This window comes from Gopherus evgoodei, unplaced genomic scaffold, assembly GCF_007399415.2.
Source record: "Gopherus evgoodei ecotype Sinaloan lineage unplaced genomic scaffold, rGopEvg1_v1.p scaffold_31_arrow_ctg1, whole genome shotgun sequence".
NCBI lineage: Eukaryota > Metazoa > Chordata > Testudines > Testudinidae > Gopherus > Gopherus evgoodei.
In genome coordinates this window covers 2308565-2447918 of record NW_022059983.1, presented here as the reverse complement: position 1 = coordinate 2447918, position 139354 = coordinate 2308565, and the positions used below count along the sequence as shown (strand labels likewise).

At 56.4% G+C, this 139354-nt stretch overlaps 4 protein-coding genes across 9 annotated transcripts; 3 read left to right on the top strand and 1 right to left on the bottom strand.

Annotated features, from left to right (window-relative positions):
• The first annotated feature begins 23308 nt into the window (after positions 1-23308).
• LOC115640390 (IgGFc-binding protein-like) lies at positions 23309-39167 on the top strand. Its single transcript, XM_030543132.1, has 12 exons — positions 23309-23321; positions 23482-26397; positions 26479-27350; positions 28499-29075; positions 29828-30417; positions 32230-32797; positions 33178-33779; positions 34353-34926; positions 36895-37094; positions 37589-37969; positions 38510-38798; positions 39157-39167. Exons 1-12 carry the CDS (start codon positions 23309-23311, stop codon positions 39165-39167), a joined length of 7593 nt encoding a protein of 2530 aa, XP_030398992.1.
• Positions 39168-68682: 29515 nt separating this feature from the next.
• Positions 68683-84624, top strand: LOC115640374 (splicing factor U2AF 26 kDa subunit). Of its 4 annotated transcripts, XM_030543108.1 has the most exons (9): positions 68683-68747; positions 77349-77436; positions 77635-77701; positions 77954-78003; positions 78287-78385; positions 78586-78719; positions 80373-80468; positions 81161-81291; positions 83764-84624. In XM_030543108.1, exons 1-8 carry the CDS (start codon positions 68704-68706, stop codon positions 81243-81245), a joined length of 663 nt encoding a protein of 220 aa, XP_030398968.1. In that variant the 5' UTR covers positions 68683-68703; the 3' UTR covers positions 81246-81291; positions 83764-84624. The 4 variants fall into 4 exon arrangements, with proteins under 4 accessions (XP_030398968.1, XP_030398970.1, XP_030398969.1 ...); XM_030543110.1 differs by lacking the exon at positions 81161-81291; XM_030543109.1 differs by lacking the exon at positions 83764-84624 and having other exon boundaries at positions 80373-80461; positions 81160-81565.
• Positions 84625-88936: 4312 nt separating this feature from the next.
• On the top strand, positions 88937-93102 carry LOC115640373 (IGF-like family receptor 1). The gene is made up of 7 exons (XM_030543105.1): positions 88937-89111; positions 89428-89617; positions 89801-89906; positions 90036-90186; positions 90326-90430; positions 91451-91543; positions 91621-93102. The coding sequence occupies exons 1-7, from the start codon at positions 88937-88939 to the stop codon at positions 91929-91931; spliced, it is 1131 nt and encodes a 376-aa protein (XP_030398965.1). The 3' UTR covers positions 91932-93102.
• On the bottom strand, positions 92818-134805 carry LOC115640371 (histone-lysine N-methyltransferase 2B-like). Of its 3 annotated transcripts, none has more exons than XM_030543102.1 (37): positions 134701-134804; positions 130215-130290; positions 127146-129127; positions 121202-121300; positions 120835-120997; positions 120143-120389; positions 114940-114995; positions 111526-111774; positions 111192-111286; positions 110623-110721; positions 109854-109967; positions 109472-109618; positions 108387-108482; positions 108160-108277; positions 107370-107483; positions 106011-106195; positions 105389-105481; positions 105129-105236; positions 104574-104647; positions 104336-104457; positions 103593-103699; positions 103173-103310; positions 100571-100729; positions 100224-100344; positions 99964-100042; positions 99267-99418; positions 98651-98869; positions 96946-98329; positions 96611-96709; positions 96422-96519; positions 96040-96177; positions 95797-95871; positions 95306-95483; positions 94948-95055; positions 94748-94831; positions 94380-94509; positions 92818-93938 (listed from the first exon to the last, which is right to left on the bottom strand). In XM_030543102.1, the coding sequence occupies exons 3-37, from the start codon at positions 129021-129023 to the stop codon at positions 93663-93665; spliced, it is 7602 nt and encodes a 2533-aa protein (XP_030398962.1). In that variant the 5' UTR covers positions 129024-129127; positions 130215-130290; positions 134701-134804; the 3' UTR covers positions 92818-93662. The 3 variants fall into 3 exon arrangements, with proteins under 3 accessions (XP_030398962.1, XP_030398964.1, XP_030398963.1); XM_030543104.1 differs by having other exon boundaries at positions 93663-93938; positions 100571-100621; positions 134701-134805; XM_030543103.1 differs by lacking the exon at positions 108387-108482 and having other exon boundaries at positions 93663-93938; positions 134701-134805.
• Positions 134806-139354: the final 4549 nt, after the last annotated feature.

The following is a 139354-nucleotide window of genomic DNA, read 5'->3' as shown; positions in this document are numbered from 1 at the left end:
CTCACAGATTCTTAAAATCCTGACCACAAAATTTACCAAAATAGAATGTGAATTTGTTAGGGCCCTAGCTGTGGAGGACGTGTTGTATATGGGGGGGAGGGGATCCGGTTCTGTGTACCTGCAGTGGGGGGAGGATTTGTGTACACAGGGGAGGACATGCCGTGTCGTGTGCCTGGGGGAATGTGCTGAATACAGGAGGGGTCAGGTGTTGTATACCTGGTGGGAGGATTCGCGTACATGGGGGGATATACCGTGTGCTTGAGGGATGTGCTGTATACGGGAGGGGAAGAAGGTGCTATATATGGGGGGGTGCTCCCCACTCTCACAATTCATTAGAATAAGTTACCAGGCAATGTTGTACCTGGGCCCCCGACCCCTTCCTCCTGCACTGGCTAACGGGGGGAGCCACAGGACCCCCTCACCTGCCATGACATAGCTTCCCTCTACCCCCTACCTCGCTCCCCAGCATGTTCCCCAACTGACACCCTTTCTTCTTGCTCAGCCTCCCTCCTGCCCCCTCAGACTCCCTCCTGCCCCCCAGATTTATCTGCTTCCCCCAAGCCTCCCTCCTGCCCCTATCCCACTCCACCTCCCTTCTGCCCCCACAACCCTCTATTCCCCCCTCAGTCTCTCTCCTGTCCCCCATCCCCCTGCTTCCATCTCAGCCTCTCTCCTGCTCCCCCTCAGCCTCCCTCCTGCCCCCACATGCCACTGTTCCCCCCTCAGCCTCCCTCCTGCCTCCACAATCCTCTGCCCCCCTCAATTTCCCTCCTGCCTTCCACAACCCCCTGTCCTCTCAGCCTCCCTCCTGCCCCCCACATCCCCCTGCACCCTCAGCTTTGCTGCTGTCACTACTTCCCTCTGCCCCCTAGTCTTCCTCCCCCCCACATCCCTCTGCTCCCCCCTTAGTCTCCCTCTCACCCCCCCAGCTTCCCTCCTGCCCCCACATCCCTCTGCTCCCCCCTTAGTCTCCCTCTCACCCCCCCCAGCTTCTCTCTTGCCCCCACATCCCCCAGCTCCCCCCTCAGCTGCCCTCCTGCCCCCATATCCCCCTGCCCCTTCAGTCTCCTTCCTATCCCCCACATCCCCCTGCTCCCACCTCAGCCTCCCTCCTGGCCCCCTCAACACCCTGTTCCCCCCTCAGCCTCCCTCCTACCCCCTCACATTCCCCTGTCCCTTATATCTCCCAGCTTTCCTCCTCTCTCCTTTAGAAAGAGGACCAAAAAATGCCACCATGGGAGCAAAAGGGGTTGTTAGAGACCAAAGAGCATCCCTTAAAAAATGGAAGTCAAATCCTAGTGAAGAAAATAGAAAAAAGCATAGACTGCCATGGCAGTAAAATTAGCCGGGCCAAAAAAAATCTGAAGAGCAACTAGCAAAAGACACAAAAACTAACAGCAAAAAATCTTTTAAGTACATCAGAAGCAGGAGGCTGCCAAACAATCAGTGGGGCCAGTGTGCGACCGAGGTGCTAAAGGAGCACTCAAGGAAGACAAGGCCACTGGGGAGAAGCTAAATGAATTCTTTGCATCAGTCTTCACTGCAGAGGATGTGAGGGAGATTCCCACACCTGAGCCATTCTTTTAGGGGACAAATTTGAGGAACTGTCCCAGACTGAAGTGTCAATAGAAGAGGTTTTGGAACAAACTGATAAGTCACCAAGTCCTGAAAGGATTCACCCCAAGAGTTTTGAAGGAACTCAGCTATGAAATTGCAGAACTAATAACTGTGGTATGTAACCTATTGCTTAAATCAGCCTTTGTACAAGATGACTGGCGGATGGCTAAGGTAAACCTGATTATTTAAGAGGCTTCAGAGGCAACCCTGGCATTTACAGGTCGGTAAGCCTGACTTCAGTAGCAGGCAAATTGGTTGAAACTATAGTAAAGGACAGAATTGTCAGATACATAGATGAACACAATTTTGGGGGGAAGAGTCAACCGGGCTTTTGTAATGGGAAATCATGCCTCACCAATCTTCTAGAATTCTTCGAGGGGGCAAACAAATGTGTGGACAAGGGTGATCTAGTGGCTATAGTGTATTGGACTTTCAGAAAGCCTTTAACAAGGTGCCTCACTAAAGGCTCTTAAGCAAAATAAGGAGTCATGGGAGGTCCTCTTATGGATCAGGAACGGGTTAAAAGACAGGAAACAAAGGGTAGGAAGTTTTCAGTATAGAGAGAGGTAAATAATGGCGTCTCCCTCCAGGAGTCTGTACTGGGACCCCTGGAGGGAGTGATCATGATTACTGGGTGAAAGTGATAATGAAATCATAGAGTTTGCAATTCTAAGGAAGGGTAGAAGGGAGTACAGCAAAACAGAGACAATGGATTTCAGGAAGGCGGATTTTGGTAAGCTCAGAGAGCTGACAGGTAAGGTCCCATGGGAATCAAGACTGAGGGGAAAAACAACTGAGGAGAGTTGGCAGTTATTAAAAGGGACACTATTAAGGGCCCAAAAGCAAGCTATTCCGCTGGGCAGGAAAGATAGAAAATGTGGCAAAAGACCACCTTGGCTTAACCATGAAATCTTGCATGATCTAAAAATAAAAAGGAGTCATATAAAAAATGGAAACTAGGACAGATTACAAAGGATGAATATAGGCAAACAACACAGGAATGCAGAGGCAAGATTAGAAAGGCAAAGGCACAAAATGAGCTGAAACTAGCTACGGGAATAAAGGGAAACAAGAAGACTTATAATCAATACATTAGAAGCAAGAGGAAGACCAAGGACAGGATAGGCTCACTGCTCAGTGAAGAGGGAGAAACAGTAACAGGAAACTTGGAAATGGCAGAGATGCTTAATGACTTCTTTGTTTCGGTCTTCACAGAGAAGTCTGAAGGAATGCCTAACATAGTGAATGCTAATGGGAAGGGGTAGGTTTAGAAGAGAAAATTAAAAAAGAACAAGTTAAAAATCACTTAGAAAAGTTAGATGCCTTCAAGTCACCAGGGCCTGATGAAATGCATCCTAGAATACTCAAGGAGTTAATAGAGGAGGTATCTGAGCCTCTAGCTATTATCTTTGGAAAATCATGGGAGACAGGAGAGATTCCAGAAGACTGGAAAAGTGCAAATATAGTGCCCATCTATAAAGGGAGATAAAAACAACCCAGGAAACTACAGACCAGTTAGTTTAACTTCTATGCAAGGGAAGGTAATGGAGCAAGTAATTTTGGAAATCATCTGCAAACACTTGGAAGGTGGTAAGGTGACAGGGACTAGCCAGCATGGATTTGTAAAGAACAAATTGTGTCAAACCAATCTGATAGCTTTCTTTGATAGGATAATGAGTCTTGTGGATAAGGGAGAAGCGGTGGATGTGGTATATCTAGACTTTAGTAAAGCATTTGATACGGTTTTGCATGATATTCTTATCAATAAACTAGGCAAGTACAATTTAGATGGGGCTACTATAAGGTGGGTGCATAACTGGCTGGATAACCATATTCAGAGAGTAGTTATTAATGGTTCCCAATCCTGCTGGAAAGATATAACGAGTGGGGTTCCACAGGGGTCTGTTTTGGGATCGGCTTTGTTCAATATCTTCATCAACAACTTAGATATTGGCATAGAAAGTACGCTTATTAAGTTTTCAGATGATACCAAAATGGGAGGGATTGCAACTGCTCTGGAGGACAGGGTCATAATTCAAAATGATCTGGACAAATTGGAGAATGATCTGAGGTAAACAGGATGGAGTTTAACAAAGACAAATGCAAAGTGCTCCACTTAGGAAGGAACAATCAGTTTCACACATACAGAATGGGAAGAGACTATCTAGGAAGGAGTACGGCAGAAAGAGATCTAGGGGTTATAGTGGACCACAAGCTAAATATGAGTCAACAGTGTGATGCTGTTGCAAAAAAAGCAAACGTGATTCTGGGATGCATTAGCAGGTGTGTTGTGAGCAAGACACAAGAAGTCATTCTTGTGCTCTACTCTGCACTGGTTAGGCCTCAACTGGAGTATTGTGTCCAGTTCTGGGCACTGCATTTCAAGAAAGATATGGAGAAATTGGAGAGGGTCCAGAGAAGAGCAACAAGAAGATTAATGGTCTTGAGAACATGACCTATGAAGGAAGGCTGAAAGAACTGGGTTTGTTTAGTTTGGAAAAGAGAAGATTGAGAGGGGACATAATAGCAGTTTTCAGGTATCTAAAAGGGTGTCATAAGGAGGAGGGAGAAAACTTGTTCACCTTAGCCTCTAAGGATAGAACAAGAAGCAGTGGGCTTAAACTGCAGCAAGGAAGGTTTAGGTTGGACATTAGGAAAAAGTTCCTAACTGTCAGGGTGGTTAAACATTGGAATAAACTGCCTAGGGAGGTTGTGGAATCTCCATCTCTGGAGATATTTAAGAGTAGGTTAGATAAATGTCTATCAGGGATGGTCTAAAAAGTATTTGGTCCTGTCATGAGGACAGGGAACTGGACTCGATGACCTCTTGAGGTCCCTTCCAGTCCTAGAATCTATGAACATACTCATAAATGATCTGGAAAAAGGAGTAAACAGTGAGGTGGTCAAGTTTGAAGACGATACAAAATTACTCAAGATAGTTGAGTCCAAAGCAGACTGTGAAGAGTTACAAAGGGATCTCACAAAACTGGGTGACTGGGCAACAAAATGGCAGATGAAATTCAATGTTGATAAAAGCAAAGTAATGCACATTGGAAAACATAATCCCAACTACACATATAAAATGATGGGGTCTAAATTAGCTGTTACCGCTCAAGAAAGATCTTGGAGTCACCGTGGATAGTTCTCTGAAAACGTCCACTCAATGTGTAGCAGCAGTCAAAAGAATTAACCGCATGTTAGGAAAAAAGGGACAGTAAATGTAGTGCCACTATATAAATCCATGGTACACCCACACCTGGAATTCTCTGTGCAGTTCTGGTCACCCCATCTCTGAAAAGACATATTAGAAATAGAATTGGAAAAAGTACAGAGATGGGCAGCAGAAATTATGAGGGGTTTGGAACAGTTTCCATATGAAGAGAGATTAATAAGACTGGGACTTTTCAGCTTGGAAAAGAGACGACTGGGGGTGGGGGGAGAATATGATTGAGGTCTATAAAATCACAAATGGTGTAGAGAAAGTAAATCAGGAAGTGTCATGTATTTATCTCTTCATGTAAGAGCCTGGGTCACCTGATTAAATTACTAAACAGCAGGTTTAAAACAAACAAAAGGAAGTATTTCTTCACACAATGCACAATTGGTTAAGGAGGGAGCAGGGGGTTGTGGGGTCAGGAGGGAAGCTGAGGGGACAGGGGATGTTGTGGAGGCCAAAAGTATAACTGGGTTCAAAAAGGAATGTGCTACGGTCCGCCAATGGCTGTTAGCCAAGAGAGTCAGGGATGCAACATCACGCTTCAGCTGTCACTTGCCTCAGGGTATGTCTACACTACGGGATTATTCCAATTTTACATAAACCAGTTTTGTAAAACAAATTGTATAAAGTCGAGTGCACTCGGCCACACTAAGCACATTAATTCAGCCGTGTGCGTCCATGGTCCGAGGCTAGTGTCGATTTCTGGAGCATTGCACTGTGGGTAGCTATCCCGTAGCTATCCCATAGTTCCCGCAGTCTCCCCCACCCATTGGAATTCTGGGTTGAGATCCCAATGCCTGATGGTGCAAAAACAGTGTCGTGGGTGATTCTGGGTAAATGTCGTCACTCATTCCTTCCTCCGGGAAAGCAACGGCAGACAATCATTTCACGTCCTTTTTCCCTGGATTGCCCTGGCAGACGACATAGCATGGCAACCATGGAGCCCGTTTTGCCTTTTCTCACTGTCACTGTATGTGTGCTGGATGCCACTAACAGAGGCAGTACTGCAGCACTACATAGCAGCATTCATTTGCCTTTGCAAGGTAGCAGAGATGGTTACCAGTCGTTCTGTACCATCTGCTGTGCAACTGTAAATTGGCAATGAGATGACGGTTATCAGTCATTCTGTACCGTCTGCTGCTGTCATGGGTGCCCCTGGCTGAGGTCGGCCAGAGGCGCAAAGACAAAAATGGGAATGACTCCCCAGGTCATTCCCTCCTTTATGTTGTATCTAAAAATAGAGTCAGTCCTGCCTAGAATATGGGGCAAGTGTGCTAGAGAACCAGTGTCTCAGATAGCACAGCTGCTCCGTGTCAGGTCCCGCAGAAATGATGAGCTACATGCCATTCTAGGGGGTGCCCCTGCAACAACCCCACCCATTTCTTCCCTGCTCCCCCAACCCTCCTGGGCTACCGTTGCAGTGTCCCCCCCATTTGTGTGATGAAGTAATAAAGAATTCAGGAATAAGAAATATTGATTTTTGAGTGAGATAAAATGAGGGGGAGGCAGCCTCCAGCTGCTCTGATAGTCCAGGTAGGACATTAAATGGTGCAGGGGAGAGGAACCCAGCATCCCGCTGCTATGATAGTCCAGGCAGTACAGAATCTTTTCTTTAGCCATGAAAACGGGGGGGGGGGGGGTCTGATGGAACTCAGCCCCCAGTTGCTATGATGAAGACAGTTACCAGCCATTCTGTACCATCTACCGGGAATGACCGAGAGTCATTCCTATTTTTACCCAGGCGCCCCTGGACAACCTCACCTGAGGCCAGCCAGGAGCACTCATGGGATGATGACAAGGAGGCTATCAGTCCTTTTGTACAGTACCATCCACCACCGGGGAGGGGAGGGGAAAGGATGCTGCTGTTCACTGCCGCTGCACCATGTCTACCAGCAGCATGCAGTAGACATAGGGTGACATATAAAAAAGTCAAGAAATGATTTTTCCCTTTTCTTTCGGGGGGGGGGAGAGGGGGGTAAATTGACGAGATATACCCTGAACCACTCCGGATAATGTGTTTGACCCTTCAGGCATTGGGAGCTCAGCCAAGAATGCAAATGATTTTCGGAGACTGCGGGGACTGTGGGAAAGCTGGAGTCCTCGGTACCCCCTCCCTCCCTCCATGAGTGTCCATTTGATTCTTTCGCTTTTCGTTACGCTTGTCACACAGCACTGTGCTGTGGACTCTGTATTATAGCCTGGAGATTTTTTTCAAATGCTTTCGCATTTTGTCTTCTGGAACGGAGCTCTAATAAGATAGATTTGTCTCCCCATACAGCGATCAGATCCAGTATCTCCCGTACGGTCCATGCTAGAGCTCTTTTTGGATTTGGGACTGCATCGCCACCCGTACTGATCAGAGCTCCACGCTGGGCAATTAGGAAATGAAATTCAAAAGTATGCGGGGCTTTTCCTGTCTACCTGGCCAGTGCATCAGAGTTCAGATTGCTGTCCAGAGCTGTCACAATGGTGCACTGTGGGATACCGCCCGGAGGCCAATACCGTCGATTTGCGGCCACACTAACCCTAATCCGATATGGTAATACCGAGTTCAGCGCTAAGCCTCTCGTCAAGGAGGAGTATAGAAACTGGTTTAAAGAGCCCTTTATATCGATATAAAGGGCCTCGTTGTGTGGACGGGTGCAGCATTAAATGGGTTTAACGCTGCTAAAATCGGTTTAAAAGCGTAGTGTAGACCAGGCCTCAGACTGCCAGAAGCTAGGTGTGGAGGACAGGATGGATCACTCCATGATTACCTGGTCTGTTCATTCCCTCTGAAGCATCTGGCACTGGCCATTGTCAAGATGCTGAGCTAGATGAGCCATGGGTCTGACCCAATATGGCCGTCCTTATGTCCTCCCCCCCACACATCCTCCTGCCTTCCCTCAGCCTCTCTTTTGCCCTCCATTGCCTCTGGATCTCAGTGGGGTGCCACAACAGTAAAGACATAACCCATCTGCTGTCAAAGAGAGTGACTCCAGTTTAGGGTCATATGGAGCAGTGGTTCTCAACCAGGGGTACATGTACCCCTGGGGGTACGCAGAGGTCTTCCAGGGGACACATCAACTTATCTAGATATTTACCTAATTTTACAACAGGCTATATAAAAAGCATTAGCAAAGTCAGTACAAACTAAAATTTCATACAGACAATGACTTGTTTATGCTGCTCTATATGCTATACACTGAAATGGAAGTACAGTATTTATATTCCAATTGGTTTATTTTATAATTAGGGCTCTCAAGCGGTTAAAAAAATTAATCATGATTAATCACGCTGTTAATAGAATACCATTTAAATATTTTTTGATGTTTTCTACATTTTCAAATATACTGATTTCAATTACAACACAGAATACAAAGTGTACCGTGCTCATTTTATATTTATTTTTATTACAAATATTTGCACTGTAAAAAACAAAAGAAATCGTATTTTTCAATTCATTTAATACAAGTAGTGTAGTGCAATCTTTGTCCTGAAAGTTGACCTTACAAATGTAGAATTATGTATAAAAAATGACTGCACTCAAAAATAAAACAATGTAAAACTTTAGAGCCTACAGGTCCGCTCAGTCCTATTTGAGCCAATCGCTCAGACAAACAAGTTTGTTTACGTTTACAGGAGATAGTGCTGCCTGCTTCTTGTTTCAGTGTCACCTGAAAATGAGACCAGGCCCTTCACGTGGCACTGTTGTAGCCAGCATTGCAAGGTATTTATATGCCAGACACATAAAGATACATATATCCCTTCATGCTTCAACCACCATTCGAGGGGACATGCGTCCATGCTGCTGATAGGTTCTCTTGACAACGATCCAAAGCAATGTGGACCAACGCATGTTCATTTTCTTCATCTGAGTCAGATGCCACCAGCAGAAGTTTGATTATATATTTGTATTTTGGTGGTTCTGGTTCTGTAGTTTTCTGCATCAGAGCATTGCTCTTTTAAGACTTCTGAAAGCATGCTCCACCCACCCCTCCCTCTCAGATTTTGGAAAGCACTTCAGATTCTTAAACCTTGGGTCAAGTGCTGTAGCTATCTTTAGAAAGCTCATATTAGTACCTTCTGCATTTTGTCAAATCTGCAGTTAAAGTGTTCTTGAAACAAACACGCTGAGTCATCATCTAAGACTGCTTTAACATGAAATATATGGCAGAATGCGGGTAAAACAGAGCAGGGACATCTAATTCTCCACCAAGGAGTTCAGTCATGAGCATGGAAGCATCTGCAGCGAGTTATATCAATGTCTGGGGCCAGGTCTCTCCCTTGGCCCTGCCTGCTGCCCCACGTGCCTCCCCTGGAGCATCTCCCGGCCCCACTGACACCCTTGCGCGCCTCCCCTGGAGCATCCCGAGGCACTGGGCAGCTGCCCTGCTGCTCCGCACTGCGTTCTCTCGCCAGCCGCTGCTGCTGCTGGGTACAAAAGGGACCAGTGCCGGCGGCAGGCTGAGGTGGTGGCACAGCCACTGCCTGCAGAGGGAGGAGGGGAAGAGGCACGCACATGATGGTAGCCCTCCCACCCCTTCCCTGGCATCCACTACAGGGGAGACAAGGGCAGGGCCAGTGCCTAAGAGGGCCCTGCGCCCTAAAGAAGAGCGCCTTTTTAATTTTTACTCACCTGGTGGCACTCCGGGTCTTCAGCAGCGAGTTCTTCTCTTCAGTGGCTTAAGACCCGTAGCACCACCGGGTGAGTCATCCCTGCCAGGGCCCCGTCAAAACTATTCAAATCAGGCCCCGCACTTCCTAAAGCCGGCCCTGGACGAGGGGGCTTCCTGGACCTGATTGGGGCCCAGCCTCTAGTAGCATGTGCAGTGCTGGTGCTGGGTGAGTGTGCTGCTGCAGGGGAGAGGGCTGAGGGGACTGTGGAGCCCTCTCTGGCCCCAGCCCTGGGACAGCCTGCCTGCACCCCAAACTCCTCATCCTCAGCCCTGCCCCACCCCAGAGCCCACACACACCCCACACCCCAACTCTCTGCCCTAGTCCTGAGCCCCCACCTGCACCGTGAACCCCTCATCCCTAGCCCACCCTGCAGCCCTCACCCCAACCCTCTGCCCTAGCCCTGAGCCCCCTCACACCCCAAACCCCTCACCCCCAGCCAGAGCCCTCATACCCCACACCCCAACCCTCTACCTTAGCCATCATCCCCCACCCCACATTGTTCAATATAGGGAAAGTGTTAAATGCTTACTGTTTTCAGGCCATTAAAATATTATATCTGGAGGGGAGGGGTGGCACATACGTGAGACTTGAACACATTCTGGGCACCACCAAAAATTATACAAACCTGGCACCCCTGGAAGCGTGTCCTGTGGAAAGGTGGTAGAAGCATGAAGGGGCATACGAATGTTTAGCATATCTGGCACATAAATACCTTGCAACACCAGCTACAAAAGTGCCATGTGAACACCTGTTCTCACTTTCAAGTGACATTGTAAATAAGAAGTGAGCAACATTATATCCCTGTAATGAGGGCGAGACTCACCCCTGCGGCACCTCCTGTCGGTTGTCCTGGGAATTAGCTTTTTTGACCCAGAGCACCCTCTGCAGTCTGCTGCCTCGCTGCCGCTGGCCCCCGTGTCCCTCCCAGACACAGTGCCCCTTGTCCTTAGGCGCTGCCCCCTGGCAGTACACCCGCTCTCTGGGTCTCCCCACCCAGGGGAACCCTCACCTACTATCCCCACCTTGCCTCAGTCTTGGGCTACTGCCACTCACCATCTAGCCCCCGCTCACTGGGGCAGACTGCAGTGTACAAGCCACTCATCACAGGCAAGGGGGGGTTGGACCAACTGCCTCTGCCTACCCTGGGCTGCACCCTTGCATCCTATTATCTTTCTGGCCATTGACCAGGCCGCAGCCTGGGGCTTTTCCAGGCAGGAGCTCCCCAGCTCCTTGCCCTATTCCCCAGCCCTGCCCCACTCTGCTCTAGAGGGAGAAGCAGCCAGGCCCTTCTCCCTCTAGAGCAGGGGTAGGCAACCTATGGCACATGTGCCGAAAGCGGCAGGCGAGCTGATTTTCAGTGACACTCACACTGCCCAGGTCCTGGCCACCGGTCCGGGGGTTCTGCATTTTAATTTAATTTTAAATGAAGCTTCTTAAATATTTTTAAAACCTTATTTACTTTACATACAACAATAGTTTAGTTCTATATTATAGACTTATAGAAAGAGACCTTCTAAAAGCATTGAAATGTATGACTGGCACGCAAAACCTTATATTAGAGTGAATAAATGAAGACTCGGCACACCACTTTGGAAAGGTTGCCGACCCCTGCTCTAGAGACTGAGAGAGACTGACTCTGCTCCTGGTCCACTGCCCTCTTATAAGGGCCTGCTGAGCCCTGATTGGGGCGTGGCCCCAGCTGAGCCTGCTTCCCCAATCAGCCTGGGAACTGCTTGCTCCCAGCCACAGCCCTCTCCTGGGCTGTTTTAAGCCCTTTGAGGCTGGAGCGGGTGACCACCCTGCTACACCCACACACACACCCCTCAAAACCCCACCCATGGAGGAAGGAGGGCATCTTGGCCTGGGCTTCCTGAAATTAGCCCTCCAGAGCCACCCCTCCAGTCCCGCACGCTTCCTCTTCGAGGCCTCCAAGCCTCAGTCTATCTCCCAGGCCCGCGCCTCAGCCTTCCAACGGGACAGCTCCCGTCACTTCGAGCTGTTCCCTCAGGCCAGGGTCCCCCAGTCCCTCTTCCTTCAGGGTCTAGGTCCATTTCATCTCTGTTCGTGGACCACTTGGGCCCCAGCCTCATGCTGTGCCCGCTCAGTCTGGGTTTCTGTACTGGCAAGCTGCCCAGCAATGGTCTGGGTCCTGACCTCCTTCGGGGTCCTCTCCATCCTGGTTACCGCCTTCTCCAGCTTTGGCCCTTCTGGGCCCACTGGCACCTCCTCTGGCCGCCTCTCAGTTCCCCCAGGCTGCCCAGGGCGTCTCCTGGTCCATTTGGAGTTCCGTCCTTTTGCCAGGACTGACGTGGACCTTTCGCGTCAGGCCTGGGCATGTCCACTGCATGCGGCCCTGTCGCCCACAGGCCCAACAGGTCGGCAGCCACCTGGGTTCCCTCACCCAGCAGATTGTCCTAGGGACCTGTCCTTATCCCTGCTTCGGCCACAGCACCCTGCCTCCACCCCAATAGGGACAGTCCCATCTTAAATGCCCATTCCTGGCACAGGCGTAACACGTCTTCTGTTCCACACCAGGCCTCCTGGCCCTGGAGCTGAGCTCCTCCCCTAGCCCTTGGTAGTTCCTCCTGAACTCCCTCCGGAGGAGCTTTGTCAGGGCCTGCTGTTCCTTTGCCAGCTGGACCATCTGTCTATGGAGGGCCCATTGCACCTCCCACAGTCCATTCTGGGTCTCCGGCCCCCCTGCAAGTCATCAGCCCCCTTCCAACAGGGCACTGACCTCGGGGCCCACCCAGGGACAACACCCGGGGTCTCCCCATAGAAAACCCCAGTGTATCCAGGACCCATCATCCCCTATTCCTTTAAGTCCTCGGGCAATAGTCCCACCATCCTTCCCATGCCCCTTGTATTGGGGCGGACCGCCTATGCCCACATTCTCCACCATCGTGTAACAGGTGAGATTCACCCCGTGGCACCTCCTGTCAGTCATCCTGGGACTTAGTTCTTTTGACCCAGAGCGCCCTCTACAGGCTGGTGCCTCACTGCTGCTGGCCTCCGTGTCCCTCCCAGACACAGTGCCCCTTGTCCTTGGATGCTGCCCCCAGCAGTACACCCGCTGTCTGGGTCTCCCCACCCAGGGGAACCCCCACCCATTATCCCCACCTTGCCTCAGTCTTGGGCTACAGTCACTCACCATCTGGCCCCTGCTCACCGGGGCAGACTGCAGTGTACAAGCCACTCGTCACAGGCAAGGGGAGTTTGGACCAACTGCCTCTGCCTACCCTGGCTGCATCCTAGCACCTTTCTGGCCTCTGAGAAGGCCGCAGCCTCAGGCTTTTCTGGGCGGGGGCTCCCCAGGTCCCTTGCCCTATTCCCCAGCCCTGCCCCACTCAGGTACCCTGTTCAGCTTCCCAACATCCAGGCCCTTCTCCCTCTAGAGCCAGAGAGAGACTGACTCTGCTCCTCGCCCACTGCCCTCTTATAAGGGCCCACTTAGCCCTGATTGGGGCATGGCCACAGCTGAGCCTGCTTCCCCAATCAGCCTGGGAACTGCTTGCTCCCAGCCACAGCCCTCTCCTGGGCTGTTTTAAGCCCTTTGAGGCCGGAGCAGGTGACCACCCCACTACACTCCCATAAATGTAAACAAACTTGTTTGTCTTACCAATTGGCTGAACAAGAAGAAGGACTGAGTGGATTTATAGGCTCTAAAGTTTTACACTGTTTTGGGTTTGAGTGCAGTTATGTAACAAAAAAATCTACATTTGTAAGTTGCACTTTCATGATAAAGAGATTGCACTACAGTACTTGTACACCTCTATCTCCATATAACGTGACCCGATATAATACGAATTTGGATATAACGTGGTAAAGCAGCGCTGGGGGCGAGGGCAGGGCTGCACACTCCAGTGGATCAAATCAAGTCTGATATAACGCGGTTTTACCTATAACGCAGTAAGATTTTTTTGGCCCCCGAGGACAGCGTTATATCGAGGTAGAGGTGTATGAGGTGAATTGAAAAATACTATTTCTTTTATCACTTTTACAGTGCAAATATTTGGAATCACAAATAATGTAAAGTAAGCACTTAGATTCTGTGTTGTAATTGAAATCAATATACAGTAAAAGCTGTGCTATCTGGCACTTTACCAACTGGAAAGCTTTAGAAATCAGCATTTCTGATATCCATTAAAAGTCCAGTTGACGCTGGGCTCCCTACCTGCTCTGCGTGGCTCCTCAGAAGTGGCGACATGTCCCTGCTGCTCCTGGGTGGAGGAACGGCCACGGGTGCTCCATGCACTGCCCCCTCCCCGAGCGCTGTCTCCGCATCTCCCATTGGCCAGGAAGCCACGTCACCTAGGAGCAGCAGGGACATGTCACTGCTTACGGGGAGCCGCCCGAGGTGAGCGCCACCTGGATTTGGCACCTTGAAACCCCTCCAACACCCCAACCCTGTACCCTGAGCCCCTTCCGGCACTCAAACGCCCTCCCAGAGCCCATGCCCCTCACCCCCTCCTGCACCCCAGCCCTGTCCCACACCCAAACTCTATCCCTCTTAGTTAACCAGAATTACTGACTTACCAGCATCCCCCATTCCTCCAACATGCCGAATAACAAAGCTTTTACTGTATTTGCAAATGTAGAATAACATCCAAAAATATTGAATACTTTCACATGGTATTCTGTTGTTTAGCAGTGCAATTAAAACTGCAATGAATCGTGATTAATTTTTGTGAGTTAATCACCTGAGTTAACTGTGATTAATTGACAGCCCTATTTATAATTATATGGTAAAAATGAGAAAGGAAGCAAATGTGTCTGTGATAGTTTTGTATTTTTATGTCTGCAAGTAGTTTTCAAGTGAGGTGAAACTTAGAATACAAATCAGACTCCTGAATGGGGTACAGTAGACCGGACAGGTTGAGAGCCACTGATATAGAGAATCCTGGCGCCATAGGGTGGTATCAGATCAACTGGTCTCACCGCCTGTACATCACAGTCCCCCAACATCCCCCAGCACCTCCATGCTCAACCCAATCACCAAAATGAGACCAAAGTTACACCTCACAGGAGACAGGACTACGATGTGCCACAGGCAGAGAATAGGAGGAACCAAGGTCCACCAGTGCCCGGGACCCCTGCAATAGCAGGGCAATGACTGAGAAATATGCAGATAACCTGGCAAGTGACCCACCCCTCACGCTGTAGAGGAAGGTAAAAAATCCCCCAAGATCTCTGCTAATCAGAGTTGTGGGAGGGGAATGCCTTCTTGAGCCCACCTATGGTGATCAGCCAGACCCTGAGCATGTGGGTGAGAACCAGCCAGCCAAGCACCCAAGGAGAGAAAGCTGGGTGCCACTGCAGAGCCCTGGGCCACACGGCATGGTGTCCTCTTGTGGCTGTCCCCAGTGCTTCAGAGGCAGGAGAAAAATCATAATCCAGAATAGAGATGGGGGTGGATCCCTTCCTGACCCCTGTAGGTGACTATCTGAAGCCATGAGGCATGAGAGTCTAGTAACATCAGACATAAACCAGAAGGGACCCCCAATGCTGCCAAACTCTGTCCCCCACCATGACAAGAAGCCCCATCATGCAGTCCCACTCATAAATTTGTCAAGATCTCTCCAAAACGAATTAAATGATGCCTGCTCGAGGCAGAGGAAATGTGTAGGGGGCACGCCAGGTCACATGCCTCCCTCGCAGATTTCTGCCTTCCTTTTAGCACAGTGGTTTTCAAACTGAGGGGTCTGCCCCAAAACCGTCACCTCCTGCCAGGAGCTGACAGATCAGAAGCTGGTGGGAGCCACCCAGCTCACTCGGGCCCCTGGCCTCCGCATTGTAGGAAATGGGATGCTGACTGGCTCCCTGGCAGCCCTCCCTGCCCTGCTCCCTGAGCCAGGCCACCTCTGCATGGCCGTGCGCGTCTCAGACAGGGCAGGCAGCACAGCTCTTGCCTCTCCCCCGAAGGAGCCCCAGGCCGGACACTTGGAGCTGGCCCCTGCCTATGGAGCCCGTCTGCATGAGATGCTCCCAAGGTGCTCGTTCACCACTGTCCTGGCGCTCCTGGCTCTGCTGCTGCTCCTCAGCCCAGAGGCAACGTGTGGGGTGGTTATGTGCCCCACCACCATCAAGAGTTACACATCATCTCTGGGCATAGGCCAGCTCCCTGACTCCTCCAGCTGTGGGCAATGAAAGAACCCTCAGCCTACACAGGCCCCACTGCCTCTCTTCAATCAGCAATAGGACACACCAACCCCCAAGTCTGCCAAGTGTCCCCCTGCTCCCCCAGGTGCTCCCTGAGCCGCTGCTCCCAAAGGACCAGTACACCCCGCGTTACGCCTCCCATCACTGCCCCACAGAACACACAGCACTTACATGTGAAACAGTCACAGAGCAAAGGGATATCAACTGGCCATCAGAAAGTTTAGGCTTGAAATTAGGCAAAGGTTTGAAGTGAAGTTCTGGAGCAGCCTCCCATGGGGAGCAGTGGGGGCAAAAAATGTAATTGGCTTCAAGCCTGAGCTTGATAAGTTTATGGAGGAGATGGTGTGATGAGACTGCCCACAATGGCATGGAGCCCATTGGTGACTGCTAGCAGCAAAATCTCCAACAGCCAGTGATGGGACACTAGATGGGGAGGGCTCTGAGTTACAACAGAGAATTATTTCCCAGGTGTCTGGCTGGTGGGTCTCACCCACATGATCAGGGTCTAACTGGTCACCAGACTTGGGGTCAGGAAGGAATTTTCCCCCTGGTCATATTTTCAGAGCCTCTGAGGGGTTTTCGCCTTCCTCTGCAGCATGAGGCATGGGTCACGTGCTGGTTTGAACTAGAGTAAATGGTGGATTCTCTGTCACTTGAAGTCTTTAAACATGATTTGAGGACATCAGTAACTCATCCAGAAGTTAGGAGTCAGTTACAGGAGTGGGTGGGTGAGGTTCTGTCAGCTGCAGCGTGCAGGAGGTCAGATCAGATGATCACGATGGTCTCTTCTGACCTTAAAGTCTATGAGGCATGGTGGGTAATGTAGCACCTTTCACAGAACCAACTTCTGTTGGTGGACGAGACACTCTTTTGAGCTTCACAGAGTTTATCTTCAGCTCTGGGAAGCTCAAAATCTTGTATTTGCAACCACCAGAAGTTGGTGCAATCAAAGATAGTACTTCATCCAGCTTATCTCTTTCATATCCTGGGACCAATGCTGCAAACAGCACATAGATATGTTTATAGTGGAAACAAGTTTATTTAACAAAGCACTGAAATTCAAATGACAGCAAGTAGAAATATTGGAAACAGATGGTTACATATAAAATAAAAACCTAACACACATTTCAGACTTGTGTAACTAGACTTACTTATCCTGGAGGATAATCAGCTGAACCCTGGCTCCCAGTGAGATGCTGTGGCCAAAAGTGCTAATGCGATCCTGGGATGCATAAGTAAGGGAATCCTCAGTAGGAGCAGAGAGGTTATTTTACTTCTGTATTTGGCTGTAGTGTGATTGATGCTGGAATCCTGTGTCCAGTCCCGGAGCCCACTTTGCAAGAAGCAGATTGATAAACCGGAGAGTGTTCAGAGAAGAGCCATGAGAATGATTAAAGGATTAGTAAACATGCATTGTAGTGATAGACTCAAAGAGCTCAATCCATTTCACTTAACACAGAGAAGGTTAAGGGGTGATCTGATTGCCATCTATAAGTACCTACATGGGAAACAAATATTTAATAATGGGCTCTTCAGTCGAGCAGAGAAAGGTCTGACACTATCCAGTGGCTGGAAGCTGAAGCTAAACAGATTCAGACTGGAAATAAGGGTAAATTCTTGACAGTGAGAATAATTAACCATGGGAACAGCTTACCAAGGGGCATGGCAGATTCTCCATCGGTGACAATTTTTAACTCAAGATTGGATGTTTTTCTAACAGATCTACTCTAGGTATTATTTGGAGGTAACTCGGTGTGTGTGAGACAGGAGTTCAGACTAGACAGTCTCAGTTGTCCCATCTGGCCTTGGAATCTATGAATCTATGAACTAGTTACTGTTGTGTCTCAAAGGGCAAAGCTTACCCAAAATCCTGCAAGCATCTTAAAGACACACTTGGCTGTGATTTTCCATTCCCAAGACAGGACATGCTGTTAGTTTTCCTCTCCAGTGGAAAAGATCCAGGGTGTATCAAGGTCATAGCCCCCAAAACCATTGTCTTTACTCGTGACTTTCTTGTGTGCCTCTTTCCTGTCGATTCCACAATCTTTTGATTAGCACTCAGCTGGGTCTATAGACAGTGGACAAGCCCTGATGCAGTAATGACCAGCCAGAGAGAAAAAAGCATCTCTCCCTCCAACCTGACAGAAGCATGTTTATCACCCTCTTGGTGTTACCCAGGGTTTTCTGAACCCAAAACTATGGTAATCTTTGTTTCCCAAGCAGTTTCAGGACATAAATCACTGGGGACACAGCTCCTCAATCTAATAAACGATTGGTACACACAAGAGTGCTTTCACCCCCAAATCCTTGTTTTTATTGGGTCTAAAGCATACATCAAAAATAACATTACTCTAGAGCACCCCAGCTATAGTTACCCCAAATCTGAGGAGGTGTGGAGTGGTCAGCAGCAGGTTTCCAGTGGCCAGCCTTCCTCCTAGCCACTGGGGAGTTGGATGCCAGTCTCCTAGCCTGTTGAAATCTCTCTCCAAACTTCTCCCAAGTCCACACTCTAACCTTTGTATAGGATGTTCAAAGCCAAGCACATAACATATAATAACCCCTAATAGGTTTACAATTTCCCTAACAACACCAAAAGTAACTAATAATTCTACTTATCAATAAAGCAACTCCCAAACAAAAGCACTCATAGTCAGAGACACTCAGATACAAGGTCAGCTATCCACATTCCCTTCCTTTCCTGTGAATCTGTTACTTTATCTGCCCTTGTTAGCAACACTGAATCTGTGCAGCTGTTTATTCTGCTCTACATAGACAAAGGCCAAGTTATTCCTGTCTCCATGGTGTTCTCACTTCCAGGTAATGGTGGCTCAATACACAACTGAATTATAAGTTAAATTCTTTCATAACATGGGGCCCTGCCGTATTTCACAGCCTTTCAGAACATTTTCGGCACAGATATGTAATTCCTTAAACATGATCCATACGTACGTTTCGCAACAACTAAGATGACCAGTGGTTTTGGGGATCTTGGTAGAGACCTCACATGCCACCTTTTGGTAAACTCAATATGCATACCTCTAACTGTGAAACTCTAGGGCCCCCCACCAGCTGGAATCAAGAAATTCCTGGATCACAGCCCCCACAATTCCTAGTGGGAGTTCGGTTCCACAGCCTCTCTCCTTTAGTGGTTAAAATTTCCAGCCATGGCCAGTTTCTCCACATTGGTTCTTGTGCCAATGTTCTCCTTCAGTTTCATAGATCTCCCCCCTCACCCCTAGACATTTAGCCCCTTGATGTATTACATATTGGAGTTAAGGCTGCATTTTAGTCATGGGTATTTTTAGTAAAAATCATGGGCAGTTCATGGGCAGTAAACAAACATTCACACCCCATGACCTGTCCATGACTTTTACTATATACTTCTAAATAAAACTTGGGCCAGGGGCCTCGGGTGCTGGGCAGGGGTGGCCCGGGACCCCCACTGGTGCTGATGGGGGACGGGCAGTGACATATGACCCAGGACTCCCACAGGTGCTGGGGGAAGAGGGGGCTCAAGGCTGGCGCAGGGTGTTGGGGTGGGGGCAACTCTTAGCTGAGGGGGAGAACTTCCTGGCTCCCACTGATGACCCTGATGCTCCTCAGGGGAAGGGAAGCCGGGGGGCTCCGCATGCTCGCACCACACGCGCCAGTTCCGCAGTTCCCATTGGCCGGGAAGTGCAGCCAATGGAATCTGCAGGGGCGGGGGCAGTGCGTGGAACCCTCTGGCTCCTCTGCCTAGGAGCTACAGGGACATGCCGGTGGGAGCCGGGGAGCATCTTGCACCCCAACAACCCTGCCCCAGCCCTGAGCCCCCTCCCACATCCAAACTGCTGTTGCTCCTGGCCCAGAGGTTGCCCGGCTTAGGCAGCCCCTTAGCCAGACACACTGGCTGCAGAAGTCACAGAGGTCATGGAAAGTCACGAAATCCATGACTTGCGTGCATGAGCAGTGGTGAACCAGTGGCTTGGGGAGGCTAGCCCCCGGCCTGGCCCACCCCTTCCCACCTGAGGCCCCATCCCTCCCTCCCTCCTCCTTTCCCCCAAGCCCAGACACACCCTTTGCAGCCCCAAGCCCTGGATCACTGGACAGGCAGGTGGCCCCCAGGTCCGGAACACTGAACGGGCATGCACCTCCCCCAACCCCAAAGCACCGGGCTGGCAGCCCACCCCCACCCCCAGCCTCAGAGCACCTGACACTGCGTAGCCCCCAGCCGCAGACCACTGGGTAGGCGGGTGGCACGTGGCCCCTCCAAACCCCCTCCCAGCCCTGGAGCACTGGGTGGTGCAGCCCCTGTGCCAGGGGCCCTCCCAACACTGGGCACCCTCAGCTACTCCAAGTCCCAGCCGCCCAAGCCCCAGCCCCAGTGTTGCGGGCACTCAGTGCCCAAGGTGGCACCGGTTTGGGTTCGTTGCCCGGTATGCGCCGCGCCAAAAGGACACACCAGGGTGGAGAAACAAATCAACTTTTATTTGAGAGCTCAAATAGGCAACAAGGAGCCACGCAGGGCTCAGATCATGCGCGCCGAGGCAAACAGCCTGCTTACTTTTATACCCAAACCAAAAACTGTTACTTGTCACAGTATAAGTTGTTCCCGCCCAGGGCCAAGTCTGCCTAGCTACCATCCAGTTCTAACTGGTTTTCTCTAAAAGCAGCAAAGAATCCTGTGGCACCTTATAGACTAACAGACGTTTTGGAGCATGAGCTTTCGTGGGTGAATACCCACTTCTTCAGATGCATGTGGTGGAAATTTCCAGGGGCAGGTATATATATGCTAGCAAGCAAGCTAGAGATAACGAGGTCAGTTCAATCAGGGAGGATGAGGCCCTGTTCTAGCAGTTGAGGTGTGAAAACCAAGAGAGGAGAAACTGGTTCTGTAGTTGGCAAGCCATTCACAGTCTTTGTTCAATCCTGAGCTGATGGTGTCAAATTTGCAGATCAACTGAAGCTCAGCAGTTTCTCTTTGAAGTCTGGTCCTGAAGTTTTTTTGCTGCAGGATGGCCACCTTAAGGTCTGCAATAGTGTGGCCAGGGAGGTTGAAGTGCTCTCCTACAGGTTTTTGTATATTGCCATTCCTAATGTCTGATTTGTGTCCATTTATCCTTTTCCGTAGAGACTGTCCAGTTTGGCCGATGTACATAGCAGAGGGGCATTGCTGGCATATGATGGCATATATTACATTGGTGGATGTGCAGGTGAATGAACCGGTGATGGTGTGGCTGATCTGGTTAGGTCCTGTGATGGTGTCGCTGCAGTAGATATGTGGGCAGAGTTGGCATCGAGGTTTGTTGCATGGATTGGTTCCTGAGCTAGAGTTATTATGGTGAGGTGTGCAGTTACTGGTGAGAATATGTTTCAGGTTGGCAGGTTGTCTGTGGGCGAGGACTGGCCTGCCACCCAAGGCCTGTGAAAGTGTGGGATCATTGTCCAGGATGGGTTGTAGATCCTTGATGATGCGTTGGAGGGGTTTTAGCTGGGGGCTGTATGTGATGACCAGTGGAGTCCTGTTGGTTTCTTTCTTGGGTTTGTCTTGCAGTAGGAGGCTTCTGGGTACACGTCTGGCTCTGTTGATCTGTTTCCTTATTTCCTCGTGAGGGTATTGTAGTTTTGAGAATGCTTGGTGGTCTCTGTCTGAGGGGTTAGAGCAGATGCGGTTGCACCTCAGTGCTTGGCTGTAGACAATGGATTGTGTGATGTGTCCGGGATGGAAGCTGGAGGCATGAAGGTAGGCATAGCTGTTGGTAGGTTTTCGATATAGGGTGGTGTTAATGTGACCATCACTTATTTGCACCGTGGTGTCAAGAAAGTGGACCTCCCGTGTAGATTGGTCCAGGCTGAGGTTGATGGTGGGGTGGAAGCTGTTGAAATCGTGATGGAATTTTTCCAGAGTCTCCTTCCCATGGGTCCAGATGATGAAGATGTCATCAATGTAGCGTAGATAGAGAAGGGGTGTGAGTGGACGAGAGCCGAGGAAGCGTTGTTCCAGGTCGGCCATAAAGATATTGGTATATTGTGGGGCCATGCGGGTGCCATAGCAGTGCCACTGATCTGGAGATATATATTGTCATCAGATTTGAAATAGTTGTGTGCAAGTATAAAGGCACAGAGCTCAGCAGCCAGTTGTGCTGTGGCATCGTCAGGGATAGTGTTCCTGACAGCTTGTATTCCATCTGTGTGTGGGATGTTTGTGTAGAGAGCATCTACATCCATGGTGGCTAGGATGGTGTTTTCTGGGAGGTGACCAATGCATTGTAGTTTCCTCAGGAAATCAGTGGTGTCACGGAGATAGCTGGGAGTGCTGGTGGCATAGGGTCTGAGTAGAGAGTCCATATATCCAGACAGTCCTTCAGTGAGAGTGCCAATGCTCGAGATGATGGGGCGTCCAGGATTTCCGGGTTTGTGGCTCTTGGGTAGTAGACAGAATAACCCTGGTCGGGGCTCTAAGGGTATGTTGATTTGTTCCGGTGTTAGTGTGGGGAGTGTCCTGAGTAGATGCTGTAGTTTCTTAGTGTATTCCTCAGTGGGATCTGAGGGAAGTGGCCTGTTGAATTTGGTATTGGAGAGTTGTCTGGCAGCCTCCTTTTGGTAGTCAGACCTATTCATGATGACAACGACACCTCCTTTATCAGCCTCTTTGATGAGAATGTCAGGGTGGTTTCTGAGGCTGTGGATGGCATTGCGTTCTGCACGACTTGGGTTGTGAGGCAAGCGATGTTGTTGTTCCACGATTTCTGCCTGTGCACGCCGGCGGAAGCATTCAATGTATAGGTCCAGGCTGTCATTTCGACCCTCAGGAGGAGTCCATGTGGAGTTCTTCTTCTTGTGCTGTCGGTGGGAGGGCACCTGTGTGTCAGTGCACTGTTCAGTGTTGTCCTGGAAGTATTCTTTGAGTCAGAGACGGCGAAAGTAGGCTTCCAGATCGCCACAGAACTGTATCATGTTGGTGGGGGTGGCAGGGCAGAAAGAGAGTCCCCGAGATAGGACAGACTTTTCTTCTGGGCTGAGTGTGTGTAGTTGGATAGATTGACGATATTGCTGGGTGGGTTAGGGGTACCACGGTTGTGGCCCCATGTGGCAGGTAGGAGTTTAGACAGCTTACAGTCCTTTTTACTTTGTAGAGAGGTGAAGTGAGTAATGTAGATCTCCTGTCTTATTCTAGTGAAGTCCTTTTGTATAGAAGTTTGGTTAGTAATGAGAATCTCCAGGTTGGAGAGCTCTTTTTTGATGTTTTCCTGTTTGCTGTATAGGAGGCTGATCAGGTGGTTCCTCATTTTTTTTGATAGAGTATAGCATAATCTCTCACTGTGATCTGTGTAGTATGTAGATAGCAGTGGATTTTTTACCTTTAGTCCATTTGGTATGATGTCCATCCGTTTGCATTTGAAAAGGAAGATGATATCTGTCTGTATTTGTGCAAATTTCTTCATGAGGTTGATGGATTTCCACTCCATACGGCTAAATGCAGTGCCTTGCATGGTGTCAAGTATCAGAGGGGTAGCCGTGTTAGTCTGGATCTGTAAAAGCAGCAAAGAATCCTTTGGCACCTTATAGACTAACAGACGTTTTGGAGCATGAGCTTTCATGGGTGAATACCCACTTCTTCAGATGCATGTGGTGGAAATGGAGACAGATGCAGGCTGCCTATGTGCAATGCCATAGATGGCTGACCCAGGTGGGTACTTGTGCCGTCCTGTCTCACACTGCTGTTTGCAGAAACCAGCTTCGTTTCCAGCTCTTGCTAGCTACCACCCAAGTGGCAGGTCTTGCCCTGAGCATGAGTGATTCTCCCAAGGTGGCCTTTTCAATTAATTGTGTGTATTTTTCTTCCTCAGCTGCGAGTCCCGAGCATCCCAAGCACCCAGATCCCTGCAGTGGGGTGCAGTGCCGAAGGGGGTACCAGTGCATTGACAAGAATGGAGAGCCAGATTGCATCCCTGACTTTCGAACCTGCAACTCAGTGTACTGCAAAGAAGGGACTACTTGCAATATTGTACACGGCTGGCCCAGGTGCGTCCCCAACCTGCTGTCCTGCCATCACATCAAATGCAAACAGGGGACTGTGTGCAAACTTCAGAATGGCTGGCCCAGCTGTGTCCCTGTGCCATCCTGCCAGAACACGCATTGCAAGGAGGGGACAGTGTGCAATATCATAGATGGCTGGCCTAAATGTGTTCCCGTGCCATCGTGCCATAACACCCAATGCAAAAAAGGGACCATGTGCCAAGTTGTAGATGGCTGGCCCAAGTGTGTCCCTGTGCCATCCTGCCAGAACACCCATTGCAAAAAGGGCACTGTGTGCAAAGATATAGATGGCTGGCCTAAATGTGTTCCAGTGCCATCCTGCCAGAACACGCAATGCAAAAAAGGAACTGTGTGCCAGGTCGTAGATGGCTGGCCAAAGTGTATCCCTGTGCCATCCTGCCAGAACACCCACTGCAAGGAGGGGACCATGTGTCAGGTCATAGACGGCTGGCCCAAGTGCATCCCTGTGCCATCCTGCCAGAACACCCACTGCAAAAAGGGCACTGTTTGCAAAGATATAGACGGCTGGCCCAAGTGCATCCCTGTGCCATCCTGCCAGAACACCCACTGCAAAAAGGGGACTGTGTGCAAAGATATAGATGGCTGGCCCAAGTGCATCCCTGTGCCATCCTGTCAGAACACCCACTGCAAAAAGGGCACACTGTGCAAAGATATAGACGGCTGGCCCAAGTGCATCCCTGTGCCAACCTGCCAGAACACCCACTGCAAAAAGGACACAGTGTGCAAAGATATAGACGGCTGGCCTAAGTGCGTCCCTGTGCCATCCTGCCAGAACACTCAATGCAAAAAGGGCACAGTGTGCCACATGATATATGGCTGGCCCAAGTGCATCCCTGTGCCATCCTGCCATGACACACTCTGCAAAGAGGGCACCATGTGCCAGGTCATGGATGGATGGCCCAAGTGTGTCCCTTTGCCATCCTGCCATAATACTCATTGCAAAAAGGGTACCATATGCCAAATCATAGATGGATGGCCCAAGTGCATCCCCGTGCCGACCTGCCAGAACACCCACTGCAAAAAGGGCACACTGTGCAAAGATATAGACGGCTGGCCCAAGTGTGTCCCTGTGCCATCCTGCCAGAACACCCACTGCAAAAAGGGGACTGTATGCAAAGATATAGATGGCTGGCCCAAGTGCATCCCTGTGCCAACCTGTCAGAACACTCACTGCAAAAAGGGGACTGTATGCAAAGATATAGACGGCTGGCCCAAGTGCGTCCCTGTGCCATCCTGCCAGAACACCCACTGCAAAAAGGGCACAGTGTGCAAAGATATAGACGGCTGGCCCAAGTGCATCCCTGTGCCATCCTGCCAGAACACCCACTGCAAAAAGGGCACAGTGTGCAAAGATATAGACGGCTGGCCCAAGTGCATCCCTGTGCCATCCTGTCAGAACACCCACTGCAAAAAGGGCACAGTGTGCAAAGATATAGACGGCTGGCCCAAGTGCATCCCTGTGCCATCCTGCCAGAACACCCACTGCAAAAAGGGGACATTTTGCACCATAGTAGATGGCTCGCCTAGGTGTGTCCCCATGCCATCCTGCCAGAACACCCAATGCAAAAAGGGCACTGTGTGCCAGATCATAGATGGCTGGCCCAAGTGTGTCCCTGTGCCGACCTGCCAGAACACCCACTGCAAAAAGGGGACGTTTTGCAGCATAGTAGATGGCTGGCCCAGGTGTGTCCCTGTGCCGTCTTGCCAGAACATCCAGTGCAAAAAGGGCACTGTGTGCAAAGATACAGACGGCTGGCCCAGGTGTGTCCCTGTGCCATCCTGCCAGAACACCCACTGCAAAAAGGGGACTTTTTGTAGCATAGTAGATGGCTTGCCTAGGTGTGTCCCTGTGCCATCCTGCCAGAACACACAGTGCAAAAAGGGGACTGTGTGCAAGGTTGAAGATGGTTGGCCAAAATGTGTCTCTGTACCATCCTGCCAGAATACCCACTGCAAAGAGGGGACCCTCTGCCAGGAGGAAGGTGGCTGGCCCAAGTGTGTCCCTGTGCCATCCTGCCAGAACACCCGCTGCAAAGAGGGGACTGTGTGCAAGCTTGACGATGGTTGGCCTAAGTGTGTTCACATCCCACCATCCTGCAAAGAAATCCAGTGCAAAGAAGGAACAGCATGCAAGATGGTAAACGGCTGGCCCAACTGCCTCCCTGTGCCGTCCTGTCAGAACACCCATTGCAAAGAGGGCATGGTGTGTGAGATGCTTCAGGGCTGGCCCATGTGTGTCTCCTCCCCACCTTTATCATGTGCTGCCTTTTTGTGCCAAGAAGGGACCATGTGCGAGATGGGGAAATATGGCCCCAGGTGTGTTCCTGTGCCACCATCCTGTCTGAATTTCCAGTGCCCACCGGGGACTGTGTGCGAGATCGTTCACGGCTGGCCCAGTTGTGTCCCAGTGCCATCCTGCCACCACTTCAAGTGCAAAGAGGGCACTGTGTGCAAACCGGTGAATGGCCAGCCAGAGTGTGTGCACACCCCACCGGCCTGCAACGGAGTACATTGCAAGGAAGGGACTGTGTGTAAGGCCATAGATGGCTGGCCCAAGTGTATGCGATTTTTCAGAGCTGCCCCATTGTCTCCACCATCTTGTGCTGAAACTGCCTGCAAACCGGGCACCGTGTGCCAGATGGTGAATGGCTGGCCCAAGTGCATGCCAAGGAAACCCTCCTGTGATGGCATCCATTGCAAACCAGGTACCGTGTGCCGGATGCTGGACGGTTGGCCCAAGTGTGTGCAAAAGAAACCCTCCTGTGAGAACATCCGTTGCAAACCAGATACTTTGTGTCAGATGGTGGACGGTTGGCCCCAGTGCGTGCCAAGGAAACCCTCCTGTGATGGCATCCGTTGCAAACCGGGTACTGTGTGCCGGATGGTGGGTGGCTGGCCCAAGTGCGTGCCAAAGAAACCCTCCTGCGACAATGTGCATTGCAAACCGGGCACCTTGTGCCAGATGGTGGACAACTGGCCTCTGTGTGTGCCAAAGAAGCTCTCCTGCGACAGCATCCGTTGCAAACCAGGTACTGTGTGCCATATTGTGAACGGCTGGCCCCAGTGTGTGCCAAGGAAACCCTCCTGTGAAACCATCCTCTGCAAACCGGATACCTTGTGTCAGATGGTGGATGGATGGCCCCAGTGCGTGCCAAGGAAACCCTCTTGTGCCAGCATCAGTTGCAAACCAGGAACAGTGTGCCAGATGGTGAATGGATGGCCCAAGTGCATGCCAAAAAAACCCTCCTGTGATGGTGTGTATTGCAAACCGGGCACCTTGTGCCAGGTGGTGAACAGCTGGCCCAAGTGCGTGCCAACCCACAAGTCCTGCGACACGGTCCAGTGCAGCAAAGGGATGGTGTGCGAGGTGGCAGGTGGCTGGCCCCAGTGCGTCCCGGCATCGCGCTCCCAGCCCGTCTGCTGGGCCTCAGGCCACCCCCACTACCACACCTTCGATGGGCACAGCTACGACTTCCACGGCACCTGCAGCTACACTGTGGTCAAGACCTGCAGTCATAAGCCCAAGGTCCCTGCCTTCCACATCATCGCCAAGAGCCAGAAGCGCGACAACACACGGGTCTCTTTCATCAGCCAGGTCACCGTCAAGGTCTACCACTACAACATCACCATGGTCAAATACGAGTACGGGCTCGCCAGGGTAAGGAACTCAGCGCCACCCACAGCCATGCCATTGGGGTCAGTGGGGCTAAGTCACCTCTCACTCACCCGGTGTAAATCCGGAGTGACTCCACTGGAGCTAATGGAGTTACATCTTTGTGTGCAAGTGGAGAATCAGGTTCCACTGACTATAACAGAGTGGATCAGATGCATCCAGTGGCCACCCTTTTTTGCCGGGTGCTGCCCAGACAGACCAAGACACAATCCCTGCCTCTGATGTGTGAGGTGCTTCCCAGACAAACAGCGAGAGACAGACCCTGCCCCAGCTGAGATCAGGGCCCTGTTGTGCCGGGCGCTGCCCAGACTCACAGCATGAGACAGACCCTGCCCCAGCTGAGCTCAGGGCCCCGTTGTGCCGGGCACTGCCCAGACTCACAGCACGAGACAGGCCCTGCCTCAGTTGAGATCAGGGTCCCGTTGTGCCGGGCACTGCCCAGACTCACAGCACGAGACAGGCCCTGCCTCAGCTGAGATCAGGGTCCCGTTGTGCCGGGCACTGCCCAGACTCACAGCACGAGACAGGCCCTGCCTCAGCTGAGATCAGGGCCCCGTTGTGACGGGCACTGCTCAGACCTAGCGCGAGACACTCCCTGCCCCCAAGACCTCACAAGCTGAACAGGAATAGGAGGAAGTTGCAGCACTAGCCTACTGGGTAGGAAACCTTGGTTTACAGTTCCCTGCTGTGCCACAGATCCTCTGTTTGATCCCTGTATTCTGTGGATAATGGCCCTGCTCTCCCTCCCAGGGGTTGTGAAGTTAAATCCGTTAATGCTTGTGAGGGGCCTAGATGCTCCAGTGGAGGAGGTCCTGGCACTGCACTGGGAGATTATGGCTGAGTTCTGCTGGCTAGGCTGCCTGGTTCCAAGGGAAATTGGCATCCAGATCCCTTGTAAAGGGTGGTGGGAAAAAATCTCACCCTAGTCCAAGGGACAGAACCAGGAATCAACACTGCTGAGGCCTAGCCCAGCTCCCAAACCAATGCTGAGGGAGAGCCCAAGTGGCACAGGTGGGACTTGAACTCAGGTTTCCAAAGACCCCCACCAAGGCCTTAGCCGCAAGGCTGCTCTTCCCCTCAGCCTGGTGTTTGGCATTTAGCCTAATGGAGGCTGTTCTCTTAACACTCCCCAGGTGAACGGCCAGCGGACCCGCCTGCCTGTCTCCCTGCACGACGGGAAGCTCTGGCTCCACCAACGGGGAGGCCAGCTGGTCGTGGAGGCTGAGTTCGGCCTGAAGGTCTACTACGACTGGAACTACTACCTAGTGGTCAAGGTCACCAAGGCCTTCCTGGGCCAGCTGTGTGGCCTGTGTGGCAACTACAACAGTGACCCCAGTGATGACTTCCTCACTCCCTCAGGGCACCCCGCCGCCAATGCCATGGAGTTTGGCAAGAGCTGGAAGGTGGAAGATGGTGACAGACAGTGCCTGCATGGCTGCAAGGGGAAGTGCTGGGGCTGCTCACCGGAGTTGGTGAGGCGCTACCGCAGAGAGGCCTACTGTGGTCTGATCACCAAGACAGCCCAAAATGGCCCCTTCCGGCGTTGCCATGCCCTGATCAACCCCAAAGCCTTCCTGGATGACTGCGTGGCCGATCTCTGCACCTATGATGGCTACAAGCAGATCCTGTGCCGGGCGCTCAAGACTTACGCGGACGCCTGCCAGCGGGAAGGCGCCGTGGTGAAAGACTGGAGGAAGCAGGCTGGCTGCCGTGAGTAATAAGAGGAGATGGGGCCATGGGCAGCCATATCATTGAGTGCTGGGAGCGTGGGGAAGGGCTGAGGACATGGGTGTTCTGTCCAACGGGTGCATTTTGTTGGGTTTCCAGCAGCATGGGGCTCTGGGTCCCAATATGAGGGAATGTGGTGTAAATGTCTGGATGGAAGGGTAGGTATAGGTCCTGCAGAAGGGTGGATAGTCAGAGTAGATGCATCTACGGATAGACACATCTATTAGACTGATGGGTGGATACCATGGATGGATAGAGAGGTGAACACATAGATAGAACAAATTGAAGATACCTGGATAGACTGAGGGATGGATGATAGATACCGCAAATGGATGGAGAGATATGGAAGATGAATGGATAGATATTGCAGAAGGGCGGTTAGATGTATGCTGTGGATGGAGATGGACTGTAACTGGTTGGATGGATGAATATACTGTCTGCAGTGTGCATGTGTAATAACTACCACCTCTTGCAGGATGTGTTGCATCTGGTCTCTCTCTGTGTGTATGCCCACACCCACTTCTGGATGGAATCAGATTTGAACAGCTGTGTGTCATATCCCCCATACTGCTGTCAACAGAGAGTGATTCCCCTTTAGCTCAGGAGGCCCAGGCCTGTGTCTGCACAGCAGGAGGAGACCATGTGGCTTCTGTGTAATGCAGCAGAGACTCCAGTGGCCATGGCTTTGTTAGGGAGAAGTAACCACTGACGTTGATGTCCTTTCCCTTTGACAGCTCTGCCCTGCCCAGAGAACAGCCAGTACCAGCTCTGCGGCTCCGCCTGCCCTTCCACGTGTAACAACTTTGCATCCCTGGACAAGTGCCGCTTGCCCTGCATGGAGACCTGCCAGTGCAAGCAGGGCTACATGCTGGACGGGGGTCAGTGCATTCCCAAGGAGCGCTGCGGCTGCATCCACAAGGGGCGTCTCTACACCCCTGGAGAGCACTTCTGGGGGGATAAGAAGTGCCGGCAGAAGTGCCAGTGCAACCTGCACAGCAGGAAGGTCACCTGCCAGCTCTCCCGGTGCCAGGAGGGTGAGGAGTGCCGGGTGGCCAACGGCATCCGGAGCTGCTACCCCACCCGCTACGGAACCTGCTCTGCCCTGGGGGAGTCACACTACATCACCTTCGACGGACTGCACTTCGACTTCCGTGGCACTTGTGTCTACCTCCTGGCTGGCTTGTGCCACAAGAACTCCAACCTGGTGAAGTTTCAGGTCCTGGTGCAGTACCAGAGGAAGGGCAGCCAGAGTGGCTCTGGCACCAAGGTGGTAGAGATCCAGGTCTACGGAGTGAAGCTTGTCATTATCCACGGAAAGGTCCGGGTAAGTGTGCAGTCATTGCAGGGTAAGTGTGCAGTTGTTGCAGGGTAACTATGCAGTTGCTGCAGGGTAAGTCACCAGCAGGGCCAGCTCCAGGCACCAGCTTACCAAGCAGATGCTTGGGGCGACGACTCCGGAGCAGGGCGACACTTTCAGGTGTTCGGCAGCAATTCGGCAGAAGGTACTTCAGTCCCGCTCGGAGTGAAGGACCTCCTGCTGAATTGCCTCAGATCGCGATAACGGCTTTTTTTTTTTTTTTTTTTTTTGGCTGTTTGGGGCATCAAAACTCATGGATCCGGCCCTGGTCACTAGTCATTGCAGGGCAAGTGTGCAGTCACTGCATGCAGCTGCACAGATGCAGGTGCCTTCTTTTGACATCAAGGAGTACTACCCAGTAAAGAGTGAGTAAATACAGAATAAAGCATGAGTAAAGAGAAACTACTGAGTAAGGAATGAATAAGGAGTTATTAGCGAGTAGCTAATAAGTATTGAATAATTAGTGGGTAAGGAATATGTAATGAGTAGCTACTAAACAAGGAACTAGTGTTGAGTAAGGAGCGAGGAAGTGAATAAATACTGGCTAAGGATCAAGAAATTAATTTACTACTGAGCAACTAGTAGGGAATGAGTAAGTCATGAATAATGAATGAGAAAATAGCAAGTAAATACTGAGAAAGAATGAGTAAGTACTGAATAAGGAGAAAGGAAGTAGTAACTACAGAGTAAGAGGTGAGTAAGTACAAAGTAAGGCATAAACACTGATGAAGGCATAACTTCTTAGTAAGTAGTGAATACTGAGTAAGGAATGCATAAGGCACAAATACTGAGTACGGAGCAAGTAAGTTATAACTTCCTAGTAGGTAATGAGTAACTACTGAGTAAGGAGTGAGTAATAAACAAACAGCTCAGTAATGTCATTTTCTAACAGCGCCTTGTTCAACAGAATTATTTTAATAGTGTTGATTTTGAAACAATCTTGTGTTGTTAAGATAAGGAAGTGTTGTTTACTACGTCTCATAACATAAGAACTATGGGTCACCAAATGAAATTAATAGGCAACAGGTTTAAAACAAATAAAAGGAAGTATTTCTTCATACAACACACAGTCAGTCTGTGGAACTCTTTGCCAGAGGATGTTGTGAAGACCAAGATCATAACAGGGTTCAAAAAAGAACTAGATCAATTCATGGAGGATAGGTCCATCAATGGCTATTAGCCAGGATGGGCAGGGATGGTGTCCCTAGCCTCTGTTTGCCAGAAGCTGGGAATGAGCGATAGGGCATGGATCACTTGATGATTACCTGTTCTGTTCATTCCCTCTGGGGTACCTGGCACTGGCCACTGTCAGAAGACAGGATTCTGGGCTAGATTGGACCTCTGGTCTGACCCAGTAGGGCCGTTCTTATGTCCTTGTTTGAACATGAATTGTTAATTTTGTGAGCATTCATGGCCTGCTATACAATTTCCATACCCAGATGTGGCCCTCAGGCCAAAAAGTTTGCCCACCCCTTAGTTACTAAGGGGTAAGGAATAAGTAGGTAGTGTGTAGGGAATGAGTAACTCCTGAGTAAGGAATGAATCATGAGTAATTAATAAAAACTACTGACTAAATACTAAGGACTCTGGATTAGGCTCTGAGAATCAAAGATGTACAAGATGTTCCAGTCTCAGTCCTGTCCCCACTGAGTGGGATCTGTATTCACCTAGACACTGATGGGTGTTTTCTCTTGGGCTAAAGACATTTCCATGGCCAGAGATCAGTTTTAATCCTGCAGTATTCTCTCTCCCCTCGTATCCCACTGCTGCCCTCCACAGCTGAACGGCCTGCAGATCAACCTCCCCTACAATATCGACTATGACAAGATCTCGGCCTATCATCGGGGCTGGGACATAGTAGTGAAGACGGCCTTTGGCCTAACCGTGACCTTTGATGGCCAGAACCACATCCGGGTGAAGGTGCCAGCCACCTATGGCCGCTCAGTGTGTGGCCTGTGTGGCAATTTTGATGGGGAAGATGACAATGACATGACCATGAGCAACCTGCTGCCGGCGCCCACCCCATCGGACTTTGGGAGGAGCTGGAAGGCCCGGGACATCCCAGGCTGCAGGGAGATGGAGAAGGAAGACTGCATGGACATAGCGAGGGTGGAGAAGCAGCATAGGAAGGGCAAGAAAGAGTGCGGGCTCCTCCTGAACAGGGATGGCCCATTCAAGAAGTGCCACAACAAGGTGAACCCGGAGGGGTACTTCAAAGACTGCATCTTCGACCGCTGCTCGAACAAGGACAACCAGACTGTAGTCTGCCACATCCTCGCTTGCTATGCTGCAGCCTGCCAAGCAGCTGGTGCCAAGATCTATGAGTGGAGGACCAACAAATTCTGCCGTGAGTGTGCCCACTGCATGATGTGTCATCTCTTCCCCCACCCCCAGGACTTGTGCTTTTAGATCCAAGGGTCCCAGGTTTGATTCCCACTGGGCACTCTGTATAAATACATTCCCACGGACAAGCCAGCTGGTGACACTTCCACAGTCCCAGTCATCCAGGGATAGGGTAGGATCCAAGGGACAGGTCCTCTCTCCAGTCTCTGCTTGGGTGGGAGAGGGGCAGGGACATGTGGGAGGAGGGGATGGGTTGTTGGGGGATGGAAAAGAGAGGAAGGGGGTTTGGGAGCATAGAGGGGATGGGGAGTGGATCACGGGAATAGGGGTCAGGGTCAGCACCAGGAAGCTGGGACGTCCACATCTTTCTGATATTCCTCATAGGGCCCCCCTGCCCCCAGAACAGCCACTACGAGATGTGCTCCAGCAGCTGTCCAGCCACCTGTCGCAGTCTCTACGTCCCAACCCGCTGTCCCAGCAAGTGCCGGGAGGGCTGTGTGTGCAACGAAGGCTTTGTGCTGAGCGGTGATCAATGCGTCCCCCTCTCCCAGTGCGGCTGCGTCCACCGGGGCTTCTACTACAAGCCGGGCGAGACCTTCTACCCCAATGGTTTCTGCAAGCAGAAGTGTTCATGCCAGGCAGGAGGGATCGTGGAATGCCACCATTTCTCCTGCAGCCCCAACGAGGAGTGCCGGGTAGTGGATGGCATCCAGAAGTGCCACCCAGTGGTGCCCAGGACTGGCACATGTCATGCCGCCGGTGACCCCCACTACCTGACCTTTGATGGCTTCCCCTTCGATTTTCAAGGCAACTGCACCTACGTCCTTGCCAAGAGCTGTGTCCGAAAGGGCTACTTGCCCTCCTTTGCCATCCACGTGAAGAATGAACGGCTGGGCAGGAGCAAGGCTGCTGTCACCAACACTGTGTCCATCATTGTCTACAGACGCACATTCACATTGGTGCGGAAAAGGAACGGCGTTGTCCTGGTAAGAGCGCACACAGGGTTCTTGGGGAGTCTCTGTCTCTGATTGGCTGCCAAAGGTGGCAGGGCATGGGGGAAAGGCAGGATGGAGAAATGGAGAAGAGGGATGGAGGGATGCAGGAGGGTGATGGGTGGAAGGATAAGGCGATGCAGAGAGAGAAGGGTGGAGAGATAGATACTAGACTGGTGAATAGGTGGATTAATGGGTGGATAAGGAGATGCATAAATGGATATTAGTGGATGAATGGATACAGCTCATTGGGTGGGTGGATACTGGTGGATGGATGGATGGAAGGGAGTGTGTATGGATGGATGGATAAGGTGAGTGCGTGAATTGGCGGCAAGATGGATAAGGTGGATGGGTAGACGGACAAGGGGGATGGGATGGAGAAGGTAGATGGCTGGACAGCCAAGGGGGGGGTGGATGGATGGAAAAAGTGGATGGATAGATGGACAGGGGAATGGGAATGGGATGGATGGAAGGATATGTAAGGGGGCCTATCATAGGCAGTAGCTGCCTTATACAGTAAATGCCAAAGTTCCTATTAAACCCACTCTCTCCTCTCCCCTGCCCCAGGTGGATGGCATCTCCTACTACCTTCCCTTTCAGCTGGAGAGTGGCTTGGTGCGTGTTTACTACCATGGTGCCAATGTAGTGTTGCACACCAAATTTGGCCTGCACATCTCCTTTGACCTGAACTACTATTTGGCCATCACTGTGCCCAAGAGCTACCGTAGCCAGACCTGCGGCCTGTGTGGCAACTACAATGGTAAACCACATGACGATCTCCTGCGGCCCAACGGCCATCTGGCCCGAGACCTGCGGGACTTGGGTGTCTCCTGGAGGGTGAGAGTGCCCGGGGCGGTGTGTGACCACGGTTGTGCCAGCCTGGTCTGCCCTGCCTGCCAGGAGTCCCGGAAGGCAAGCTACGTACACAATAACTACTGCGGCATCATCCGGGCACCCTATGGGCCCTTCAGCGCCTGCTTCTCCACCCTCAACCCCACTGTCTTCTTCAACAACTGCGTGCACGACTTGTGTAAAGCTGGGGGGAACCGGCAACTGATGTGCAGGTCCATCCACAGCTATGTCACTGCCTGCCAGGCCGCTGGTGTCAAAATCAAGCCCTGGAGGACCAAGAAGTTCTGCCGTAAGTGTTGCTTGTGGCTGAAACCTTCTCGGTATCCCTCTGCTTGTGTCATGGACTCACAGGTCAGGCCCACTCTTGGCCCCGTACGGTCTCTGGGGGGAAACCCTCTTCAGTGTGATGCCCTTTTAGGGGGTCCACTTTCTCTCGGGGGTTAAGCCCCTCCACCTCCTGTAACCGCACCTCTCTGAGCCTTAGCACGCCTGTTTCTTGCCATGGGCCCCCACATTCTCTGGACTCCCAGGGCCTCCACTCCCAGAGGGAATAATGCCAACCTGTTTTCTACCCCGGAGCGACTCTCAGCCAGCGTAAAACAGGAGGGTTTATTAAGCGTCTGAACCCAGCACAGGAAACTCTCAGGGCCTCAGGCCTGTCCTCATTCAGCACAGCACATCTAAGTCTCCCCTGCATCCAGGTAGGCTCTGCCTGCTCTTTCTTTCTCCAGTCCAGCTGGGCATCGGATATCACCAGCCCCAACAGCTCCTCCCCTGTCCTTCGTCTTCTGTCCAGGTAAATAGGTCGCTGGGTCCCTCTCTCTTCAGTTCTTTGTTCCCCTCTGGCTGGAACTGATTGGTCAGGTCACCAGCGTCCTCTCTCCTCAGCCCTTTGTCCTCTCACTGGCCTGAACCAGCTGACTGCCAAGCTGGGGTGGGCCTCTTAGTCACCAGGTCACCAGTTGTTAGGGTTCCCCAGCTCCTGGTTGTTGTTCAGGGGTCCTGGCTGATAGACAAGGTCACCCCTGGTCCTCTGCAACAACAAACCCTCTCCCACCACCTTGTTAAACATGCAACATACAGGGAAACTGAGGCACACTCACACTATTCATGTAAAACACTACAAAAATCCCCAATTTTGTCACAGCTTGTCTCTGCATCCCTCCATCCACCTCTTTCTTGGTCCATCCATTCACAGCATCCAGCTGTCTTCAGAATCTATTTCTCTCTCCTTCCACTCCATCCCCAGCATTCATCTACTAACAATATCTATATCTCTAACCAACTGTCCATCCGTCCTTCCTCAGTATCCTTCCCTCCACATTCATCCATCCATCTGTTTGAAATCTCTCTCTCAGGCCCTCCATCCCTGCTCAGGATCTATCTCTCCACAGATCCTTCCATTCAAGGTATTTATCCACTCATCCATTCACAGTATCCATTCCACCATCCATGATATCTCTCTCCTCATCCTTTTGCAGTATACATCCAGCTAGCCACCCACAATAGCTTTCTTTCCTTCTATCCACCAATTCAACCATCTATCCCTTTATCTGAAATATCTCTGTCCATCCAACCACAGTAGCTGTCCACCCATCCATACCTCCATCCACCCATCTGCAGTCTCTGACCATCCATCCATCTATCCACAGTATCTGTTCATCCATCCATCTGTCAGCAGTATCTGCATCCGCGCATCCATCCATCCACAGTATCTCCGTCCATACATCTGCAGAATCTGTCCATCCATCCACCCATCCTTTCCTCCATCCATCCTAGTATCTCTGTCTGTCCATCTATCCATCAATCTACAGTATCTCTGTCATTCCTTCATCAGCAGTATCTCCGGTTAGCCAGCCATCCCTCCATCCATCAGCAATATTTGTGTCCATTCATCCATGAGCAGTATCCCTGTCTGTCCATTCATTCCTTCCTCATTTCATTCATCAGCATATCTCTGTCTATCTATTCATCCATCCATTCCTGCCTCCATCCATCTAGCAGTATCCCCATCCATCCATCTGCAATATCTCCACTGCTCCTTTCCTTCATCCATCCATCCTCAGTATCTCCGTCCATCCCCTCCTCCATCCTTCCATCCATCAGCAGCATCTGTCCATCCATCCACCCATTCATCCAAGAGTAGCAGAAAGAGGACACTCTTATAAAACCCCTTCTCCCCCCTCCTACTGTTCCATTCCCTCCCCATCCCTCGTCTGTGCATTAACCCTCTCCATTCCCCTCTCTTCCCCTCTAGCCATGAACTGCCCAGCCAACAGCCATTACAAACTCTGTGCCAACCCCTGCTCCAGCGGCTGCAAAGGGGTGGCCAACATCACCAAGTGCCCCAAGATTTGCGCTGAAGGGTGCCAGTGCAACAAAGGCTATTTCTGGGCCGGCAATGAGTGCATCTCCATTCGGCACTGCCACTGCTTCCGCAAGGGCAGGTACTACAAGGTAAGCCCTCACCCGACAGGGCCAGCCCAGCACGGTAGGCATCTGGAGGCAGAGAAGGACCCAAATGAGAATCCATAGCTGCCCCACACAGAGCTGGAGAACCAGCAGTTCAGCACAGGACTGGATGTGTGAGGGGGGAACAGAGAGAGATAGAGGGCTGTGGGGAGATGGATGGAGGGGTGTGAATGGGGATGGATAGCTCAAAATACCCTAACTTTGGAATCCTTCAGTCTGAATCTGCTACTATGAAATCAGAAAGGATGTAACATTCCATTCTGGATATTCCCAGAGCTGGGGTTAGAACCCAGGAGTCCTGACTCCCAGCCCCCCTGGTTTAACCCACTAGACCCCACTTCCCTCCCAGAACCCAGGACTCCTGGCTCCCAGCCCCCTCTCTTCCGCTCTAAGCACCAGTCCCCACCCACCTCCCAAAGCTGGAGATAGAACCCTGGAGTCTGCTCTCTGTCCGACCATGTGTCTGTCTCTCCTGGTAGCCAGGTGAGAGGGTGCTCACACCACGGTGCCGGCAGCGGTGCCGGTGCATCCCAAGAGGAGGGGTGGTGTGCCAGTCATTCCAGTGCCCAGCAGGAGAGCTCTGCGAGCTGAGCCAAGGCCGATGGGGCTGCGTGAGACGGGACGCGAACTGCACCATCACCCGAGGCGACGTCTTCACCTCTTATGATGGGGTCTCAGGGAAGGTGCCCCTGGATGGTACCTATGAGATCTCCTCGCTCATCGACACCAGGGCCGCCAGCTGGTTCCGAGTGGTGGCAGAGTTCCAGACCTGCAAAAAGTGCCGTGCACCCAGAGTCACGGCCGTCACCGTCTACTTTCACAAGCTCACCATCCTGGTCAACCGCAATGGCAGAGTCTTGGTAAGGAGAAATACTGGGGAGGTGCCACTGGGGGCCTGTCAGTCTGTCTGCCTATTGCCCCTACAGTGTCTGTCCATCCATCTGCCATATCACCTACATTGTCCATCCATCCATCCATCCATAGCATCTGTCCATCCATCTAACCGTCCATCTATGGTATCTCCCATCATCATCCATCCATCCATGCCATGTGCAATGTCCATCCTTCCATCCATCCATCTATGCCACCTACATTGTCCAGCCACTCTTCCATCCATCCATGACACTTATAGCATCTGTCTATCCATCTAACCATCCGTCTGTCTATTGTACCTGGAGTATCCATCCATTCATCCCTGGCACTTACAGGTGTCCATCCATCCATCCATCCATGCCATCTGCAATGTCTGTCCATCCACCCTCCATCCCCTGGCACTTACAATGTCTATCTCTGTACCCACCGGAGGCAAACCCTCTATCCTCAGTCTGAGGTGTTTCTCTATCCCCTCTCTTTGTCTTTCTGGCATCTCTGGCAGTGACCTCTCCATTTGTATGTTCCAGGTGAATGGGCACCCTGTGCAGCTCCCGGCCAGGCCCTCCAGAGCCGTGTCAGTGAGTCGGGCAGGGAACGTGGTGACCGTGGCCCAGGGCTCAGCACTGCGGGTTCTTTTCAGCACCAGTGGGGATGTGACGGTGAGGATTGATGGGAAACTAGCCAGGAAGGTGCAAGCCGCTTGCGGGAACTACAACGGGAACAGCGCCGACGACCTGCGCCTGCCCGATGGGACAGTCCTGGACAACATCGGCGAGATCCTCAGCTACTGGAGATTCTCCGAGAACCCCCAGGATGGTACGTGGGGCAGAGCAGAACCAAGAGTCTGGGTCCAAAGGAACTAAGGAGCCAGTGTCCCAGATTGGTATCCCCTGCCCCAGATCAGATCAATGGGCCCATCTAACCTGATATCCCACCTTCACCCTGCCATCCATGGGCCCATCTACCCTGATATTGTTCCCCCAACCCCCATCGCCACCTCAGATCAGATCAATGGGCCCAGTATCCCCCCACCACGGCCCCACTTCAGACCCATGGGCCCATCTAGCCCTGTATTTTTGGAATAGCAGAATTTTGACTCTCAAATGAAGAGGAAGTTAAGTGGTTGCTTTATTTAACCTCTCCCTACACACTCTTTTTTATTTTATTTTTTTAGATTATGACTGAGATATGAATTTCTGAAGCCCTCTAAGGATTCAGGTCGCCCTCTGGAAATCCACCAGGCTCTAAGACACAATGGATCCCAGCTTAGCACAAGCACTAAATTCCCTTCCCTAGATCCCTGTGCAGAGCAGCTGACTTTGTGGATTGCTTGCAATGCAGAGATGCTGTTTAAATGCTATGGCGGTGGATGTCCTCAGCTGCTGTCAATTGACATAGACCCAGCAATGGATTTCCACCAGCTGAAGATCTTAGTCTAGATGCAAATTAATGCCTGATTTCAAAACTCTCCGTGTTTTTTACTAATATTACCAAGCCCCTTTTTGTCTCAAAGTGTTATGCAAATTATTTATGTTGAGGTCGCTTTACCTGCCACTGAGATGCAGCCACCTCTGGGGAGGCAGCTAGCGAACAGCCGCACAGTGACGCTTCACAGAGATGGTTAGCCCAGCACTGAGATGCAGCCACCTCTGGGGTGGGGCAGCTGGGAACAGCCGCACAGGGATGGCTCACCTAGCGCTGAGATGCAGCCTCCCCTGGGGTGGGATGCAACAGGTGTTTAACACACAGATGCACAGCAACACTTTGGGACAGTACGTGAAGGAGAATCCTGAATTCAACTGAAAGTGCTCTAAGAATCTATGAATCAATAAATGCTTCTGGCAAAGGCTTTGGATTTGCTTCTGTGTCATTATTTTTCTCCCACCTACATCTTAGTTAGTTAGCCATTTCTCTTTGCATGTGGCTAAATAGACAGTCTCCTTCTGAGCCCCTGCTGCCCTACTCTCTGCAGGCTGGAGCCCCCTGCTCAGCCCCCATCCTGCTCTCTGAATAGATAGAGAGAGATGGAGAGAAAGAGAGAGCAGTGGAGGGTGGATGGAACAAGAGGTAGATGCACCAAAGGATGGAGCGATGGATGGACTGGTGAAAAGCAGTATCACACTGACCCCTGGGCATCGTAGAAGGAAATTCAGGGAAATGCATCGAATAAGGAAGGAAAGCTTGTGCCAGGAGGCAGATTCATAGGGTCACAAAGTCCAAGGCCAGAAGGGAGCATTGTGACCATCTAGTCTGACCTGCTGTGCCAGGAGGCAGATTCATAGGGTCACAAAGTCCAAGGCCAGAAGGGAGCATTGTGACCATCTAGTCTGACCTGCTGGATAACACAGTCCAAAGACCTGCCCCACAATAATCCCTTGAGCAGATCTGTTAGCAAAGCATCCAACCGGGAGTTCAAAATGGCCAGTGACGGAGAATCCACCACGCCCTTGGGGAAAGGGTGTCAACGATTCATTCCCCTCGCTGCTCAAAATTTACACCTCAGTTACAGTCTGACCTTATGAAGTTTCTTCCACTTCCAGACGGCAGATGGTGTTAGACCTTCCTCTGCTCAATGGAAGAGCCTGTTACTAAATATTTGCTCCCCACACTGGAGGAGTGTTTAGAGCACCAGTAGCCAGGGTACAAAGCAGACACGGGAAAAGGCATTGTACCAGGGTGATCCAGAGCAGTTGTGGAATGGTTGTCCATCAGAGTTCAAGGCGGACACTCTATAAAGAACCTGCCCTCGTGGTGGAGGCAGCTGAATTGGCCAATGTGCCAGAGAGCCATAGAGAGGCACCAGGAAGCAGGGAGCTGTTAATTCCTTGGAAAAGAGATTCGGGGTGACTGGGTCAAGAGAGGAAAGCCCATGGAAAGTTGTCCCAAAGGACAGCAGGATGGTAGGAAGGCGGATGGGAAATATGCAGCTATAGAAATGTGATCAGGCTGGTCTGACATGATCGACCTTTATTAAAAAGAGTTTCCCCACAGATCAGATTGGCAGAGACTCTGGGGAGCTTTTGCTTTCCTCTGCAGCATGGGGCACAGGCCATTTGCTGGAGTAAATGGTGAAATCCCTCTAACTTGAAGTCCTTAAATCAAGATTTGAGAACTTCAGTCCCTCAGCCAGAGATTCCCAGGTGGGTGGGTGACATTCTGTGACCTGCGATGTGCAGGTGGGATGCAAACACAGGTGGGATGGATGGTGGGCACGTCACTGCTCCCAAGTTACACAGAAACTCTCTCCCTTTAAATACATGTACACATCTCATTGTAATCACTACATATTGCATCACACATGCTTGGCTTGGCTTGGTTATTTTGTAGGAACCAATCCCTGTGCAGCATGCTCTGGGCACATATTGTCCATGTTCGACCTACTCTTTACCTCATCTCTACATTCCTAACTTATCTTGTCCACTGTGAATTTGTTCACAGTAAATATTTCCCTGGGAGTTCTCCCTCTTATCTTAGCTAGCTCAGACATTCTGTCTTGTCGCTTACTGACCTACTTACTTACCTTGGTTAGCAAAAACATTTGGTTTCCAGCCTGATGATTTATTTACCTCCCTAATCCTATCATCCAAAGACTGAGGCATCGCCCCATGTGTTTAATGTCTCATGTCAGACCAGGCAACCTGCTACTATGCCTCAGCCTTGTACCCCTATTCTAGGGGAAGCAATTTAACCCTTATATACGCAGTAGGTAACAGCACAAAGTTAATGGTTAGGTACAGGGTCATACACACTGGTCATAAACATGGACAAGTAGTAATGGGCATAATCTGAAGCAAGGGAGATTGAGGTTAGATATCAGGAAAAACTTTCCAACTCTATGGGGAGTTCTGCTCTGGGATAGGCTTCCAAGGGAGGTTGTGGTATCCCTGTCACTGGAGGTTTTTAACAACAGGTTGGACAAACACCTTGTTGGGCTGGTCTGGGTTTACCTGGTCGTGCCTCAGAGCAGGGGGCTGGACTTGAAAACTTCTCGAGGTCCCTTTCAGCTCACAATTTCTTTGATACCATACTACAGAGATTGATGGGGATGGAGAAATGCCAGGTCTCAGTTTACCATGGTTCAGTCCAATTTAATAGAGCTAAAGATAGTTCTCCCCTGCAGGGAAATGTCTCCAATTGGCATTGAGGGCACGTTGTCCGAGATCCCTCGGTCTCGTGTAGACATGAAACAGCCTGGGGAATTCCAGTCTGGTTGAAGTTGGATCATCAGACACAATGCATGTAGGTATTCTTGGGTGTAATAACTTGACAATTGATGCCAATATTGCTTTTATGGTCACAAACAACCAAAGGGAAAAGTTGGCTGCAAATCAGCAGAAAATTGAGCTCATGGTCACAGTGATGCTGTATGGAATTGTGAGACACTTTATATTATATTATTATTATTACCACCAATATTATAAAATTGCAATGAATTCTGCTAGATATGCCATGCAAGGTGTGAGTGAAAATGTTATGAACTGTTAAGCATGATAAACTTGTTTATATGTTTGTATCACCTTTGTATTATGAATTATAGACACGCAGGGTATATCTGTATTTCAAACTTACGCTATGTTTCTGGGTGATACCCCCAGGCAGATTGGCATCAGCACTGCCTGGCCTGTTTAATGGCCAAGCAAGGGTCATCAACTGGAGTGACTTTCCTACCAACAACGCTCTGAAAAAAGAATTGAATGACCCATCCAAGCTGTGGATGTGTTCCAGAGGGACTTTCAAGCCAGCAAACTCACCAGCATTGCAAAGAATCTGTAATACGGACTTTGAAGTCTCTGTATGTATGTGATTGCTTTACCATTTAACAACTCTCTTCTTCTTCTTTCTTTATATTAAACCTTTAGTTTTAGGTACTAAAGGATTGGCTGGCAGTGTGATATTTTGGGTAAGATACAAACTAATAATGACCTGATAATGTGGCTGGCCCTTTGGGGTTCAGGAGAACATTTTGTATAGGTGAGCAGAGTTTTTAAATAACTCCTTACTGTACTGGACCCATGTGCTGACTGGGAGCCAGAGAACTGGAATGCAATGAAGGGGGCTGGGTGATTTCTTTTTTCAGCTTCTCAATAACCAGTGTGGGGGATCAGAAGCACAGTCTGTGACTGGTTGAGGAGTTTAATTTCAGGGTGACCCACCAGTCTTGGGAGAATCTGCTCTCCTTTTTGCAGTCTGCCCTGTCATTGACATTTTCAGTGAGGGCTGCATCAGGTACATCAGCACACAGTCACGAAGCAGGTATAGACATGGCCTGCAATAGTAAATACGTGTCCTAAAAGGGGCAGTGATTGAAAACCTCCCTTATAGTGATGGACTCAGCGCACTCACTCTAGTTAGCTTAACAAAGAGAAGGCTTAGGGGTGATTCGATTGCAGTACCTACATGAGGAACAAATATTTAATAGTGGGCTCTTCAGTCTAACATGATCCAATGGCTGGAAGTTGAAGCTCAACAAATAAAGACTGGAACTAAGGTGGAAATATGTAACGGTGAGAGTAATTAGTCACTGGAACAATTTCCCAAGGGTGGTTGTAGATTCGCCATCAGGGACAATTTTTAACTCGATAGGTGATGTTTCTGAAAGACCTGCTCTAGGGGTTATCTGGAAGCAGTTCTTTGTCCTGTGCTGTAGAAGAGGTCGGCCTAGATGCCCACAGTGGACCCTTCTGACCATGGACTCTATGAATCTGTGACAGGAATGATGTGACTGCTGAATACTTCAAGGCTGAAGAGCAGAAAGATGAAGGGTGAAGCCCCAGCTCTGAAACAGAACCCCTTGAAATGTTGGAGAACTGTGAGGAATTTAGAAGAGATCATGGTCTCATAGAAGATTGAGGGTGGAAGAGACCTCAGGAGGTCATCTAGTCCAACCCTCTGCTCAAAGCAGGACCAACCCCAACTAAATCATCGCGGCCAGGGCTTTGTCAAGCCAGGTCTTAAAAACCTCTATGGATGGAGATTCCACCACCTCCCTAGGTAACCCATTTCAGTGCTTCTCCACCCTCCTAATGAAATAGTTTTTCCTAATATCCAATTAGACCTCCCCCATTGCAACTTGAGACCAGCAGAGGGATGGATCTCAGGCCCAATTCAGGGAACTAGCCACTGGGAAAGTGGATGCTCTCTCCCTGAGAGTTGTAGGTGTCATGCTTTGGGGTGCTGTGACACAGAGTCCACACACAACAGCCAGAAGAGAAGCATGCCAGTATCCTGAGTGCCTGTGTTGTATGCTGCCCTGATTCAGCACTGCTGACCCCAGCAGCCTGCTAGCAAGATGACAGCCCAACCCTGTTTTCCACCAGCTTTGCAGGTGACCTCACCACCCTTCCAGTCCCACATTCTTCTTGGCCCAATCAGCCCCAAAATGGCCAACCCTGTCCTGGGCCACTCAGAGAAATAATGAGGTTTGTTTGCTCCTTTAAAGAGACAATCCCCAGCAGCTTGCCATGTTGACTGGAATTAACAATCACCCCCATTTCAAGTCAGCACTGGATTGGTTTAGACTAAAATATGACAAGTTGATTAACAAAAGGACTTGGTTCAGTGACACCAAGGAAATACAAATGAAGGTGGAGATGGTCACAAGAAAATAAAAGTGAAAACGTGCATTGATAAATCTAAAACTTACTCTAGCAAGGCCTGTTCTTTGGCTAAGATGGTTTCACTCACCATTACTCTTGGTCCATCATGAGTAACTGTCTGTCAGGCAGGGCCTTCCACAGAAGTATGAGGCACTAGGCTTCCCTCATCTTCTTAGGTGAAAGGTAAAGACAGAATCTCTGTTCCATATATTCCCAGAGAATTGCCTTTGTTCTCAAAGTTAAGAAGGCCCCTTGGAGACTGTGTTTCCCGTGTTTCTTGGGATGCAGGAGCCAAGTTAATTCTCTGGACTTGTCTGCACTTACAATGCTACAGCAGCGCAGCTATAGTGCTTCAGTGTAGACACTAACTATGCCAATGGGAGTGTTCCCGTCAGTGTACATAATCCATTTCCCTGAGAGGCAGTAGCTATGCCAAAGGCAGAATTCTTCCATCAACCAAGCGTTGTCTATACAGGGACTATACCCGCTCTGGTTTGCCTGATAGCTTGGCTTCTGGCTAATCGGGAAATTGAGGTCGACCCACATTCCTTTGCCTTGGACAACCCTGGTGGAGTAATTACTTCATAACTTCTCATATGAGGCTAATGCTCACATTTTACAAGGCAAATTCAGGAAAAATATCATTGCAGTAGCGTGTAGGGTGTGAATACTGGGGGGCCCTGGTGGGCAAAAAGTGATCTGGGATAAAAATCTGTTGTATAGAGAATGAGTCTCTTAGAAGGCCAGGGCAGTATGAGGGGGCAAAGGTGGCTAAGAAATGGACTAATTAACCTAGCAGCACCTGAGGAGAGATTTAGGCTAGACTGACAAGGACTAATTGAAGATGGAATCCACCTGGGGTCGGTGGGCTTGTATGAAGCCAGGAAATGACTGCAGAAGGGGCTGCAGCATGGGGGGCTGCAGAGGCAGGAGCAGAAAGAAGCCCAGGGAAATGCCAGCAAGGTTTGGGACAGTGCAGACCTGGGGTGGGCTGGAACCCGGAGGAGCAGGTGGTCCCTGGTTCCCCTGCCAGCCACTAAGAAAGTGGCACAGTCTTGAATCAGAAGACTGCCTGAGATGGCACCCAGATAGCTGGTCCAGTGAGACTTTGATATCCTGGCAAGGGAAAACTGTATAGTGACCTGGCCGAAGGGCCAAGCCATGAAGAGGAAGCACTGCGACTCCTAGAGAGCAAGAGGGGCTGCCGCACGAGCTGAGTAGGAGGCATCGGACCCAGCAGAGCTAATCCTCAGACGCAGCCACCAGGAGACACTCCAGTGATGCACAGTCCCTGGTAGTCAGACGAGAGCTTGTGATTCCCACAAAACAGAGGGAGAAGACATTGCCAATGGCAAACTTTGCTGGGGGATATACTGATCACAAAGCTATTTACAGCAAAACGGGAGACTCTCCGCTCCTACATGTGCAAGCTGGCTTAACAACCAAAGTCGTAAGATCCAAAGTGGGTCTGACCAAGTAACATATCGCAGATACTGAAGTTGTGAGGCTGGAGCATAGTAAGGTAGAAGATACAACAGGCCAGTCTCCTCCCAAGATCAAGAAGCAGGCATCACTGCCCACAGGGCCAGCAGAATATTATGGACAATTTATTCCCAATTTCAGACCTAAAGAAGAGCTCTGTATAGCTCAAAAGCTCGTCTCTCTCATCAACAGAAGTTGGTCAATCAAAGATATTCCCTCCCCCACCTTGTCTCTCTCATATCCTGGGATCCACTCAACTACAGCAACACTGCAAACTACAGTGGGACACCAAGATGGGGTCCCTTCCCTGTTCTTTGCAAACAACTCTCAGACCTAACAAATCCACTACACCAAACAGTAGTTGCAGTAGATTTGTCCATAAAGAGTAAGCGCTTTTGGGGAGGGGTTGTTGTTAAAAATATATAAATAAAAAATAGGCAACTTTTCAGTGTTTATTTTCCAAACATTAAAACCAGGATGAAACCAGGTTAAAAACAAAAAATTGTAAAAAATGGGAAAAATTGGCGGGGGGGGTAGAAAAACAAAAGAATGTCTATAATATATACATTTTATACAGTAAAACTGGGGGGGAAATGTAATATACAAAGGTATAGTTTGTCTCTCTCGGCGCTAGTAGCTTTTCCAGAAATCCTGATTTGCAAACACTCACATAATTTTCTTCAGCATATCCTCCCTCATGTTGAGCCTTTTGCTGTCTTGGTGCTAATCCAGCTTTGAAAATAAGTGCTCTGCATCAACAGGTCCGGGGGGTACACTCAAAGCTCGCCGTGCCCTTTTGCTGAAATTGGCAAGTGTGCCGCGATGACTGTTCCAAAATTATGGGGAGGGACCTTGACTTTATCTTGGGGCTTTCCCACCCTCTGCCACACTTCACAAGACCGGACACAGGCAGAAACATCCTTGCCCATTCCCTCCCAGTGAAACGACTTCCCCAAATGGTCTTTATAGATTCATAGATTCATAGACTCTAGGACTGGAAGGGACCTCGAGAGGTCATCGTGTCCAGTCCCCTGCCCTCATGGCAGGACCAAATACTGTCTAGACCATCCCTGATAGACATTTATAAAACCTACTCTTAAATATCTCCAGAGATGGAGATTCCACAACCTCCCTAGGCAATTTATTCCAGTGTTTAACTACCCTGACAGTTAGGAACTTTTTCCGAATGTTCAACCTAAACCTCCCTTGCTGCAGTTTAAGCCCATTGCTTCTTATTCTATCCTTAGAGGCTAAGGCGAACAAGTTTTCTCCCTCCTCCTGATGACACCCTTTTAGATACCTGAAAACTGCTCTCATGTCCCCTCTCAGTCTTCTCTTTTCCAAACTAAATAAACCCAGTTCCTTCAGCCTTCCTTCATAGGTGATGATCTCAAGACCTTTAATCATTCTTGTTGCTCTTCTCTGGACCCTCTCCAATTTCTCCACATCTTTCTTGAAATGCGGTGCCCAGAACTGGACACAATACTCCAGCTGAGGCCTAACCAGCTCAGAGTAGAGCAGAAGAATGACTTCTCGTGTCTTGTTTACAACACACCTGTTAATGCATCCCAGAATCACGTTTGCTTTTTTTGCAACAGTATCACACTGTTGACTCATATTCAGCTTGTGGTCCACCATGACCCCTAAATCTCTTTCTGCCATACTCCTTCCTAGACAGTCTCTTCCCATTCTGTATGTGTGAAACTGATTGTTCCTTCCTAAATGGAGCACTTTGCATTTGTCTTTATTGAACTTCATCCGGTTTACCTCAGACCATTTCTCCAACTTGTCCAGATCATTTTGAATTTTGACCCTGTCCTCCAAAGCAGTTGCAATCCCTCCCAGTTTGGTATCATCTGCAAACTTAATAAGCGTACTTTCTACGCTAACATCTAAGTCGTTGATGAAGATATTGAACAGAGCCGGTCCCAAAACAGACCCCTGCGGAACCCCACTTGTTGTACCTTTCCAGCAGGATTGGGAGCCATTAATAACTACTCTCTGAGTACGATTATCCAGCCAGTTATGCACCTACCTTATAGTAGCCCCATCTAAATTGTATTTGCCTAGTTTATCGATAAGGATATCATGCGAGACCGTATCAAATGCCTTACTAAAGTCTAGGTATATTGATTTATAGGATGAAATAGTTAATAGTTGGTCCTGTTCACCCCAGTATGACCAGTAGGGTGATAGTGGGCTAAGCTCAAGAGCTTTTCCCTATACTTAGTTGGAATTACCAACTGTCTCTGGGGATGCCAGTCCTCCTTGTGCCCACCAGAAAGGGTTTCCTTGGCTAAGATTCTTTCTTTTACAACAAATCTGGACCTATTGGAAGAGCTGAGAGGTAGTGGGTCACTCCACGCTGCCATTCAAGCTCCCTTGAGGCTTTCATGCACTACCTGTGCTGCCTGGAAATGCTCCCTTGATGTGGGAGACATTAGTTCCTCACTGGATTGTGGACTTGGGTGTGACATTGCACTCCATCTGTTTTGTGGAAATATGGTAATGAGTGTGAATATAATGTAACCGGAATAAGCTTCATGCAAAAGGTCTCTTGTAAGATATCATTACAACGCTTATAATCTACTGAGTGTGTTCATCCTATTTGTATGTATGCATCATTCTTGTATCTGAAGCTAGAAATATGAAGTATTACTCTGAAGTCCTATTGTAACTATGCAAAGTGTGGGCCATTAATGGTGGCTTGGAACCTTGATGGTTCCCATTAACTAGGATAATTGGTTGTAAATGACTCTGTTTACTTGTAAACCTTCCTGGGTGCCAGCCAGTGATTAATAAAGTCTCATGGGACATGTGAACATGTCACATGATACTGGAATCCATCTTAAACCTGGTGCTTTTCCATTTAGAAGGAGGGTTGGGAACCCAGAGAGAAACAAAGGATTCCCCCCTTGTGCCAAAGATATAAAAGGGGGTGGAACAGAACAAAGGGCAGCCAGCCATGAGAAATCCCCTAGTTACCACCTGAGCTGGAGCTAACAAGAACTGTACTGGGGGAAAGGATTGGCCCAGACTAGGAAGGAGTCTAGTCTGCCTGTATTCAGTTTCTTAATGTACAGACGCTCCCTGGGTTACACAAACCCAATTTACGCAAATCTGCACTTACAGAAAAAGTTCCATATGCTGCTTTTTTTTTTTTTTGCTTTTTTTTGGGGGGGGGGGGCAGTAATTGTCAGCTTCCTGGCTTACATAAAATTTGACTTGCATAATTCGGGGAGCATCTGTATTACTCTTAGACTTGTGTGTTTTATTTTATTTTGCTTGGTAACTTCCTTTGTTCTGTCTGTTATTACTTGGAACAACTTAGATCCTACCTTTTATACTTAATAAAATCACTTTTGTTTATTAATTAATCTAGAGGGAGGAGAAGTAAACAACTGTGCATATCTCTTTATCAGTGTTATAGAGGGTGGACAATTTATGAGTTTAGCCTGCATAAGCTTTATACAGAGTAAAACAGACTTATTTGGGGTTTGGATCCCCTTGGGAGTTGGGTGGGTCTGGGTGCTGGAGACAGGAGTACTTGCTGAGCTGTTTTCAGTTAAGTCTGCAGCTTTGGGGACACGGTTCAGACCCTGGCTCTGTGTTGCAGCAGTCTTGCGTGTCTGGCTCAACAAGACAGGGTTCTGGAGTCCCAAGATAGCAAAAAAAATGGGCTCAGAAGTAGTTTCAGCACATCAGCTGACAGTCCCAAGGGGGCTTCTGTGACCAAACCCATCACATTGGGCTTCATCCCACTGGAAGCAATGTAGGTGATAGGGGTGTCGCTGTCAATTGTGAATGGCTTTAAAGGGTTGCACCATCACTTAGGCCTCTGGGTCAATGAATTTGGGGTCGAGCATTGGTGGATAGCTGATACCTGTGCTCCAGTGTCTCTCCATGCAGTAATCTTCCTCCTGCCCACACTCACAGTTTCCCTTCCCCCTGGGGGTATTTGCGAGGCATCTGGGCATGAAGGCTCTCATTGGGACTCCGGGGTGATGAGTTGCAGTCAGCTGGTGCTCTTGGGGCAGTTGGCCTTCACATGCCCCAGCTCATTACATTTAAAGCATCATCCAGCTGACTGTGGGCTGGGGCAAGGTAGGTGACTGGAGAGTAGGGTGGTGGGATGAGAGGGTGTCTGGGGTCTCGCTGGCTGTGTAGAGGGTTCCTCCTTGTGAAATGGGGCTTTGGGCTGACCCTGATGATGGGATGTTCTCAGGTTGCCCCTTGTGGTATCCGCACCAACTGTTACTAGCTTTCTTCTTCTCCACCACCTCCATCCCTTTGGTTCTGATCTCCCCTGCCTCCATTACAGTTTTGGGCTTCCCATCTAGAATGTACCTTTCTATTTCCTCAGGAACACCCTCTAAGAACTGTTCCATTTGTATTAGGAGAGACAGATCTTCCAGAGATCTAACATTTGCTCCTGATATCAAGGCATCCCAATTTTTTACAATGTGGTAGGTGTGTCAGGAAAATGCCACATCTGGTTTCCACCTTAGGGCTCTGAACTGCTGACAAGCATGCTTGGGTGTTAGCCCCATCCTAATTCTGGCCTTTTGTTTAAAAAGTTCATACTTGTTCATGGGTTCTTTAGGCATTTCAGCTGCCACCTCTGCCAAGGGTCCGAGTTGTGGCTTCGGCTCCACCTGGTCTGGAGGGATGCTGTACCCAAGGCAGGCCCTTTCAAAAAAATTATAAGAAGGCCTCTTTATCATCACCTACCTTGTAGGTGGGGAATTTCTTAGAATGGGGAGCAGTACCTAGAGAAGGACTGTTAGTGCTACCTGATAGAGCCAGCTTAGCCTTTTCCAGCTCCAAGCACTTCACCTCCAAGCCCTTTGCCTCTCTCCTTTCCCCCGCTTCTCCCTCCAAGCACTTTGCCTCTGAGAAAAAATTCCATTCGTCCACAGTTAGAACTCGGCCTGGGTTAAGGGCATCCCTCCATCCTGGCACCGGGATCTCAGGTGGGTGAGGTGTCATGGTACAATTCCCCACTCTGCACCTTAGTGTCCAAAAGATGGGGTACCAGCATGAATTCCTCTAAGCTCAATTACCAGCTTAGTACCCGTAGCGCTGCCACCAACCAGGAATTCCAGTGCCTGGTACACTCTGGTCCCCCCAAAACCTTGCCCGGGGACCCCCAAGACCCAGACCCTCTGGATCTTAACACAAGGAAAGTAAACCCTTTCCCCCACCGTTGCCTCTCCCAGGCTTCCCTTCCCTGGCTTACCCTGGAAGATCACTGTGATTCAAACTCCTTGAATCACAAAACAGAGAGGACAATTCACCTTCCTCCCTCCTTCTCTTTCTCCCTCCCAGACTCTTCCTGAGAGAAAGTAATCCTGGCACAGAGAGAAATCAGCCTCTCTCTCCCTCTTCCCTCCTTTCTCCCCACCAATTCCCTGGTGAATCCAGACCCAGTCCCCTGGGGTCTCACCAGAATAAAAAAACAATTAGGTTCTTAAACAAGAAAAACTTTTAATTAAAGAAAGAAAAAACAGTAAAAATTATTTTTGTAAATTTAAAAAAAATGGAATCGGTACAGGGTCTTTCAGCTATAGACACTGGGAATACCCTCCCAGCCTAAGTATACAAGTACAAATTAAAATCTTTTCAGCAAAATACCAATTTGAACTCCTTCCAACCAAATACACATTTGCAAATAAAGAAAACAAACATAAGCCTAACTCGCTTTATCTACCTAGTACTCACTGTTCTGGATCTATAAGAACCTGTATCAGGGAGATTGGAGAGAAACCTGGTTGCACGTCTGGTCCCTCTGAGCCCCCAGAGTGAACAACCACCAAATTCTAACAGCACGCACAGAAACTTCCCTCCCTCAAGATTTGAAAGTATCCTGTCCTCTGATTAGTCCTCTGGTGAGGTGACAGCCAGGCTCACTGAACTTGTTAACCCTTTACAGTCAAAGAGATATAAAGTACTTCTGTGCTATTAACTTTTCTTATCTGTTTATGACAGGAGGGCTGGCCCTTCCCTCCTGAGAAGTCTCCATTCCCGCATCCCCTCCCTGCATTTCCATCATGAAGCTGGGTATCTGGGCCTGTCTTCTCTGTGGTGTGCTGCTTTGGGAAGACTGGTTGCTCTAGGGTTTCGGTGACCGACCGCAATCTCATGACCAGGGCTGTCCTGCTTTAGCCTAGCTATTTCGTTGCCACTAAATAAACTGCTTGTTGGACTCCTTGGCTTGGCAGGCTGAACACTCTTCATGCCTGTTCCCTCTCAGGCAGCAAAGAAAGGTGGGGAAAAAACCACTTACCACTCCCTGGCTTTGCAGGCTGCCAAAAGGAAAAATGGGTCCTTTTAAAATCCTTAGGTCTGTGTTTCTGGTTCAAAATGTTCCCACCTTTGCCAGCATGTCAAGGCTGATTCCCCACTCTGGCACTCCATGTGCAGAAGTGAAGCCCACAAGGATTCTAAAAATTAACACTGGCCACTCCAGGCTTGTATTAGACTCCCAAGGGTACAGTTTTTCTCTGACCTTGAATGGGTAGATGCTGCCACCACCCAAATGCAAAAACCCCTTTGAGAACTGTACACAAGTGCAGCCGGGGCTCAACCCTGTCCGGGGGGAGGAGGGAAGCCACACTGGCTCACTACACTCCGGTGGGTCCGGGAAATAGCCCAGCAGTCCTCACGGCAATTATCTGCCTTGTGGGGGCAAGGGGCTCAGGTCCTTTGGCAGGGCTGAGTGACAATAGCAGTTAAGGCCCGGCCCTACGTCAGGGCGGGGCAGCAAACACTGAGTCAGGAAGCTCAGGCCCTTGGGCAGGGCTGAGCAATGACAGGCTTTGGCATCCTCCGGCCAGGGAGAGGGGGAGTTTGCCACCCAGGAGTTGGGTGGCATGGAAGACACAGGCCCTTCCACTCCATTGCGTCCCAGCCCGGGGCTCTAGCAGCGGCTGACGATCCGCTGCTGAGTCAGTGGGGATCCTGGCCGCAACACACTGACATAGATTCTGGCAGTGCTGCAGCCAGACTGGGGTCAGCTGCCCCTGGGCTACTTCCACACTCCCCCTCGGGCCCTATCTGGGTCCTGACGTCGGCCGCTGCAGGGTCCAGGAGCATGGGCTCGTCGCTGCTGGGGCTGGGTGGCAGGTCCGGCTACTCCTCCGGATAGTCAGCCCAGGGTAGCTCCGGCAGCTCTTCCGGGTAGCGGGGGCGGGGGAGCTCAGGCCAGTCTGGGCGGCTGCCCTGGGTCGCAGGGGGTTCCCAGTCTGGAGCTCCCTGAGGGACGCCTGCTCACTCTGGCGGCTGGGCCCTGACTGAGCTCTGAGGGGAAGCCTTTATAGTTCGGCGCCTGACCCTTTGGGGGGCGGGCTCAGAGCTCTTTAACTCCACCCACTCTGGCCTCCAGCTGGGCTGGAGGGGAGCCACACCGCCGCGCTACAGAACCCAGGAAGGCGCACTTGGGAATTCCTTCCTGTGGGGCACCCTCAAGCCTCTCTCTCTCTCACACACACACAGGGAAGAGCTAAGAAAGAACACAAAGAAAATCAGCTAATTGAACAACATGTGCACAAACCTCTTAGGACACAGAAATCCAATCCTATTCTTAAAAAAAGGTAAATTTTATCAAAAAAAACTTTGGCTATTACTAGATTTTAAAAACCCACTTACAAAAATTCAGCATCAAGAATAACCTTCTTGAGGTCCAGCTTAAAGGTTACAAGCAAAACAAAAGCATTTGGGGTTAGCACAGAGGAGTCCACAAGTCATAAAGAAATAAAACTAATCGCATCTTCCTAGACATTTCCTGATCTACTTACATATCTGGGGGGGGTTAAGTGAGTAGTTTCTAGGTATGAGTCAGATGATTTTTCATACCTGGTCCAAAGCTTCTTACAGCATCGCTGCAGCCCAGTCTCTGCTTCTCCTCGAGAACAACAGACAAACAAAGGGGAAGTCTTTTCCCCCAATTTTAAGAAGTTCTAGCCTTCCCATTGGCTCTTTTGGTCAGGTGCCCACTACTTTCCTTTTATCTATGCAAGAAGACTTTTTAACCCTTTACAGGTAAAGCAAGTAGAGAATAACTACAAAGAGGGATTTTATAGCTAACTGGCTGGCTGGGTGTCCATAAAAGGGAGCTTACCCCCCACACACTTCATTTATCACAGTAGCTATGCATAATGTAGGGGAAACTGAGGTACACAGGCATCATAAAAAATATTACAGAAAATTCCCACTTCATCACAATTGGTCACCAGTATGTCTCCGTGATGGCCCATTTGAGCACGGGGAAGTTGTCATCCTCATGCGACTAAGGGTATGGCTACATTTGGAAGTGTGAGTGTAGTCAGAGCGGCAGCATGTAAACCACATCCCTTACGGGTGTAGCGTGCAGCGCTGGGAGCCGCGCTCCCAGCGCTGCTGCCCTGATTACACTGACGCTTTACAGCGCTGTATCTTGCAGCGCTCAGGGGGGTGTTTTTTCACACCCCAGTTGCAGCGCTGTAAAGTGTGAGTGTAGTCAAGGCCTAAGGCTTGCAGGTGCCTCGGCTGATTTCCCATTCAATCAGTCAAAACCACTCAAAGGTGCAAAAGGAGCATTGCAGCAAACAGCACTTGGCCCTGGCTGTGAATAGAAACAAAAGAGGGCTTTTAGGGTAACCGAAGGAAACCCCTGGAGAAGTGTGGGGGGTTAGAGGGAGCCCATTCATGAACCCTTGCATCCTGATTTGTCTGGAATCAGCCTGCTCTACAAAACCCTGAATGTGTGGGAGGGAAAATCTACTTGATTGGAGAGGAAAGCTAATGGTTGATTAGTGTTAACCTGGTTCAGGGTTTGTGTTTGTATTGTAACCACTTGTTTCCAACACTCTTATTTCTAGTTGGATCTTTATTCTCTTACATAACCCCTATTCTGAGTTATTGGGAGTGTTCACAAGTGCTACGTGGTTTGCAAGAGCAGCGGTTTAAGGAAATACTGATACACCGGGGCACACTGCTGCTTTGGGCGCAGACGGTCTGGTATTTCTGGGAGTGGCCAGTGTTACGGGCTGGATATCACACAGGAATGATTCAAAGGAACTTGGGGTACACCTATTGTTAACCAGCCAAGTAAAGACAGGAATGGAATAGCCCAGAGGAGAGTGTTTGGCAGTGTCAGGGATCTAACACCTGGCTGCTACAAGAAAGATGCCTCTCACTGAAGGAAACTACTGGATAACCCTGAGAAACGTAACAGTGGTGTTAGAAGCAAGATCTGTACTCCATTTTCTAGCTATCCACAAATCACGCTTCCAGCACGTAACCAACAGTTACTGAGAGACTACAGAGCATGAAGGTGGGGTGTAAGTGCAACCCTTATTCCAGGTGAAGCCGGCAGCAACCAGGGCTCAGTTCAATATCTAGGGGTTTCTTTTCAACAATACAACACAAAACCAGCTCGAGCCCCCACCCAGTAACCTGGGAAAATTACACACCACCCCATGGGTGCCTCTAGAGGCGATACTTCCCCTCTCGCAAGCACAGAATCTGAGTGTAGCAAAGACACTTTTAATAAAAGGAGGGAAGTCACTCGCGTTAATTTGGGGAAACGCCACAAGCAGGATTCATAAACAAAGCCATGAGCAAAGGACTCACCCCAGATTACATTGGGCAGTCTCCTTTTGCCTCAGGTTCTTAAATCCAGCAAACAAAAGTTCCTTTAACATGCCCTTCCCTTCTCCACACCCCACTCTCAGTTGTGTCCAGGAGCTCACTCGACATTCCGCTCCACCAGCCACCCTGCCAGGCGCATACACCTCCGTTGGCCGCCTGCTGCTACCAGTTAACACAGCACTGTGACAAACTGGGTTTTTCCCTCCTCATTGTGTTGTACATGGGCCTATGTGAGTCTTACTGTTTCTCACAAATACTGTGTGTGCCTCAGTTTCCCTGTGTATTGCACTGTGACATTATCTGATTAAAATATGACCCTATAGATCATTGTTGCAACCAGTTATATATCTGCAGCAAATATTATACAAAGGTTGTTGAGTGATGTATCTATGGAAAGATTACGTTTTGCTGGTTAGGATTATGCTATCTGCATGCATGTATCATTTTTGTATGTGAAGTATTGGAATATCCACCAGCTTTATGGGGATTGTCTGCCCCATGCTTTGCAGTTCACCCTAATTGAGTGACCATAGCTATCCCCTGCTGGGAGAGCAGTCTCAGCCATATACGCCATGTAAGATATCTGCAAAAATGTTATAATTTGCCAGATATGATCATCTTGTTTATATCATCTTTGTATTATGAGTTATACACATGTATGTATGTCTGTATTTCAAACTTGTGCTCTGCTTCTAGGTGACACCCCAGACAGTTTGGCATCAGCATTGCCTAGCCTGCTTGATGGCCCATTAAGGACCATCAGCTATACAACTGACCCATTGAGAAAAGGCAGATACACCTTATCTCAAGGGACATGCCTATGGGCAGAACTCTACAGCACTGCAACTTTCTCACTCGGAGGAGTGAAAAAACACCCCCCTGAGCGCTGCAAGTTCAGCACTGTGACGGGTCAGTGAAGACTGCACCAGTGCTGGGATTCCTCTCGTGGAGGTGGGCGATGCCGCGACTACACACACCATGTTAAAGCACGGCCCTAAGGCTTCCAAGCCATGTGCTGGGCAGGTTGTGTCTGGAACAAAGGAAGCACAGGCCACATGGCAAGAGACTAGAAAAGGCAGCTCCATGGCCCTCATTTTGTCTTCAATCCTGCTTCTTACCTCTGGAGCAACTTTGCTACAAACTGAAGCTCTGAACAAAGGACTGAATGACCCATCCAAGCTGTGGCTGTACTCCAGAGACTTGACTTAAGCCAGCAGTTTATTCCATCACTGCTACAAGTCTGAACCAAGAACTTTGCCATTACCGTATGTAATCGATTCCTCTAACCAATTTTAACTCGCCTTTCTTTCTGTTTATAACTAAATGTTTAGATTGTAGATACTAAAGGATTGGCATCAGCATAATTTTTGGGTAAGATCTAAGTTATGTATTGATCTGGGTGTGTGGCTGGTCCTTTGGCATCAGAAGAACCTATGATTTGATTAGACTGGTTGTAAAGAACCACTGATCTCTGAATCCAGTGTTTTTGGTGGTGATATAAGAACCGGAATGCCTGGGGAAACTGCCTGTAGAGGGTCGAGCCCTGGCCAGCACCTCTCTGGGGCAGAGGGCAGCCACACCAGCTCACTGCACACTGCTGAGGTTTGGGGAATTAGTTCGGCCACAGGAGTCTTTCCTGGCGGCCCTTGCGATAACTGGAATAAGGCCAGGCCCTGGGTCAGGGCAGGGTTGCAATGAGTCAGGGGCTCAGGCTCTCATGCAGGGCTGAGCAACAGCAGTAGGCCCAAGCCTCCAAGGCCTGGGAGAGGGGGAGACGGCCACTCGAGTTGGGTGGCAGGGGGACACAGGCCCTCCCACTCCACTGTGTCCCAGTCCGGGGCCCTGGCAGCAGCAGAAGACCCACTGCTGAGTCAGTGGGGATCCTGGCTGCAACACACTTGTTGCCGGCACAGGGTGCCCAAGGCAAGCAACAGTGGGGTCCGTTGCCCAGAGTGCGTAGCGCCAATGAACACACCAGAGTGGAGAAGCAAAACACACGTTTATTTGAGATCAAATAAGGTGCAAGGGAGAAATAACAATCTCAAATCCTGCACACCGCACGCAGGCGGGGCACTAGTATTTATACCCCCCCCCGTTTCTTTCTTTCTGTACTTTCCCACTGTGTGGGCTACTTTCTCATGCACATGGCCTTGGCCGTAACATCTGCTTTTCGTCTATCTTATCTAGTATTAGCAGTATCTAGTATTAACCGGCCCTGCTAACTATGGCCTTATTATTTAGCAGCCAGCTCATAACACAGGTGGTTACAGTCAGCACATTAGTACAGAAGGTGACAAAAGTTTAGTGAGGCTAACACAAAGGCTTTTAACATGGAGGTACTTTGGTTCACACAGGCCTCAAGCAAGAAGATTTCTACCTAGTGGCACCAACACACTGACATAGGCTCTGGCAGTGTGTCAGCCAGGTTTACTGAGCTTCTTAACCCTTTACAGGAAAAAGAGGCATTAACCCTTAACTGTCTGTTAATGACAGCATATCAAACACCACAAGAGACAGACAAATTTGCCAGGTACACCTGAGGACTAGAGGCAGACCTCCAAGCCTGCAGCTGAACCCCCAAATGGATACAGCCGACCATCCCTAGGCTCCTGCCAGGTCACCTGCTTGCAGTGCCTGATGCTGCCCTGAGATGGGACTGTTGGTGCAACAAAAACAACTGGGAACAGAATAGCTGGTACTCTGGCCAGTGGGTGGTGGTGATCTAGTTGGCACAGGCTGTCTCTGCACTGGGACCTTGCGAATTCCGGCTGGTTTGCAGGACTGAGGGATTCCCCAGAAATCTCTCTGCTCCTTGAGCACCAAATGGCTCCTGGAAGAGATGGTTAAAGGAAAGTCACCAGATGTCCCTTGGAAGTTTCCTGAATGAAACCCCAGTGGGGCTTTGCTCTGTCTCTCAGAATAGCCCAGCCTGTTCTGGTTCTAAAATCCTGTTTTCTTCTCTCTGCTTCAAAAACCAGGCTCCTTTGGGCCCTCACACCTGTTCTCACCCCCCTAGACTAACACCCCCGCCTTTGGAGAGCACTCCCTGGCTTCTCTTTGCACCCAGCTGGGCTCTGCAGACAGAGCGTTATCGCAACCTGCCAACAAAGCCCAACCATTGCTGCACCCTCACAGGTACCCATCTCCTCGAACATGCCCTCAGCTCCCCCCTCAGACCTGCCCTCTTGTGACCCCCTGTCATAAACAGATAGCTAAGGGTTAATGTCTCTTTCACCTGAAGCACCTGACCAGAGGACCAATCAGGAAACCGGATTTTTTCAACTTCGGGTGGAGGGAATTTTGTGTCTGAGTCTTTTTTTTCTGTCTGCCTGCTTTCTCTGAGCTTTGGAGAAGTAGTTCTGTTTTCTAATCTTCTGTTTCTAAGTGTAAGGACAAAGAGATCAGATAGTAAGTTATATGGTTTCTTTTCTTTGGTATTTGCATGAATATAAGTGCTGGAGTGCTTTGATTTGTATTCTTTTTGAATAAGGCTGTTTATTCAATATTCTTTTAAGCAATTGACCCTGTATTGTGTCACCTTAATACAGAGAGACCATTTGTATGTATTTTTCTTTCTTTTTATATAAAGCTTTCTTTTAAGACCTGTTGAAGTTTTCTTTACTGGGAAATTTCAGGAACATTGAGTCTGTACTCACCAGGGAATTGGTGGGAGGAAGAAATCAGGGGGGAGATCTGTGTGTGTTGGATTTGCTAGCCTGATTTTGCATTCCCTCTGGGTGAAGAGGAAAGTACTTTTTGTTTCCAGGACTGGGAACAGAGAGGGGGAGTCACTCTGTGTAGTTTCACAGAGCTTGTGTCTGTGTATCTCTCCAGGAGCACCTGGAGGGGGGAAGGGATAAAGGATTATTTCCCTTTGTTGTGAGACTCAAGGGATTTGGGTCTTGGGGTCCCCAGGGAAGGTTTTTCAGGGGGACCAGAGTGCCCCAAAACACTCTAATTTTTTGGGTGGTGGCAGCAAGTACCAGGTCCAAGCTGGTAGCTAAGCTTGGAGGTTTTCATGCTAACCCCCATATTTTGGACGCTAAGGTCCAAATCTGGGACTAAGGTTATGATATGGTGTGCAGTGGTGGGATAGACAGAATCCAGAAGCCAGTAGGAATATTATATTTTTCTTTTCTCTGCTAAGGGCTTTTTAGCAGAGAGAAACAGTTGGTTTTAAAAGGGAACCAGAGAGAATTTTTTTTTCTGCTCTCTCTGGCAGTTTGTGGCTTGCATGTTAAGCAAGAAGCCATTACCAGACTGTTAACGGTCTTTTGTCACACAATAGCACTCCCATTGAGAGTCAGTACCAGCACTATATGCATGCAAACAAAGTGGTTTTTCAGGTTTACCTAACATTGAAAATTAGCTAAAGGCACTGTTGCTAGGCAGACTTCAGGAGGCAACAGAGAACCTGCAGTTCAGAAGATAAACACCAGAGGGCACCCCAACACAAGAAAACAGGAACCATGACTTCTAAGGCAAAAATTGAGGCCGAAGAACAAATCAAAGAAGCTGAACACAGGCGAGAGATGGAAAAACACAAACAGGAACTAGAAATAAAACAAAAAGAGATGGAGATGAAAGAAAAGGAAGAAAGCATCAAACTGGCAGCCTACCAAAGAGAACAGGCAGCCAAAGAGGCAGCACACAAAAGAAAACTAGAAGAAGAAGAGGTGGCCTACCAAAGGAAGCAAGCAGAAGAAGAGTTGGCCCACAGAAGGAAGCAAGAAGAAGAAGAGGCGGCCCACCGCCGAGACATGGAAAAACAACAAAAAGAAATGGAAAAACAACAAAAAGAAAATGAAGAGAAGGAAAAACAGAGAAAACATGAACTGGACTTGGCAAAAGCTGGGCTGCATGTGCCAGCCAACCCTAACAACCCGGCGCCAACTATTGCTCCACAGCACAGGAAATTTCCCACCTACAAGGCAGGTGATGACACCGAGGCCTTCCTTGAAAATTTTGAAAGAGCCTGTCTTGGGTACAGCATCCCCGAAGACCAGTACATGGTAGAATTAAGGTCACAGCTCAGTGGACCTTTAGCAGAGGTGGCAGCTGAAATGCCTAAGCAGCAAATGAATGACTATACATTTTTTCAAACCAAGGCCAGATACAGAATGGGAATAACCCCAGATCATGTCCGTTGGCGCTTCCGAACCCAAAAGTGGAAACCAGAGGTGTCATTTCCCAAACATGCCTACTACATTGCAAAAAACTATGAGGCCTGGATAACAGGAAACAACATTCAAACCTTGGAAGAACTGCACCTCCTCATACAAATGGAGCAGTTCTTGGATGGTGTTCCTGAAGACATCCCACGGTACATATAAGATGGAAAACCCAAAGATCTCGCTGAGGCGGGGGAGATTGGAGCCAAATGGATGGAACTGGCAGAAAGCAAGAAAGCTACTGTCAAGGGGAACGATTACCCCAGGGGGCACACAGACCATAAACCCTACAACCGAGGACAGCCAAAGACCCCACATACCACCCAAGTAAAGCCACAGACACCCTACCCTTCCACCTCACCAGTCTCCAGTAACTCACCTCGGCCCAGTGACCCATCAGATGGAAGATACTTTAAGTGTAATGAACTGGGACATATCAAGGCCAACTGTCCCAAGAACACCATGCGAGTGCAATTCATTACACCACCATCACACCAAAGATCCCCAGGCCCGGATGCCTCTCAAATACCCTTGGAGTGAAGGGAAAATTTGAGAGTGGGAGGAAAGAAGGTTACTGCGTGGAGAGACACGGGGGCACAAGTGTCAGCTATCCACCAATCCTTCGTTGACCCCAAATTCATCAACCCAAAGGCCAAAGTTACAATTTAACCCTTCATGTCACAAGCTGTAGACTTGCCTACAGCTCAACTGCCTGTCCAGTACAAAGGCTGGTCAGGAATGTGGACTTTTGCAGTCTATGACAATTATCCTATCCCCATGCTACTGGGGGAAGACTTGGCCAACCAGGTGAGGCGGGCCAAGAGAGTGGGAATGGTTACCCGTAGCCAAACCAAGCAAGCTTCCAGACCCATTCCTGTTCCTGAGCCATCCACAGAGGCCGCGTCTGTGTTACCAGAGACCCAGACAGAGGTAGTGGACCCGGATTCCATGCCTACCACTGAAACAGCCACAGCATCTCCAGTCCCAGGCCCAGAACTGGAACAGCAACCAGCACCAGCAAGTGCAACCCCATCTTCAAACTCAACGCCAGAGGGCGCCAGCGAGCCAGAACTGGCAGAAGCAACAGACAGCCATACCCAAAAGGCTCAGCCAGAGCCTGAAATACCCTCAGGTACACCAGCGGAGAGCGGTTCACCAGCAACGGAAACAATCACCTACATCGCTTCCAGAGGGACCAAGCCCAAGTCCCCAGTCTGAGGAAGAACTGGTGACCCCAGCCTCAAGGGAACAGTTCCAGACTGAGCAGGAAGCGGATGACAGCCTTCAGAAAGCGTGGGCGGCGGCACGGAGCACCCCACCGCCTCTCAGCTCTTCTAATCGATCCCGGTTTGTTATAGACCAAGGACTTTTATACAAGGAAATTCTTTCTGGTGGACACCGGGAAGAATGGCAGCCGCAAAAACAGTTGGTGGTTCCAACTAAGTACCGGGGGAGGCTCTTAAGCTTAGCCCATGATCATCCCAGTGGCCATGCTGGGGTGAACAGAACCAAGGACCGGTTGGGAAAGTCCTTCCACTGGGAGGGGATGGGCAAGGACGTTGCCAAGTATGTCCGGTCTTGTGAGGTATGCCAAAGAGTGGGAAAGCCTCAAGACCAGGTCAAGGCCCCTCTCCAGCCACTCCCCATAATTGAGGTCCCATTTCAGCGAGTAGCTGTGGATATTCTGGGCCCTTTCCCAAAAAAGACGCCCAGAGGAAAGCAGTACGTACTGACTTTAGTGGACTTTGCTACCCGATGGCCAGAAGCAGTAGCTCTAGGCAACACCAGGGCTAACACTGTGTGCCTGGCCCTAACAGACATCTTTGCCAGGGTAGGTTGGCCCTCTGACATCCTTACAGACTCAGGGTCTAATTTCCTGGCAGGGACCATGGAAAAACTGTGGGAAACTCATGGGGTGAATCACTTGGTTGCCACCCCGTACCACCATCAAACCAATGGCCTGGTGGAAAGGTTCAATGGAACTTTGGGGGCCATTATACAAAAATTCATCAACGAATTCTCCAATAATTGGGACCTAGTGTTGCAGCAGTTGCTGTTTGCCTACAGGGCTGTACCACATCCCAGTTTAGGGTTTTCACCATTTGAACTTGTGTATGGTCACGAGGTTAAGGGACCATTACAGTTGGTGAAGCAGCAATGGGAGGGGTTTACGCCTTCTCCAGGAACTAACATTCTGGACTTTGTAAGCAACCTACAAAGCACCCTCCGACACTCTTTAGCCCTTGCTAGAGAGAACCTAAAGAATGCTCAGGAAGAGCAAAAGGCCTGGTATGACAGACATGCCAGAGAACGTTCCTTCAAGGTAGGAGACCAGGTTATGGTCTTGAAGGCGCAACAGGCCCATAAGATGGAAGCATCATGGGAAGGGCCATTCACGGTCCAAGAGCGCCTGGGAACTGTAAACTACCTCATAGCATTTCCCAATTCCTCACTAAAGTCTAAAGTGTACCATGTTAATTCTCTTAAGCCTTTCTATTCCAGAGACTTACAGGTTTGTCAGTTTACAGTCCAGGGAAATGATGCTGAGTGGCCTGATGGTGTCTACTACGATGGGAAAAAAGACGGTGGCGTGGAAGAGGTGAACCTCTCAACCACCCTGGAACGTCTGCAGCGGCGACAAATCAAGGAGCTGTGCACTAGCTTCGCCCCATTGTTCTCAGCCACCCCAGGACTGACTGAACGGGCATACCACTCCATTGATACAGGTAATGCTCACCCAATCAGAACCCCACCCTACCGGGTGTCTCCTCATGCCCAAGCTGCTATAGAACGGGAGATCCAGAACATGCTACAGATGGGTATAATCCGCTCATCTACCAGTGCATGGGCATCTCCAGTGGTTCTGGTGCCCAAACCAGATGGGGAAATACGCTTTTGCGTGGACTACCGTAAGCTAAATGCGGTAACTCGTCCAGACAACTATCCAATGCCACGCACCGATGAGCTATTGGAGAAGTTGGGACGTGCCCAGTTCATCTCTACAATAGACTTAACCAAGGGGTACTGGCAAGTACCGCTAGATGAACCTGCCAAGGAGAGGTCAGCATTCGTCACCCATGCGGGGGTGTATGAATTCAATGTCCTTCCTTTCGGCCTTCGAAATGCACCCGCCACCTTCCAGAGGCTGGTAGATGGTCTACTAGCTGGACTGGGAGAATTTGCAGTTGCCTACCTCGATGATGTAGCCATTTTTTCAGACTCCTGGCCCGAACACCTACTACACCTGGAAAAGGTCTTTGAGCGCATCAGGCAGGCCAGACTAACTGTTAAGGCCAAAAAGTGTCAAATAGGCCAAAACAGAGAGACTTACCTAGGGCACCAGGTGGGTCGAGGAACCATAAACCCCCTACAGGCCAAGGTGGATGCTATCCAAAAGTGGCCTGTCCCACGGTCCAAGAAGCAGGTCCAATCCTTCTTAGGCTTGGCCGGATACTACAGGCGATTTGTACCACACTACAGCCAAATCGCTGCCCCATTGACCGACCTGACCAAAAAGACCCAGCCAAATGCCGTTAAGTGGACTGATGAGTGTCAAAAGGCCTTTACCCAGCTTAAGGCGATGCTCAAGTCTGACCCTGTTCTCAGGGCCCCGGACTTTGACAAGCCATTCCTAGTAACCACGAATGCATCTGAGCGTGGTATAGGAGCAGTGCTCATGCAGGAAGCAACAGATCACAACTTCCATCCTGTCCTGTTTCTCAGCAAGAAACTTTCTGAGAGGGAAAGTCACTGGTCAGTCAGTGAAAAGGAATGCTATGCCATTGTGTACGCCCTGGAAAAGCTACGCCCATATGTTTGGGGATGGCGGTTCCAACTACAAACTGACCATGCCGCACTAAAGTGGCTTCATACTGCCAAGGGGAACAACAAGAAACTTCTTCGTTGGAGTTTAGCTCTCCAAGATTTTGATTTTGAAATTCAACACATCACAGGAGCTTCTAACAAAGTTGCTGATGCTCTCTCCCGTGAGAGTTTCCCAGAATTCAGTAGTTAAAAAGTGTTCTTAAAATGTAGAAGTCTGTTAGTTATATACTTAGGGGTATATGTAAAGGTGCATGTGTTGTATTAATCTGTTTATTTTCAAGTTCTAGAAGGAAATCGCCGCCAGTGAGCTTCCCCACTGTCTGCAATTTGGGGGGCGTGTCATAAACAGATAGCTAAGGGTTAATGTCTCTTTCACCTGAAGCACCTGACCAGAGGACCAATCAGGAAACTGGATTTTTTCAACTTTGGGTGGAGGGAATTTTGTGTCTGAGTCTTTTTTTTCTGTCTGCCTGCTGTCTCTGAGCTTTGGAGAAGTAGTTCTGTTTTCTAATCTTCTGTTTCTAAGTGTAAGGACAAAGAGATCAGATAGTAAGTTATATGGTTTCTTTTCTTTGGTATTTGCATGAATATAAGTGCTGGAGTGCTTTGATTTGTATTCTTTTTGAATAAGGCTGTTTATTCAATATTCTTTTAAGCAATTGACCCTGTATTGTGTCACCTTAATACAGAGAGACCATTTGTATGTATTTTTCTTTCTTTTTATATAAAGCTTTCTTTTAAGACCTGTTGAAGTTTTCTTTACTGGGAAATTTCAGGAAAATTGAGTCTGTACTCACCAGGGAATTGGTGGGAGGAAGAAATCAGGGGGGAGATCTGTGTGTGTTGGATTTGCTAGCTTGATTTTGCATTCCCTCTGGGTGAAGAGGAAAGTACTTTTTGTTTCCAGGACTGGGAACAGAGAGGGGGAGTCACTCTGTGTAGTTTCACAGAGCTTGTGTCTGTGTATCTCTCCAGGAGCACCTGGAGGGGGGAAGGGAAAAAGGATTATTTCCCTTTGTTGTGAGACTCAAGGGATTTGGGTCTTGGGGTCCCCAGGGAAGGTTTTTCAGGGGGACCAGAGTGCCCCAAAACACTCTAATTTTTTGGGTGGTGGCAGCAAGTACCAGGTCCAAGCTGGCAGCTAAGCTTGGAGGTTTTCATGCTAACCCCCATATTTTGGACGCTAAGGTCCAAATCTGGGACTAAGGTTATGATACCCCCTCCCCCAGCTCCAAACACCATCCTTCCCCACAAATCCCTCTTCTGCATTCCCTGCCAGGCCCCAGACAGTCCCAGAGCCCAGCGCTCACAACTGGCCCCCAGCCCACTCTGTGATGGCCTTGGCTGGGATCAGGTTGGGAGGTGCAGTGAGACCCTGTCAGCAACAGGTCTCAACGTTCCTGTGACTCAGCATCACCCCACATCCCCTGTCAATGGCACGGATAAGAGCAGGACTCCAGCCCCTGAAATGAGTGGTGATGGTGCTCAGTCAGGCTTTTGGGGGCACTGGCAGAGCTGTGGGGGGAACCCAGGGCTGGACAGCAGAGGGCTGTGGGTCAGGATTGAGGGCCTTCAACAAAGCTGGGAGTAGGGGATGAAGCCCAGAACTTGGATAGCAGTGGACTGTGGGTCTGGAGTGAGGGGCACCAACAGAGCTGGGGGGAGGAGTCCTGGGCTGGGCTAGCAGGGGGCTGCCAGCTGTGGGTTAGGATTGAGCTCAAGAGGGAAAATTTGGCCTTTAACTGTGAAGATTCCTCTGATCTCAGCCTCAGCCTGCTCACTGCCCACACGTGATGTAAACGTACCCTTTTACTACAGTCGAACGTCAGAGTTACAAACTGACTAGTCAACCACACACCTCAGTGGGAACCAGCAATACACACCCTGCAGCAGCAGAGACCACAAAAAAAAAAGTCAATCCAGTGCAGTGCTGTGTTAAACGCAAACTACTGAAAAATAAAGGGCAAATTTAAAAAAAGACTTGACGAGGTACGGAAACTGCCTGCGCTTGTTTCATTTAAATGAAGATGTAAAAGCAGCAGAGTCCTGTGGCACCTTACAGACTAACAGACGTATTGGAGCATGAACTTTTGAGGGTGAACACCCACTTCGTCGGATGATGACATGCATCTGATGAAGTGGGTATTCACCCATGAAAGCTCATGCTCCAAAACCTCTGTTAGTCTATAAGGTGCCACAGGATTCTTTGCTGCTTTTGCAGATCCAGACTAACACGGCTACCCCTCTGATACTTGAATGAAGAGGGTTACTTCTGCATAGTAAACAGAGCTGCATTAGGCCAATGTTCAGTTATAAACTTTTGAAAGAACCAGAGTTATGAACCCCTCCCCCTCCCTTCCCGTGGTGTCCATAACTCCTGTTCTGCTGTATGTGTGTAACCCACACACCACCTGGGGTGTGGTGTTTTGTCCCATCTATGGGCACTGAGACCACTTAGCACAGTGGTTCTCAAGCTTTTGTCCTGGTGACGCCTTTCACACAGCAAGCCTCTGAGTGTGACTCCCCTTATACATTAAATACACAATTTTAGGTATTTAACATCATTATAAATGTTGGATGCAAAGTGGGGTTTGGGGTGGAGGCTCACAGCTCGCAACCTCCCATGTAATAACCTCATGACCCTCAAGGGGTCCTGATCCCCAATTTGAAAACTGCTGACTTACAGAGAGAGAGCGAGATAAAATGAGTCTGCTCTACAGCCTTTGCTAACAGCCAACTGGCTTTTAGCTCATGCAAAGAGGCTCATGTACGAGGCTCCAGGTTCAATCCTTCCCGATGACAACTGGGTCTGTCAGAGACTGTGTTACATTAGTTCTCAGGAGAGCTGCACTTCCAGACTCAGTGTTATCTCCCTCACCTTCCTGACATTACAGTGGGGATCATATGTGCCAACTTCTGCTCCCAACAGTGGGTGCTTAACCACCCTCTGCCCCTGGCCCAACTCCTTCCCCAAATCCCTGCCTCTTCCCCCCCTCCTTCCCTGAGAGTGCCATGTTCCTGCTCCTCCTCTCTCCCAGCACGCTGCCAAACAGCAGAGGAGTGGGGATGTGATGCATGGGGACGAGGAGCTTGGCTGCCAGTGGCTGCAGAGCACCCACTAATTTTTCCCCATGGGTGCTCTGAGCATGGAGTAGGTGCCTATGGTGGGGATGTTCACGGTACCAGGGTGCACTACCCATAGTAATTTGAGGACCCAGATGCATGGGCTGCAACGAACACATTTTCAGATTGCTTAAAACACTGTGATGGTATGTCTCAGCTGGGGCACTGGAACTGGAAACCCCCCGCGCACACACACACTTGTTACCAAAAGAAACATGCCTTAAGGGTGGGTGACCGGCATGCCCAGGGCACCATGATTGAGGGAGTGCCCTGCACAGTGGAGCCCTGAGCAGCAGGTGCTGTGACGTGCTGGCCTGGGAGAGGGGAAATTTTAAAAAAACTGGCTTGCACTCTATTTTTGCAAACCCAGCAGGTGCCCCCCACCCCTGTGCTGGGGCTTTGCCCCCTGCTACCCTCTGGCAGTGCCTCCTCCCTGGGCTGAACCCCTGGATCCTGTTCCCCCCATCCCCGGCCCCTCTCCTGCCCCTGCCTCTAGCTGGTTCACCCCCATCCACTTTAATGATAATAGATGGAGAGATACCTATCTCACAGAACTGGAAGGGACCCTGAATAGTCATTGAGTCCAGTCCCCTGCCTTCACTAGCACAAGTACTGACTTTGCCCCAGATCCCTTGGTGGCCCCTTCAAGGATTGAGCTCAGGCCTAAGCTCAAACCATTGAGCCATCCCTCCCCCATGTCCACTCCCACACCCTGCCCTTCCCCCCTCCAAGTAAGGGCAAAGTGAGGGCACCGGCTTCAGCTGGTGTTACTGAGCATGCTCGGTCCGGGTGCGCATGTTCGGTACAAGCCAAGCCGCCGAGTCTGCAGAGGGGGGGTCTATGGAGTGGGAACTACAACTCCCAGCGTGCCCCGCGGCGGGTGGAAGAGGGAAGATGGCGGAGTACCTGGCCTCCATCTTCGGCACCGAGAAAGACAAGTGAGTGGGGGGAGGGGGGAAAGGTCAATGACCAGGACTCCTGGGTTCTCTCCCTGGCTGGGGGGGGGGGAGTCAGGACTCCTGGGTTCTCTCCCTGGCTGGGGGGGGGAGTCAGGACTCCTGGGTTCTCTCCCTGGCTGGGGGGGGGGGAGTCAGGACTCCTGGGTTCTCTCCCTGGCTCGGGGGGGTGGGGGGGGAGTCAGGACTCCTGGGTTCTCTCCCTGGCTGGGGGGGGTGGGAGTCAGGACTCCTGGGTTCTCTCCCTGGCTGGGGGGGGGGGAGTCAGGACTCCTGGGTTCTCTCCCTGGCTGGGGGGGGGGGTTGGGAGTCAGGACTCCTGGGTTCTCTCCCTGGCTCGCGGGGGGGGGGGTAGGGAGTCAGGACTCCTGGGTTCTCTCCCTGGCTCGGGGGGTGGGGTTGGGAGTCAGGACTCCTGGGTTCTCTCCCTGGCTGGGGGGGGGGGGGGAGTCAGGACTCCTGGGTTCTCTCCCTGGCTCGGGGGGGGGGGGGGGTGGGAGTCAGGACTCCTGGGTTCTCTCCCTGGCTCGGGGGGGGTTGGGAGTCAGGACTCCTGGGTTCTCTCCCTGGCTCGGGGGGTGGGTTGGGAGTCAGGACTCCTGGGTTCTCTCCCTGGCTCGGGGGGGGGGAGTCAGGACTCCTGGGTTCTCTCTCTGGCTGGCTGGGGGGGGGGGGTTGGGAGTCAGGACTCCTGGGTTCTCTCCCTGGCTCGGGGGGGGAGGGTAGGGAGTCAGGACTCCTGGGTTCTCTCCCTGGCTGGGGGGTGGGGGTTGGGAGTCAGGACTCCTGGGTTCTCTCCCTGGCTCGGGGGTGGGGGTTGGGAGTCAGGACTCCTGGGTTCTCTCCCTGGCTGGCTGGGGGGGGGTTGGGAGTCAGGACTCCTGGGTTCTCTCCCTGGCTGGGGGGGGGGGGGGTTGGGAGTCAGGACTCCTGGGTTCTCTCCCTGGCTCGGGGGGGGGGGTAGGGAGTCAGGACTCCTGGGTTCTCTCCCTGGCTGGGGGGTGGGGGTTGGGAGTCAGGACTCCTGGGTTCTCTCCCTGGCTGGGGGGTGGGGGTTGGGAGTCAGGACTCCTGGGTTCTCTCCCTGGCTGGGGGGTGGGGGTTGGGAGTCAGGACTCCTGGGTTCTCTCCCTGGCTGGGGAGGGGGGGTTGGGAGTCAGGACTCCTGGGTTCTCTCCCTGGCTCGGGGGGGGGGGGGGGGTAGGGAGTCAGGACTCCTGGGTTCTCTCCCTGGCTCGGGGGGGGGGTAGGGAGTCAGGACTCCTGGGTTCTCTCCCTGGGTGGGGGTTGGGAGTCAGGACTCCTGGGTTCTCTCCCTGGCTCGGGGGGTGGGGGTTGGGAGTCAGGACTCCTGGGTTCTCTCCCTGGCTGGGGGTGGGGGTTGGGAGTCAGGACTCCTGGGTTCTCTCCCTGGCTGGGGGTGGGGGTTGGGAGTCAGGACTCCTGGGTTCTCTCCCTGGCTGGGGGTGGGGGTTGGGAGTCAGGACTCCTGGGTTCTCTCCCTGGCTCGGGGGGTGGGGGTTGGGAGTCAGGACTCCTGGGTTCTCTCCCTGGCTTGGGGCGGGGGAGGGAGTCAGGACTCCTGGGTTCTCTCCCTGGCTCGGGGGGCGGAGTTGGGAGTCAGGACTCCTGGGTTCTCTCCCTGGCTCGGGGGGCGGGGGAGGGAGTCAGGACTCCTGGGTTCTCTCCCTGGCTCGGGGGGCGGAGTTGGGAGTCAGGACTCCTGGGTTCTCTCCCTGGCTCGGGGGGTGGGGGTTGGGAGTCAGGACTCCTGGGTTCTCTCCCTGGCTGGGGGGGGGGTGGGGTTGGGAGTCAGGACTCCTGGGTTCTCTCCCTGGCTTGGGGCGGGGGAGGGAGTCAGGACTCCTGGGTTCTCTCCCTGGCTCGGGGGGGTGGGGGTTGGGAGTCGGGACTCCTGGGTTCTCTCCCTGGCTGGGGGGGGGGGTGTGGTTGGGAGTCAGGACTCCTGGGTTCTCTCCCTGGCTTGCGGCGGGGGAGGGAGTCAGGACTCCTGGGTTCTCTCCCTGGCTTGGGTGGCGGGGGAGGGAGTCAGGACTCCTGGGTTCTTCTTCGAGATGTGATTGCTCATATCCATTCCAGTTAGGTGTGTGCGCCGCGTGTGCACATTCGTCGGAAAACTTTTACCCGAGCAACTTAGTGGGCCGGCAGGTCGCCCCCTAGAGTGGCGCCATCATGGCGCTTGATATATACCCCTGCCGGCCCACCCACTCCTCAGTTCCTTCTTACTGCCCGTGTCGGTCGTTGGAACAGTGGAGCGCGGCTTAGCTGACCTCCACTTCCCTAGCTACTCGTAGTTCTCGTATATAGTTATGCAATTATAATCCTTTTATATATATATTTGTATAGTTATACGTTTTTCTTTGCTAACATAGTTAGTTTAGTAATTGTTAGTGGGGTTCAGGAAATAGCCCCTTCCATGAACCTGGTGCCGGAGCCCATGCATGGCTCACCGGGTTTTAAAATGGGCTCGGCCTGCCAGAAGCCGATGCCGAAGGGAGATCCACACGATTCCTGTTTGAAGTGCCTCAGGGAATCACACTTGACAGCTAAGTGCCCCATTTGCAAGGCTTTTAAGCCGAGAACAAAAAGGAGCGGGACTTTCACTTACCCCTCCACCTTGGGTGCCGAGCGATGATCAAGCGGCTGGCAGAAGCGCCTCCTCGGCACCGGACCCCGCCGGTACTGCCATGGCCTTTCGGCACCGGCCGTCGCCGGCACCGAAGTCGACTCGGCACCGCTCCCTTCCTCCGAGGTCGAGAAAGCCTACGATTCCTGCTGGTGCCTCACGGCTCCCCGGCACGCGCCGGGGTTGAGCCCCCTGCTCCTGCTGCTTCCGTGCCACCTGCATCGCAGCCAGAGAGCTCGTCTAAGTCGGATCGCCCGGCACCGGCACCTGCAGAGGCACCGACAACATCGGCAACGTCGATTCCAGTCCCCCAGGGCCATTGAATCCGGTGCCTGACAGCTCCCCGGCACGCGCCGTGGTAGAGCTTACTGCTCCTGCTGCTTCCGTGCCAACTGCACCGCAGCCAGAGAGCTCGTCTAAGTCGGATCGCCCGGCACCGACACCTGCGGAGGTACCGACGACGTCGGCACCGTCGATCCCGGTCCCACAAGGGCCGTAGAATCCGGTGCCTGACGGCTCCCCGGCACGCGCCGTGGTTGAGCTACTGCTCCTGCTGCTTCCGTGCCAGCGGCACCGCAGCCAGAGAGCTCATCTAGTCGGATCACCCGGCACCGACACCTGCTGCGGCACCGACGACGTCGGCACCGTTGATCCCGGTCCCACAAGGGCCGTAGAATCCGGTGCCTGACGGCTCCCCGGCACGCGCCGTGGTTGAGCTACTGCTCCTGTTGCTTCCGTGCCAACGGCACCGCAGCCAGAGGGCTCGTCTAAGTCGGATCGCCCGGCACCGACACCTGCTGCGGCACCGACGACGTCGGCACCGTCGATCCCGGTCCCACAAGGGCCGTAGAATCCGGTGCCGGACGGCTCCCCGGCACGCGCCGTGGTTGAGCTACTGCTCCTGCTGCTTCCGTGCCAACGGCACCGCAGCCAGAGAGCTCGTCTAAGTCGGATTGCCCGGCACCGACACCTCGGAGGCACCGACAACGTCGGCACCGTCGATTCCAGTCCCACAAGGGCCGTTGAATCCGGTGCCTGACGGCTCCCCGGCACGCGCCGTGGTTGAGCTTATTGCTCCTGCTGCTTCCGTGCCAACGGCACCGCAGCCAGACAGCTCATCTAACTCGAATCGCCCGGCACCGACACCTACCGAAGCTCTGACGACCTCGGTACCGTCGATCCCTGTCCCACGAGGGCCGTCGAATCCGGTGCCTGACAGCTCCCCAGTATGCACTGTGGTTGAGCCTGCTATTCCCTCCATGCCGGAGACATTACCAACGGCGAGGGATCTCATTGCCATGACAGAGTCGATGCTGCCTGACCCCGGCACCGCCAGTGCGGGTAATACAGTCTCTTCATGTGACCGTCCTCTGTCAGCACAGCAGAGCGGCACCGTTCATGATCACGGTCCCGCAGACACTCCAGGTCCTGTCGGCACGCCCGACACCACTTACAGTCCCGGTGCTGTTTTCCTCATCGGTACTGGTCGCACTCGCTGCACCGGTCGATATCCCGTTCGCCGACCTGATATCGGCACCGTTCTGACTCCCGGCACCGCGACAGGTACCTTGACTCCTGTAGCCTCTCCCCGAGCCTCGAGATCTCGGTCGACCTCCCGGCACCGTTCTGGTTGCGGGTCTGGATCTCGTTCCAGGTACCGGTACGCCTCCCGGTGCCGGTCCCCGGTGCCGAGTTGGGCAAGGTCCGATAGAGTCAGAGACTCTGCCTGTGCCTTCTTTTAGTACCTCCATGGTCATCCGGACACGCATCCATGTCATCCCACATGCGCAGATCTTATGCTCAGGACCACGATTCTGATATGATGGCCAGCGGGCGCCAGCCCCGAAACCGAAAGAGGCTTGGCGAATGAACCTGCTTGGCCGCCAGGTGTACTCTGCAGAGGCCCTGCAGCTCTGGGTAGCAAAGCAACAAGCCTTGCTTAGCTGCGATAATTGTAGCACCTGGGTGAAGGTAGTTTAGTTTATGGAGTTTCTCCCTCAAAACTCCCGCCAAGAGTTCGCTGCCGTTTTGGAGGACGGGGGAAAAAAGGTACCCAGAGCATCCCTCCAGGCCTCGTTGGACGCAGCAGACTCTGCAGCCAGGACTCTGGCCTTTGGTGTCGCCATGAGGTGCATCTCATGGCTTCAGGTTTCAAACCTCCGGCCAGAGCTGCAGTATGCCATTCAGGATTTACCCTTTGTTGGTACAGGCCTCTTCGCGGCAAAGACAGCCCCAGGCTGCAGAGCCTGATGGACAATAGGGTCCTAATGCGCTCTATCAGCATGCATATGCCAGCGACCAAGCGCAGGCCTTTTCTGTCCCCAGCCGCCATACTCTGTGCCTAGCCAGAGACAGGACTTTGGCAAACAGCAAGGCCAAGGTGGTCGCAGACGAACGTCAGGACCCCTAAAGAGCCAAGGTCAAGGTCCCTCGCAATTACCACTGGGACCAAAGACGAACCTTCCAAGGTTCACCTGAGGGCGGTGTACCAGTCACAGGCCGGGATCCCAATCCCGCTTTCTCCTGGCGTGGCCCCAGTTAATTTCAGATCGCTGGGTCCTGCGCACGGTGGAGCATTGGTACCACCTCTAATTTGTTCCAACCCTGTCCCCCTTCAGCGGACGAAAGGGGCAAGGGGTTTTACTCCCGTTATGCCCTAGTCCCCCACTCGAACGCAGGTCTCAGACCTTCCTAGTCCTGCACGGACTCAACCGGTTTAGGATAAGGTTGAAGTTCTGCATGGTATCCCTGGGAACCATTATTCCATCCTTGCCTCCTGGGGGCTACTATGCCGCCCTGGATATGAAGGACGCGTACTTTTGCAACGCCATCTTCCCTCCGCACAGGAGATACCTCCGCTTTCTAGCCAACTGTCAGTACTTCTGGTTTACGGCCATAGTCGCCGCCTACCTTCGCTGATGTCGGATATGCATTTTTCCATTTCTGGACGATTCGCTTATCCGAGGAGACTCTGAGACACAAACCACTCAGCGCGTGGGCATCGTCACGGTCTTATTCACGGGTCAAGGCCTGATGATTACTATAGAGCAATCCACTCTGGTTCCCACGCAGAGGTTGGACTTCCTAGGGGCTATCCTGGTCTCCTACCTAGCCGGAGCCTGCTTATCACAACTGCGGTTTTAGGCGATGGCAACAATCATCTGAGGTCTGCAGGCTTTCCCAACGACCTCGGCTCGTACTTGTCTCAGTCTCCTGGGTCCATGGTTGCCCGCAAATTTGTAACCAAACACGCCAAGCTCCGCCTCCATCCTCTCCAAGTCCAGCTCACCTCGGCGTACCGCTTGGACAGGGAGCCAATGGTCATGGTAGTCACCGTTCCCTCGAGCACCTTAGGCTCCCTAGAGTGGTGGCTAACTCCCGCCCTGGGGTGGGCAGGGATGCGGTTTCATCCGCCCCAGCCCTCACTGCCCCTGACGACGGACGCGTCATCTCTCTGCTCGAGTGCTCATGGTCACCTCCGAGCTTAAGGCCTTTGGTCTTCTCGGGAGCTGGCATTCCACATCAATGCCCCAAAAATGAGAGTAGTCCGCCTGGCGTGCCAGGGGTTCCAGCGGCAGCTGCGAGGCCATTGTATCTCGGTGTTTAGAGCCAACACAACGGCCATGTGCTTCATGAATATCCAGGGAGGGACATGGTCCTCCCCCTTTTGTCAGGAGGCCATCCATTTCCGGGACTTTTGCATGGCCCACTCGATGGAGCTGGTGACGTCCTTTCTCCCAGGCGTTCGGAACGTCTTGGCGCTTTGACTTAGCAGGTCTTTCCTGTCTTACGAGTGATCACTCTGCCCCATGTGAGGCGTTCTGCTTTCCAGAAGTGGAGATGTTCCTCACATAGACCTGTTCGCTCACCGCGAGAGCAGAAAATGCCAGATGTTCTGCTCCTTCCAAGGTCTCTCCTCGGGATCGATCTTGGACGCATTCCTGGTGCCGGGGAAAGGCCAACCCCATTATGCCTTCCCACTGTTCCCACTGGTTCATTAGGTCCTGCTCAAACTCCGCAGGGGCAGAGCACGCATCATCATGATCACTCCAGAGTGGTCCAGGCAGCACTGATATACCACGTTGCTCGGCCTGTCAATAACAGACCCAATTACCCTGCCACCCCACCCAGACCTCATCACTCAGGGCAACGACAGGCTTCGTCACTCGGACCTGCAGCCTCTTCGCCTCACGGTGTGGCTGCTGCGTAGCTGAGCCAGGGTGACAGGAAGCCTTCCACCTGGTCAACGTACCGGGCCAGGTGGAAGCGTTTCTTCTACAGCTGCAATACGCTCGATCTTGCTCCTGCTGAGGTCTCGATCCCCTCTATTTGGCCTGCCTCTGGCCTTCAGCGGCAGGACCTGGCGGTATCATCGCTGAGGATACACTCAGCAGCCATCTCTACCTTCCAGCCAGGCTAAGGTGGACGTTCCGTGTTCTCACGCTCTATGGGTTCGAGGTCCCTCAAGGGCTTGGAGCGCTTGCACCCTCGGGTGCGCCGCCCAGCCCCTCCTGGGACCTCAACCTAGTTTTAACCAGACTTATGTCTCCCCCAGTCGAGCCGTTCACGACTGGCCCTCTGCTATACCTGTCTTGGACGACATCTTTCCTCGTAGCTGTTATGTCGGCCAGACGGGTCTCCGAGCTCAGAGCTCTTACGGTGGTTCCGCCGTACACTAGGTTTCACAAAGACAAGGTGCAGTTATGACCGCACCCGGCTTTCCTCCCTAAGGGGGTTTCGGCCTTTCATGTTACCCACAGCTCAACGCAATGGGCACAACCATTGCACTCCTTGAGCATCTGTGGAGTGCTCGCATTTATATTGCGCTGACAGAACCATTTCGTAAGGTGCCCCAGCTCTGTCACGGTAGCGGGCCAAAGGGAGGGCTTGCTTGTTTTCCTCTCAGAGGATCTCATCTTGGGTGATGGCGGACGTCCGCACTTGTTATGATTTGGCTCATATTTCCCCAAGCCACATCACCGTGCATTCTACCAGGGCTCAGGCTTCATCTGCCGCCTTGCTGGCTCGTGCTCCTTCCCACAAGATCTGTCATGCAGCTCCATTGGTCCTCGGTCCATACCTTTGCTTCGCAGTATGCCCTGGTTCAACAGTCAAGAGATGCTGTAGCCTCTGGCTCAGCAGTTTTATTCTGCCACATTTCACTCCGACCCCACCGCCTTTGTAAGGCTTGGGATTCACCTAACTGGAATGGATATGAGCAATCACTCGAAGAAGAAAAGACGGTTACTCACCTTTGTAACTGTTGTTCTTCGAGATGTGTTGCTCATATCCATTCCACACCCGCCCTCCTTCCCCACTGTCGGAGTAGCCGGTAAGAAGGAACTGAGGAGCGGGTGGGCCGGCAGGGGTATATATCAAGCGCCATGGTGGCGCCACTCTAGGGGCGACCTGCCGGCCCACTGAGTTGCTAGGGTAAAAGTTTTGCGACGAATGTGCACGCGCGGCGCGTATACCTAACTGGAATGGATATGAGCAACACATCTCGAAGAACAACAGTTACAAAGGTGAGTAACCGTCTTTTCTCTCCCTGGCTTGGAGGGGGGGGGAGGGGAGTCAGGACTCCTGGGTTCTCTCCCTGGCTTGAGGGGGGGGTGATTGGGAGTCAGGACTCCTGGGTTCTCTCCCTGGCTTGGGGAGGGTGGGGGTTGGGAGTCAGGACTCCTGGGTTCTCTCCCTGGCTTGAGGGGGGGTGATTGGGAGTCAGGACTCCTGGGTTCTCGGGAGTCAGGACTCCTGGGTTCTCTCTCTGGCTCGGGGGGGCGGGGTCTGGGGGGAGGCGGGGGTTGGGTGTTGGGACTCCTGGGTTCTGTCCCTGACTTGGGGGTTGGGAGTCAGGACTCCTGGGTCCCAGGCTCTCTGGGGGTTGCTGGCACCACCAGCCCCTTGCTCACTAAACATCTCTGGCCCTTTTCCAGGGTTAACTGCTCTTTTTACTTTAAGATCGGGGCTTGTCGTCACGGAGACAGGTGTTCCCGCCTCCACAACAGACCCACCTTCAGCCAGGTGAGCCTGGCAATGGGGATCCGGGGCGCAGCGTCTGGGGGATCAGGATGCAGCCACCTCTGGAGTGGGGCAGGCGGGGAACAGACACAAACAACACCACATGGGGACCACTCACCTGCCGCTGGGACGCAGCCACCTTTGGGCGGGGGGCAGCTGAGGAACACGGACACCTCACTATGTCTGCATCTCCGTTTGTAGACCATCGTGCTGCTGAATCTGTATCGGAACCCCCAGAACACGGCCCAGTCGGCAGACGGCTCGCACTGTGAGTACCCACTACCCCCTCCTGGCCCAGCTGCATGGGACGCTGTCTGGGGAAGTGCATAGCCTCCCAGCCCTTCTCGTCCCTTAACGCCCTGGTCGGGTCTCCGTCCATGCTCCTGGGCACTGCCTTGCTTGTGAGGAAGCTTGTGGCCTCTGGACATGCCCCTCACTCCTGGCAACAGGAGACACAGGGGGCACCGAATGCAGCTCGCCCATTGTCCGGCAGCCGTGAGTCTGTCTCTCTCTCCTCCAGGTCATGTCAGCGATGTGGAAGTGCAGGAGCATTATGACAATTTCTTTGAGGTAAGTCACTGGAAGCAAGCTAGGATAGAACCCAGGTGTCCTGGCTCCCAGGTTCCCCTACTCCACACCCACAAAACTCCACTCCCCTGCCAGAGCTGGGAATAGAAGCCAGAAATAGTGACTGCATCTCACATCAGGCAAGCCAGCCTTATGTGGTATATCACTGCGGCTGTTTCCCAGCTGCCCTGCCCCAGAGGTGGCTGCATCCGAGGGCCAGGCTAGCCGACCCTGTGCAGTGTTACTGGGTATTTGTCCCATGAAGCTCATTCTGTCCCTGCGTCAGGAGGTCTTCACAGAGTTGGCGGAGAAGTATGGGGAGATCGAGGAGATGAACGTTTGTGACAACCTTGGGGATCACCTGGTCGGCAACGTCTATGTCAAGGTAACCCCCAGCGCCCCCTACCCCGAGCCAGCCAATACCTGCCCTGGGACCAGATTGGGGCCAGTGCCCACTAGAGGGGAAAGGCCCTGTGCCCCATTCCTTTCCCCTCCCCACCTCGAGGCAGCCGATACCTGCCCTGGGTCCAGATTGGGGCCAGCGCTCCCCAGAGGCAGGCCCTTTTGACTCTCGTTCCTCCCCAGTTCCGGCGGGAGGAGGACGCCGAGCGGGCTGTGGGGGAGCTGAACAATCGCTGGTTCAATGGCCAGGCCGTGCGGGCTGAGCTGTCCCCAGTCACCGACTTCCGCGAGTCCTGCTGCCGCCAGTACGAGATGGGGTAAGTGACTGGGCACAGGGATGGCACCTCTGGGACTCTGCCCTCATTAACCCCTCAGGGATCCCCCTTTCTGGCCAGTACCCACTGGACGCCCTGACCCCATAATCCCTCAGGATCACCTCTCCCCAGGAAGGTACTTGCTGGTCACACTAGCCCTCTAACCCCTCAGGGACCCACCCCTCTCCCCAGGCCAGTACCCACCAGGCTTCCTGGTCTGCTTAACCCCTCGGGGACCTCCTCTCCCCAGCAAGTACCCGCTGGGCGTCTGGACCCCATTAACCCTTTGCAGCGTTCCCTCAAATTTTTCCCACCCATGTGCGGAATGAATTTTGTGACACATCATCTCCATGCTGGTGCACCTAACAAAATTCATGGTGCGGGCTGGGGCATTCGGAGTGCAAGAGGGGGCTCAGGGCTGGAGTCAAGGCATTCGGAGTGCGGGAGGGGGCTCAGGGCTGGAGTCAAGGCATTCGGAGTGTGGGAGGGGGCTCAGGGCTGGAGTCGAGGCATTCGGAGTGCGGGAGGGGGCTCAGGGCTGGAGTCGAGGCATTCGGAGTGCGGGAGGGGGCTCAGGGCTGGAGTCGAGGCATTCGGAGTGCGGGAGGGGGCTGGAGTCGAGGCATTCGGAGTGCGGGAGGGGGCTGGAGTCGAGGCATTCGGAGTGCGGGAGGGGGCTGGAGTCGAGGCATTCGGAGTGCGGGAGGGGGCTCAGGGCTGGAGTCGAGGCATTCGGAGTGCGGGAGGGGGCTCAGGGCTAGGGTCATAGAAATCATAGAATATCAGGGTTGGAAGGGACCTCAGGAGGTATCTAGTCCAATCCCCTACTCAAAGCATGGCCAATTCCCAATCAGATTTTTACCCCCTTAAGGATTGAACTCACAACGCTGGGTTTAGCAGGCCAATGCTCAAACCACTGAGCTGTCCCTCCCCCAAAGTATTTGGAGTGTGGGAGTTGAGAGGGTTGGGATGCAGGGGGGTGAGGGATCCAGCTGGAGGTGTGGGCTTTGGGGTGGAGCTGGAGATGAGGGCTTTGGGGTGCACTGGGGTAAAAGTGGGGGGAGTTCTCTCTCCCCATCTCTTTCTCCCCTCAGCAGCACCTGGGCTGGGGAGGAGAGGCACCTCTCCCCCAGCCACAGCAGGTCCTGGCCGGGCAGGGCCGGGCACCTGTCCCTCAGCCTTGGCAGGTTTGGGGCTGGGCTGGCTCAGGGGCAGGGGAGGGGCGGGCAGGTTCAGGACTGGGCTTGAGGAGCGGTGCCTGTCCCGTAGCTGCAGCAGGTTCTGGGCTGGGTCAGGGCCAGGGAAGGCACCTGTCCCTGGACCGCGGCAGGTTCCGGGCTGGACTGGGTTGGGGCCGGGGGAAGGGCGGGTAGGCTCAGGGCTGGGCCAGGAGAGGGGTGCCGTGGCAGGACTGGGCTTTGGGGAGAGGCTTCTCTCCCCACCTCAGCCCTGAGTGCCTGCGCAGCGCTCACTAGGCAGCTGTGTGGCCATGCAGCTTAGAGGGAACGTAGAGCCTTAGGGATTCCTCTCCCCCGGCAGGTACCTGCCTGGTACCCTGGGCCCATTAACCTTTAATGGTCAGTGCCCCCTGGCCAGCACCAGCTGCCACGAGTGCCCCCATCGCCGACTGTCACCCCCTTGCTCTCTGCCCCCCAGGGAGTGCACGCGCGGAGGGTTCTGCAACTTCATGCACCTGCGGCCCATATCCCGGGAGCTGCGCCGGCAGCTGTATGGGCGGAGCCGGCACCGGCGGTGAGTGGGAGCGGGGGGCTGGGCCCCTGGGAGATGACTGGAGGGTGGGGGCAGCTGCTCTCCTGGGGGAGGAGGGGGTGTGGGGGTCCTGTGGGGGCAGGGTAGGGAAGTCCCTGGGCTGTACAAATGAGGTCGGGGGGTGCTGGGGCAGAATGAGTAGCAGGGGTCAGGGGTGCTGGGTGAATGATGATGCAAGGGGGAGGTTTTGGGGCTGGGTGCAGTGACCCCCAAGGGGAGCTTAGTAGGAAAGGGGGATGACATAGCAAACCCTGAGGGGTTGGGGGAGCTCTAGGGGCTGGGGGGTGACGCAGCGCCCCCTGGGGGGAGGGGCGGGGGATAATGCAGCGCCCCCTGGGGGTTGGGGGAGGATGCAGCGCCCCCTGGGGGTTGGGGGAGGATGCAGCGCTCCCTGGGGGGCTGGCGGAGCTCTAGGGGCCGGGAGGGTGACGCAGCGCCCCCTGGAGGGGGCGGGGGATAATGCAGCGCCCCCTGGGGGTTGGGGGAGGATGCAGCACTCCCTGGGGGGCTGGCGGAGCTCTAGGGGCCGGGAGGGTGACGCAGCGCCCCCTGTGGGGCTGGGGGAGGATGCAGCACTCCCTGGGGGGCTGGGCCGGGGGGGGGGGGGGCTGGGAGGTGATGCAGCCCTCCCTGAGGTCCGGCCATGGCCATGTTGACTCTGTTCTCTCTCCCAGGGCCCCGTCCCCATCGCGTTCCCACGACCGGCCCCGGGACAAGAAACGCCAGCGCTCGCCCGACCATCGCTATGGACGCTTCTGACCCCTCCCCAGGCTCCTTGCCTCACCTAGCCCCGCCCAGGCACCAGGTCACCTGACCTGCCCTAGACCCAGCGGAAGTGCAGCTGCTGGAGTCCCACAGTGGGAGGGTTTGGGGATCCTTAAGGCCCCTCTCTATACATTCTGCTAGTGTAACCCCGCGTAGCCCATAATTGTACTGGGGGGGGCTTCTCCCTGGTTGTTGAGTTGGTAGGACCCAGGCACCCGGGGAGGACTGCTCAGGGAGTGACGGTCTGAACTTTGTCCCTCCCCCCGTGTGGGATGTAATGATGAGAGCTGGAATAAACTAGACATGATCCACCCCACCCGTCTCATTCCCCCTGGGTGCAGCATGAACTAGAGATTACGTCGATTGGCAGCAGGAGGTGCCATGCCATGGGGAGCGGGGCAGGGAACCAGTAGGGGGTGCTGTGCTGCAGGGAGCAGGGTTGGGGCACTGTGCTGCGGGGTTAGAGACATGGCAGGGATGCCATGCTGCAGGGAGTGGGGGGGGCATGCCATGGGGTGGGGAAATGTCAGGGGCACCATGCTTCAGGGCAGCGGTGTGGGGGGCACTGCTGTGGGAGCTGGTCAGGGGGCTTGGCAGAGGGCAGTGGGCTGGGGGGCATAATGGGGCATGCTGTGCTGCAGGGAGTGGGGTGGGGGGTGCTGTGCTGCAGGAAGCAGGGTGAGGGGCCATGCTGCAGGGTGGGGGGGGTCATACCACACAGCAGGGTGAGGGGTGCTGTGCTGGGGAGTGGGGGGTGATGCTGCAGGGCAGGGGACGTTCTGCTGGGGGATGGGGGGCCATACCACACAGCAGGGCAGGAGACACTGTGCTGGGGGAGTGGGGTGGGGTGGCCATGCTACAGGGCAGGGGGTGCTGTGCTGGGGCGGGGGGCGCATACCACACAGCAGGGCAGGGGGCGTTGTGCTGGGGCGGGGGGGGGCGCATACCACACAGCAGGGCGGGGGCGTTGTGCTGGGGCGGGGGGCGCGCATACCACACAGCAGGGCGGGGGCGTTGTGCTGGGGCGGGGGGGGCGCATACCATTCAGCAGGGTGGGGGTGCTGTGCTGGGGCGGGGGAGCATACCACACAGCAGGGCGGGGGTGTTGTGCTGGGGCGGGGGGGCATACCACACAGCAGGGCGGGGGTGTTGTGCTGGGGCGGGGGGGGTGCATACCACGCTGCAGGGCGGGGGGTGCTGTGCTGGGGGAGTGGGGTGGTGGAACCATACCACGCAGCAGGGCGGGGGCGTTGTGCTGGGGGAGTCGGATGGGGTGCCCATGCTGCAGGGCAGGGGTGCTGTGCTGGGGCGGGAGGACATACCACACAGCAGGGCGGGGGTGCTGTGCTGGGGCGGAGGGGCATACCACACAGCAGGGCGGGGGTGCTGTGCTGGGGGAGTGGGGTGGTGGAACCATACCACGCAGCAGGGCGTGGGATGCTGTGCTGGGGCGGGGGGGCATACCACACAGCAGGGCGGGGGTGTTGTGCTGGGGCGGGGGGGCATACCACACAGCAGGGCGGGGGTGTTGTGCTGGGGCGGGGGGGGTGCATACCACGCAGCAGGGCGGGGGCGCTGTGCTGGGGCGGAGGGGCATACCACACAGCAGGGCGGGGGGCACTGTGCTGGGGCGGGGAGGCATACCACACAGCAGGGCGTGGGATGCTGTGCTGGGGCGGGGGGGCATACCACACAGCAGGGCGGGGGTGTTGTCCTGGGGCGGGGGGGCGCATACCACACAGCAGGGTGGGGGCGCTGTGCTGGGGCGGGGGGCATACCACACAGCAGGGTGGGGGGTACTGTGCTGGGGGAGTGGGGTGGTGGAACCATACTACACAGCAAGGCGAGTGGTGCTGTCCTGGGAGGGGGGGAAGGGCATACCACACAGCAGGTTGGTGGGGGTGCTGTGCCAGGGCAGGGGGGCATACCACATAGCAGGGCGAGGGGGTGCTGTGCTGGAGGGGCCATACTACACAGCAGGGTGGGGGTGCTGTGCTGGGGCGGGGGGCATACCACACAGCAGGGCGGGGGCGCTGTGCTGGGGGAGTGGGGTGGTAGAGCCATACTACACAGCAGGGTGGGGGCGCTGTGCTGGGGCGGGGGGCATACCACACAGCAGGTTGGTGGGGGTGCTGTGCCAGGGCAGGGGGGCATACCACATAGCAGGTTGGTGGGGGTGCTGTGCCAGGGCAGGGAGGCATACCACATAGCAGGGCAAGGGGGTGCTGTGCTGGAGGGGCCATACTACACAGCAGGGCGGGGGCGCTGGGCTGGGGCGGGGGGCATACCACACAGCAGGGCGGGGGTGCTGTGCTGGGGGAGTGGGTTGGTAGAGCCATACTACACAGCAGGGTGGGGGTGCTGTGCTGGGGGGGGGGGATACCACAGCAGGGTGGCAGGGGTGCTGTGTTGCAGGGAGCACAGGAGGGGAAGTGAGTCTTGCTTTGCATTTGTCCTGTTGAGTTCCGTTCCCGAAATGAGGTTCTTTCTTGTAAAATATGTCGTCTTGCAGGTACATCCGACCTTCCCGCTGAACCTGGCGCTTCCTTTGGCTAAGCAGGACGCTGCCCATCTCCATGCCCGGTGATTGACCCAGCTGTAGAGCTGCACAACCAGTGAATCAGCATCTGAATTTTGACCTTTTTAAGGATGTTAGAAAACCGGCCAGCTGCATTTCCTTGTTTCTGTGCCCACACTTTTTACGCTGGGCTCGTGTTATGCTGCCGGGTTACTCCTGGGGGAATTCTGCACTACAGCGTGTGCTCATATTAACGAGTCCTGCAGATTTGTAATTTTTTGAGCAGAAAAAAGCTGCTGCTGAATTGTTGCTGCAGTTCTGACTTTTGCCCACCAGAGGGCACTGTGGCGCTAGGGCAAAGCTGCAGCTCCCGACCAGCGAAGGAAGAATCAGCACCTGCCTTCTTCAGGCCAGAAGCCAGGGGCTATGGGGAGACACAGCGTGGGGTGCTGGGGGGGGGGTCAGATGGGCTCACAAAGGCGAGTGGGGCAGGAGCTCAGTGGGAGAGGAGGCACAGGGCCCCGGGGGAGGGAGGTGCAGAGCTACACGGGGACGGGAGTGGCTGGGCAGCGCCGGCTTTAGGACGTGCGGGGCTCGATTCGAAAGAGCTGCCGCCAAAATGCCGCTGAAGCCAGCAGCAGCAATTGAGCTGCCGCCGAAGATAGCGGCAGCAATTTGATGGCAGCTCAATCAGTTGGAGGGTCCCTCCTTACCTTGCAGGGCCCCTCTTCCAGACGCTGTGGAGCCCTCGTAGGCGCGGGGCCCCATTCACGGGAATCGGGTGAATCGGCCTGAAGCCGGCCCTGCGGCTGGGTGGGGAGACAGAGACACAGGGATGGGGGAGGGGGTACAAAGCCACATAGGGACAGTGGGAGGGGGTGCAGGGCCACTTGGGATGGGGGTAGTGGGTGTCAGAGTGGGGGTGGAGGGACACATGGGGACAGGGGCAGATGTGCCTGACTGGGAGAGGCTAGGGGTCAGCCAGGGTCTGTCTGGGGGAAGCTCCCTAACAGTCCCTCCCTCCACCCACCAAAAAAACCCCTCCCAAGTTCACATGCAGCAATTTACTTTCCTCTCCCTCAGCTCCTCCGTCACCCCGACTCCCCCAAGCCTTTGCCCTGTGTCAGAGGGAGGTGAGAAATACGGGTCTGTGTTTATTACTCAGAGTTCTATATTAATATGCCTAGTAAGGAATCTATTTCTCAAAAACCATTACGGACAACAAAAAAGATGCAAGTATGGTTACACATGTATTTGCTGACAGGTATTTTGAAATAAATGACCAAAAATAATCAAAACGGGTGTCATTATATTGTGTTATGCAGAATTTTATATGCAGAATTTTAAAATATTGTGCAGAATTTTTAATTTTTTGGTGCCGAATCCCCCCAGGAGTAGCCAGGGCAGTTCCAGCAGCAAGGCGCAAACACGATATTTTCCAAAGGTTTCGTCTTTCTTCAACAAAACGTCTTTCAATAGGCTGCAGTCAGACGTGAATCAAAACCTTTGGCCTTTCAAGGGACCTGCTCCAGTAAGTGTGAACTGCACCTAGTGACTGCGGGGACTGTTTGGGGGACAATGAGCCGGGTTTGGGGGTCTAACGAGGTGGGTAATTATAAACCTTCACTCTCAACTAGTGTGTCCCAGCAGCGGAGCTCCAAACTTGTCACAAAGCTGGTCTGTTACACACCAGGGTGGGTGTTTTAACTGTCATGCTGTGCGAAGGGCTCCCACAGACAGAGCAGATACACCCAGACTGGAGGTGGGGGCTGTAATTAGATTTCCCTGAGCCAGGAACAGTTAACGCCTGGACCGCGGCACCCATCTCACCATCGAGTCCCAGACAGTCCCCTTGGGCTCTCCAGTCCATCTCGCCCCCCAAACAAGCTGGACTTAGTGATCAGTGATCACTGACACGTTCAGGTCGCGTCCGGTCCCAAGAGGCCGCACAGCCCAGATCCATGGGAGCCTAGAGCAACGGTTTTCAGCCTGTGGCCGTGGACCCCACGTGGGCCGCAGACTATCCAAGGGGGGGCCACGCCGCCATTCAAACTTGTTTAGGGGTCTGGAGATGAAAAAAAGGTTGAAAATAACTGACCTAGATTTCCCCCCCGAAGACAATGCCTGTAGTTTGTTACAGGATCAGCCAGCTATTAATTAGGAATATGAGTTATTTACAAGTTAAAGCAAGCAGGGGTATGTTGGCAGGGGTCCAGCTCCCTCCTCCCTCTTACTTCCCAGACGCAGCTCGCTGGAAAGTAACAGTCCAGAGTGCAGCCTGCAGGCACTTCGATGGGTTTATTGGGGCTAAACAAGCAAACAAGTTCAGAAGCCAGCCCTTCGCACCAGTTGGGCTATTCCTACACGCCAAGAGTTTTCCTCTTCTCCTCCTCCCACTACAGGTCTATACAATGAGAGTTTTCCTCTTCCCCTCCCCCCACTACAGGTCTATACGTGGAGAGACTTTTCCTCTTCCCCTCCCCCCACTACAGGTCTATACGCAGAGAGAGTCTTCCTCTTCTTCTCCTAACCCCTAGCTCCAAACACCACCGAGTCCCTCTTCCCCCACTCTTCTTGGCAAACTTAATTATACTTGTTGTGCTCTTCCCCTGGGCCCACCCACCCGTTCCAATCCATGGTCAGGTTCCATTCTGGGGGGGTCCTGAGTCGGGGGTCGATGAGCCGCCTCTTTTGTACCTGATGGGAGGGTTAAGGAGCAGGTCATGGTCACTCCTCTGCAGATTCCACGTCTCCTTTCCAGCTACCTGGTAACAATTGCAACCCCTTGCTCCATTAGCCCCTCATCTTCAAGGCTACCAGCCGTGGGGGGGGGAAGGCGAGGAGGGGGTGCAGCCTTGTGCTTTCACTTACATTCACTTGCTTATTTAGCCTGTTTAAAAGCAAAGCCAGAAGCAAGATGATGATTGATTGGTCTCTACGCTATTTACTTTACATTCTCCTAACAAGCGACACACACTGCTGAGTTAGCCTCTGAGCTAAAGAGTGACTGAGGCTGCAGTGATCTGTCCTTTGGGGTGCACCGCCCCCCGCCCCAGGATCTCTGGCTTCAGCTACAGCCTTTGGCCCTGTTCGAGGTCAACCAGCCCAGACGGAAATTGTTCCTGTGACTTTGTTTGATTTCCTTCATTCAGACTCTAAGCCCCCAGCCGAACTTCCCTGCACAGAGCAGGTCTCCAGTGGGACAATCTTCATATTGCAAAACGTTTTCCGCGTTTTCAAGCAAAACTCACACCTCTCCTTCTCGCCGGGAATACCGACATTGCAAGTGAGCTGAACGCAGGCAGCAATTTACAAGCATGTCATAGAGTCTAAACACTAAATCCATTCTCATTAAACTAACACCTATTCTGAGCGAAACTAGCATACAGGTGACCTGGTCTGGGCTTCAGCTACGAGTCTGTTAGGTCTTAGCTAACGCCTGCAGCCCAGGCACGGACGGGCATCTGGCACAGCCAACATCACATACTTGGGAATCTGAAATTCCCACGAGGCGACTAGCTGCACCTTTCAATTCTTAAACCCCTGCTGAATGCTGGCCTTGTGGCTTTGCAGACCTTGTAGCTCTCAGCTTCTCCTGACTGCTTGGGATTCACACAAAGAGGCAAAGAAGCTTCTGGCTTTTTCAGCTCCCAAGCAGTGGTACGATTTGGAAGACAGACAAAAAATGTTCCCTCTGCACCTGCCCCATAAACTGCATCCCAAATTCTGAAGGTAAAAAGCTTTTCTCCCCCGCCAGGAACTGTAAGGGACACAGGGAGCCCAATGCTGAGATGCAGCCACCGCTGGGGTGGGGCAGCCAGGGAACAGCCACACACAATGCCACACAGGGACAGCTTGCCCGACACTGAGACGCAGCCACCTCTGAGGGCAGGGAACAGCTGCACAGTACCACCCCCAGGAGCGAAAGCTTTCCACTCTGTGAACTTCATTTTACCAAGAACCAGCTCACTGGTTCTCAGTCCTGCCCACACATCCTGAATGCTGTGGCATTTAGTGTCACTGTCTTTTCCTGCACTCTGAGCCCCTGTATTTTGTCTAGATTCATCAGCTGCAGGAGTCTCAGAGCTGGCCAGTTCTCAGCACCCGGTGAGCCATCCCCATGCGGTGTTATGTGCAGCTGTTCTCAAGTTACCCTGACTCAGACCTGGCTGCATCTCAGTGGCAAGTAGGGTGACCAGATGTTCTGATTTTATAGGGACAGTCCCGATTTTGGGGGCTTTTTCTTATATAAGCTCCTATTACCCCCATCATGATTTTTCACACTTGCTGTCTGGTCATCCTAGGCCTGGGCAAGCTGTAACCATGTGGTGTTATGTATGGCTGTTCCCTGGCTGCCCCACTCCAGTTGTGGCTACATCGCAGCACCAGGTGCGCTGTCCCGTCCGGTGTTACAAACAGCCATTCCCCAGCACCCATGTCTGGGTAATCCCCATGCAGTTGGTAGTGCTGAGTTGACTGGTTATATCTGCCTCAGCTGACTGCTGTTTTTCAGGATGGCAGGAAGTGTGCAGGGTGGAGACGGGAAATGGGGGGCTGGCTGGGGGCCGGGGGCAGCACCACGGAGTTCACACACCTTACAGAGGTGAGCAGCGACGCAAACACACGTGTAACTCGGACAGCAGGAAAGAGGATACACACGCTGGGCAGGGGTGAGAGCCTGGGGGACAGCTGGGGCTGGTAGGGTGGGGTATCAGAGGGGCACACAGGTTGGTGGGGTTATGGAGGGTGTGTGGGGAAGGGGTACAGGCCAAAGGGGTGAGCTAGGGGGAGGGGTATGATTAGTGGGGTGGGGGCTGAAGCAGCCAGGGGGCTGTGGGGAAGGAGTACAGGTGAGGAGGGTTGATGGGAGCTGGGGGTTTACAGGCAGCTGGCAGGGGGTGGGGTGGAGAATGAGGATTTAAGGACCTGGATGTGGTTGGGCTCAGGGTCAGCTGGTGGGGGTATCAGTAGGGCCGGGACTGTGGCTGGGGGAGGGAGTAGCTGGGATGTGGGGGGTTACTGCCCCTGGAGCGTGGGGGGGTTGGGGTGAGCTGGAAGATGTGGGGGGGTTGTAGGTGAACCCCACATCCCCCTCCCCATGTTCTCCCCTCTCCCAGGTCCCAGCACTTCCAAGCCCTCCCCCCAACACACACACACGGTCCTTGCCATGCTGCTGCCCCTGCTGCTCTGCCTCCTGCCCAGCGCCCTGCTGCCCCCCGGCGCCTGCACGAGGGCCCGGAGCTCCCTGTCCAAGAAGTGCAGCTCCCTGCAGTACTGGCACCAGCAGGCCCAGGCCTGCGTCCCCTGTGAGAACGGCTACGCACACAAAGTCCCACTGCACGGTGAGTGGGGGGGGGGCAGAGAGGGCTCAGCAGGGGGTACCGTGCTGCAGGGCGGGGGGCTCACCAGGGGGTGCCATGCTGTGGGATGGCGGGCCTGGTAGGGAGCGCTGTGGTGTGGGGCAGGTGGTCAGCAGGGGGCCCCAGGGTGCGCGGGGGTTGTCTTGCTGCAGAGAGCAGGGCAGGGGGCTCTGTAGGGGGCACTCTGCTGTGGGGCAGGTGGTCAGCTGGGGACCCTGGGGTGTGTGCAGTGGGGCGCAGGGTATGGGGCACTATGCCATGGGGCTAGGGGCTCTGACTCACTCTGCGGTCTCCCCAGGACTGGAATTCACCGTGAACTGCGGCGTGAGGGACACAGGCGGCCGCTTCGCAACTCCCACCCAGGAGTGTCCATCCAAATCCTTCAACGATGGGCGATTCCTGCTGTGCCAGCCCTGCTCCCAGTGCCCGCCCGGCACCGAGCTCAGCCCCTGCACCCGCCTGCAGGATGCCCGGTGCTGCCCCCCCGGGTATGGCATGGACCCACCTTGGCTAGAGCAGGGAGCTGGGTTCAATCCCTGGGCCTGGGAGGGGAGTGGGGTCTAGTGGTTAGAGCGCTGGGGGCTGGGTACCAGGACACCTGGGTTCTCTACACGGGGGGGGGGGGACGCTGCTCTTTGCCCTGGTTGACAAGGCTGCTCTCGGCTCCGCAGGCAGCGGCGGGGGCCGGATGGGAGGTGCCGGCCCCAGTGCTGCTTCCCCAGCGAGCGGTGTCACCCTGCGGTCCGGGCTGACATCGACTGCAACAGCCCAGCGGAGGTAGGTGCTGGGGGTGTGGAGCCAGCGTCGGGGGCGGGGGCGGGGGGAGCCAGGACTCCTGGGTTCTATTCGGACTTGGGCGGGGGGTGGCAGGCGGGCTCATTCCCTCTGCCTGGCTCTGCCTTTCAGGCTCCCGGCGCCGAGTCTTCTGCCTCCCCCCCGCCGTGCTGGCCTGGGGCCGCCCCCACGTCGCTTCCGTCTGCAGCGGGGCCGGGGGGCTCTGCTTCGGCCCCCCCCTCTGGGACCCCTGGAGCGCCCGAATCCTGCAGCGACACGGCAGGTACGTGGGGCCTGCCAGCGCCCCCTGCTGGGCCAGACCGGGGCGGGAGGCACGGGGAGCTCGCCCCACAGTGCCCCCTGCTGGCCAAGGCCAGAGTAGCGGGGCGCTGTCCCCCGACCCACTGCCGCCCTCATTGCAGGCTATGGGGGGCATGTCGCGCTTCTGACGCTGCTGCTGCTGCTGCTGCTGACTGGGTCCTTCGCCCTCCTTGTCTGGACAAAGCGTGGCTGGTGCCCTCACCAGGGTGAGTAGCCAGCCAGCCCCACAGCTGCTCTGCCCCACTGCCCCACTTCTGCCAGTGCTGGAACAGACCTAGGCTGACCCCATTCCCTGATTTTATAGGGAGAGTCCTAATTTTTGGGTCTTTTTCTTATATAGGCTCCTATTACCCCCCACCCCCACCCCCCACCCCCACCCCCATCCCGATTTTTTGCACTTGCTGTCTGGTCACCTTAAATAGACCCACAGCTCCATCAAACTTCTCCCCCAGCTGAGAGCCCTCCCAGAGAGCAGGTCGCACCCACTGTCCATCAGGCTTCTCCCCCATCCTCCCCCCCTCCCCCCATTCATTGAACTCCTGAGGCAGAGGCTGGGAGGATCCTGCCCCCCTTGGGAAGGGGCAGGGTCTGCTCTGTTCTGGGAGGAGGGCCTTGGAAGAGTGGGAGGGGCCTGCCCCCGGGGAGGGGCTGCTCTAAGCACTAGAAGCCCCAATGTCAAGGGCAATGCTCCTTGGGCAGCAGGTGGAATCTAGCCCCTGGGGGGTGGAGCTCTTTGGACAGCGGGTGGGGCCTAGCCCCTGGGGGGTGGAGCCTAGGCCCTGGGGGGGGGGTGGAGCTCCTTGGACAGCAGGTGAGGCCTAGCCCCTGGGGGGTGGAGCTCCTTGGACAGCAGGTGAGGCCTAGCCCCTGGGGGGGTGGAGCCTAGGCACTGGGGGGGTGGAGCTCCTTGGGCAGCTGGTGGGGCCTAGGCCCTGGGGGGGTGGAGCTCCTTGGACAGCAGGTGAGGCCTAGCCCCTGGGGGGTGGAGCCTAGGCCCTGGGAGGGGGTGGAGCTCCTTGGACAGCAGGTGAGGCCTAGCCCCTGGGGGGTGGAGCCTAGGCCCTGGGAGGGGGTGGAGCTCCTTGGACAGCAGGTGAGGCCTAGCCACAGGTGGGGGTAGTGAAGCTTTCCTTCGTGAGCAGCAGACAGGGTTTGGGTAGGTGCTCAGTGTGCCCCTTGGGCTGGGGGTCCAGGACCCCAACCCTCACCTCTTCCTGCCCCCTCAGCCTCCAGCTCCATGGCTAAGCCTCCTCTGCTGCTTCACCCCCAGAGTGCAGAGGAGACATCTGGCATCATAGCCCCCACCATTGGCCATGCAGGTAGGTGTGGCTCCCTTCCCTCACCAGCCATGCCTACACACACCCTGTCCTAATCACCCCTGCTCTGTACCCCACAGGCCTGTGGGGGGCACCACTGCAGCACCTGCTGGATGACCCAGATGTGCTGGAGGAGCTGATCATGCTGCTGGACCCTGAGGGCAAGGCTGGGGCAGGCACCCGGCACCTGGCTGCCCGCTACGGCCTCTCAGCCACCTGGATTGACTATGCCTATTCCCTGCGCAGCACGCGCAGCCCCCTGCGCGCCACCCTGGAGACAGTGGCTGCCCGCCAGCCCGATGCCACGCTGGGGCAGCTGGCAGGGCTGCTGGCTGCCATGGGGCGCAAGGATGCCCTACAGGTGCTGGAGGGGGTGCAGGTGGGGGTGTGAGGTGCATGCCTGGACAGACATGCAACATCCTTGCCCACCACAGGAAGGAAATGAGCCAGGACCGTGTTCACACTGCCCTCCACTCTCTAGCTGTGCCACCTCACTATGCCATCTCCTCCTCCACAAGAATCACAAGGCAGCTGGGTTCTCAGGTGCCAGCCTCCCCCGGGTGTGTGTGTGGGGAGGGGGGTAGTAATCCACCAAGAACCATCAAGGAGTGTAGTTAGAGTGAAGACCAGGACACCTGGGTTGCCAGGTGGCTGGGGGCAGCTGTTAAGAGCAGGCCTGCCCCCCCCCACTGGAGGAGAGTTGAGGGTCAGTCAGGCAGAGGGGCTGCCCTCCCCCACCTAGTCTCAGAGCCCATGGTGCAGACAGTCACATCAAAGGGCAGCAGGAGGCACCTAAGCCACACTGGAGACCTTGACACCACCCCCAGCCCAGGAGACAGTGACTGACGGATGCAGGACAGGAGCAGCTGGTAACTGCCACACTGCAGCAAGCCAGGAGGACAGCTTGCCCAGTACTGAGATGCGGCCACCTCTGGAGTAGGGAACAGCTGCACATAATGCCACATGGGGCCAGTCCCTGCAATGAACCTGTCCCGAGCAGCAGGCACACGCCCTGAAGGTGTCTAAGGAGTCAGCGGCCGCTGCCCCGTGGAACTCTGCCTAGAGGCGTGAGACTAGGGAGGAATAGGAATAGGTCCTACAGGCGCAGAGCACCCCCCTCGGCCAGCAGCCTCCTCCTGGGGTAACAGATGGTGAGTGGCTGGGGAAGCAGCAGGGAGCTGTGGCTGCCCCAGGCCTGCACCAATGGAAAAAAGAGGAGGCACTTCTGCAGAGCAGGGGCAGGAGCTGGGGCAGGCCTTTCCCGGCTGGGGGCAGTGTGCCCAGACCCCCTCTCAACCTCTGGGGGCCTGGGCATCTCCACAGAGCCCACTTCCCCCCTTCCCCTGCCACTGACCCGAGGAAGAGCGCAGCATGTGAAAATGGCCATTTATTTAAAATTATACCAACAGGGCGGGGCCGGGGGGCACAGGGCCGACTCACCGCTTTAAATAAAAAAGTGCATAGAAAATAAACAGGTTTAGAAACATCTGTACAAATATCTACAGGGTTGGGGGGCCTGCCCTGGCCCCCCACCCCCCACTCACACCCTCCCCGTACAAAAAGGAAAGCAGCCCCCAGGCCAGAGCTGGGAGTCCAGACTCAGGAGATGGGGGCTGGGCAAACTCACCCCCTCAACATACACACACACAAACACACACCTCATGCCTCTGCTAGTGCAGATCAGCAGGGGGGTCATTGTGCTCCCCTGCTCTGGGGCAAACCCCACTAGCCCACATGGGGGGCTCTGAAAAAGGGGCAAGACCCTGTTCCCCAAGGGGCCTGCCCCAAGTCAAGTCTTGCTCCTCCCTGCCCAGAAAAGGGGGGCACTTGGGGGCAGGAGCCACAAGCTGCCCTGGGACCAGGGGTTGGGGGAGGGGCGAAGGAAGAGATCACAGCAGAGGAATCTAGGGCACCAGGCCCTGCCCCCAGCAGCGACGCTAGGGGCCCTTCCTCCCCAGGCCAGTGTCTGGGGGGGTTGAGCAGCTGGGCTCCCTTGCTCCCCAAAAGCCCAGCACTGGGCTGCTGGGGGCCTGGAAGGGGGGAGGTAGCAGGAAGTCAGGGGGCTCTGGAGGGGGCTGATCCCTGCTCCCAAAGGTGGGCACCCTAGGCAGAGCAGCGGGCGCTAGTTGAGGAAGCGGCGGCAGCGCTTGGCCCCGCAGTTGCAGGGCAGCTTGGAGCCAGCGTCCTCGATAGGGAACTTGTAGTCGTAGGTGAGCTCCTCGCCCCGGAAGATGCGCCGCAGGGCGAAGATCACGATGTGCTTCTGCCCCTCCACGTGAATGACGCGCGAGTAGCAGTTGGGCTCGCACGAGTGGTTGATGAAGCGGGCGGCGTTGCCGTGCATCGTGGCGTCCACCACGTCGAAGTCGTCAATGCGGAACATGTAGCAGCCGATGCCCTGGGGGGTGGGGTGGCGATGGGTCACAGGGCACCCCATGGCTGCTGCTGGGCCTCCGAGCCAGCAACCCCCCGGGCCACCCTCTCCTGCCCCCAGCAGCCCTCCCTGGCCACCAGCCACCCCTCTCCTGCCCCCAGCAACCCAACTCACCAGCTGCTCCTCCCACAAGCCTGTGACCCACCCCCAGTAACCCAACCCCCCAGCTGCTGCTGCCCTCCCCTGCCAACAACCTGCCCCTAGCAACCCCCACAAGCTGGCAACCCACTCCCTGCAACCCCCACAGCCCCAGTCTCCACCCCCACAGAGCAACTCCCCTCTTGCCCTCAGCCCCTATGGATCAGCCCCCCAGCAGTCCCCCCTCCTGCCCCCCCAGCACCACCATCCCCCATTCCCAGATGGAGCCTTTAGCAGCACAGCTCCCCCAGCCCAGCCCCCCCGCACCTTGCCATCGTAGTACTTCTCACGCTTGTCGGTCAGCACTGAACGGATGACGATGCCCGAGTACTCAATGACCATCTCGCCCGCATCGATGGTGCGTTTGCAGAACAGCCCGCGCCCGTGGATGGCCGACCTGGGGGCACACAGGGTCAGCGCCGGGGCCAGGCCTGGGATCACAACAGCACATGGGGTGGGGGGGCAGGTAGCACGAGCCAAGCAGCGACTGTCCCCAGGGCAAACAGCAGGGTGAGTGGGGGCACCAGCTGCAGCCAGATGCCTATTTGTGCCCCCCTGTACATTGCCGTGTAAGAGCAGGGCCATATGCCAGGGCTTGGGATGGCTGGCGGTGCTGGAGGGGGAGGGGCCATTACCTGTACACACCCACAGCCTCCTTGGAGGTTCTCTTGAGGTGGCGGAAACGCATGGCCATGGGCAGCTCCAGGCTGGTGGCTCGTCTGGGAGAGCAGGAGAGAGAGCGGATAAGAACTGAACCTGCCTGGGTTCAGAACCCAGGAGTCCTGGCTCCCAGCCCAGGAGGGAACCCAGGCATCCTGGCTCCCTGCACCATTACCTGGTGGATTTCAGCTGCACCTCATCCTCCTCCTCATCATAGCTGCCCCCCTCGGGCAGTGTGCGGTGCTGCGACGCCAGGAAGTTGAACATGTCAAAGGTGCATTTCCTAGGTGGGAGAGCAGGATTAAAGCACCATTGATCCCTCCCCTGTTCCCACCCACATCCCTGCCTGGATCAACCCTGCACCCCCCACCAACCCCCATCCCGTTCCTGACAGACACCTCAGCCTCCTACCGGCCAGGTCTCCAGCCCCACTCCCAACAGCATCCTCACGCCAGGCTGGATCTCCAGTCCGAGGTGTCTCCCCTGCCCCCGTGACTGGACTTGCCCCACTCAGCTACACATCTCTGCCCCACCTGACGTAGACCTCGGCCCGGGCGCAGCCACTGGGATTCAGGGGCAGCGGTTCCTCCTCCTCCTCGTGCTGGTGGTAGCGGAACTTGTACTTGTGGCAGGACTTGGCTCCGTGCAGCTGCTCTACCAGGAAGGTGACGGCGTCGTGGTGCATGCCCAGCAGGCGCACCCCGTTCATGCCTGGGGAGACCCCCCCACACATCAGACACCAGCATGGCAATGAGCCCCACCCCCTCCCCCAGGAGTCCTGGCCCCCGGGCCCTTTCCCCGCACCCCTGCTCTAACCCACAAGCCCCACCCCTGCTCTAACCCACAAGCCCCACTCCTGCCCAGAACCAGGGAGAGAACCCAGGAGTCCTGGCTCCCAGCTCTGCCCGCTCTAACCACTATACCCCACTGCACTCCCAGAACCAGGGAGAGAACCCAAGAGTCCTGGCTCCCAGGCCCCCTGCTCTAGCCCACAAGACCCCAGGCCAAGGCTCCCGACACTCACCAGCAAATGACAGGTGCCTGAGGCGGGCGTTGGCTCGTGCCTCCTGCACTCTCTCAATCACAGCCTTCCAGGCACCTGGAGGGAGAGCAGGAGAGCGCATGAGCCCCTGGGCTGCCTGGCACTCCCCCAGCCCCATGCCCTGCCCCTCCCTCCCCCAAGCCAACCAGTCCTCTCCCTTAAGGACTGCTCAGAGCCAGCGCGCCCTGGAGGGGAAAGGTCCCATGTGGCCAGCCACCCCCATACCATCGATGCTGTCCGCCTGTACGCTGAGCCCATCCTCACTGCTGATCTCAAAACGTAGGTGCGGCTGGCTCTTGGGTGGCGCCTCGTTCTCCTTATCCTCGCAGTACAGGGTGTCCTCATCAGAGCTCGACAGCTCCCCTGGGGGCAGAGAGTGAGGATGGGGCAGGGCAGATGATGGCTGGCCCTGGCTCACGTCTCCACGACACCTCGCACAATGAGGGACGGGCACCTTGCTCCAATCCCAGGCCCCACTCTGCCCCCCAGCCAAGCATCCCCCCAAACCCCCTCAGAGCATGGCATGATGCCCCAACCTCCCCACAGTACCACCTCCCTCTGCCTTGCTCCTCGTGGCACAGGCGCATGCTGCCCACCCGGGCGATACCTGTGTAGCGATGCCACGTGGGCTCCGGCAGAGGCTCCAGGCTGGGATCCGGCATGCGGGGGCTGCACTCCGGGGCCAGAGAGGGATCCGAGGGTGACCTGCAGTGGGCAGGCAGAGGGAGCTCAGCACAGCTGGCCCACTGGCCAGGAAGGTGGGACAGGGTGGGGAGCCGGCAAGGCTCACACTCACCCTGTGCTGCCCCCATCGCTCAGCTCCGCCTGCTCCTTCCGCGCCACCAGCTCCAGGACGCTCTTCACCGAGGGAGTCTTCATCCGCACCCGGCCAGGCCTGCAATGCCAGCACAGCAGGGGGCTTAGGAGGCAGGCAGTGGTGGCTGTGGGGCCCTGGCAGAGCAGGGCGGATTGTGGGGAGCCCAGGGATGGGACAGAAGGGGGCTGTGGGTTGAGATTGAGGGGCAACAGCAGAGCTTTGGGGCGCAGGGCTGAGGCACCCCATGACAGAGCTGATGCCCTTACAGGGAGACATGCACTGCTCCCCACGGCTGTGGGGGTGGGGTCACCTACCCGGGGACCTGCGGGGGGCTGGCGAAGCCGTTCCTGCTCTGGCTGTCGGGAGCACCAGCTGGTGACACAGGGGGCAGCGGCTCCTCATCTTCCTCCAGCTTGGGCCTCTTGGGGGGGGCACCAGCAACAGCAGAAACCCTCTTGGCACTGCTGGGGAACTGGTGGGGGTGCGGCTGGGGCGGGGAGACAGGCAGGTGGAGCAGACCTGAGTTGAGGGCCAGGCGCTGCAGCAGACATGGCTGAGACAGTCCCAATGAGGGCGTGACCAGGGCCGAGGGGCTCAGGGTGAGCTGCCCCCCAGCACCTGATGGCTGCAGCACATTCACCATGGGCACCATGCTGAGAACTGGCGCTCGGATGGTCCATGTGGGCACTGGGCTCCTGGCCACGCCAAGCGGGGCCGCAGCACGGAAGATCACTGTGCCCAGGCTGGCTGGGTGTTGCGGGGGCAGAGCCGGGCCTGGCTTGGCAGGGGCGCCCGGCCCCTCCAGGCCGCCCCCCACCGGCGCCTCCTCCCCACCCTGCATCTTGACGAACACCTGTCCCAGCTTGTTGACTAGAATGACCTTGGAGCCAGGCTTGGGGGGAGCGGGAGCCTCGGGGCCCAGCACCCGGACGCCCGGGCTGCCTGGGGCCCAGCCCAAGGCACGGGCCGGCTCAGGTGCGGGGCCTGCCTCGCTGCCATTCACACTGGGCTCCGGGGCCTTGCCCTCGCCCAGGTTCTTCAGCACAAAGTCCACGATCTCTGAGGGCAGGTCCTCAGGTGGGGGGGCAGGGCCAGCCAACACCTGCTCCACCCCTGGCTCCACCCGCTTGCCATTGGCACCCCGCCCCTCACCCTCCCCATCATCCACCCCATCCAGCTGGTCGATGTGGGGAAGCGGCAGGTCCAGCGGGAATGGTGCCAGGTCCAGCTCCCGTGTCACCACTCTGCGGGGGAAGTGGAAGTAGCGCCCGGTGCCCGCGGCCCCTTCCTCCTCCTCGTCTTCGTCGCTGGGGCCGGCCAGGGGCAGGCCAGGTGAGGAGCAGGGCCCCCGCCCCTCGCCCCCCTCATGGAAGGTCTCATCCAGCAGGCTGTCGTCGAACTCCAGGTCCGAGACGTTGAGCTCGTCGAAGGCCAGTTCGGGGGGCAGTGCCGGGGGGGAGGTAGGTGGGCCGGGCCTGGCTGAGGTAGGGGGGTGCTGCGGGCTGCTCCCTGGGGGAGCGGCTCCTGCCCTGAGAGAGGTGGGGCCAAGCGGCCGAGTCCTGGCGGGGCGTGGGGGAGAGGGGGCCCAGCGGGGGGGCGGGCGCGATGAGAGCGGGCTGTGGCGCCGGGGTCGGCGCAGTGGTGTGAAGTCCGGGTCACCCACTGTCAGGATGTGGTGGGCCATGGATGCCGTGCTGCCTGGGAGGGGAGACGAGGGGTGAGATGCTGGCACCAGGTGGGGGGGGACCCCCGCATGCCCCTCCCAGACAGGATCAAACCACCAGCCTCCAGAAAGTCTCTCTCAACCCCCTTGCCCACAACACCCTCCTCATCACAAACCCCGCACAGTGCATCCCAGAATCCCCTGGGCCACAATTCACCCCCCTCCCCACCACACCCACACCCAGTTTGCCTCCCAGAATCATTTGAGAGGCTGGGCCACGAGCAGCAGCGCACCCTTCTCCCTCCCGCCATAGGGCGGCTGGGTCTGCCCCTCACAGCCAGGCAAGGGGCACTTACTGGGTGATGGCAGCGGCCGGGAGGAGACCCCAGCCAGGGGCCGGCGCGTCGGCGAGTAGTTGGGCACTTTGATGCGGGCTCCGGCCAGGGAGCGGGGCACAGAGGCGGTGGCCGACTCAGGGGGAGGCAGGGGCCCCGGGTTGCGGGAAGGTGAGTGGCATTCTGGTGCCAGCATGGCTGGTGCTGCGCCCAGGAGGTGCAAGTCCCCGAGGTGAGCATCTGAAATGGGAGCAAAGACGACAACATGCTAGCTAGAGGGGGAGCCCCGACTGCACAGCCCTGGAGACAGCACCGGGACACATGCCTGGCGTGGAGATGCAGCCACCTCTGGGGCAGGGCTGCTGGGAAACAGCTGCACATAACGCTGCACTTTGAGCTGAAAGGAGTCTCCCCTATCCGCAGCAGCAGTGGGTCTTTTATCCTCCGCCAGGATGAGAGGACAGCTCCCAGGTAGGACATAGGGGCTGGTGCACCAAGGACAGCCCCGCCCCCAAGGAAGGGAGCACCCGGCCCAGAACTGGCCTGGCTTGTGCAGGGCCCACAGAGCTCCTTTGTGGGGTGGCAGAATGCCTCCTCACTCAACCCCAACAGGGTCAGCCTCCCACCCCCCGCCCACCTGTGGCAGGACTGTGCACGATGGTCCGGTTCTCCTCCTGCCCGCCCAGGTCTGGCTCCTTCTGGCTCAGCTGGGGCCGGCACTCCAGGATTCGGCACTTGTACCAGCAGCGCCTTCGGGCATCTACCGTGCTCCAGTACAGCCGGGTACACCTGGCAGGAGAGGGCAGCTGGTCAGCTGTGAGACCATGGAGTCCTGGCACTGCCCAGAGCCACCTGAGCTCTGGGACAACACAAGCCGGAGACCTCATGCCAAGCCCAGCCGCAGGTGTCTGGCTAAAGCAACTCCCCGAAAGCTGGCCGGCCCAGGTTGCTGTACCATGCCCTGGCCACTTCTCCCCCGGTTGCCCCCTCCCGAATGGTGCAGCCAGTGAGTGCAATGCCCCTGCCAAGGCACCGTCCCACAGGCTGGATGCCTGTGCTCCCAGCAGGAGCGGCCAGACAGGTCTCCACGTTGGCGGGGCAGCACCATACACATCCTCACCCCCCTTCCCTCGTGCTGCTAGTTCAACCCTCCCCTTGCCGCTCCAGCATGGCCCCAGCTGCCCGCTTGGCCCCCCCAAAGTGGGGAATGGGGGGCTGGAAATTGGGGTGGGGTACACAGGCAGCCCCAGGGTAGGGGGGGATCCACCCCTGTAGCACACGCACCCCATGGCAAGGAGCCGGGGGAGCCCTGCACCAGGGGGCCAGATACTCACTGGTAGCCAACGGGGAAGAGACGTCCCTCGCACTCTGACAGGTCCGTCAGCAGCCCCAAACTGTCAATCTTGATGGAACCTAGAATAGGAGACAAGGCGAGGGCGTCCACATGCACCTGGGGCCAGATGGGAGCTGGAGCCTCGTGGAGGGGGAGGCCACATGCCCCATTCCCCACCCTACCCCCAGTCAGCCAGTCCTCTGCTGTAGGGCCAGATGAGAGCTGGCGCCCCCTAAAAGAGAGAAGCCCCCCTGCACTCACCAATCATCATGTTGACAGTATCGGGTTCGAGGCCAACCATGAATTTCCTCTTGAAGCTGATGCCCTCAAAGTCTACGTAGACCCGGCGCAGCACGTCGAACCCGTCCTCGGTGACGATCTCCTGGGGTGGGCGGGGGGACGGGTCAGCAGTGCACCCTTGCCTGGGAGCAGCTTTGCGGGGACACGCTCCCCTCCCCGCCAGGGCCAGCCTGGCCATAGGGACCCCCCTAAACACACCATGGGGCCCCAGCCCTCAATCTCCAGCAGGGATAGTGCCCCATAGCCCAACCCACCTGGCTTGCACCCCATAGCCCCGCCCCACAGGGGCCACCAGCATGACCACTCACCGTCCCATCTAGCAGGTCCGTGTGCTTCTGGCAGAAAACCTTCTTGTCCTCCTGGAAGGTACAGTGGCGCAGGCGGGCACACATGAAGTGGTAATTGCTGAGACAGGCCGACAGGCAGCAGCCCACGGTGGCGCCAGTGCGCTGGCAATGCTCGCAGCGCTGGGGGCACGGGGGGGTAAGGGGGCAGTGCTCACAGCCTGGCTTGTGCCAGTGCAGAGGGCAAACAGCCCCCCTGGCCACAGCCTGCCCCCCCTAGTGGCAGACAGGCCCTGCCCCCACTGGCCTCTGCCCCTCAGCCCCGCCCCCACCAGGAGACAGGCCCCACGCCTGAAGGCTTCACCCCCATGCACCCACCACCCACCTCAATGAAAGAGCCACAATCCTCACCCCAAAAGCAGAGACTCCTGCTCCCCCTAGGCCAGGCCTGCACAACATGCGGCCCGCGGAGGCTCACTGTGCGGCCCGCGGCTGGGATTCAAAAGGTTCTGAGCTGCCCGGAGCGGTGGGGAGCCCAGAGCCCTTTAAATCTCAGCCACGGCCGCAATTCAAAGGGCTCTGGGCTGCTCGCAAGCCAAGTACGGTGTACTGGCAAAAGCCAGTGTGCTGTACCGGGGTGGCCCAGCTTCCCCAGGGGCAATTTAAAGGCCTGGGGCTCCCAGTAGGGACTGGAGCCCCAGGCCTATTAAATTGCCATCAGAGCATCACTGCTGGAGCCCTGGGGTAGGGCTCTGGGGGTTATTTAAAAAGTCCAGGGTTGCTGTTGCTTCTACCGCCCCAGCCCTTTAAATAGCCACTGGAGCCCCACCACTTCCCCAGGGTTCCCGTGGCTATTTAAAGGGCCCTTTAAATACCCCCAGGCCCTTTAAATACCCCCAGAGCCCTGGAGTAGTGGGGGGCTCTGGCGGTATTTAAAGGGCTGGGGCTCCAGCTGCCTCTGCCACCCCGGTCCTTTAAACAGCCGCTGAAGCCACACCGCTTCCCCAGGGCTCCCTCAGCTATTTACAGGGCTGGGGTGGTAGAAGCAGGGGAGCCCCGGGCTCTTTAAATAGCCTCTGAGCCCCGGGCTGCTGCTGCTGCCGCTACCATGGTGGGGGAGGCAGGAGGAGGGGGCACTCACCATACAGGATGGGCTGTACCCCCTGTACCTGTACCAGCTGCCCGCAGCCAACCCCTGCTGCACCCCATGCCCACATCAGCCCTGCACCTCCTGCCCTGCCTGCACCCGTTCCTATCTGCAGCCAGCCCTGCACCCGCTGCCCGCAGCTAGCCAGTCTCCAGCCAGCCCCGCACTCCCTGCCTTGCCTCCAGCCCTGCACCAACCCATCTCCAGCCAGCCCTGCACCCCCTTCCCTGTCTCCAGCCAACCCCTGCCGCACCCACCTGCCTGAAGCCAGCCAGTCCCGCACTCCTTTGTCTCCAGCCCTGCCAACCTATGCCGCACCCCCCCGTGGCCCTGCCTGAAGCCAGCCAGCCCACCCCACACCCCTTGCCCAGCCTGCAGCCAGACCCTACCTCCAGCCCCCTCCTCCCCAGCCCCCCACGTCCAGCCAGCCCCATGTCCACTGGTGCCCTGCAGTTCCCAGGAAAGTAATCCTGCACACCTGCTTCAATGAGGTGGGCAGGGAGCAGCTGAGACACATACGTGCACCCTAGCACACTCTCAGGGAGTGCCGGAGCTCATTTCTAGTTCAGACCCATCTTTTCAAAAAAAGAGCTTTAGGTAGGGTTAACATACATCCGTATTTTCCCGGACATGTCAGGCTTTTTGGTTCTTAAATCACCATCTGGGAGGAAAATACGGATGCATGGTAACCCTATTGGTACAAAAAATACATACTGTGGCAGAACTTTTTATAGGGAACCAGTTGCTAAGAAATGAAAGGTTTTTTGGTTTTTTTTTTCCCCCAAGTCAACCCTGCCGGGGCCTCACGAAAATGTTCGAATTGGGCCCCGCACTTCCTAAAACCGGCCCTGCCAGACGCGGTCAGGATTCAAAGGGCTCTGGGCTGCCCACAGCTGCGGGGAGCCCTGAGCCCTTTAAATCTCAGCCGCGGCCCGGATTCAAAGGGCTCTGGGCTGCCTGCAGAGATTCCTGGCCGCGGCTGGGATTTAAAGGGCTCGGGCTCCCCTCAGCAGCAGGAGCTCTGGGCCCTTTAAATCCCTGCCCCAGCCCCGCAAAGCTCCAGGTTCCCCCAGCTGCCAGAGCCCCGGGCCCTTTAATTTGACCCTGAGGGCTCCTAGCCACCTCTTCAGCTGGGAGCCCCTGGTTGATTTTAAATCAAGTATCACCTCCCCACCCCCAACCATCCTTTTTGGCCCACAGCTGTTTTGGTGTGGTGGCGCTGGGGAAGGAGAGTTTGTTTCTGCAGGGCTGGGCGGTGCTGGGCCGGGGTGTTTCGGCTAGGCTGGGAGGTCCTGGAGGGGGGTGTTTCCGTGGGGCCAGGTGGTTTCGGCCCTCAGCTGTTTTCTTTGGAGTAATGTGGCCCTTGCCACTTTACGAGTTGTGCAGGCCTGCCCTAGGCCATACCCCTGCCAGCACCTCAGCCCTGCCCCCTCACCCTGCCAAGGCCGACCCCCTTCCTGCAGGGACCTGCCCCCTCACCATCTGGCGCCCCCGCACCACGGCGGCGTGCACGTTCTTCAGGGACCCGTCGTTCTCCTCAAAGACCTCGGCCGACCAGATGGCGCAGTTGACGTGGGTCCACTCATTCTGGCCGATGTACAGGAGCCGCCCCGCATCCTGAGGAGGGGTGGGGAGTGAGGGGGACAGGGTCAGCATCACCAGCCAGCCCGGGGAGCAAAGGGCAAAAACTGGGTTCTGTCCCAGGTCACCACTGGAGGAGTCTTGGCTCCCTGCCCTCACTGCTTTAACCATTAGCCCCCACTCCCCCCTACCCCCAGCAGGGGACTGAACCCAGGTGTCCAAGCCCCATATGCCACGCTCCCTTGGATCCCCATTGGCCCAAGGCCGCACGTTCGAAGGCTGATGGCTCCCCCAGCCCTGGTGCAGGCCAGGCCTTACCTTGGAGGGGGCGTCCCCGTACTGGAGGCACAGGGCGCACTGACGCTTGTCCTCAGCACTGCTGCCCAGCCCCTGCTTCGCCAGCACCACCTCCTGGCCCTTCCCACCTGCAGGGAGAGGGGGTGAGAGCTGCTGGGGGCAGAGACCCGATGGCACTGAGGGGGTGTGGGGATAGGAGAGAGGCCCTAGCAATACACATTGAGAGGGATCACTGAGTTCCTTCCCCACACCCCCTACCACCCAGCAGCTGGCCCAACTCCCAGCCACTACTCCCCGAATCTAACCCACCAGACCCCACTCCTCTCCCAGAGCCAGGGACAGAACCCAGGACTCCTGGTTCCCAGCCACACAGCCCCCACCCCACCCACCCGCTTTAACCACTAGACCCACTCCCCTCCCGGAGCTGTGGAGAGAACACAGGCGTTCTGATTCCAAGTCCCTACTGTAACCCACCAGACCCCACTCCTCTGCCAGAGCCAGGCACAGAACCCAGGAGTCCTGGCTCCCAGCCCCTACTGTAACCCACCAGACCCCACTCCCCTGCCAGAGCCATGGACAGAACCCAGGAGTCCTGGCTCCCAGCCCGTACTGTAACCCACCAGACCCCACTCCCCTGCCAGAGCCAGGGACAGAACCCAGGAGTCCTGGCTCCCAGCCCCTACTGTAACCCACCAGACCCCACTCCCCTGCCAGAGCCAGGCACAGAACCCAGGAGTCCTGGCTCCCAGCTCCCCTGTACTCACTGGTGCCCATGGCTCCGGGTGCCAGCTGGCCGTTCTCGGTGGCGCTGGGCTCCTCGGGCCGGCGCCACTGTGCATACATGTGGTCGGAGGAGGGGGGCAGCACGGCGTCGGGCAGCATGCCACTAGGGGGGCAGAGTAACAGCGTGACGGCAGGGGAGCCGGAGCCCTGGGAGTCCCGCAAGCCCTCCCAGAACCCCACAATGTCCCTGCTGCCCATACCCCTCTCTCTGGTACTCACTTGGGAAGGCAGCTGCGCCGCTGCCAGCGCTTGGCGTCCTGTGCATTGAACCAGCTGAATGAGCGCGCCATGAGCTGCGGGAGAGAGCTGAGTGGTGGGGGCTTGCCACATCCACAGGGTTCCCCCAGCCACCCCCCTGGGGCCCTGCCCACCACTGCTGCCCCCCCCAGCATCCACCCCCCTGGGGCCCTGCCCACCACTGCTGCCCTCCCCCCGGCATCGACCCCCCGGGGTTCCTGCCCACCGCTGCTGCCCCCACCACCCAGCATCCACCCCCCGGGGCCCTGCACACCGCTGCTGCCCCCCCCGGCTTCCAGCCCCCTGGGGCCCTGCCCACCACTGCTGTCCCCCCCCCGGCATCCACCCTCCTGGGGCCCTGCCCACTGCTGCTGCCCCCACCACCCAGCATCCACCCCCTGGGGCCCTGCCCACCGCTGCTGCCCTCAGCCGGACCCACGGGGGGCCCAGCTGACCCGGAAGCCTGTCTTACTCCCCATGCTGAGTGCATGCCACGTGCAGTGCCCCCCGCGTGCCCCTGGTGCTCCCCTGCGGTACCTCAACGTAAAGTGCCTTGACGGAGGGACCACCCTGCTCCTCCTCAAGGCCCTCATGCTCCTCCAGGTGCTGCAGCAGGATGGCCACCACGTCCTCGCTGAACGCGTGCTGGGGGGAGAGTGACCGTGGGGGCAGGGCCTAACCACTGCCCCACCCTACCCACCACCCACTCCAAGCTCCCCTGCACTGCTGTCCCCCACCTCCCTTGCCCCCATCCCTAGGGCTCCATCAGTGCCCCGCACAGCCCGCGGCCCCCTCACCACGGAGCTGTAGTGGCCCTGTTCGAAGAGCTTGCTGACGGTGCGCAGGTCGCAGGGCCGCTGGTGCACCTTCACGCCGTCATCTGGGCAACACTGCGGGGGAGACAGGCGTCAGCACCCCAGAAAGCCACGGGTTGCTGGCAGGGGAGGGTCTGTTCCCTGCCCCAGACCAGAATCCCCCCGCACAGGCTGAGACTGATCCGCCTGGCATGGGCCCTGTGTGCCTGGCACCCAGAAACACACGCCCCCCCCAATCAGCTCCCAGCCAGCGAGGGCCCCAGACACTGTCACTGCAACAACATGGACTAACAGGAAACGGGGGCTAGGAGCCAGGACATCTGGGTTCTAACTCCCGCTCTTCCCGCCCCGCTGGGAGGGGTAAGGGGACTTGTGGATTCCAGGAGTGTTGGGAGGGGAATGGGGACTGGTGGGTTAGAGCAGAGGGATGCCGGGAGCCAGGGGCCGAGGTCTCTCCTGGCTCCGGGCACAGGGCCATACTTGGACACACTGCGACAGGGGCTCGGCATGCTGGGAGGGGAATGGGGACTAGGGGGTTGGAGCAGGGGGGGACGTTGGGAGCCAGGGGCCAAGGTCTTTCCTGGCTCCGGGCGCAGGGCCGTACCTGGGCGCACTGTAGCAGGGGCTCGGCATGCTGGGAGGCCATCATCCCCTGCAGTACATTGCGCAGCCCCTTGCGCTGCTCCGAGGTGAGGACGTCCCGCCACCTGGCCTTGTCACTGCCAGAGCAGGGCCGGCAGGTGTAGACCACGTTCTCTGGCAGGCTGGACAAGATCTCATAGTCCTCGTCTGGGGAGAGAGCAGAGCAGGTCAGGTCAGGCAGCCCCAGCCCCACGCAGCCTCCCATTCCTGGGGCAGGGAGAGCATGGGCCAGCCATGGCCAATGAAGCAGGGCCAGGGCTCAGATGGCAGCCCAAGGCAAAAGGGGTGTGTGGCAGATACTGAGGCAACACACTAAGGGGTGCTGTGCCGAAGGGGGCAGGGCTCTCCCCAGCCAGCAGGGCCAGCCCCGATGCCCCTGGGCAGCACTGGAGCGCGCTGCAGGGGTGTCATGCTGCAGGGCTCTCCCCAGCCAGCAGGGCCAGCCCCGATGCCGCTGGGCAGCACTGGAGCGCGCTGTGGGGGTGTCATGCTGCAGGGTCAGGGTGGGGGCGCTAGGGGGTGCTGCGCTGCAGGGCTCTCCCCAGCCAGCAGGGCCAGCCCCGATGCCGCTGGGCAGCACTGGAGCGCGCTGCGGGGGTGTCATGCTGCAGGGGTGTCATGCTGCAGGGGTCAGGGTGGGGGCGCTAGGGGGTGCTGCGCTGCAGGGCTCTCCCCAGCCAGCAGGGCCAGCCCCGATGTCGCTGGGCAGCACTGGAGCGCGCTGCGGGGGTGTCATGCTGCAGGGGTCAGGGTGGGGGCGCTAGGAGGTGCTGCGCTGCAGGGCTCTCCCCAGCCAGCAGGGCCAGCCCCGATGCCGCTGGGCAGCACTGGAGCGCGCTGCGGGGGTGTCATGGTGCAGGGGTCAGGGTGGGGGCGCTAGGGGGTGCTGCGCTGCAGGGCTCTCCCCAGCCAGCAGGGCCAGCCCCGATGCTCCTGGGCAGCACTGGAGCGCGCTGCGGGGGTGTCATGCTGCAGGGGTCAGGGTGAGGGCGCTAGGGGGTGCTGCGCTGCAGGGCTCTCCCCAGCCAGCAGGGCCAGCCCCGATGCTCCTGGGCAGCACTGGAGCGCGCTGCGGGGGTGTCATGCTGCAGGGGTCAGGGTGAGGGCGCTAGGGGGTGCTGCGCTGCAGGGCTCTCCCCAGCCAGCAGGGCCAGCCCCGATGCTCCTGGGCATCACTGGAGCGCGCTGCGGGGGTGTCATGCTGCAGGGGTCAGGGTGGGGGCGCTAGGGGGTAGGGGGTGCTGCGCTGCAGAGCTCTCCCCAGCCAGCAGGGCCAGCCCCGAGACCCAGCACAGCTCGCTGGGCAAGTCCCCAGACTGACCTGAGAGCCCCTCGCATTTGGCATGAACCCAGTGCTCGCACTTAGCACATTGCATCATCTTGCTCTCGTAGTCGTTGTCCTCGTAGCAGTGAGAGCAGATGGGGCAGTAGTTACCTGGGGAGCAGAGGGGTTAGCGCTGCACATGGGGCCAGCCCCCCCCAGAGGGAACAGGCCCCAAGCCCCATTCCACACCCCGAGCCAGCATCCTGCCCTGGGCCTGGATGGGAGCCTGTGTCATCTGGAGGTGAAAGGCCCCGTACCCCATTCCCTGCCCCCCGAGCCACTCAGTCCCCGCCCTGGGCCTGGATGGGAGCCTGTGTCACCTAGAGGGGAAAGGCCCCGTGGCCCATTCCCTGCCCCCCGAGCCAGACAGTCCCCGCCCTGGGCCTGGATGGGAGCCTGTGTCACCTAGAGGGGAAAGGCCCCATGGCCCATTCCCTGCCCCCCGAGCCACTCAGTCCCCGCCCTGGGCCTGGATGGGAGCCTGTGTCACCTAGAGGGGAAAGGCCCCCTGGCCCATTCCCTGCCCCCCGAGCCACTCAGTCCCCACCCTGGGCCTGGATGGGAGCCTGTGTCACCTAGAGGGGAAAGGCCCCACGCCCCATTCCCTGCCCCCCGAGCCAGACAGTCCCCACCCTGGGCCTGGATGGGAGCCTGTGTCACCTAGAGGGGAAAGGCCCCACGCCCCATTCCCTGCCCCCCGAGCCAGTCAGTCCCCTCTCTGGGTCTGGATGGGAGCCTGTTCACCTACAGGGGAAAGGCCCCGTGCCCCATTCCCCACCCCACACACCTTGGTCATAGAGCAGGGAGCAGGGGGGGCAGAGGCTGTAATCGTGGGACCACTCTGTGTCCCAGCACTTCCCTGGGGCAGCCCCACAGCTCTTGCAGCGGATGCAGGCAGAGCAGATCTAGGAGCCAACAAGAGCATTAGTGTGGGGGGGAACCCCTCCCCCACCAATCCCAGGATAGACCCCACCCCCATCCTCCACCCCGGCATGGCCCTGCCCCTGTGCTCACCCAGCCCCACTTCTTGCGGATGGGCTTGCTGGGGTAGTTGGGGCCCAAGCAGGCTGGGTGGTAGCAGTTGCGGCAGCGCTCACACTCCAGCAGCGGCTGTGACAGGGCAGAAAGGAGAAGGCAGGTGAGAGAGAGACGGATTCTACCCCCTCCCATTCTCCCCCCCACCCTCCGCCCTGGGATGGACAGCACTGAGATGCAGCTGCCTCTGGGCTGAGGAAGGGGGCTGGTCACCCAGGCCCCCTTGTCCAGCACTGAGACATGGCCCGGCTGGGAATTCCCAGCTGCCCCGCATTACCAGGTTTGGGCAGGAACCACAGCAGAGCCCCAGTCAGGCTGCCAATGTAGGTGATTTCAGGGAGCAGAATGGAATCACCCGAGGGGCGACTAACAACCTCACACCTGGCTTTTGGTAGCAAAGTGTGTAACTCAGAGGACTCAGGTGGTGGGAGCACAGCGCAGGGTATCAGAGCCAGCCCTGACCGCCAGGGAGAGCCCCTGCCCAGTCCTCTGCAGCACAGCGCCCCCTAGTGCCCGGCCTGGGGCATCGGGGCCAGCCCTGACCGCCAGGGAGAGCCCCTGCCCAGTCCCCTGCAGCACAGCGCCCCCTAGTGCCCAGCCTGGGGCATCGGGGCCAGCCCTGACCGCCAGGGAGAGCCCCTGCCCAGTCCCCTGCAGCACAGCGCCCCCTAGTGCCCAGCCTGGGGCATCGGGGCCAGCCCTGACCGCCAGGGAGAGCCCCTGCCCAGTCCCCTGCAGCACAGCGCCCCCTAGTGCCCAGCCTGGGGCATCGGGGCCAGCCCTGACCGCCAGGGAGAGCCCCTGCCCAGTCCCCTGCAGCACAGCGCCCCCTAGTGCCCGGCCTGGGGCATCGGGGCCAGCCCTGACCGCCAGGGAGAGCCCCTGCCCAGTCCCCTGCAGCACAGCGCCCCCTAGTGCCCGGCCTGGGGCATCGGGGCCAGCCCTGACCGCCAGGGAGAGCCCCTGCCCAGTCCCCTGCAGCACAGCACCCCCTAGTGCCCAGCCTGGGGTACAGGCTAACGCTGCCTGGAGGGAAGGGCCTCAGCCTCTTCCAGGGCACCTACCTTGGAGACCTTGTTCTTGCGCCCGCACACATGGCAGAATTTGCAGCGGCGACAGCACCAGTTCTCCTCCTGCTCCCGCCGCGGCTGCTCGTCCTCCTCCAGGCAGAACACGTGGAAGGGGTCGCAGCAAACCTGGCAGAACACCAGCTGGGGAGGGGATGGGCCGATAAGATGGCTCCACTCAGACCAGGAGGGAACCCAAGAGTCCTGGCTCCCAGTCCCCCTGCCCGCAGAGCCTGCGCTCCCAGCCCCGCCCCCCAACTATTAGACTCCTCACCCCCAGAGAGGGGGGGAACCCAGCGCCCCCCGCCTGCTCTACCCACTAGACCCCCTGCCCCCAGAGCAGGGAGAGAACCCCGGCATCCGGGCCCCACGTGCTCACCTCGTGGAAGCCCTTGCTGGCGCAGAGCAGGCACATGAGCTGGGCAGTGACGGGCACGGAGGTCAGGATGCTGAGCCCCCCCATCAGCCACACATTCTCCAAGTCACAGTCCTCCTGCAAGAGAGTGCCCACCCCACAGCTGAGAGCCTCTCGCTCTGCCCAGACACCTGGCTGGGACCACGGAGACCGACACAGGCTGGGACAGCAGCCAGGGGCACGGAGCCATGCCACGCTCTGGATCCACCCATCCCACCGGATCCCGGACGGTCACACCGTGGGGCAAAGGCTGAAGATTTCACCCACACTCCCCAACGCCGATCCCATGGCTCAGCGGTACCCCCCAGCTCAGAGGGCAGTGGCACACGAGGGCCCTGGCAGCATGGGGACCAGCCTCCTCAGCCCATGGCTGCATCAGGGGTGGGGAACAGCTACTGGGCAGGGCGTGGCAGCCCTCTGGACACCTGAGAGGGGGTGGCACCCTGCCAGCTCCCAGAGGGGCCAGATCACCTCCACTCCCCAGACAGTCCCCTGCCAGCCCCTCCTCCAGCCCCGCCCGGCAGGGGAGACACCGGCAGCAAAAAGGGGTTTAATGCCTTTGCCCCATCACCGATGTGGGACTGAGCTGCCCTGTGTCCTCAGCACCTCAAGGGGAGGGGGCTGGAGGCTCGCTCTGAGTTGTGGAGCCAGTGCCGACCCCCCTCCCGCAACAGGGCCAAGCTGGGTGCAGATTCTGCCCAATGCTGGGGACCAGGGAGTGCTGCCCCCTCACCTTGAAGTCAACGCGCAGTCGGTGGACGCCGTCAGTGGACTTCTGCTTCCCGTTCCAGCCGTTGGGAAAGGAAGGGAATGAGCCAGAGGAGAGTGTGTCCTGGGGAGAGCAGAGAGTCAGTGCAGGGCAGGGGAGGGGAGGAGGCAGGGGACCTGCACTCTCTAGGGGGCACCAGCACCCATCTGACTCCAGGGCAGGGGACTGGGTGGGCCACAGGGGTGAGGAAAGGGACATGGGGCCTCTCCACTCTGGGGGGCGCTGGCCCCGATCCAGCCACAAGACAGGAGAGTGGCTGGACCAGAGGGCGGGAAACAGGCCACGGGTCCTAGAACCAGCCAGTGAGAGCTGCACCAGCCATGTGGAGGCCTGGATGGAACAAGGTGGGGTTTTCCATCCTGGCAGACCCCTGCCTGCCCACCCACCCACAACTAGCTATGATTATGGCAGAACTGGGATCCCTGGGCCCCATGCAAGCTCCTCTCCCTCTGCTGTGGGCCTGGGTCCTTCCAGTGCTGGAGCGTAGGTGCATCAAACCCACACTGCCCACTCCGTGCCTGGGGCCACCTCACCTTCTCCAGTCTCCTCCTCGCCTTGAGCTGCACGACAGGCTGCAGTGGTGTTCTCCGCGGCCGGCTCTGCTCCTCCGCCTCCATAGGGAGCAGGTCTGGAGGGGGCGGAGGGGGAAGCAAAGAGATTGTTGGAGGGCCAGCCAGCCCCAGCTCTACCTGCTGGCACAGCCACCTCCCAGGTCCTGGTCCCTCTGCACCCCAGAACCAGGCACCCAATACACAGGTGGGGGAAACCAGCAACCTGGCACGGGGAGAGGGGAACCGGTCCCCATTCGGTGGAGGGGGGAGCCAGCTCAAGTGCACGGGCGACAGAGGTCCCAGCAGGGCAGCTTACCCGAGTCGCGGGAGGGCTTCCTGCGGGGCGTGGCAGAGCCGGGCTGGGGCTCGGCATCCGAGTCATCCGTGGACTCAAAGATGTCATAGGAGGGTCTCTGCTTGACACAGCGCCGGGCTGACTTGCGCTGCAGCAGGGCCTCCTGCTCTGCTGTCTCCGTCGCCCCCAGCATCAGCTCCCAGGGTGCCGGGAATTCCTCCTGTGAGTCCTCCGAGTCCCGTGCCACCACCGGCTTCACCACCGTGCGACCTGCAGGCGGCAGAGAGACACTGAGACATGGGGCCCACAGCACCGCCACCCCATGGAGCCACCAGCCCCACTGCCATGCGACCTGTGGGCGGCCGAGAGACACTGAAGCATGGGGGCAGTGGCACTGCTGGCCCTGTCTGTGTGACCTGCACGTGCCAGTTCCACCACAGGGTGGCCAAGAGACACAGCCCCCACCAGCCCCACAACCACACAAACCACAGGGGGCAACCAACACACACAGACACGGGCCCCAAGCACCATGGGAGCAGCTCAGAGACACAGACAAGCCCCAACGCCGGGCAACCTGCAGAGAGACTCTGATACTCAGCAATGCTGCAGCAGGCCCCCTGCCTGTCAGAGCCTAAGCAGCCCCTCCACGGCCTAGCTCCTCCCAGTAGGTCACAGATCCGTCTGCCCCCCTGAGCACCACATACACAGCAGCCTCCTGAATTGTCCCACTGTGGCTGCTCTCATCACCCACCTCCAGCCAACACGACCCCCCAGCTCATGCCTGCTTCCCACACTCAAGATCTCCCAGGCACCTGAGTGAATGCTCGGCATGCTGGGCTGGGGCCAGAGATCACACCCCACCCCCCTGGGCTCTGTACACACACCCCCTCACCCCAAACACTGACCCAGATACTGTAGGGATGCGCCCTGCCCCAGGAGCCTGTGATCTGCAGACAGAGCACAGAGGGGGCAGGGGCTCCACATGGGGAAGTGTGTGGAGGGGGCGGGGGGGGGGGGGGCAGATAGAACACAGGAGTCCTGGCTCCCAGCCTAGTGCTGGAGCAGGTCTGGTTCTGTGAACAGCTTCCCCCCCACCCATCACCCTGCAGGGCTCCCCTCCCCCGTCCCATTGATATACACCCAGGGCTCCCCCACCCACTTTCACACACACTCAGCACCCCTCCCCCCTTTACACACCCAGCACCAGACTCCACTCCACCCATTCTGTCTCTCCCCGCAAGCCATACATGGCTCACAACCACACACAGATCTCCCCCTTCCCCTCCCCCACGCACATGCAGCTCCCAATTCCACTTCCCCTCCCCAAGGGGCTGGGACCCACACACACAGGCCTTGAGCCTTCCCCCACTGGCAGCAGCACAGAGCAGCCTGGCTGCCCCCCAGCTCCGGCCCCCTCCCCAGCTCCCCCCCAGGTACCTGCTGCAGCCTCCTCCAGCCCCCCAGATCTCCCTGCCCCACCATGCTGGAGAGAAACCTCCCCATCCTGCTTGCTGCTGCCCCATAGAGCTGGGCTCTGCCCCCTGCCCAGGGGCCGGCTCTGGGTGAGCTGGGGGGCGGGAAGGGAGGACAAAGGACAGGGCGGTGGGGCTGGGCTGGTTTCCCTCCTCAGCCACAGGACAGGTGGGGAGAGCTGGGCTACCCACAGCAGGATGGGTCGGGTGTAGAGCCCACAGACCCTGCCCAAGCTTGGAAGCTGCCCCATCCCCTGGCAGGCCAGGTGCCACTCTGCCTGCTTAGATTGTAGGGGCCTCCTGCATCTAAGGGGGGCTGTCCCAGCAGCACTGGGAAGAACACCCTGCTCTCCTCCAGCGCCCCCATTCACAGATCTCAAAGCACCCCACACAGTGGGGAAACTGAGGCACGGGCCAACAACAACTTACCCGCTCACCCACCAAGCCAGTGGCAGAGCTGGGAACAGAGCAGAGGTCCCCTCGGTCCCAGCCCAGGGCTGTATCGGCTAGGCCACGCTGCCTCCCCAAGCTCAGCAATCCCTGGCCTCAGAGCAAACACCCAGGGGTGCGTTTCACTCAGGGAAGTTTCCCGGCCATTTCTGAGCTCAGCAGCCATGCCCTGGTGAAGACATGCAGCGCCACTGGGCCCAGCAGTGCCACAGGGCCGGGGTGCACAGGGCTTTCACCACAAGGATTGTGTGGCGCACATGGCCAGGTAAACCCCAACACTTACTGGCCACTCCTGCGCCATCCTTGCCAGCAAGTTCTCTCAGAACCTTAAGGAAGGTGCATCAACTTCAGCACTATGTTAACTCTGAACCTTAATCAACATGTGTCAACCTTGCTGATGTGTTCACTCTGAACCCTAACAAGTCCATTACATAGACTGGCAACCTCGGGGTGCGTTATCCCTGAATCCTGACTACCCCACAATTGTCATTGTGTTAACTCTGAACTCTAATGAGATGCCACTTACAACCTCTGAGCATTTCCCAGACGGGGTCGGGGGAATGGAGCTAGCCAGGGAGGTTAGACGTATGCAGAACAAGGGGGCGTCCCTCCTGAGGGGGACTGGGGCTTCTCTGCAAAACACATGAAGATGACACTGGCGATCTAGCAAGGATGCAGCAAGTGAGAGCCGTAGCTCCATTCCAACCCCTCCGCCCCCCCTCCACCGAATCCAGGAGTTGTGCAAGGACAGCTTCTACATTCAGAGTGGCCCACAGCTGGGGGAGGGCATGCAGGCTGCTCCCCAATGCCCCCGGCTCCAGCAGTCAGAAGGAACACTCCAGAGATTTTCAAGAGGCTTGCTATGGGCCAGGGGAGGGACACTGTGGCGAAGGGAAGGGAGGGGGGAAAAAAAAAAATCACTCAGTAGGGGGAGCTCTCCCCTAAGCCACTGCTGGCTCCAGTGCCCTAGGGCCGCACTAGGGGGTTCCACGCTGCAGAGGCAGGGCTGGCCCAATGCCCCAGGGCGATGCTAGGGGGCACTGGGCTTCAGAGGGCAGGCTCAGATGCTCCAGGGCAGAACTATGGGGGTGCTGGGCTGCAGGGTGGGGCAGGGTGAAGGTCCCTGGAATATGCAGCTCAGAGCCTCAGGGGACTGGGTGAGCTCCAGGCTCTGCCACGGCGATTTTGCTGTAGTTGAATGGGGTATGGGCCCCAGATGAGAGCAGGCGGGAAGAGAAAAGGACCCCCCCCACGCACACACACCCACTGCCTGCAGCACTCAATGCACAAACCCAGGGTAGGGAGGGTCTCCAGCACACAGGCAAGCCCCATGACCTCATAGACTTTAAGGTCAGAATGGACCATTATGATCATCTAGTTTGACCTCTTGCACAATGCAGGCCACAGAATCTCACCCACCCACCCACCCAGACACTGGCAGAGCCAGGAACAGAACCCAGGAGTCCTAGCTGACAGCCCACCCCCCGCCAGCCTGCGGCGGCACTGGCATTACCTTTCTTGGAGAGCCGCTCCATCTTGCGCGCCTCAATCTTATCGCACTTGCGGTACCTGCCAGGGCAGAGAGAGCCAGTCAGAGCGAGAGGGCCATGGGTGCGGGAGGGCAGGAGGGGGCAGCAACACGCAGGGTGTGTGTGTTTCGTCCATCCCCTGTGACGTGAAGGGAGCTAGCAGAGGAGCGAGGGCACTCACACAGTGCTTTAGGGGGAGCTCGGGGGGGTTCGTCCATCCCCTGTGATGTGAAGGGAGCTGGCAGAGGAGCGAGGGCACTCACACAGTGCTTTAGGGGGAGCTCGGGGGGGTTCGTCCATCCCCTGTGACGTGAAGGGAGCTGACAGAGGAGCGAGGGCACTCACACAGTGCTTTAGGGGGAGCTGGGGGGGGGTTCGTCCATCACCTGTGACGTGAAGGGAGCTAGCAGAGGAGCGAGGGCACTCACACGGTGCTTTAGGGGGAGCTCGGGGGGGGAGGTTCGTCCATCCCCTGTGACGTGAAGGGAGCTAGCAGAGGAGCGAGGGCACTCACACAGTGCTTTAGGGGGAGCTGGGGGGGGGTTCGTCCATCACCTGTGACGTGAAGGGAGCTAGCAGAGGAGCGAGGGCACTCACACAGTGCTTTAGGGGGAGCTCGGGGCGGGGGGTTCGTCCATCCCCTGTGACGTGAAGGGAGCTAGCAGAGGAGCGAGGGCACTCACACAGTGCTTTAGGGGGAGCTGGGGGGGGGGTTCGTCCATCCCCTGGGACGTGAAGGGAGCTAGCAGAGGAGCGAGGGCACTCACACAGTGCTTTAGGGGGAGCTGGGGGGGGGGGGTTCGTCCATCCCCTGTGACGTGAAGGGCGCTAGCAGAGGAGCGAGGGCACTCACACAGTGCTTTAGGGGGAGCTCGGGGGGGGGGGTTCGTCCATCACCTGTGAGGTGAAGGGAGCTAGCAGAGGAGCGAGGGCACTCACACAGTGCTTTAGGGGGAGCTCGGGGGGGGGGGGGGGGCTCCCATCCCCTGTGACGTGAAGGGAGCTAGCAGAGGAGCGAGGGCACTCACACAGTGCTTTGGGGGAGCTGGGGGGGGTTCGTCCATCACCTGTGACGTGAAGGGAGCTAGCAGAGGAGCGAGGGCACTCACACAGTGCTTTAGGGGGAGCTGGGGGGGGGGGGTTCGTCCATCCCCTGTGACGTGAAGGGGGCAAGCAGAGGAGAGAGGGCACTCACAGTGCTTTAGGGGGAGCTCGGGGGGGGTTCGTCCATCCCCTGTGACGTGAAGGGAGCTGACAGAGGAGCGAGGGCACTCACACAGTGCTTTAGGGGGAGCTCGGGGGGGGGGTTCGTCCATCCCCTGTGACGTGAAGGGAGCTAGCAGAGGAGCGAGGGCACTCACACAGTGCTTTAGGGGGAGCTCGTGGGGGGGGGGGGGTTCGTCCATCCCCTGTGAGGTGAAGGGAGCTGGCAGAGGAGTGAGGGCACTCACACAGTGCTTTAGGGGGAGCTCGGGGGGGGGGGTTCGTCCATCCCCTGTGACGTGAAGGGAGCTAGCAGAGGAGTGAGGGCACTCACACAGTGCTTTAGGGGGAGCTCGGGGGGGGGGTTCGTCCATCCCCTGTGACGTGAAGGGAGCTAGCAGAGGAGCGAGGGCACTCACACAGTGCTTTAGGGGGAGCTGGGGGGGGGTTCGTCCATCCCCTGTGACGTGAAGGGAGCTGGCAGAGGAGCGAGGGCACTCACACAGTGCTTTAGGGGGAGCTGGGGGGGGTTCGTCCATCCCCTGTGAGGTGAAGGGAGCTAGCAGAGGAGCGAGGGCACTCACACAGTGCTTTAGGGGGAGCTCGGGGGGGGGGTTCGTCCATCCCCTGTGACGTGAAGGGAGCTAGCAGAGGAGCGAGGGCACTCACACAGTGCTTTAGGGGGAGCTGGGGGGGGGTTCGTCCATCCCGTGACGTGAAGGGAGCTAGCAGAGGAGCGAGGGCACTCACACAGTGCTTTAGGGGGAGCTGGGGGGGGTTCGTCCATCCCCTGTGAGGTGAAGGGAGCTAGCAGAGGAGCGAGGGCACTCACACAGTGCTTTAGGGGGAGCTCGGGGGGGGGGTTCGTCCATCACCTGTGACGTGAAGGGAGCTAGCAGAGGAGCGAGGGCACTCACACAGTGCTTTAGGGGGAGCTCGGGGGGGGGGTTCGTCCATCCCCTGTGAGGTGAAGGGAGCTGGCAGAGGAGCGAGGGCACTCACACAGTGCTTTAGGGGGAGCTGGGGGGGGGGTTCGTCCATCCCCTGTGAGGTGAAGGGAGCTAGCAGAGGAGCGAGGGCACTCACACAGTGCTTTAGGGGGAGCTCGGGGGGGGGGGGTTCGTCCATCCCCTGTGAGGTGAAGGGAGCTAGCAGAGGAGCGAGGGCACTCACACAGTGCTTTAGGGGGAGCTCGGGGGGGGGGGTTCGTCCATCCCCTGTGACGTGAAGGGAGCTAGCAGAGGAGCGAGGGCACTCACACAGTGCTTTAGGGGGAGCTGGGGGGGGTTCGTCCATCCCCTGTGACGTGAAGGGAGCTAGCAGAGGAGCGAGGGCACTCACACAGTGCTTTAGGGGGAGCTCGGGGGGGGGGGTTCGTCCATCCCCTGTGACGTGAAGGGAGCTAGCAGAGGAGCGAGGGCACTCACACAGTGCTTTAGGGGGAGCTCGGGGGGGGGGTTCGTCCATCACCTGTGAGGTGAAGGGAGCTAGCAGAGGAGCGAGGGCACTCACACAGTGCTTTAGGGGGAGCTGGGGGGGGTTCGTCCATCACCTGTGACGTGAAGGGAGCTGGCAGAGGAGCGAGGGCACTCACACAGTGCTTTAGGGGGAGCTGGGGGGGGTTCGTCCATCCCCTGTGACGTGAAGGGAGCTAGCAGAGGAGCGAGGGCACTCACACAGTGCTTTAGGGGGAGCTCGGGGGGGGGGGTTTCGTCCATCCCCTGTGAGGTGAAGGGAGCTAGCAGAGGAGCGAGGGCACTCACACAGTGCTTTAGGGGGAGCTGGGGGGGGTTCGTCCATCCCCTGTGACATGAAGGGAGCTGGCAGAGGAGCGAGGGCACTCACACAGTGCTTTAGGGGGAGCTCGGGGGGGGGGTTCGTCCATCCCCTGTGACGTGAAGGGAGCTAGCAGAGGAGCGAGGGCACTCACACAGTGCTTTAGGGGGAGCTGGGGGGGGTTCGTCCATCACCTGTGACGTGAAGGGAGCTAGCAGAGGAACGAGGGCACTCACACAGTGCTTTAGGGGGAGCTGGGGGGGGTTCGTCCATCCCCTGTGACGTGAAGGGAGCTGGCAGAGGAGCGAGGGCACTCACACAGTGCTTTAGGGGGAGCTCGGGGGGGGGGGGGTTCGTCCATCCCCTGTGACGTGAAGGGAGCTAGCAGAGGAGCGAGGGCACTCACACAGTGCTTTAGGGGGAGCTCGGGGGGGGGGTTCGTCCATCACCTGTGACATGAAGGGAGCTGGCAGAGGAGCGAGGGCACTCACACAGTGCTTTAGGGGGAGCTGGGGGGGGTTCGTCCATCCCCTGTGACGTGAAGGGAGCTAGCAGAGGAGCGAGGGCACTCACACAGTGCTTTAGGGGGAGCTGGGGGGGGTTCGTCCATCCCCTGTGACGTGAAGGGAGCTAGCAGAGGAGCGAGGGCACTCACACAGTGCTTTAGGGGGAGCTGGGGGGGGTTCGTCCATCCCCTGTGACGTGAAGGGAGCTAGCAGAGGAGCGAGGGCACTCACACAGTGCTTTAGGGGGAGCTGGGGGGGGGGTTCGTCCATCCCCTGTGACGTGAAGGGAGCTAGCAGAGGAGCGAGGGCACTCACACAGTGCTTTAGGGGGAGCTGGGGGGAGGTTCGTCCATCACCTGTGACGTGAAGGGAGCTAGCAGAGGAGCGAGGGCACTCACACAGTGCTTTAGGGGGAGCTGGGGGGGGGGGTTCGTCCATCCCCTGTGACGTGAAGGGGGCAAGCAGAGGAGAGAGGGCACTCACAGTGCTTTAGGGGGAGCTCGGGGGGGGGGTTCGTCCATCACCTGTGACGTGAAGGGAGCTAGCAGAGGAGCGAGGGCACTCACACAGTGCTTTAGGGGGAGCTGGGGGGGGGTTCGTCCATCCCCTGTGACGTGAAGGGCGCTAGCAGAGGAGCGAGGGCACTCACACGGTGCTTTAGGGGGAGCTCGGGGGTGGGTTCATCCATCACCTGTGACGTGAAGGGAGCTGGCAGAGGAGCGAGGGCACTCACACAGTGCTTTAGGGGGAGCTCGGGGGGGGGGTTCGTCCATCACCTGTGAGGTGAAGGGAGCTGGCAGAGGAGCGAGGGCACTCACACAGTGCTTTAGGGGGAGCTCGGGGGTGGGTTCATCCATCACCTGTGACGTGAAGGGAGCTGGCAGAGGAGCGAGGGCACTCACACAGTGCTTTAGGGGGAGCTCGGGGGGGGGGTTCGTCCATCACCTGTGAGGTGAAGGGAGCTGGCAGAGGAGCGAGGGCACTCACACAGTGCTTTAGGGGGAGCTCGGGGGGGGGGTTCGTCCATCCCCTGTGACGTGAAGGGAGCTAGCAGAGGAGCGAGGGCACTCACACAGTGCTTTAGGGGGAGCTGGGGGGGGTTCGTCCATCCCCTGTGACGTGAAGGGAGCTAGCAGAGGAGCGAGGGCACTCACACAGTGCTTTAGGGGGAGCTCGGGGGGGGGGTTCGTCCATCACCTGTGACGTGAAGGGAGCTGGCAGATGAGCGAGGGCACTCACACAGTGCTTTAGGGGGAGCTCGGGGGGGGGGTTCGTCCATCCCCTGTGACGTGAAGGGAGCTAGCAGAGGAGCGAGGGCACTCACACAGTGCTTTAGGGGAGCTGGGGGGGGTTCGTCCATCACCTGTGACGTGAAGGGAGCTGGCAGAGGAGCGAGGGCACTCACACAGTGCTTTAGGGGGAGCTGGGGGGGGGGTTCGTCCATCCCCTGTGAGGTGAAGGGAGCTAGCAGAGGAGCGAGGGCACTCACACAGTGCTTTAGGGGGAGCTGGGGGGAGGGGGGTATACAGGAAGCTCCAGCAGGTGACATGATTTGCCTTAAGCCACATGAGGGCACAGTTTGGGGGGAGGGAAAGAGGCAGGAGTCCTGGCCCCCAGCTCCCCGCTCTAACCATCACGCCCCACTCCCTGGCCAAAGCCAGGCTGGCAGCTGGGTGCCCTGCCCCCACCCGGGGACACTCACACACAGCACTGTTTCTTGGTGTTGGGTCCCCCGAACTTGGGCTTGTCCAGACAGTTGACGCAGGTCCCGCAGTCCTGCAGTTTCAGGCAGCCCTTGCACTTGCCGCAGCGGGTCATGCGATTCTTCTTGCCTGAGTGATGGTGGTGGGGGGTGGGGCGGCGCACGGGGGGTGGGGCTTTCACTGTCACTGGCTCCACCTTCCCTCGTCGTGCTCGCCCGCCCTCACTCTCTGAGGCCGAGGAGGTCTCTGTGGGGGAGACGGCAGGGGGGTTACCATGGGGCACCCCGGACCCACCCTGTGGGGCATAGAGCTGCCTGCAGGACAGCACCCTGTACCCCAGCGCCCCCCTGCAAGCCCTCCCACCCTGCCCCTGCAGCAGCCCCCCCCTTGCCAAGCCATCCCATAGCACAGCAGCCCCCCCCCCCCAAAAGGCCTCCCACTCCGCCCATGCAGCATGACACACCCTGCCAAGCCACCCCATAGTGCAGCCCCTTCCTGGAGACCTGCCACTGCACCTCCGCAGCATGACACACCCTGCCAAGCCATCCCATAGTGCAGCCCCCACCCGCCCCTCACTGACACTCCCTCCCACAACGCAGCCCAGCACTCCCTGGCGCCACCTCAAGGCCAGCACTGATGGTCGTGCCCCAGCTCTGCCCCAGAGGAGTGGGCACTGCCTCCATATACTCACCCTCGGCGACCGGTGAGGCAGCGATCTCCTCCCGCTCACGCAGGGGCAGGGCGCTCAGGCGGGGCACGTCCTCGGGCACCATGGCACGTGACTGGCCCAGCGCCACAGCCGCATGCCGGCACACATGCTTGATCCGGGGGCCCTGCACTGGAGACTCCTGGCCCTGCGGGGACATCATGACAGAGTAGGTGCCAGGGGAAGAGATGCCCTCCTGCAGGGAGCACCACAGGGCCAAGAGGCTGCCCTGCTCCCCAACCACTGGGAGGGAGTGTACAGAGCAGGGCTGGAGAAAATATATCCTCCCCCCATCGCTGTGCCCACCCCACCCCTCCCCAGCAGCAGTGATCCAGGTCTCAGCCCAGCATACCAGTTTCCTTGTCTTGTTCCTGTCCGTGCTAGCCAGCTCCGGCTCAGCCTCCCCTGGCACAGCCTCTGCACTCTCCTCCGATTTGACGTTGGGTGATGGCTGCAGGCAGGAGACAGACGGATGCGGCTGTGACAGCACAGCCAGAGCTACAGGGACCCAGCCCCCCACCCCTTTCCCTGGCTCTGGGGCGTGGGTGAGCTTGGTTAAGGCATCGGGTACCCAGCACTGCTGGGTTCTCTCCCCTACACTGGGAAAGGAATGGGATCTAGTGGGTTAAAGCAAGGGGCTGGGAGCCAGGATTCCTAGAGCCGTGGATAGAACCCAGGAGTCCTAGCTCCCAGCTTCACCCCCGTCACCCATGCTCTAATAGAGGCCACTCTCCTTCCAGAGCTGCAGACAGAACCCAGGAGTCCTGACTCCCAGACCCGCCCCCCCCTACTTATTCCCCCTCCCAAAGTTAGGGACAGAACCCAGCCTCCCACACCCTTCTCTAACTACTCGTATCCACTCCCCCTCAGAGAGCTGGGGAGAAAGACAATTACTAACCTTCCCGTAATGGTGGTTCTTCGAGTGCTTGCTCACGCCCATTCCAGCATGGGTGTGCGCGCATCGTGGCTGAAAGACTTTTTCCCCCCCTAGTGATATCCATCATCTGGGCTCTGGTGCCCCGTGGAGTAGCATCTCCATGACACGGTAGATAGGCACCTGCTGCCTTCTCAGTTCCTTCTCGCCAGCAACTTCGACAGAGGGGCAGGTGGGCGGGATGGGGGATGGACGTGAGCAACACATCTTGAAGAACGAGTTACAGAAGGGTTAGTAACCATCTCTTCTTCTTGGAGTGCTTGCTCATGGCCATCCCAACACAGGGGACTCCCCCGCATTCCAGAGAGACGGAGTGAAGGAGCACTGCCCCGAAGGCTGCATCGTTCCTCGCCTGCGGGGTAAGGGCAAAGTGCCCACGAACTTGTGGACAGAGGACCAAGTCGCCACCTTGCAGATATCTACAGCCAGAGCATGAGATACGAATGCCGCTGGTGAGGCGTGTGACCGTGTGGAGTGTGCTGTTAAGTGTGGGGGAGCCACCTTCGCCAGGCCATAGCACGTGCAGATGCAGGACATTATCCAGCAGATCCTCCATGCCAAGACCACGCTGCCTTTCGTCCTTTCTGCAACAGCAATGAATAACTGGGTGGACTTTCAAAAAGGTCTGGTCCTTTCCATGTAAAAGGCCTGAGCACGTCTGAACAGGGCCGGCTCCAGGCACCAACGCAGGAAGCACGTGCCTGTGGCAGCACATGCTAAGGGGCGGCATTCCATCCATTCTTGGGGCAGCACAGTCCGAATGGCTTTATTTTATTTATTTTTTTTTGCTTGGGCCTGCAAAAACGGTAGAGCCGGCCCTGTGTCTAACGTCCAGAGAGTGCAGCCTCTGTTCATGCTTATTAGCATGAGGTTTAAGACAGAACACCGGAAGATGTCCTGACTATTGTGGAAATGGGAGACCACTTTCAGAAGGAAGGCTGGGTGAGGACACACACAGACTTTGACCCTGAAGACGACCATGTAGGGCAGCTCAGAGGTGAAAGGCCGGATCTGACACCCTTCTGGCCAAAGTGATGGCCACCAGAAAGATGGTCAACCAGAATAAATCAATCAAGGGACATGCTGATAGTGGCTCAAACAGTGACCCCGTTGAGATCCCAGGGAAGCAGAGGCTGCGAATACAGGTGCTCACAGCTCTTTAAGAGCCGAGGGCTAATGGAGTTGGAGAAAACTGATCTGCCGTTCACCAGAGGGGGAATGCCAGCATTGCCACCCAGGGGACTCTGATGGAAGAGACCGCCAGGCCTTCCCCCTTCAGATGGAGCAGGTATCCAGGCTAAAGGGGAGTGTGGCCTCCAGAAGGGGGACCCTGTTCTGAAGTGACCAGAGTGAGAACCTTTTCCATTATGTTAGATAAGCCGTTCTGGCCGACTGCCCATAAGGACCACTTGGACCAGTCCCAAACAGCCCAGCTCCATTTCGCTCAGCCACGAAGAAAGTGCAGAGACTGCATGAGGCCTTGGCCCTGGGAGATCAGATCCGGCCACATTGGGAGACCGACTGGGGAACCTATCAAGAGGTCCAGCAAGGTTGTGAATCAATGCTGGCATGGGCATGCCAGTACTAGGAGAATCACATGGGCTTTGTCCCTTTTGACCCTGAGGAGCGCTTTGTGGATGACGGTGTGGGAGGAAAGGCATATAAGGAACCTATAGCAGATGGAACGTGTCAGAGAGAGACCAGGCTGTGGCCCAGGTATGAGCAGAACTGGGTTATTTCCTATTGCTTCTGGTTGTAGACAGATCGACCTGGGGAAAAGTGGCAGGCTATCTTCCTGCCACTTCTGGATAATAGCCTCCAGGACATCCAGCCAGAGATCACTGGTGAAAGACCTGCTCAGGTGGTCTGCGAGCCTGAAAGCTAAGCAGCTTACAGGTGAACAGAGTGGGCTAAGCTGTAGTCCCAGAGTTTCAACACCTTAGGCACAGGGGAGAGGACAGGATTCCCCTTTGCTTGTTTACGTAGAACATTGCTGCGGTGTCTGTGAGGACTGACGCACATCTGCCCTTGTGGCAGAATGCTTGGCAGGCAAGGTGCACTGCCCTTCACTCCCTGATAATGATATGCAGCAAACCTCCTCCTTTGTCCAGAGACCCTGTGTCCTGAGAGGCCCCAGGTGGGCTCCCATCCCATATCTGGGGCATCTGTGACCAGCTCTACCGCTGGTGCGGGCCTTGCTAAGGAAACGCCAGCACACAGAGTGTCTTGATCCAGCCACCACCGAAGGGCGTCGAGCATCGTCTTGGGGAAGAGCGACCACTCTGTCTAGTGGGTGACACCCGGTAATGTACACTGACGACAACAACACCTGCAGAGGGTGGAGTCTGAGACATGCACACTGCACCACAGTGAGTGCAGGAGGCCATGTGCCCCAGGAGCTTTAGGCAGCTCCTGGCTGTAGTAGTGGAGTATGCTATCTGGCCTGGTATGAGGGCTGAGATGGCCCTGAAAGCAGCTCTCCGGTAGGGAGACCCTTGCTTCAGTCATGTCAAGGATTGCTCCTATGAGTTCTACCCTCTGGAAGGGCATCAAGGTGGACTTCTGCTTATATTATTAATCAGGAGTCCCAGGCTCTTCAAAGTGGACAGAACAATTTCCCCAGGTTGTTCCACTAGCGCCTTGGACCGACCTCTCACCAGCCCTTATCCAGGTCGGAACAGACTGGCACGCCTCTCCTCCTGAAGACGCTGCTCCCACTACCATGCATTCTGTGAACACTCCTGGGACAGCTGCGAGGCCGGGGGGCAGAACTATGAACTGACAGTGGTTCCGGTTTATCACACACTGAAAGTATCTCTGTGGCCCCAGAAGAGAGCTATAGGTCAAGGGCGGCATACCAGCGCCCTGGATCCAGGGAAACCATGCGGAACTTCAACTTCTTTAAGAACTTGTTAAAGTTTCTGAGGTCTAGGATAGATCTGAGATCCCTACTGGAGTTTGGGATCAGGGGACCTCCACCACTGCCCCCACCCTTAGGAGCAACTGCACCTCCTGGGCCAGGAGATTTTAGTGAGAAGGGTCCCTGAAGAGGGATGGGGGAAGAAAAACTAAAAGGCGTATCCCACTTTTGCCATGCAGAGCACCCACCAGTTGGATGTGATGTTGGCCCACACCTGGTAAAAGTGGGACAATGGTCCACAAACATAAGGTCAAGATCCAGGTACTGGGCTGGTGCCGTCCTCAGGTGCCCCCTCAAAAGCTTTGTCTGTTGCCTGATGGTTGTTTCGTGTGCACAGACATTGAGGCTGGTCTCTTCCTGAAACCCCTATTGCTCTGTCGCCTGAAGTCCTGCCGCTAGAGGGACTGGTAAAAACGGCCCATGGGCTGCGGCTTATAAGGTTTCCAGGATGGGACAGTCCAATGATTTCCAGGTCACCCTTGAATCTTTCAGGCTGTGCAGCTGGGCATCAGGACTGCCCTTTGAATGGGAGGTCCTGAACAGTCTGCTGGACTTCATGGGGGAGGCCCAACGAGCAAAGCCAGGAACTTCTCATTACAACTTCAGTAGCCATCACCCAGGCCACTGCATTCGTGTCTAGGGCCGGCTACATGGATGTCTTGGCTATGGCCCTGCCCTCTTCAGTCATGCCTTCAAATCCTGCCCTAGGCTATGTCTACATTGGCAACTGAACAACAAAACTTTTGTCTTTCAGAGGTGTTAAAAAAACCCGAAAGACAAAAGTTCAGTGCCAGTGAGAACAGCATGTGAACTGCCAGTGTGGCTTGAGGACCCCCGATTGCTGCCCCAGGAACCAATCCTCTTTCCGACAGGGATGGAGGGGGTGCCCTTTTCTCTGACAGTGCCGAAAAGGAGCATCCTCCATGGGAGCCCTGGACCACATGCAGCCAAAGGGCCCAGCATCTGCCATTGACTAGTACCCTATGATAGTGGGACAAGTCCCTGGGCCACATCCGTGGGGGCTATGATCTGCCCAAGATCCGGTCCCTCGCAAGGCACATGACTTTGCCTGAGATTTACAGCTCAAGGACCGGCTTCTAGGTGACCAAGATGGCGCCAAATGACTTTGCCTTGATAGGAAGCGGTGCTGCAACTGCTGGCCGGATGCCAGGCATGAGACCGGCATCTAGGCAAGGCGTTGCTGCTGCAAGCATGGCCTGGGTGCCGAGTCTCCCAACGACGAGCAAAATGAAGGGTGGTGCACCACCATCTTCACGCGCTTGTCCAGGACTGGGGATTGCCCTCTTAAGGCTGGGCCCTGCGGTGCCTGTCTTGTCCCTTGTGGGCCCCCAGTTTGGAGATAGCGCTACCTGGAGAGGTAAGAGATTTTGCGCTGCCCCATACACCTCTGTTGCTGCCAGTTTTGTGTCCTCTTCTTGGATCACCCCACATGGGGAGCTCCTCGGTACCGGACTTGACAGGTCCCCCACCCCACCAGGTGGTTACAGTGGTTCACCACAGCTCACTCATCCCCCAGTGCCCCTAATCAGACTTCTTTTTGGTCCCAGTGATGGGAACAGTGCTGTGTCATCGGTGCAGATTTCTTGAGTGCCAGAGAAGCATGCCGGGGAGCCAACCGGCAGCAGCGCGCACCTGGAAAGGGAGTGCTCAATGCTGGGTCCAGTCACCGCTCTCAAGCAGGACAGAGTGCCGCCTCCATAAGTAGGAACTTCAATAGATTCTCTCTCGTTTTGGGTTCTTGGTTTGAAGTTCCTACAGATCTGGCACTTACCCTGGATAAGACCCTCTCCCAGGCACTTCAAGCAGTGCGTGTGAGGGTCACTAACTGGCCTGTGCCTGGCATTCTGCGCACTGTTTGAACTCTGCCCTAGGGCCAGACTGGGTGCTCACTAGAAAAACTAACTAGTGCTATGCTTACGCTAACAAACTATTTACACGTATCTAGAATCTATTTACAGAAAGACCCCCATGAGCGGATCTATTGCTGGGCAAGAGAGATCGTTCTAGACAGAAAGAAACAACTGAGGAGACAGCAGGTGTCTACCAACTGCACCATGGAGGCACCACTCCAGGGGGCACCACCAGAGTCTACCCAACAGATACTACTAGTGATTAGGGGGCAAAAAGCCGTACAGTGACAGTGCATGTGACACGCGCACACCCATACTGGAACGGACATGAGCAAGCATTTGAAGAAGAAATCAGAAGTCCTGGCTCCCAGCACCGCCTGCATTAACCACTTGACCCCACTCCCCTCCCAGAGCTGAGAAGAGAACCCAGGAGTCCTGGCTCCCAACCCCACCTCCTGGCCTCACAGGAAGTACTGTTATTAAGGCAGACTGACAGGTTAGCATATGCAGCCCCCACCCACCCATCCCCCAGTCATCCAGTGCCGCCCCCGAACAGGGGGCTCTGTCTCACCGGGGCCAATCTGAGCAGCTGCTGCTGGTCGATTTTGAAGAGCTGCACCTTGGCGCGAGTCAGCAGACTGTAGACTTTGTCCATGCCCGACAGCTGGGCTGGCTGTGCAGCCGGTGCTGCTTCCTCCTGGGCAGGCGCCACAGCTCCCTGCTCCTCGGCCTCGCACCCTGAGCCCTCCTCCTCCTCGGACTCATGGCTGGCCAGTGAGGCCACTCGGCGGATGGCCACTTTACGCACCACGCCTGGCACGTCCACGTCCTCCATCTTGATCAGCTCCGTGTCCAGGGGGACAGGCAGGTGCTGGGGGGGCTCTCCAAAGAGGGGCAGGGTCAGGTGGTTGGTTCGACCCAGCAGCCGCTTGCCACTGCGGGTCATCACGGGCTCATAGTGGGGGGCAGGGGGCTCTGGCCGGGGCACAGGGGACAGTGGGGGGTCCTTCCCGGCCTCGCTGAGGCACACGGGCTCTGGCTCCTCAGGCGACACTGTTAGCGACTCATAAATCTTCAGGTGAGCCTCGCTGGGGGTGAACTGAGGGGCCCGGAGCAGCGGGGGCCGCCTGCCCAGCGGGGAGGGGGCAAGGAGGGGGCCCGCCGGGAAGAGGTGGGGCTCCTCGGGGGGCAGCTGGAAGAGGGACTTGCCTGCCTCGGGGGGCAGAGGTGGCGAGGTGCTGAGGGAGGTCCAGCGGAAGGTGGGCTCCCGCAGGATAGAGCGCCGCTTGCCGGGGAGGCTGGGGAGAGGGGAGGCTGGGGGTGAGAGGCCCGGGGAAGGAGGGGGTGATGAGACGGGGGAGGGATACTCATCAGGTGAGCGGGGGGGCTGGCCAGGTGCCACCTCCTGGCCAGGGGCTTGCTCTGGGGCTGGGGGCTCCCCACAGGGCAGCCCCTCCATTTCAGCGGCCTTGGCCCGGGGGGCTCGTCGGGGGGGCTCGTCCATGAAGCGCCGGGGAGGACGGATGAGGCGGCAGGAGCGGGCGCTCACCACAGGCATGATGAACTGGCGGATGTTCTTCAGGAAGGTGGCTTTGTGCCCAGGGGCCTCCTCGCCCACCGTGCCAGCACCCTCCCGCTGGGCAGCCGCCACCCGCTCAGCCCGCTGACTGGGGGTGAGGGGTGGCCGGCCCCGCCCCCGCTTAAGACACTGTGCCCGCGTGGACTGGGCGATGGAGGCCGGGGCAGCTGACTCCTCCTCTGCCTGGGCCGGACACGGGGGCGACAGCGGCCTCTCCTCCACAGCGCCCTCGCGCCGGGACAGCCCCTGCGCCCGTCTCCGTCGCTTCCACCGGGCTTGGGTCAGAGAGGCTGGCTCAGCTGGTGCCTCATGAGGCAGCTGCTCTGGAGGAGGGGCAGAGGGAGTGGGGGAGTCCCCAGGCAAAACATCACCCCTCCTTGGTGGGCTGCTCTTTCTCCTCTTGCTGCCCTGCTTCCTGCCCACGGAGGGCTTTAGCCTGGCACGGGCCACCACCACCCGCCCGGACTTCAGCCGTTTTGCTTTGGAGACAAACTTGAGCAGCAGGGGCAATTTCTTCCGCCCACACCCAGGGCCCTTCCTCCGGGAGCTCAGTCTGGCACCTGAGGCTGGCTGCTGGCTCTTCCTGGGGGGCGCTGGGGCAGCGCTGGGAGCCTTGGCATCCCGCTGAGGGGCTCCCGGCTTCTTCTTGAAGGAGCCGCGAGGGCGGCCCCGTGGCCGGTGGGGCACCATGGGGTCATGGCTCTTCCCCCTTGGGGGGCTGCTGGGGGATGGGGAAGGGGGCATGAGCTCAGAGGGCCCTGGGTCCTGCTTGGGAGGCGTCCTGGTGGCTTGAGTGGGGCTGGCGCCTGGAGGGGGCTTGGCTGGCGGGGGCCTAGATCTCTGGAGCAGCTCAGCCAGGGCCCTGACCATGCGCTCCCGCTGGGCCTCGCCCTTCCTCGGCCTGGCCGGTGCCTTGGAGGGGACCGCAAGCAAGGACACGTCCCTCTTCCTGCTGCTGGCTTGGGGCAACACACCTGCAACGAGAAATGAGAGGGAGGTGAACCGGGGGGTTGGACTTGAGACTCCACCCATGCACCACCGCACACCGGTCAGCCAGCTAGCAACTCCATCCCAGGCCTCCAATTCCGGGGGGGGCCCAGACACACAGAGACAGTCCCTGCCCACTGAGATCAGGGCTCCCCTGTGCTGGGCGCTGCACAGACACAGCGAGAGACAGGCCCTGCTTAAAGAGCTGAGTCTGAACAGCCAGAGGTGGATTATCCCCATTTCACAGATGGAGAAACTGAAGCCCAGGGAGAAGCAGTGAGCTGCTCAGGGTGACACCAGGAGCCAGCAGCAGAGCCCCAGCATGTCCAGCATCTCTCCTCCCAGCCACCCCCCCACCACACATCTCTCCCTCCCCTTCCATGTTGGAAACATGCTGCAAACACAGAGCCAGAAAGCTGGTACTGGCAGAGGGGCTGTGGGCACTGGACAAAGTGACTCCCACGTTCACTGGCTGGAGCCAGCACTGCATCCCCAGGAGGGGCCCTCGCCCTGACCAAGCGCCCTGGGCACCGCCGGAAGCTTATGTGGCCAAGCAGTTTCAGGCAGAAGAGAAGCACGTTCACAGTGGGGAGCAGTCTCAGTTTATCTACAGCCACACCCACGTTAACTCTGCTAGGAGAAGCTGGCACCTAGACCCCGCTGCATTTACACGGGGGGGGGGGGGGACACAACAATTCCCTGTCCCCTGCAGGCATGAGCTATGGCTGGTGCAACTGGGCCCACTCTATGGCGGTAGGTAGGGGGAGCTATTTTCCCTCCCCCCAAGAGACACTGTTATAATGCACAAGATCGGAGTTCACGCAAGGCCTCGTGCTGTGAGGCTGAGCCCTGCGGAATGGAGGTAGCATCCAGGCAGCAGTCCCGCTGCAGGCAGAGACAGCCAGGCCCCTGGGCTGCGGTGCCAGGTCGAGGGGGCTGGGGAACCCCAAGGGCCCCGTGAAGAAGCACAGCACAGGAGATGTGACCGGAGGCTGGGGACATGGGACGCCAGTACTGACACCTCCCCAGAGCTGGAGTCAGGCCGTATGGGGTCAGGCTGGCCAGTGCCCTCACCTCTCTGGGAGCGCAGGGCGGCACGCAAGGAACTCTGGGAGACAGGTTCATCAGGAGGGAAGCCCTGGAACTCTTCCTGCAAGGGGGGGGGGGGGGACAGAAAGGGGTTGTGGTTAGATGGAGGGTACCAAGCTCCAGCCCCTCCTTGCTACACAGACCTATTCCAAGCAGAACCGAGCTGGGCCCATGCATAGGCTCAGGTCCCACCCTCCCATTTCCCCCCAGGATATCCCCACCCATATCCCCTAGACCCCATCCAACACACCTATTCGGAGGAACTAGCGGTGGCCATGCCCACACTCCTTAGGCCCCACCGACCCAGCAGCTGTCCCACCCACACCACCTCCCCAGGCCCCACTACTGACATGCCACACAGTTGGAAGCAAGCGCCCAGATGGGGAGGCTGGCACAGCCCCACCATGGGACAGTGAAGGATCAGGAAGAGCCACTGGGGCACTGTCAGGCCAGCATGGGGGGACAAGATGAGCCCAGTCAGCTCCATGCTACAGCTATAGGGTGGGGGGCTCCCCGTCACAGGGGCACAGACTTCCCTCAAGCTACCAGATGGGGCAGGTGCCTCATTCATTGCCAGCAGGATCGTACCAGGCTGAGGCCTGGACAGGCCACTGGGACCAATCCCTCCTCCAGCAGCCCACCGCTGGACCCAGCTGCTGTGCTCCCAGCAACCCCCGAATGGGGCAGGCAGTGGAGCCCACCCAGCATTAACCACTAAGTAACTTCGGCTCGCTGGCTTCCTGCTGCACCTGCACAGGCTCACCCAGCTTCCTAACTGCACACTGAGACGCGGCCCATAGGATCCTCGCAACAGGCACAATCAGTGCTCCTTGAACGCCCAGAGACAGCCCTGCCCCAGCCAGTGTGCAATCCCCCTGCATATGGGGGAAACTGAGGCACAGAGAGATGCAGCACTGGACAAGGTCACACACGGAATCTGGGAATTGGTGGCACATTGCCCCTAGCTGTGCACACACCGGCTGCCATGCCACTGTACCCAGGACCATGTGGGATCAGGAGGTGCTGGGGGGACACAACTAACCATGGGGATGGGAGAATACTCTGCCTAAAGAGAAATGTTGCCCATTCCCTAGCAGCTTTGATAGATGCCCCAAAGGATAGCAAGGACCTTAACAGATTACGCTTCCCCAGCACCGAGATGCAGCCGCCTCTAGGGTGGAGCAGCTAGGGAACAGCTGCATACAACACACCACACAGGGAGGCTTGCCCAGCGATAGATACAGCTGCCTTCACAGTGGAGCATGGAAGGCACCCAAAGACATGAGCGTGTTACCATCGTGTAGCCGCACCAGCTACTCCACCCCAGAAGCAGCAACATATCAGCAGGGGCAATGAGACTGTTCCCCCTCAGCGCCAGATGAGTCATCCCTGTGTGGCTGTTTCCCAGTGTCCCCCACAGGTGGCTGCATCTCATTGTCCAGTGCTGGACAATGCATCCTCATGTAGTTATGTGTGGTTGTTCTCCAGCTGCCCCGCCCCAGAGGTGGCGGCATCTCAGTGCTGGACGAGCCATCCCAGCATAACACGCTTCAGCTCAACTAGCCCCAGCAGTTAGGTAAGTTGAGAAGCTAGAAGCAGCCCTGGGGTGTGAACCTTGCACAGCAGTGCCCCCTCCTCTCTGCCAGTCAGCCGGTGCTGCCCCTCCGTTGTGGGCACTTCACAGTGGGCTGCTTTGCCAGCTCAAGGGCGCACAGCATGGGGACTGCTGGGTCCACGCCACAATCACGCAGGCTCATACCACCAGACTCTCCCTCTCCACATGCCACCCCAAGCAGCAGAGAGCACTGACAACATTCACCTGTGTGCTGGGGAAGAGCCGGGTCCTGCCTGAGGTCAGATGAGCCCAGCGTTTCACTGGGCAACAGGAGCGCAAGGCCAAGCTACGACTGGACAAACTCCTCGGGTTGGGTGCCAAGAGACCACACCACCTGCCGGTACATGGGTAACTCCACCCCGGGGGGGGAAACAGAACCAGGCCCTCTGCTGGTGGGGCAGGAGACTGGTGGCCACCTCCACATGCCCCTTGAAAGATCCCCGGCTAGGTCAGGAACCAGCAACCTTACACTGGCAGAACTGCAGTGAAATGGAGCCAAGAAATAGTGGGAGCAGGGAACAGAGCAGGGGAGCTTTTCCTCTAGGGGCTCCAGCTCTGAGCAGGCCCCAGGGCAGGGACTGGCTGGCTCAATGGGAAAGAAATGGGTCATGGCACCTTTCCCCTCAGGCCCCAAGTCTGTAGTGGCTTTATCCCAAGCGCCTTTGCTGGAGTCTGCACCTCCCAGACAAGTCAGGGGTCTCATCTCTCAGCAACCCCTGCAGAAGACAGCTTCACTCCCCTGTCCGCAGGCCCCTGCAACTGGGCAACCCGAGGCCCATGGGCTGGGGGCACCCAGCTCCCCCATACCCACAGAAGACAGACAAGCCATTCTGCAGGGCAGGCTGATCCAGCGCTGACCCCTCCCACCTTGTGGGATCCCTGCCAGCTGCCTGCCCTCACCAGCCCCAAATGCTGCCCACTTGAGCAAGGCTGGCACCTCTCTCCAAGGCCGGGCTCCAGGAGTGCCCTGACCAGGCGAGACGCAGAGCTTTCCTCTCCAAACAGGAAAGGCAAGTTCCCTGGCCCAGTGGACACGGAGAGCCACAAGAGTGATGACTCCTGCTCCAGGGCAGAGATCAGCATGTTCAGCATCTAGCAAAGAAGGGCCTGTTCAGGCCGGGACCCCCATGTGCTAGGCCAGTCCCACAGCTCCATCCATGAACTTCAATTCCTTTCCAAAGAGGGCAGAGTCACCAGCCCCCTTAGAAAGGTGGGGAAACTGAGGTATGGAGGGGGAGCAAGCCAGTGACAGAGCCGGGGCTGGACCCCAGGTCTCCAGAGTGCCAGTGCTCCAACCGCCTGTTCCCTAATCAGGGGGTTCGACTCCCAATTCCAGCTCTTGCCCCACGTGCAAGACTGCGGCCAGCAGGGCTCTCAACGCCGCACTGCACGTGGAGGCCAGGTCAGAGCCAAACCAGCCAGCCTGCCCACAGTGAGAGCCCACCCGGGCCATACTAGCCCTCGGCAGGAGCATGGGGCATGACAACACGAGGTGGGAACGCTGGGGCCAGACACTCACCCCGCTCCCGAAAAAGGCACCTTGCCGGCCATTAGCCCCAGCATCTTACAGTTCACAGGGGTTCCTCAGGATAGGGGAACCTCCCACCCCTCACTGCACACAGGCCCACTTGGAGAGGGAGACCATCTGTATGTGCCCACAAAGAGGGGCCCATGCACTGAGATGGGGGCAGGCAAGGAACAAAATCCGACTCCAGGGCAGATGCTGTCTGGATCACAGCGATTTTCCACCTGACTGTGCAGGGAGGGCTCCAAGTGGTGCCAAGCCCGGGGCAGGTCAGGAAGCTGCTGGGGTTGGCATTGCCAGTTACTGCCCAGAATCTGAAGCCAAACTCCAGAGAGGGGCACAGAAAAGCCAGGATGAGCTGAGCCCAGTGCCGGCTACAGTCAGCCAGGGTGAGATGGGCAGTATGTGTGCCTCCTGCTGCCCAACGCACACCATGTGGGGGAGGGCTCCTCCCCAACAACCCTCGTCTGCCCCACCCCAGCCCGACAGAACTGTTCAGGCAAGGGGGCACCCAGAACTTCAGGATGGGTTCCCCTGGCCAGGTACCACCTCCTATCATGCAGCAACTAAACCCCTCTACACATTGGGGAGGTGCACCCCACAACGCCTTAGCCCCACAAACAGCAACCCCTACCCCCAAGAAGAACCCCAACACTGCCCAAGCCCCACATAGGGGCCCTCTCAAGCCAGCCGTATAGAGTCCACCAAGCCCCCTCACTTTCCCCTCTCCCAGCAGCACCCACACATACCCCTCCCACAGGGACCCACCCCCACAGGTCACCTAGCTCACCCCCAAGATGCCCCCTGCCCCAGCCTCACAGACCCTCCATGATCTCCCACCCCTCAACCTTTCCCACACCTCCAGCTCTGGGGCCCCAGCTCCTTTCCCCACAGGGATGCCCTCGGCAGCTTCTCCCTATGCTTCCCAGTTCCTCCAGAAACTATTCAGTCCCCCCTCAGCCCTAGGGTCCCAGCCCCCCAACCTCACCCCCCCACTCTGGGGGGCTCAGCTCACACCCCCTGCCCCAGCAGCACCCCAAGGTCCCAGCCACGCCCCAGCTCCACCTCCTACTGCCCCATAACATCCCCCAACATGGCACATCCCCCCAGCAATACCCCCAGCCTCTCCCCACAGCCGCCCCCAGGATCTCCCCACGTCCCTCCCCCAGCCCCCCAACCCACAACCTCACCCCCCCCACTCTGGGGGGCTCAGCTCACACCCCCTGCCCCCAGGGTCCCCCCACGTCCCTCCCCCAGCCCGGCTCATCTCCTCCGCGATGCCCTCCCCTTGCCCCAGCTCGGCCGCTCTCCCGCCCCGCCCCGCCGCTCACCGGCTCCTCCTCGCTGCTGCCCCCGCCCAGCAGGCCCCGCAGGCGGCGCAGGCTCCAGCCCAGGCCCAGAAGGCTCCGAAGCGCCGGGTCCCCCAGGCCGGGCCCGTCCCCGCTGGACCCGCCGCGCAGGGGCAGGCGCGCGCGCAGCCCGGCCCGGGGCAAGGGGCGGCCCCCGCCCGGCCGCCCGGGGAAGCGGCCCCGGGCCCAGGCGGAGCTACCGCCTCCCGCCGCAGCCGCCGCCGCCGCCATCTTTAACCGCTGGGGGGGGGGGACCTGGCCCGGGGGGCGGGGCCGCCGCAATAACAGCCCGGCCCGGCCGCGGGGCACCATGGGGGATGGAGTCCGGGCGGGGGCGGTGCCCATCGGCCGCAGCAGGGCCGGGACTACAGTTCCCAGCAAGCGTTACGGCTCCGCTTACTGCCCGGGCCGGCCGTGGGGCTCCCTGGGAAATGGAGTCCGGATGGGGGTGGCGCCCCTTGGCCAAAGCGGGGCGGGGACTACAGCCCCCATCAGGCATTGCGGTTCCGCTCCTGGCCCGGCCGCGGGACTCCCTGGGGGATGGAGTCCAGGCGGGGAGGAGCGCAACATGGAATGAATAATAGCTCCCAGCAGGCATTGGCGCTACAAAGCCTCAGAGAGAGACCCCGTTGCATCATGGGGATTGGAGTCCATGGGGTGAGGGCTCATCTTCAATGCACCATGGGAGTTGTAGTCCTCTCTGACCTGCAGGAAGGGGAGAAAACTTCAGCTCCCAGAAGGCATTGCTCCACTAGGAACGACACCCTGTAGCCTGGCATAGGTGGCCCCAGCTTCTCTCTTCCTGTCGCATGAAAGATGGAATTAAATGACTACGATTCCCACCAGGCACGCACTGGCCCCAGGGCACCATGGAGCATGGAGTCTGCAGAGGGAAGCGCCATGCAACTCCAGCCACAGACAACATAGGGGGACTACAGTTCCCAGCAGGCATTGCAGCTAGGGGACGGTGGCCAGCAATTTCGCAATGCACTGTGGGAGTTGTAGTCCTGTGTACCACTTAGCAGGGGAAGGACTACATCTCCCTGAAGGCATTGCCTAGGTAGGAGAGACTCAGTGCATCCTGGGATATGCAGCCCCAGCTCCCTTTCCATCCCCATGCAGCAACGCGAGGTCAGCTCCCAGCAGATCCCGTATCTATACAGCTGTGCCCGCCATTCAGACTCAGCAGCAATGTACCATGGGAAACGCTGTCCTAAATCCTCAGTTCCCTCTCACAATGCCTGGGGGTGGCAATTAGACTACAACTCCCAGCATACATTGTGCTTATCCTGCCCACTCAGCCCAGGGCACCATGGGAAATGTAGTTTGAGACACATCACTACCACCCCATGGGTTGAAGGGAATAAAAGGTTTGAACTCCCAGGAGGTATTGCGCTGCATGTTATTGCAATGCACTGTGGGAAATGTAGTTCTGGGCCGACCACCCCCTGCCCCAGATTTTGCAGTAGTTGGCCAGACAGTAGACATCACACCGATCCATGTGTCATATGCCCCATACGGCCATTGGGGATTCTCCTTGAGGAGGTCCCACTGTAACGGGATGGGGCAGCAGGGCCTGCACCCAGTAGCAGAACATCCTTTTACTGGAGACGTCACGTGCTACAGATGACAAATGCCCCTTTTAACTAGTCTGTGGGGGGGTGCTTGACAAACACAGAAGAGACCCAATGGGGCACCTTTCTCAGCTGTATTCCTCACTGCCCGGTGGGTGAGAAGTGATGTCTGAATGGATTTGTCAGAGTCTCTGCAGTCACGGGACTCCCAGAGCTGGGTGCTTCCAGGGGAGAAGGCCCCATGTCCAAAGTGCCACCACAGAGTCCTGCAGGCAGGGGTGGGACAGAACTTTTGTGATCAACAGAAAATAACAAAGACCTTCAGTATCCCTGAGACATTTAATAGGAAATGTGATCCCTGCCCCCACCCCACCCCACACATGGCTTGTGGGGCCTGGTCACAAAGGGGCAAGAGACGGGACACAACGCGCAATGGCCATCGGCCCCGCAACACAGCTGGCAAAGCCAGGCCGAGGGCAGGACATGAAGGACTGGCAGGTGAGGCACTCCGGTTGCTGAGGCTCGTTGAGCCTCGGTTTCCCCAGTAATGGGAGACTCCGTCTGTCCAGACTGGGAAGGTTTTTGGAGCAGGGAGTGTCTCTAACTCTGTGCTTGTGCAGCACCCAGTGTGATGGGGGGGTCTGAGCAGTGCCCATGGCAATGGGAACCCCTGTCTTGTTGAGGAGTCTGTGCAGCATCCACAGGGATAGGGGAGTCAAAGCAGGCCAAGGGTTGGGGGAGCAAGGGGTGGGGGTGGGCAGAATAGAAGGGGCAGTGCCATATAAACCCCAGCTATTCCTCCCCGCTCCCCAGTTCTCCAGTCCCTGGCCCTGGAGCCAGTTCTTACACCCCCTCCCTCCAGATAACTTCCCAGTTCTCTGCTTGCAGTTCAGTGTCGCCTGGATTCCTGCGGGCTAATGAGTCCCACCCCGCTGCTGGGTAATGAGTGACCCGTGGTAATCCAGGCAGGCCCTTCCCCAGCCACTTGTGACATTGCAGCCCAGGGCTGGCAGAATCTCTCCCCTCCAGTCTCAGCTCTCTGCTGGCCATGTGGGGTAGGGACCCCAAGCAGAGCAGGGGATCCTGGCAAGCTAATGACAGATGCCCCCTCCCCCAGTCAGCTACTGAGCAGCAGGAGTCCCCGCTGATCGGGGTTCACCTAACACCTCCCACCCCCACGATAACGGGGGTCTCCCCATCCCCACACTGAGGGTGATGTTAGAGGTTGGGGCCCCACACATACAGCCCCCCCTACATAGTGAGATGGGAACAGCAGGGACTGATCTACTCCATGTGGGCTCTCGTCTCTGGCCTGCAGCAGGTTCATGCCCTCAGTAGCTAGCTGCCCATGGTGCCGGTGCCACACGCATGACTCCCAGCCAGCGGGCAGCGCTCCCAGCGCGCTGTGTGTGATGGGCAGGAAAACAAGCCACGGATCTGTGTTCTGCGGGTCCAGCCATGGCCAGCTGTGCCTTCTCACCATGCCAGGTGCTGCTACACCCCACACCCTCCCCATGCCACGCACCATTGCAGATCCGTCTGCCATGCCGACGCTGGTCCCCGTACCACGCACCATCACAGATCCGTCTGCCATGCCGACGCTGGTCCCCGTGCCACGCACCATCACAGATCCGTCTGCCATGCCAACGCTGGTCCCCGTGCCACGCACCATCGCGGATCCATCTGGCACGCCAACGCTGGTCCCAGCACCCTCCCCGTGACATGCACCATCACGGATCCATCTGCCATGCCGACGCTGGTCCCCGCGCCCTCCCCGTGCCACACGCCGTCACGGATCCAGCTGCCAGGCCGATGCTGGTCCCCGCGCCCTCCCTGTGCCATGCGCCATCGCGGATCCAGCTGCCACGCCGATGCTGGTCCCCGTGCCCTCCCCGTGCCATGCGCCATCGTGGATCCAGCTGCCACGCCGACGCTGGTCCCCATGCCCTCCCCGTTCCATGCGCCATCGCGGATCCAGCTGCCACGCTGACGCTGGTCCCCGCGCCCTCCCCGTGCCACGCGCCATCGCGGATCCAGCTGCCACGCCGACACTGGTCTCTGCGCCCTCCCCGTGACACACATGAGTCTCCCGGTGCCTGCACTAGCACAGGTGGCTCAGGAGGAGGTGGAGGAGGAGTAGAGGTAGGTGGTCTCGATCGTCCAGTCCGAGGGCAGCTCCTCGGGGCAATGACCCTTCATGTGCTTCTGCATGGCGGCCAGGCTGGGGCAGAACTGGCAGCACAGGGTGCAGCGATAGGGGGCAGCGCCACCATGGGTCCGCAGGTGCTTGATCATGGCAGAGTAGTCGCGGGAGCGCTGGGGGCAGAGCTTGCACTGGAACGGCTTCTCGCCTGCAGGGGGCAACGGGCTGTGAGAGGGGGTATCCCCAGCCCCTCCCGCCCCCTTCCCTGCCTTGGCTCCCCAGCCCTATCCCACTGCCCGCCCCTTCCCCCCAGACCCAGCCTCACTTTCCTGGGGACAGCACAGGGGTTTGGGCCACGGCAGGGTTGGGTGCGGGAGAAGTTAGGGCTGCCCCCCCAAGACCCAGGGAGATGGGGGGACTAGAGTGCCCCCGACTCCCAGTGGAGGGAGGGCTGGGGGCGATGGTGTGGGAGCAATGCCTCAGCCTGCAGGGGCACAAGGCAAGTACGTGTACCCGGTTCCCAGGAGTTAGGAGGGGTGCAACACAGCCAGGAAGCACCAGGGGCTGAGGCCCCTGGGGCAGGGGCACACAGCCCTGGTGGGGGGAGATGATGCCCCTGGGGGAGGGGCACACAGCACTGGTGGGGGGAGATGATGCCCCTGGGGGAGGGGCACACAGCCCTGGGAGGGGCTGACGCCCCCGAAGGAGGGGCACACAACACTGGGAGGGCTGAGGCCAGTGGGGGAGGGGTCCCCACACGAGGGGGCTAGCGCTGTGGCTGGAGGGGGGTCCCGCTCACCAGTGTGCACCCGATAGTGCGTCTCCATCTGGTGCTTGAGGGTGAAGCGCTTGCTGCACTCGCTGCACTCGTAGGGCTTCTCGCCTGGGGGTGCCCGCCGGGGCCCCCGCCGCCCGGCCT

Bases quoted from the DNA above. Each gene is read 5' to 3' on its own strand.
- LOC115640390 (XM_030543132.1), top strand. The intron at 27,351-28,498 runs GTAAGGAACTCA...AACACTCCCCAG, and splicing joins ACGAGTACGGGCTCGCCAGG to GTGAACGGCCAGCGGACCCG. The intron at 30,418-32,229 runs GTAAGTGTGCAG...TGCCCTCCACAG, and splicing joins TTATCCACGGAAAGGTCCGG to CTGAACGGCCTGCAGATCAA.
- LOC115640374 (XM_030543108.1), top strand. From the start codon at position 68,704: ATGGCGGAGTACCTGGCCTCCATCTTCGGCACCGAGAAAGACAA. The intron at 77,437-77,634 runs GTGAGCCTGGCA...CTCCGTTTGTAG, and splicing joins ACAGACCCACCTTCAGCCAG to ACCATCGTGCTGCTGAATCT. The intron at 80,469-81,160 runs GTGAGTGGGAGC...TCTCTCTCCCAG, and splicing joins GGGCGGAGCCGGCACCGGCG to GGCCCCGTCCCCATCGCGTT.
- LOC115640373 (XM_030543105.1), top strand. From the start codon at position 88,937: ATGCTGCTGCCCCTGCTGCTCTGCCTCCTGCCCAGCGCCCTGCTGCCC. The intron at 89,112-89,427 runs GTGAGTGGGGGG...CGGTCTCCCCAG, and splicing joins ACACAAAGTCCCACTGCACG to GACTGGAATTCACCGTGAAC. The intron at 91,544-91,620 runs GTAGGTGTGGCT...TGTACCCCACAG, and splicing joins CCCCACCATTGGCCATGCAG to GCCTGTGGGGGGCACCACTG.
- LOC115640371 (XM_030543102.1), bottom strand. From the start codon at position 129,023: ATGGTCAGGGCCCTGGCTGAGCTGCTCCAGAGATCTAGGCCCCCGCCA. The intron at 103,311-103,592 runs GTAAGGCCTGGC...ACCCCTCCTCAG, and splicing joins ACGGGGACGCCCCCTCCAAG to GATGCGGGGCGGCTCCTGTA. The intron at 94,510-94,747 runs GTAATGGCCCCT...GTGTGCCCCCAG, and splicing joins GAGGCTGTGGGTGTGTACAG to GTCGGCCATCCACGGGCGCG.